Genomic DNA, 144,179 nt, shown 5'->3' with positions numbered 1-144,179 from the left:
TCTCAGTCCATGGGATTTTTCCAGGCAAGAGTACTGGAGTGGGTTGCCATTTCCTTCTCCAAAATAGGATTAACCTCTCCCTGGTGAAAGGTACCATAGTCAGCAGGATACGAACCTGTGCGGGGAAACCCCAGTGAATTTCCAGTCTATCGCCTTAACCACTCGGCCATGACTACTTGGCGGCTGTGCTAAAGGTTATATATGTCCTTAAAAAATCCCGTATACAAATAAGTGTTCAGAGCAACTGTGTTCTTTTTTTTTTTTATAATCTATTTCTTTTTTAAAAAAATATTCATTTATGTTTTTTGGTTATGCTGGGTCTTCACTGCTGTGTGCAGGCTTTCTCCGACTGTGGTGAGCGGGGGCTACGTGTGAGTTGTGGGGCACGGGCTTCTCACTCAGTGGCTTCTCTTGTTGTGTAGCACACGCCTTAGGCACGTGGGCTCAGTAGTTGTGGCTCACAGGCCCTAGACTGCAGGCTCCCAGACCAGGGATCGAACCTGTATCTCCTGCATTGGCAGGCAGGTTCTTAGGCACTGTACCACCATGGAAGTTCACAAAGCAACTTTATTCTTAATAGCTCCAAAACAGAAAAAAACCTCAAATGTCCGTTATTAGGGAAAAGAATTAAGAGAGAAAAATAAAAGATGGTATAATCTTACACTGGAATACTACTCAACTACAAAAACAGGAAGAGTTGATCCATACAGTAACACGGATGAATATAAATATATATATAAGTATATGTTGAGCAAAAGAATCAAGGCCCCAAGGGAATAGCCAATGTATTTATCTGGTCATATGAAATGATGGAAATCAAATCAGAGATTGCTAAGGGGATCATTGAGAAAGAGCATGACGTATATACCTGAGTGACGGGGAAAATTCTTGATGTGGTGTGAGGTAAGGATGATTAGGTTACAAATGTCTGTCTAACCTTATTGACCCTTACAACTCAGATGAATGTATATCTTTGTATGTAAATTATAACTCAATTGGAATTATTAAAAAATAAGAGTTTTCAGGAACAGCATGACCTTTCACTCAGGTTGCTTCAACCTGGAAGCAAAAAAATCATGTATTAGCACAAAAATTCTGTCCACTTACAACACAATTTTCCTTTTTTTATTTTTTTATTTTTTTATTTTTTTTTTCACAATTTTCCTTTTTTTAAAATATAGAATGGAACTATTGATCCCTTCTCATCAGTGTGCTATTAGGGTTAAAAGGTACACCATAGGTAAAAATTTTCTCCTGTGTTTCCAATGGTATTTGAATTATTTCATTTATTTTAGCTCTTTTCTCTTCCACTTCTATCCTGAATCGCAAGTTCACAGTCTGAGATGAATTAGTCTGGCCTATCTAGAAGACACATTCAATGTGTCATTCCTTTAACTGACAGCAGTAAAGTCACAGCTCTCTGTTACCTGAGGTCCTATTCTGTGTTTTTTTTTTTTTTTTTTTTTTAATTCTCGGCAGTCAAAGATTCCTCTTAAATGAAGGAAACCCTCAGCCCATCTACTCTTCTTAGGAAGAAGGAGGTAAAGGGCAGAAGAAAGAGCATGGATTAGCACTAAATGCCAGGTAGGCTGGCTGCCTCTCTCCAAGGTCACTTCGGGGCCAGGGGGCTCTGTCCTTCACCACTGTTGATGACCCAGAGCACAGGCAGCTTGCCCCAGAGGAACTGATCTGGTTCCTGGGATTGTCACATGTAAATGGAGAGAGAGCGGGGCTGAGTCATGTTAATGACACCACCTCGCTGGTTTAGAAGACCACCCAGCCCTGTGCTGAGGTCTAGGGAACCCTTTCCAAGTCTGGGACTTAAAACTCTCCCTCTGAGTCTTCCCAGTATCTTCCCCTCTATATATTGAGTTCTGTGATTTGTGACTTACATAACCAGAAATATGGTAACAATTAAAAGTTGCCTATTCATTAAAAAAATTTTTTTTTCTTCTTTCTATGTCTTCCAGATTCCAAATTGTGTTACTTCCCTTCCCTCCCCACCCACTTGTAATACCCAGAAAAGGAGGCAGAAAACACCTACCAGACCCTCTCGTCACAGTGCAGCATCTCAACCTTGAAATCCTCCAGAGGGTCTCCTCCTCCCATTATATTATACAATGCACCCTCCCCATCTTCCTGAGGCTATTGAGAGGAAAACACGGGAGACTCTGGGGCCAAAACCCTATAAATATTTGAAGAATAGCTCTCTTTTCATGTCCTGCTTGAAGAAAAAAATTCTTTTTATGTTTCTTCCTTCCTTCTAATTAGTTTATTTTTTTGTGGAGCACTGGAAAGCAAAACCATTCTGTTTATATATATATATACACACACACACTAAAATGTGTCCCTGATGTTTGAAGACTTATTTTCAATAACATCTGTAATTTTCTGTCATGCCGGGTAGTGTGGTGAAAAAATACAAATAAGGAAAAGTCAAGATAATGTCTTTTGGAGTTTTAAGTAGGTTTTTAGCATATATAAATTTAGATTTGTTAGGCACTCCTGTGTGGAGGCTGTTGTATCACGCTGCTGCTGCTGCTAAGTCGCATCAGTCGTGTCTGACTCTTTGCAACCCCATAGACGGCAGCCCACCAGGCTCCTCTGTCCACGGGATTCTCTAGGCAAGAACACTGGAGTGGGTTGCTATTTCCTTCTCCAGTATCATGCTAAAACTGGCTTAATAATAACAATAATAATAACTGTTATCATGTAGATGAACTCAGCAGTATATTAATTCTATTATTTTATTTAATCCTTACAACAATTCCAAAAGGCACATATTATTCTAATATCCATCTTTTAGGGGAAAATCTGACTTAGATACATAAGTAGAGTGATTTAAGTTCATATAGTTTATGGATGAAACAAGGTTTTAGGTCTAGTCTTTTCTCCTCACTTTACTGTGATATAATTGGTACGTAACACTGTGTATAATTTAAGGTACACAACATGTTTATCTAATAGTTATTTTTTGCAATCTGATTGCCATGGTAGAGTTAGCTAACATATTTATCACACCACATAATTACCATTTTTTTTTTGCAGTGAGGACGTTTAAGATTTACTCTTTCAGCAATTTTCAACTATATAATGCACTATTATTAACTATATTCTTAATGCTATGCATTAAATCCTCAGGGCTTATTCATCTTCTAACTGGAAGTCTGCACCATTTGATCAGTATCTGCTCATTTCCATGTTGCTGCAAATGGCAGATTTCCTTCTTTCTGCTGACTGACGAATACTCCCAATATGTGTGTGTATGTACACATATATCTCACTTCTTCTTTACCCATTTATCTACTGATGGACACTTAAGTTGTTTCCATATCTTAGCTGTTGTGAATGATTCTATAATAAATATGATGGTGCAAATATTTCTTCAATATCTTGTTTTCGTTTCCTTTGTATATGTGCCACAAAATGAAACTGCTGGATAATATGATAGCTCTATTTTTAATTTTTAGGATCCTCCTATTCTTTTCCATAGTGGCTGTACCAATCTACTTTCCCACTAATGATGTATGAGAGTTACCTTTTGATCACAACTAATGCTTTTATCTCTTGGCTTTTAGATGGTAGCCTTTCTAATAGGTGTGAGGAGATATGTTATTGTGGTTTGATTTGCATTACCGTGATGATTAATGATGTTGAGCATTTTTTCATCTAATTCACATATTGTGTATGTTCAACAGGTATATTGTATATATATACAGGTATACAGTATAGTCAACAGTGAAATATCAGTATATTGAAAACTATTAAACACTAATGGAAGAAATTGAAGAAAGACAAACAAGTGGAAAGATACTTTATGCTCATGAATTGGAAGAATTAATATTGTCAAAATGTCCACATTACACAAACAATCTATAGACTCAATAAAATCCTTTTCATAAACCCAATGGCATTTTTCACAGAAATAGGAAAAAAAAAACTAAAATTTTTATGGAATCACAGAAGATTCTAGAAAGTCAAAACAATCTTGAGAAAAAAAGGACAAAGCTGGAAGCATCACATTTCCTGATCTAAAACTGTACTATAAAGCTATAGTAAATAAAACAGTATGATACTGGTTTTAAAATAAACAAAATACCAAAAAAAAAATAATAGAGAGCCTAGAAATAAACACACACATGTATGATCAACTTACAATTGATAAGGAAAACTAAAGTATGAAGTAGGGAAAGAATAATCTCTTTAATAAATGGTATTGGAGAAACTGGATAACCACATGCAAGAAAATACAATTGTATCTTTATCTTATACCAGTAATAAAAAGTGACTTGAAGTAGATTGCAGACTAGAATATAAGATCTGAAACTGAAACACTCCTAGAAGAAAGCATAAGTAAAAAGTCCCTGAACTTTGATATTGGAAACCATTTTTTCGATATGACACCAAGCAACAAAAGCAAAAAATCCCAAGTGAGACTACATCAAACTAAAAAGATTTTGCACAACAAAAGAAACAATCAATAAAATGAAAAGGCAATTTACAGAACGGGAGAAAATATTTACAAACCATTTATCTGATAAGAAGTTAATATACAAAATACAAAAAGAACTCATACAAGTTTATAATATAAAGCAAACAACCAACCTGATTAAAAAGTGGGCAGAGGAACTGAATAGACTTTTTCCTGAAGAGTCTAATTTTAATTAATTCTAGTTTTATGTTTATAGGGGCTTCCCTGGTAGCCCAGCTGGTAAAGAATCCAGCTGGTAAGAGGTCAGCCTGCAATGTGGAAGATCCGGTTTGATTCCTGGGTTGGGTGGATCCACTGGAGAAGGGATAGGCTACCCACTCCAGTATTCTGGCCTGGAGAATTCCATGAACTGTATAGTCAATAGGGTCACAAAGAGTTGGACACGACTGAGCAACTTGCACTTTATGGCAGAAGCTGTCCTTGCATCTCTCACAGTCCCTCACCGTGAGTGAATGTACGATAAGTCACTTCAGTCCTGTCTGACTCTTTACAACCCTATGACTGTAGCCTGACAGGTTCTTTTGTCCCCTGATGGATTTCCAGTTGCCAGTTTCTGATTTCTGAAAGCCTGAGTTCACTCTGCCTATGATGTGGCTGAGTAGGAATACTGGAGATTTCATGCCCACTCGCCAGAAGTCCTCAAGTATGGCAGGAATTTGTATTGAAATATTCCAGCTCACTAATATCGCAAATGGGCTAACTCTTAGAAGCAGTGTCTTCATTGTTCTAGAATTCTCCAAAGTGATAACAAACCCTTATTCCTTGCTTTCTGTTCCACGTTCACTCCTTAGTCCTCTAGTGTGTGTGTGTGTGTGTGTGTTTTAACTTGCACCTGCTTACTTGATACCAAGTCTGCACCTGAGTGAACCCAAATTGAGATAGCTATTGTGCTGGATCCTCATGGAAGACCAGCTCCACTTCCAGGAAAATAACCTAGAGCCAACAGAGGGGGGTGAATGCCTCAGTTCTGTAGAGCTCTGATGAGATTACAGTCCAGGAGAGGTCTTCCGTTCCATATGTAGCACCAGGGATGACTTATTCACAGGAAAACACAAGTCAGTATGAACTGAGAGCTAAAATTCAAGTACTGAAAACATGAGAGGAAAATGAGGGAGTGCAAAGATGGGTCAAGACATATTTTATGGAGAGAAGAGACTTGAAGTATAATGTGAGGACAAGAAAGAAAACATCACAGAACACAGAGACCTTCTGAGCACAAGCACAGAGTAATTGACACATTCATTCACTGATGAAAATGTTTATAGAATTTCATTCATTCACAATGCAAGACACCAAGTTTGTAGAATAGACCTCTTATGTGTTTGCCACACAGCTCTGAAAATGTCACATGAACCACCAGTCACAGGCCATCCATCAGTATGGGCCACAGCATTTGAATTGTGTCCTCTGATAAATGCTCTAATTTTAGTAACCCTGTGCTCAGATGCTTAGTCATGTCTGACTCCTTTTGATCCTGTAGACTATAGCCCTCTAGGTTCCTCTGTCCATGGGGTTCTTTTGGCAAGAATACTGGAGTGGGTTGCCATTCCCTTCTCCAGGGGATCTTCCTGACCCAGGGATCCAACCCATGTCTCTTACCTCTCCTGCACTGGCAGGAGGATTATCTTACCACTAGTGCTACCTGTGAAGCCCACTTTAGTAACTCTAGTAGGTAACAATTTATTATTCTACCCTTCAGTTTGGAAAAGTGAAGTGTCTAGAAACAAATCCAGAGGTTACACAGCTGGCCTGTAAAGCTATGTTATTGAACCACAAAGGAGAAAACCATTATTTGGAGCTACAAGCCAAGAATTATGGAGAAAGAACTGGCAACCCACTCCAGAACTCTTGCCTGGAAAATCCCATGGATGGAGAAGCCTGGTAGGCTACAGTCCATGGGGTCTCAAAGGGTCGGACACAACTGAGCAACTTCACTTTCACTTTTCACTTTCATGCATTGGAGAAGGAAATTGCAATCCACTCCCCTATTCTTGCCTGGAGACTCCCAGGGACAGAGGAGCCTGGTGGGCTGCGGTCTATGGTGTCACACAGAGTCAGACAGGACTGAAACGACTTAGCAGCAGCAGCAGCAGCAGCAGCCAAGAATTAGGGTGAGCTCTCTGCCGTGTGAATTGTATGCCATCCAGTTCTCCTGGCAATCATCTCTAGGGCATTGTAATTTCTATTTTTCAGGTGAAAAATCGAGGTCCAGGATGGTTAAGTTATTTACAGAGCTGATGAGTGATGTATATCTGAGTGTGAGAGAAAGAATGAGAACTTGGAGTTGGTTTAACTTCCCTGGCCCTTTCATTTTTACAGATCACATGATTTTGTATGTTACTTCTGAATTAAAACAATTTCATCTCTTCTGCCAGGGTAGAGATTCCTGTCTCCTTGACCAAGTGCTTTCTTCAAACTCATCCTGGTCCAAAGAACCTGTGTGGATACTTTGCTATATAGATCCTGCCAAGGCAGGGCCTTTGGGGCAGGGCCTCTGACAATCTTGGAGGAGAAGATCATCAATCAAAGAACACTGTTTCTGTTGTCACTCACACTGACTGTCCTGTTATCTCCCTGAGAATTTTGTTTTATAATCACGGACTCTAGGTTCTGTTTAATACAGTTGGGCCGTGGGTCAGTAAGAGACTCTGACCTCTCTTTGTCTGTGAGAGGCTCTAAACTCTGCCAGCACTCAATAAAGGCAGAATATCTACAACGTGCCTGACATTATCAATCAATATAGAGCTGAATAATATCCTCTCCAAAGATGTCCATGTCCTAATCTCCAGAGCCTGTGATTGTATTACCTTATAAAGTGAAAGAAACTTTGCATACATAAATAAACTAAGGATCTTGAGATGGGGAGATGACGTTGGATTATACAGATTGATTATCCAGGTTGGCTTACTTATTCAGGTTGATTCAGTGTAATCATAAGGTCCTGATAAGGCTAATACAGATAGACATAAGTAAAAAAGATGCAATAACAAGCAGAGGGGAGTGGTGGGCTTTAAAAAGTGGAAGAAGGGGACATGAGTCACCCATTTTGTACCTTATGATGAGTGTATATTGGTTTAATTTAACTAGTTTGAGGTGCTTCACTATAGTAGTGATGGAAAGCTAATGCACTAGCTAAAAATGTCACCTGCTCAGTCTCAGTTAACCATGAATTAGTACCACGGTCAGAAGGGGTGTGTTAAGGGTCAAAATCAGAGTTTAATGGTAAAATGTCTTGAATTTGAATCCTGGCAGGGCCTGTTTGCTAGCTTTATGATCTTGGGTATATTGATTATACTCTCTATATCTTAAATTACTACTTTGTAGCTCAGAGAGCATGCTAGCTTTCTTCAAGTGTTATTATGATTGAGGAGTATAATAGATTAATTCATCTTGGGCAGTGGCAGCTGCATTCTGCATTTGCTTTATTCTCATTTCTTTTCTTTTCCTTCTGCCATTCAGTAAGAAGCATCTTTTCCCATTTCACGCTATCCAGGCACTAGAATTTTTGCTAAAATTCTCAATAGCCTCACCCCTCTCTTGTTCGTTTGACAACATTCTTAGTTTAGGATTTCACAAAGACAAGCTGTTAGTTGAGAAAAAGCATACCTGTATAATAAACTGTTTCTAAATTTTCTACTGTAATTATGATTTGACAGATATATATATATATATATATAGCCACCAAAGTCTCCTTTCTAGAGCTCTGATGTTCTGCTTCTGTATCATCTTCAACCTCACTGATCCGTCTTAGAAGTGCTGGATACATTATTTCTGATATCTTAACTGATGAGAGAGTTTTAGAATTCTCTGACTTCTGAGCTACAGATGCTCAAAGTTCAGCCCTCGTGGCCTTAGTGCAGTGGGATTTCTATGTGGCTTGTGAAGATCCTCCTGTAGAATGTTCCCCATTTCTCCTGTCCTGCCCCCCTCCTCTAATTACTTCCATGGTCTCCGCTTCCCTCTTATGTGAAAGGAACTTTATTTGCATCATCAGTTACGAAACAGAAAGATGACACCTTTTGGCATCAGCCCTATCTTCAGACTGCTCAGTTCCCCGGACTCCAAATTTTTCCTGCTATAGATTCCTATCTCTGTTTGCAAAGGTGCTCTGGTAATACTGCCCTGAAGCTGAGTTAATTTGGTTTCTGCCTGAGGTTCTCCTGATAAGCCCATTTAGACTCCTAGACGTGGATCTCAAAACAGGTTACTGTCTCAGAACTGAAAGAAGATTCAGTCTCTGATACTTAGCTTTGATTAATCTGACAAACGTGACTTGACACTTCCCAAACACAGAGCAGTCCTGAGCTGAACACTGAAGGCAGATCCAGGAACATGAGGCACGATTACCAAATTCCCGGAAATCCCACCCCTTTCATTTGCAGGGTGCAGAGCAGAAGAATAAATGTAAGCCCATACACCATATGTCTAAATATTTAGTGTATAAATAAAAATAATAAGCTGTTAAAATATGTTATATTCCTTACCTATTTCTTTTTGCATCTCCAGTACCATTAAATAGAGCAAAAAGGACTCCTGTTATGACTGCAAAACTTTTCTTCATTGTGCAATAATTTAATGTACTCTTGCCATCTGAAGGGGAAGAGTGATAAACTAATAAATTTCTCTTTTCTTGGTACTTCCTCTGCTCAAATTCTCTTTGGATTCTGAAGGAGAAACCACATTCAAAGTCAGCAGTTGGTTTAACCCACACACTTTCAAGTCTCTGGGATGTAGGCATCTCTTATTCAAGGATACAGGGGAAAAGATATGGGAAGCATTTTTCCAGTGGCCGACTAGTGTGAGTTATGAGAGAGGATGTTTACGGTTAAGGTTCATACTATATCAGCAGGACAAAGGTCCATGTAATCAAAGCTATGGTTTTTCCAGTAGCCATATAGGGATGTGAGAGTTGAACCATAAAGGAGATTGAGCACCAAAGAATTGATGCTTTTGAATTGTGGTGCTGGAGAAGACTCTTGAGAGTCCCTTGGACTGCAAGGAGATCAAATTAGTCAGTGCTAAAGGAAATCGACCTTGAATATTCATTGGAAGGACTGATGCTGAAGCTGAAGCTCCAATATTTTGGCCACCTGATGTGAAGAACTGACTCATTGGAAAAGACCCTGATGCTGGGAAGGATTGATGGCAGGAGGAGAAGGGAGCAACAGAGGATGAGATGGTTGGATGGCATCATCAACTCAATGGACATGAGTTTGAACAAACTCTAGGAGATAATGAAGGACAGGAAAGTCTGATGTGCTGCAGTCCATGGGGTTGCAAAAAGTTGAACACAACTGAGTGACTGAAAAGCACCAATGTACATGAAGCGAAGCACCTGATTGAAAGTAAAAGAGGGCATCTCTGTTTCTTTTACTAAATGTGTGTGTGTGTGTGTGTGTGTGTGTGTGTGTGTGTGTGTGTACTTTAACAGAAATTCTAAGGCATGGGGACCTGGGAAAAGGCCCCACACTAAGCTTTAAGGAATATACTTTTCTAATAACTTATATTCTAGTTGAACAAATATGAATTAGGAATATAAAACCATTATGAAGCATCACAAGGCATCACGTGATTTAGTTAACAAGTAGTGGCAAGGAGGATAGCTTTTATCATAGTGTGGAGTTGCAGGCATGGGTCTCAGGAAAGATCAACTTTTGTATGTGGAAAAAAAATTGAATTGAATTGGAGAAGCAGAGCATAAACATTACAGTGCATAAAATTCCAATAAAAGCATCCTGCCATATTTTATGTTTTTGTTATCACACGGGATGAGAATCCAAACCAGAACTGTGACATTACTCATCATAATAGGGTTTATTAATACACCATCGTGAGGTTCTGAGACTGCTGCCAAGTGGAAATGGGAAAGAGGAACCTGGTGGAAAAACAGCATGATGAGGTAGCCCAGGAAGATGAGAGATGATGCTGGATCAAGCCCAAAGAGTGAGTAAATCTAACATGGTATTGGGTTAGCATTGAGAAGTGAGGAGAAAATTCAAAAAGCAAGTTAGAGGCAAGCATCCAACATTCAATGCTGAGATCATAGGAGCCGGAGCTAGGGCAGGAAAATTTAGAAATCATCCACAAAGCTGAATAAATGTCAAGCGTTCAGGTGATATTATCATGAAAGCAGTTGGACATATCCTGGCCATCCATACAAGAATATCACTGTTATCCGAAGAGCTGATATAAGAGATAAGTTTAAAGACACAGGTACATAGAAAACTATAAAACACTGATGAAAGAAATCAAAGAGGACACAAACAGATGGAGAAACATACCGTGTTCATGGATTGGAAGAATCAATATTGTCAAAATGGCTATTCTACCCAAAGCAATCTATAGATTCAATGCAATCCCTATCAAGCTACCAACGGTATTTTTCACAGAACTAGACCAAAGAATTTCACAATTTGTATGGAAATACAAAAAACCTCGAATAGCCAAAGTAATCTTGAGAAAGAAGAATGGAACTGGAGGAATCAACCTGCCTGACTTCAGACTCTACTACAAAGCCACAGTCATCAAGACAGTGTGGTACTGGCACAAAGACAGAAATATAGACCAATGGAACAGAATAGAAAGCCCAGAGATAAATCCACGAACCTATGGACACCTTATCTTTGACAAAGGAGGCAAGGATATACAATGGAAAAAAGACAACCTCTTTAACAAGTGGTGCTGGGAAAACTGGTCAACCACTTGCAAAAGAATGAAACTAGAACACTTTCTAACACCATACACAAAAATAAACTCAAAATGGATTAAAGATCTAAATGTCAGACCAGAAACTATAAAACTCCTAGAGGAGAACATAGGCAAAACACTCTCCGACATAAATCACAGCAAGATCCTCTATGACCCACCTCCCAGAATATTGGAAATAAAAGCAAAACTAAACAAATGGGACCTAATGAAACTTAAAAGCTTTTGCACTACAAAAGAAACTATAAGTAAGGTGAAAAGACAGCCGTCAGATTGGGAGAAAATAATAGCAAATGAAGAAACAGACAAAGGATTAATCTCAAAAATATACAAGCAACTCCTGCAGCTCAATTCCAGAAAAATAAATGACCCAATCAAAAAATGGGCCAGAGAACTAAACAGACATTTCTCCAAAGAAGACATACAGATGGCTAACAAACACATGAAAAGGTGCTCAACATCACTCATTATCAGAGAAATGCAAATCAAAACCACAATGAGGTACCATTACACACCAGTCAGGATGGCTGCTATCCAAAAGTCTACCAGCAATAAATGCTGGAGAGGCTGTGGAGAAAAGGGAACCCTCTTACACTGTTGGTGGGAATGCAAACTAGTACAGCCACTATGGAAAACAGTGTGGAGATTCCTTAAAAAACTGGAAATAGAACTGCCATATGACCCAGCAATACCACTTCTGGGCATACACACTGAGGAAACCAGATCTGAAAGAGACATGTGCACCCCAGTGTTCATCGCAGCACTGTTTATAATAGCCAGGACATGGAAGCAACCTAGATGCCCATCAGCAGATGAATGGATAAGGAAGCTGTGGTACATATACACCATGGAATTTTACTCAGCCGTCAAAAAGAATTCATTTGAACCAGTCCTAATGAGATGGATGAAACTGGAGCCCCTTATACAGAGTGAAGTAAGCCAGAAAGATAAAGAACATTACAGCATACTAACACATATATATGGAATTTAGAAAGATGGTAACGATAACCCTATATGCAAAACAGAAAAAGAGACACAGAAATACAGAACAGACTTTTGAACTCTGTGGGAGAAGGTGAGGGTGGGATGTTTCAAAAGAACAGCATGTATACTATCTATGGTGAAACAGATCACCAGCCCAGGTGGGATGCATGAGACAAGTGCTCCGGCCTGGTGCACTGGGAAGACCCAGAGGAGTCGGGTGGAGAGGGAGATGGGAGGGGGGATTGGGATGGGGAATAAGTGTAAATCTATGGCTGATTCATATCAATGTATGACAAAACCCACTGAAATGTTGTGAAGTAATTAGCCTCCAACTAATAAAAAAATTAAAAAAAAAAAATTGAAAAAAAAAAAAAAAAAAAAATAAAGACACAGGTATATATGTCAATCCCAATCTCTCAATTCATCCAATCCCCTGTTCTCCTCTCCCCATGTCCAGAGGGGTGGGATAGGGGTGGGTGGGAGGGAGACTCAAGATGGGAGATATATAGTTGATTCACTTTGTTGTACAACAGAAACTAATACAACATTATAAAGCAAGTATATGCCAATAAAAATACAAATAAATAAAATGGAGATAAAAGTACCAAGAGTTTATCATAGCCTCTGGGATCTTTTGAGTTCTAAACACGAAGAGTGAGAGACAAAGATGTAAAACATGCCGAGATCCAGAGATCTATTTCAATACTGATATGGACTTCCCTGGTTTTCCCTGGTGGCTCAGCTAGTAAAGAATCCGCCTGCAATGCAGGAGCCTTGGGTTCGATCCCTGGGTTGGGAAGATCCCCTGGAGGAAGGAAAGGCTACCCACTCCAGTATTATAGCCTGGAGAATTCCATGGACTGCATAGTCCATGGGGCCAAAAAGAGTCAGACCTGGCTGAGTGACTTTCACTTTCATTTTCTTGGACTCCCCTGAAGTGGCTGGTGGCTCAATGGTAAAGAATCCATCTGCTAGTGAAAGAAACATGGATTGGAACCCCGATCTGGGAAGATTCCCTGAAGAAGGAAATGGCAACCTGCTCCAGTATTCTTGGCTGGGAAATCCCATGGACAGAGGAGCCTGGTGGGATACAGTCCATGGGGTCGCAAAGGATCAGGCGTGACTTAAATGCTGAACAACAGCAACAAAAAGAGAAATGGAAGAAAGTGACATAAATATGCAATCAAGTGGGCTCCTGACCTTGATCTTGTTAGACTGATTCATTCACCCTAGCACAGTCAATGCCAAATGCTCCAACCCTGCCCTTGCGGGGGCCACCCCCTTAAGGACTGTGACATGGAGAAGCAGGGTGAGCCATGTGATGCCAGTGGGTGCTTTTCCACCAAGCAAAAGGGACTGCGTTATATGTATTAGTTCCCCTGCAACTGCTGTAACAAACTGGGAGGGTAGTTGCTTAAAACAACAGAAATCTCTTCTCCCACAGATTTAGAGGCCAGAAGTCCAAAAACAAGGGGTCAACAGAATTACACTCCCGCTGAAGGCTCTAGAGAGAAGATCCTTCTTCCTTCCCTCTTCCAGCTTCTCCAAACGTTCTTGTCTTGTGGCTGCATCATTCTATTCTCTGCCTCCATCCTCACATGGGATGCCACATTTACCTTATTTTCTATCTCTGTGTCAAATCTCCCTCTGCTTTCCTTTCAAAGGATGCTTGCCATTGGGTTTAAATGGCAACCTTAAATCCAGGATGATCCTATCTCAAGATTGGCAGGAATCTCTTTGCTAAGTAAGCTTATGTTCATAGGTTTCTGGGTTAAAACTTGGGCATATCTTTTTTTTTTTTATTGGTAGGGGGGCACTATTCAACCCACTTTGTTGTTTCCCTTCAGTTGCTAAGTCATGTCCCCATGAACTGCAGCAAGCCCGGCTTCCCTGTCCTTCACTATCTCCCATACTTTTCTCAAACTCATGTTCATTGAGTTAGTGATGCCATCCAACCATCTCATCCTCTGTTATACCCTTCTCCTCCTGCCTTCAATCTTTCTCAGCATCAGGGTCTTTTCCAAGGAGTCAGCTCTTCACATCAGGTGGCTGAAGAATTGGAGCTTCAGCTTCAGCATCAGTCCTTCCGATGAATATTCAGGATTGATTTCCTTTAGGATCGACTGGTTGATCTCCTTGAAATCCAAGTGACTCTCAAGAGTCTTCTCCAGCGCCATAGTTCAAAATCATCAATTCTTCGGTGCTCAGTCTTCTTTATGGTCCAACTCTCACATCTGTACATGACTACTGAAAAAATCATACCTTTGACCATATGGACCTTTGTTGGCAAAGTGATGTCTCTGGTTTTTAGTACACTGTTTAGGTTTATCATAGGTTTTCTTCCAAGGAACTAACAGCTTTTAATTTCACGGCTGTAGCCACCATCTGCAGTGATTTTGGAGCCGAAGAAAATAAACTCTGCCACTGTTTCTAATTTTTCTCCATCGATTTGTGATGAAGTAATAAGATTGGATGGCATTATCTTAGTTTTTTGAATGTTGAGATTCAAGCCAGCTTAAAACCCACTACACTGCACATACTCATTCCTTCTTCCAAATTCCCATGAAGGAAGGTCCATCCTCTGAAAGGTAGCAGGAAGGGCAGCCATTTATTAACCGAAGTGGGTCCACCAACAAGAAAGTCCATATTAGGCACAAGGATGTCCCCTCCTAACAACCCTGAACTAATAAAAACAGCTTAATGCAGCAGAACTACCATAAACCAGCTGCAGATATTAAGTCATTTAATCCTTCCAACAACTCTACTTTTATTATCCCCATTTCAGAGATGAGGAAATTGAAACTCAGCATATTACAGAACTTGCCAGAAGTTATGCACAAAGCAAACGGTTCAGTCTGAATTAAATGCAGATGGGGTGGTTGCTAAGGGCACTCTGAGCCCCCGCACCTTCTGATCTCTGACCTCTCATGTCATCTGGTCCATATGCCGTCTGTAGAGCAATGAGAGCCAACCTACAGTTTCAACTGTTCTGGAAGAGCTATGACCATTGATGCACTGATCTAAATATACAACAACAGAACAATGATTGAGTAAATTATTGGCTTTTTATCACAGAGGATATTGTGCAGCAACTTTAAAAGCATGTTTTAGATTTTTAATGATAGTCTAAAATATTCATGAAATGATGTTAAAAGAAAATATCAGAATATATATAATACAAAAGTATCAGATTCCATATATATGAATAATATATTCATGAAAAAATAAGACAAAAATAATATGTTTTTGATATTGATTGTCTCTGGTCTGGGAATTTTGTTTTTTCTCTGATTTCTTTTGCATATTTCAGATTATGTATAATAAACATATATTGATTTTAAGGTAAGTTAAAATCAAGACTGCTATTGATTTGGGATAAAAAAACAATTTGAATTGGTCTTGGGGGCTCCCAGGTGGCGCTAGTGGTAAAGAACCAGCCTGCCAATGCAGCTTATGTAAGAGACATCAGTTCAATACCTGGGTTGGGAAGATCCCCTGGAAGAGGGCATGGCAATTCACTCCAGTATTCTTTCTGGGAAAATCCCATGGACAGAGGAGCCTGGTGGTCTACAGTCTGAAGTGGTTTAGCGCAGGAAATGATAGATAAAAAGCAAAAACAAAACAATGAAAAGTCCCTACTTATGGGCTTATGAAGGAGCATATGGAAGAGAAACTTTAGGTTCTGAGGGATCTGGGTTAGAAGGAGCCAGAAAGGGGCGTTAAGGTGTGGTGGGATTGCGGATGAGGGGATATACCACAAACCACACCAAAGTCTCAGAAGCCTCTCAGCACTGAGACTGTCAGTGTTTTTCTGGCTAAAACTCAACAGCTTCAAAGAGGCCAGTAAGATGGCTCAGCATTTTATGTGACAATAGCCCAAGCTTAATCTTGCTCACGAAGGTTTTATATTTTCCAAATGGTAAGATTGAATTGGGCTAGCTAAATACCTCTCTGTGGCTTCTTTGGTGACTCAGCTGGTAAAAAACTCACCTGCCAATTCAGGAGGTGCAAGAGATGTGGTTCAGTCCTTGGGTTGGGAAGATCTGCTGGAGAAGGAAATGGCAACCCACTCTGGTATTCTTGCCTGGGAAATCCTATGAACAGAGGAGCCTAGTGGGCTACAGTCCATGGGGTCGCAGAGAGTCGGACACAACTGGTGACTAAGCGCAGCACAAAGCTTTTACTCGTCATAAGCAAAACTCTTTGACCAGTTCCTGGACTTGCGGTTTAACAGTCGCAGTGACTTGGACATGACTGAACACACACGCAGACATGCACACACCGGTCCACCATGCGGCCTCACCGGGGAGCGCTTATATCAGGCTGCTTCGGAAGAGCATGCTTCCTCAAGTCCAGCCCTTAGGCGATCACCTCCAGATCTCACGGCAGTCTCCGTTAACATTTTTAAGGCTAGGTTCAGGGTGATTTCCACTCCATAGCACATTGCCAACATTCTCATAAAGAACCTGAACTGTCTCCAGCTTAAGTGAAAAGCAGGTTGTAAAGATGCACATGGACCAGGACAAATCTAGGATTCAGAAGACCAAGAGGCCTTCAGGAACCAAGGCTGTGCCAGGGACCTGCATGGTTTCATTCACTGTCTCGGGGTGACCCCACATTCTACATGTGGTTCTGCTTCCTCTTGCTGCCAGCTGGCTTTTCTCACCCTTCATTCATTTCTCTGTTTTATAGATTCATCACTTTGGTTCTTTCACTGGAAATCCAGCATGCGTCCTCTAACCTCTCACTCTGCTGAGGCTTTGAGCAACTGCTTCTTTGCTCAGGCTGCTTTTGTTCAGAATTGCTTTTTGCATTGCAGAGAGGAAGAGCATTTGATTGGTTCAGCCTGACTTTCCACTTAAATGAAAGGTAGCTGAGCACTGCTTTGGCCATGGACTGGCTGTCTCGGCCAAAACCCATTTCTTCAGGTCCTGTGGGTGGTCAATTTCCTTTTAAAGAGTCTGTCTGCATGGAAGGAACTGTGATCAAGGTTTCTTCTGTGTAGTTTATGCAGGAAAGAATAGTTTCTTTAAGAAATAGCATCATACTGAATGAACTAAGTCAGACAGAAGCAGAAACATTGTAAGACATCCCTTATATGTGGAATTTAAAAAGACATGATAAAATGAACTTATTTTGTTCAGGATAAAAATGAACAAAACAGAAACAGATTCACAGGCTTAGAGAATGAGTTTATGGTTGCCAGGGGGAAGGATGAGGGGAAGGGATAGTTAGGGAGTTTGGGATGGACATGTACACACTGCTATATTTAAAATGGATAACCAGTAGGGACCTACTGCATAGTACAGGGAACTCTGTCCAATGTTATGGAGCCTGGATGGGAAGGGAGTTTGGGGGAACATGGATTCATGGATATGTATGGCTGAATCCCCCTGCTGTCCCCCTGAAACTATCACAAAATTGTTAATCAGCTATTGCTGTTGTTCACTCGCCGGTCGTATCCGACTCTTTGTGACCCCATGGATTGCAGCATGCCAGGCCTCTCTGTCCCTTACCATCTTCCGGAGTTTGCCCAAGTTCAAGTTCATTGCATCGGTGATGCTGTCCACCCATCTCGTCCTCTGATGCCCTCTTCTCCTTCTGCCCTCAATCTTTCCCAGCATCAGGGACTTTTCCAAGGAGTTGTCTGTTTGCATCAGATGACCAAAATACTGGAAGTTCAGCTTCAGCATCAGTCCTTCCAGTGAACATTCAGGGTTAATCTCCCTTAAGATTAACTGGCTTGATCTCGTTGCTGCTCAAGGGACTCTCAAGAGTCTCCCTATAATCGGCTATACTCCAATACAAAATAAAAAGTTTAATAAAAATAAAAAATAATAAAAAAGAAATAGCATCTACATGTCAGGTACTTAAAGCTAAGTGGATTCCTTGATCAGCAGTCCAATAAGGATCTTTTGACTCAAAGGAAAAGAAAAGACAGGAAACCTCTCATCATCTATGGAGAGATTATTTCAAAATATGAGAAGAGGGGTCAGACAAGTCAGGGAAACAAGACCTTACAGTGTTTTTTTTTAGCTTACAGCATTAAGAGAAATGGCAAGGTTTTTAACATTGATACATCCCTTTCAAGGACTGAATAATTATTTTTCATAATGAATACGAAATATAGTTTTTACCCTAGTAAATTATTTTGAAGTGTTGTCTTGGGGGAGCCTCTAAAGAAAATATACCTTGACCTTATGCTAGCTTGGTGACTCTCTCTACTGATTACCAAGTTGTGGCTCCAGAAATTTCAGACAGAGCTGGCCTAATTGGGGATACTGCATATGAAAATGAATTGCACAGCTGGGACCCTCAAAACTGCCTACGCTAATTAGCAGGAAGTAGCTTTGAACTTTTTGCTCTATTGGGTTTCCTGGTAGTTACTAAATCACTGGATCAGGTCCAAAAGCAGTTAGAAGGACCCAAGAGTTAGAGGACATATCTCCCAGGAGTGTGCCTTATGGAGAGTGGGAGGATGAAGGCTAATGCTATTTCAGGCACAGAGGACTTTGAATTAAAAAAAAAAAAAAAAAAATTATAGCTCATATATAAGCCTGGGGGTTGGGTGGGACTATTTAGCTCAGTGAGGACCACATGGATTATACACTCTTGGCTTCAGCTCAAGTCAGTGAAGAAGGATTTGAGAAAAGATTGAGGCTTCTCTGAAGGCCCAACACCTTTTGTTTCCATCTCCTCTCTCTATCTCCTGATTTCCTTTTGATTCTAGGGCTAGATCTAATCCTGGTTATACCACTTACTGGCTTTTTGCTAACCTCTGTGATTTTCATCTTTTGTCATCTGTAAAATGGGTCCACTCATCCCCACCTTTTCTACTTTGTATGTTGTTATCGTTTAGTCATAAGTCATGTCTGAGTTTTCTGAGACCCCATGGACTATTGCCCATCAGACTCCTCTGTCCACAGGATTTTCTAGGCAAGAATACTGGAGTGGGTTGTCATTTCCTTTTCCAGGGAAACTTCCTGACCCAGGGATCAAACTCGGGTCTCCTGCAGTGGCTGGTGGATTCTTCTACTGCTGAGCCACCAGAGAAACCCTACTCTGCATGACTGTTGTATATTTCAAATGATGTGGTAAGCTTCTCAACATCTTCTTTTTCTAGGTGAGCCAGTTATCCACTGTAATGTAATGAACTGTTCCAAAACTTAGTGGTTTACAGCAGCAGTGTGCTATGATCCTCCATGGTTCTGTGGACCACTAGAATCAGCTGAACTGTTCTGCTTGAGTTCTCCCATGGGGTCACAAACAGATGGAAGCTGGGGCTGGAGACTCACAGCTGGACTGAGACACTTGGGGCTGGTCAAGTTTCTCTCCTTCCATATGGCCTCTTGACTTGCCTACTTTAAGCTTCTTCCTATCATGGAGGTCTTACATAGTCAGTTTAACATTGTGGCCTGCTTCTCCAGAATGAGAGCTTTGAGAGCTGTGAGATGATGTTGCAACTTCTTTGAGTCATAGCTTCAGAAGTCTCACAATGTCACCTCTGCCAAGTTACTTTGACAGCCAAGTCATGACAGCCCACCCAGAATACAGAGGATGGAAATTACACCACTTTCAGGCCGTCATAGATGTCTATAATGGGAGGGAGGGTTGGGTGTTATGGCACTGTCTTTGGTGGCTATCAATCACACCTTGTTCCTCCTAATTTCTGCTCCATCCATCCATCCACCCATTCATTTATTAAACAAATATTTAAAGCCTATTATGAGTCTATCTCTCCCTGGGTGCTATAGATACAATGCCAAAAGACAGATAACTACTATCCTGGTAACTCATAAAGAGGATAGATTAGTTGAGGGTGGGGCAAGGATACTAACAAATAATCAAATAATAGATGGCTTCAGACCATGATAGGTGTAACTGGTCAAAACATACTATAGGACTGGAGGGCCTTATCTGGGTGGGTGATAGGTAACAAAAATTCTCTTTGAGAGAAGGGTCACTAAGAATGAGTAGAAGTTGGTCAGGAGAAGAGTGAATGCAGAACTTTCTATGTAGGAAGAGTTGTATGAAACAATTTAGCCTTTGCCCAGTGTCCATGCGTGCTTAATTGCTCAGTCGTGTCTGATTCTTTGCAACCCTTTGGACTGTAGCTTGTCAGGCTCCTCTGTCCATTGGATTTTTCAGGCAAGAATACTGAAGTGGGTTGCTCTTTCCTTCTTCAAGGGATCTTCCCAACCCAGGGACTGAACCTGCGTCTCCCATGCGTCCTACATTGCAGGCAGATTCTTTACCCACTGAGCCATTGGGGAAGCCCTTTTACCAGATATTACTGCATAAGAGAAGTGTTTCCTTCTCAAATTATAATTCATATTAATTTTTCTTGTGTTCCTTACTCCTTTTCTCTACATGACTTTCACTGTGGCATTTAACGTACTAGGTACCTTATTTATTTCCAGGCTTATTTATTATCCGTCTCACCCATCAAAATGTAAGTTTCATGAAAATGGAGATATTTTTTCTATTTTGCTTCCTGTTTCATCTAAAACAGTGTCTAGTACATAATAAGCATTCAAAATATTTATTGAATAAATGCATGACATCTTTAGTCTCTCTATTCAATTTTTTATTATGCTTCATGGACTATAGGTCATTTTTATACAAATATTCTCTTTGATGTATACCAAAAGCAGTGAACAAATATTGAGGAAACCTAGATTCTATTCCCTGTTCTGCTGCTAACTTCCTGTTAGACTTTCAGCAAATTGCTCAGATGTCTTCTGCTGAGTTTCTCATCTCTAGAATAAAGATGTTAGCTTCTGTTGCCTCCTTCTATTGTAAGCATGCTAAGTTGCTTCAACTGTGTCCCAATTCTTTGCGACCCCATGCACTATAGCCCACCAGGCTCCTCTGTCCATGGGATTCTCCAGGCAAGGATACTGGAGTAGGTTGCCATGGCCTTCTCCAGGGGATATTCTCAATGCAGGGATGAAACCTACATCCCTTATGTCCCCTGTTTTGGCAGGCAGGTAGTTTACCACTAATATCACCTGGGAAGCCCTTCTATTCTGTTGCTGCTAAGGTTAAGTTGCGTCAGTCGTGTCTGACTCTGTGCGAGCACATAGACAGCAGCCCACCAGGCTCTCCTGTCCCTGGGATTCTCCAGGCGAGAATACTGGAGTGGGTTGCCATTTCCTTCTCCAATGCAGGAAAGTGAAAGGGAAGTCGCTTAGTCATCCGACTCCTAACGACCCCATGAACTGCAGCCTACCAGGCTCCACCATCCATGGGATTTTTCCAGGCAAGAGTACTGGAGTGGCTTGCCATTACTATTCTGTGTGACTGTAATTCTTTGACTTTTATACAATGAAATCATTACATAGGGACCAAAGACTTAATTGACCTAATTCACAAAAGAGATGGCTGTGGTGGGGGTGAGAGGAGGAAAAAATGATTCTTGGGGGAGGCAGGGTTTGCAAGGTGTGTTTTCTTCTTTATAAGAAGAGAAAAAGAACTTTTTTCCTGAGACTTGGGTACTAACATGAAAGTAAAAGTGTTAGTCACTCAGTCATGTCTGACTCTTTGCGACCCTGTGGACTGTAGCCGCCAGGATCTTCTGTCCATAGGATGATTCTCCAAGCAAGAATACTACAGTGGGTTGCCATTTCCTGGGATTGAACCCAGGTCTCCTGCATTCCAAGCAGATTCTTTACCATCTGAGCCACCAAGGAAGCCCCTTGGGAACTAAATTCAGTTCAATTCAGTTCAGTGACTCAGTTGTGTCTGACTCTATGCAACTACATGGACTGCAGCATGCCAGGCTTCCCTGTCCATCACCAACTCCTGGAGTTTACTCAAACTTATGTCCATAGTGTCGGTGATGCCATACAACCATCTTATCCTCTGTCATCCCCTTCTCCTCCTGCCCTCAATCTTTCCCCAGCATCAGGGTCTTTTCCAGTGAGTCAGTTCTTCACATCAGGTGGCCAAAGTATTGGAGTTTCAGCTTCAGTGTCAGTCCTTCCAATGAATATTCAGGACTGATTTCCTTTAGGATGGACTGGTTGGATATCCCTGTAGTCCAAGGGACTCTCAAGAGTCTTCTCCAACACCACAGTTCAAAAGCATCAATTCTTTGGCACTCAGCTTTCTTTATGGTCCAACTCTCACATTCATACATGACTACTGGAAAAACTAAGGAGCAGCACAAAAGATTCATCAAACACTTTTATGACTGACCAGCAAGCAGTTTGGTGTTAACATATATGGCCCAGCTAACTCAGAAAAAAGAATTTCTATTAGGGGTTTGGAGGAAAGTATCAGGACCTTTAGTCTGAGAGTTTGGAGACACTATTTCAGCAGCTTTCTACCTATAGGGACGCTTAATCAGATGGCCTTGCCCTGAGCAGCATGGTGGGAGGGCCACATCCATGGGCAAGACAGGAGTAAAGCCCAGATTTCTACAGTGTGTTCTGCGGGCAGTCAAGCCAGTACGACTGAGGCAGAAGGAGGTTTCTTGCAGATGTGAAAGCTCCGTATCCAATGGTGAGGAGCATCAGGACTATTTCATGGTGAGTTGCAAAGCAAAAGATAGTGGTAAGTCACTGGAAGGGAACTAAAAGCCACTGTTAACTTAGAACCAAGCTGATGGCTGGGAAAGCATGAACTCATTCTTAGACGTAAGCCTAAACATATATTCTAATAACCAGGAAATATCTTAGGCATCTGCAAGTCCTTCTTTGGGATTAAAGCACTGAAGATGGTTTTTTAACATGTTACCTGGGTTCTCTCAGAAGCAGATCCTGAGTCAAAGATTCAAGTACAAGTTTCTACTTGGGGTTGATTCCAGGTAAATGAGACAGGAAGGAATTCTCTTGTGATATCGGAGGGTTAGGACTAAGCAAGTGACTACTGAGGCTAACAGAGCTTAAATTTTTCTGGGATACTCTGGGTGTCAGAAGAGAATGTGTCTCAGAGCCATCGTAGACAAAGGGAAGGTGCTGTCGGTTCATACCAATTTCGTCCAATCATTTGTTGAGTTATACTTTCCAGAGAGAGGGTGGCATATGTACTTTTAGAGGGTAGCACTTTTAGATCATTATATGTATGGATAGAGTGGGTCTGGAGGCCAGAGGAAACCTTAGGTAAAGGCTATGTGGATGATCATAGTTGGAAACGGTATGAGACTGGCTGAAATGAAAAAGCTGGATGGTATAAGGGCAGCACGTTGTATTCTCTGCTCCATTTGGCTTGGTATTAAATGCCATAGACCAGTACTTGCCATTAATGGCTTCTTTAGGATTAATCAACAGAATAACAAAAAAGATTTTTATTTTTTTGTCCATCAGGAATATGAGGGGATGACAGATAAGATAGGTAAATGTTGCTAAGGGGAAGGGAGCACTGTGGAATTACAACTATACTTCTATGTCAAGAAAAAACAATAATGTAGAAGGGACTTTCCTGGGGGTCCAAGAGGTATTGGAAAAACTTCATATTTACACTACAGGCATGGGTTCAAGCCCTGGCTGCCTAGGGTGGCAAAAGAAAAAGATAAAAGCATTTTTGAATTAAAAAAAAAAAAACAAAACTGAGGGGATTCTCCATCAGCAAACATTTACTGCAAGAAATGCCAAAGGATATTTGTTTTGGGAATCCTAGCCAGTACAGCAGGGCAAGAAAAACAAAGGTGAAAGACATGAAGATTGAGATAAGAGAAACAAAACTATCTTTTGATGACTTGATGGTATACTTACAAAATCCAAAGGAAACTATAAAACTCTGAGACCTAATAAGTGAATTCAGTAAAATCTCAGAATACAGTCAGTACACAAAAATCAGGTCTATTTCCTCATATCTGCAACAAACATCTGGGAACAAATGCATTTAACTATCTTAAACTTTAATTTATTTTTAGATATGAATTTTATGTATTTAAGCTGCATTACAGGATTATTTGATATGCATATATGTAGTCAAAGGATTAATACAGTCAAGCTAATTAACATATCATCTTCAGAGAGTTACCATTTGTATGTATGTGTGTCTGTGTGATAAGAACTCATACTTTGAGGAAGGAGAATCATATTTCTTAATTTCAAATTATATTACAAAGCTATGATAACCAAAATAATATGGCACTGGCATAAACACAGCCACATAGAGTAATGAAATGGAATGAAACAGAATAGAATGTCTAGAAATCAAACAAGCATATATGAGCAACTGATTTTTAACAAGGGTGCTAAGAATACACAATGAGTAAAGGGTAGTCTCTTCAATAAATGCTGTTAGGAGTAACAGATATCCACATGCAAAACAATGAAATTGAACTTTTATCTTGTACCATACACAAAAATAAAACCAAAATGGATTAAAAGCTTAAATATAAGACCTGAAACACTAAAACTCCTAGTAGAAAACATAGAGAAAATCTCCCTGACTTTGGTTTTGGTAATGACTTTTGAATATAAAATCAAAGCTCAGAGAACAAAAGCAAAAAGAAACAAGTGGCAGTATATTAAACCAAAAAGCTTCTCCATAGCAAACGAAACAGGTAACAAAATGAAATGACAACTTATGAACTGGGAGAAAATATTTGTAAACTATATATCTGATAAGGGGTTGATATTTGAAATTTAAAAAGAAATACCTTTTAGGTCAGCCCTAAAGCATAACATATTTAGAAAAGATGAATAAGATTTATGTGCTTAAAATCAGAAATTATTGCTAAAAGATAGTTTTAAAGAAATATCTAAGTTAAGGATGATAAGTACTATGCTCATGGGGTGGAAGGCTCAATACAGATGTCAATCTTCTCAAAATTAATACATAATTCAGTGTAGTTTGAATCCCATTCTCATAGAATTTTTGTAAAGTTGACAAGCTTACACTAAAATTTATCTTGAAAAAGACGAATAAAGCAAGAGAGCACACACTATCTGATTTTAAGACATCATAAAGCCACAATCATTAAGATGTGTTATGAAAATAAGCAGAGGCAAATAAATCAAAGGAACATGATAGAAAGCACAAAAATAGACCAGACAATGTGTCCAGAAATATCCTGCCAAATGGCCCTTTATTAAGATGGCAAATCAGTTCAATGGAGAATGGAAAATATTTTCAATAATAGTGTTAGAAAATATGAACTTCCCTATAAAAAAATATGAGTCTCTGACTATACTTCATACTTCCCAGGTGGTACAAGCGGTAAAGAATCCATCTGCCAATGCAGGAGACGATCCCTGGGTGGGGAAGATCCCCTGGAGTAGAAAATGGCACCCCACTCCAGTATTCTTGCCTGGGAATTCCATGGAGGGAAGAGCCTGGTGGAATACAGTTCGTGGGGCCACAAAGAGCTGGACACGACAGTGACTTAGTACCACAACTAGCCACACTTCACACCATATAAGTAAATCATATGTATATATGAAAAAACAAATACTCCTAGTTCCTAGAAGAGGATATAGGAAAATATATTTTAGCTCTTGATGGAGGTAAAGTTTTCTTAGAATTCAAGAAGCAATGCTTTTAAAAGAGAAGAAAATCAATTGACACCCTGGCCCTCATGAAAAATGAAAACTTCATTAAAAGTCAACTTTGAAAAGGCAGGCCACAGATTGGAAGAAATAATTTATAACCATATATTTGGCGATGATATTGTATCCTTAATATATAAAGAACTCCAGGACGTACTGAAAGTAATGAAAGAGAATAACCTACAACCTAGATTACTGTATCCAGCAAGGATCTCATTCAGATATGAAGGAGAACTCAAAAGCTTTACAGATAAGCAAAAGCTGAGAGAATTCAGCACCACCAAACCAGCTCTTCAACAAATGCTAAAGGATCTTCTCTAGACAGGAAATGCAGAAAGGTTGTATAAACGTGAACCCAAAACAACAAAGTAAATGGGAACGGGACCACACCTATCAATAATTACCTTAAATGTAAATGGGTTGAATGCCCCAACCAAAAGACAAAGATTGGCTGAATGGATACAAAAGCAAGACCCCCATATATGCTGTCTACAAGAGACCCACCTCAAAACAAGAGACACATACAGACTAAAAGTGAAGGGCTGGAAAAAAATATTTCATGCAAATGGAGACCAAAAGAAAGCAGGAGTCGCAATACTCATATCAGATAAAATAGACTTTCAAATAAAAGCTGTGAAAAGAGACAAAGAAGGACACTACATAATGATCAAAGGATCAATCCAAGAAGAAGATATAACAATTATAAATATATATGCACCCAACATAGGAGCACCGCAATATGTACGGCAAACACTAACGAGTATGAAAGAGGAAATTAATAGTAACACAATAATAGTGGGAGACTTTAATACCCCACTCACAACTATGGATAGATCAACTAAACAGAAAATTAACAAGGAAACACAAACTTTAAATGACACAATGGACCAGCTAGACCTAATTGATATCTATAGGACATTTCACCCCAAAACAATCAACTTCACCTTTTTCTCAAGTGCACACGGAACCTTCTCCAGAATAGATCACATCCTGGGCCATAAATCTGGTCTTGGAAAATTCAAAAAAATTGAAATCATTCCAGTCATCTTTTCTGACCACAGTGCAGTAAGATTAGATCTCAATTACAGGAAAAAAATTGTTAAAAACTCAAACATATGGAGGCTAAATAACACGCTTCTGAATAACCAACAAATCATAGAAGAAATCAAAAAAGAAATCAAAATATGTATAGAAATGAATGAAAATGAAAACACAAGAACCCAAAACCTATGGGACACTGTAAAAGCAGTGCTAAGGGGAAGGTTCATAGCATTACAGGCTTACATCAAGAAACAAGAAAAAAGCCAAATAAATAACCTAACTCTACACCTAAAGCACTTAGAGAAGGAAGAAATGAAGAACCCCAGGGTTAGCAGAAGGAAAGAAATCTTAAAAATTAAGGCAGAAATAAATGCAATAGAAACTAAAGAGACCATAGCAAAAATCAACAAAGCTAAAAGCTGGTTTTTTGAAAAAATAAACAAAATTGACAAACCATTAGCAAGACTCATTAAGAAACAAAGAGAGAAGAACCAAATTAACAAAATTAGAAATGAAAATGGAGAGATCACAACAGACAACACTGAAATACAAAGGATCATAAGAGACTACTACCAGCAGCTCTATGCCAATAAAATGGACAACTTGGATGAAATGGACAAATTCTTAGAAAAGTATAACTTTCCAAAACTGAACCAGGAAGAAATAGAAGATCTTAACAGACCCATCACAGGCAAGGAAATCAAAACTGTAATCAAAAATCTTCCAGCAAACAAAAGCCCAGGACCAGATGGCTTCACAGCTGAATTCTACCAAAAATTTAGAGAAGAGCTAACACCTGTCTTACTCAAACTCTTCCAGAAAATTGCAGAAGAAGGTAAACTTCCAAACTCATTCTATGAGGCCACCATCACCCTAATTCCAAAATCAGACAAAGATGCCACAAAAAAAGAAAACTACAGGCCAATATCACTGATGAACATAGATGCAAAAATCCTTAACAAAATTCTAGCAAACAGAATCCAACAACATATTAAAAAAATCATACACCACGACCAAGTGGGCTTTATCCCAGGAATGCAAGGATTCTTCAATATCCGCAAATCAATCAATGTAATACACCACATTAACAAATTGAAAGATAAAAACCATATGATTATCTCAATAGATGCAGAGAAAGCCTTTGACAAAATTCAACACTCATTTATGATTAAAACTCTCCAAAAAGCAGGAATAGAAGGAACATACCTCAACATAATAAAAGCTATATATGACAAACCCACAGCAAGCATCACCCTCAATGGTGAAAAATTGAAAGCATTTCCCCTGAAATCAGGAACAAGACAAGGGTGCCCACTCTCACCACTACTGTTCAACATAGTGTTGGAAGTTTTGGCCACAGCAATCAGAGCAGAAAAAGAAGTAAAAGGAATCCAGATAGGAAAAGAAGAAGTGAAACTCTCACTGTTTGCAGATGACATGATCCTCTACATAGAAAACCCTAAAGACTCTACCAGAAAATTACTAGAGCTAATCAATGAATATAGTAAAGTTGCAGGATATAAAATTAACACACAGAAATCCCTTGCATTCCTATATACTAACAATGAAAAAACAGAAAGAGAAATTAAGGAAACAATACCATTCACCATTGCAACAAAAAGAATAAAATACTTAGGAGTATATCTACCTAAAGAAACAAAAGACCTATACATAGAAAACTATAAAACACTGATGAAAGAAATCAAAGAGGACACAAACAGATGGAGAAACATACCGTGTTCATGGATTGGAAGAATCAATATTGTCAAAATGGCTATTCTACCCAAAGCAATCTATAGATTCAATGCAATCCCTATCAAGCTACCAACGGTATTTTTCACAGAACTAGACCAAAGAATTTCACAATTTGTATGGAAATACAAAAAACCTCGAATAGCCAAAGTAATCTTGAGAAAGAAGAATGGAACTGGAGGAATCAACCTGCCTGACTTCAGACTCTACTACAAAGCCACAGTCATCAAGACAGTGTGGTACTGGCACAAAGACAGAAATATAGACCAATGGAACAGAATAGAAAGCCCAGAGATAAATCCACGAACCTATGGACACCTTATCTTTGACAAAGGAGGCAAGGATATACAATGGAAAAAAGACAACCTCTTTAACAAGTGGTGCTGGGAAAACTGGTCAACCACTTGTAAAAGAATGAAACTAGAACATTTTCTAACACCATACACAAAAATAAACTCAAAATGGATTAAAGATCTAAATGTCAGACCAGAAACTATAAAACTCCTAGAGGAGAACATAGGCAAAACACTCTCCGACATAAATCACAGCAAGATCCTCTATGACCCACCTCCCAGAATATTGGAAATAAAAGCAAAACTAAACAAATGGGACCTAATGAAACTTAAAAGCTTTTGCACTACAAAGGAAACTATAAGTAAGGTGAAAAGACAGCCGTCAGATTGGGAGAAAATAATAGCAAATGAAGAAACAGACAAAGGATTAATCTCAAAAATATACAAGCAACTCCTGCAGCTCAATTCCAGAAAAATAAATGACCCAATCAAAAAATGGGCCAGAGAACTAAACAGACATTTCTCCAAAGAAGACATACAGATGGCTAACAAACACATGAAACGGTGCTCAACATCACTCATTATTAGAGAAATGCAAATCAAAACCACAATGAGGTACCATTACACACCAGTCAGGATGGCTGCTATCCAAAAGTCTACAAGCAATAAATGCTGGAGAGGCTGTGGAGAAAAGGGAACCCTCTTACACTGTTGGTGGGAATGCAAACTAGTACAGCCACTATGGAAAACAGTGTGGAGATTCCTTAAAAAACTGGAAATAGAACTGCCATATGACCCAGCAATACCACTTCTGGGCATACACACAGAGGAAACCAGATCTGAAAGAGACACGTGCACCCCGATGCTCATCGCAGCACTGTTTATAATAGCCAGGACATGGAAGCAACCTAGATGCCCATAAGCAGATGAATGGATAAGGAAGCTGTGGTACATATACACCATGGAATATTACTCAGCCATCAAAAAGAATTCATTTGAATCAGTCCTAATGAGATGGATGAAACTGGAGCCCCTTATACAGAGTGAAGTAAGCCAGAAAGATAAAGAACATTACAGCATACTAACACATATATATGGAATTTAGAAAGATGGTAACGATAACCCTATATGCAAAACAGAAAAAGAGACACAGAAATACAGAACAGACTTTTGAACTCTGTGGGAGAAAGTGAGGGTGGGATGTTTCAAAAGAACAGCATGTATACTATCTATGGTGAAACAGATCACCAGCCCAGGTGGGATGCATGAGACAAGTGCTCGGGCCTGGTACACTGGGAAGACCCAGAGGAATCGGGTGGAGAGGGAGGTGGGAGGGGGGATCGGGATGGGGAATAAGTGTAAATCTATGGCTGATTCATATCAATGTATGACAAAACCCACTGAAATGTTGTGAAGTAATTAGCCTCCAACTAATAAAAAAATTAAAAAAAAAAATAAAATAAAGTACTATTGCCATGTCTGGTGCAATCGAAAAAAAAAAAAAAAGAACTCCTATAGCTCAATTTTGAAAAGACAAGAACCTTAAAAATACTGAGAAAAAGACATGGGCAGGTATTTCTCAAAGGAGATATACTAAATGTTTGATAAGCACGTGAAATGTATTCATTAAATTTAAGTGTTAAGAAAGTACAAATTAAAACCACAATGATATATCATTACACATCAGAGTGATTAAAATTTTTAAAATTAGCATTTCTGAATTTTGGACAGAATGCAGAACAACTGCAACCCTGATACACTTTTAGTGGGAATGTAAACGGCGCACTTTGGAAAACTATTAGCAGTTTCCTATAACTGATTTTGTTACCACAAATTTCTCCCCTAATTTATCCCAAAGAAACAGTCGCATGTCTATAAGAGAGATGTACACAAGAATATCAACTGCTTCATTAATCATAAAAGCAAAAATACTAGAAACAGCCCAAAGGTCCAGCAACAGAAAAATGGATGAACATAATGTATTGATGCATACAAAGTGAATGGACAAAAAAAATGACAGAAGAGAAAGAGTTATATTGTATGCTTCATTTTATATGAAACTTCAGAACAGGTAAACATAAACTGTGGTGATAGAAATCAAGTAATTGGTTGCCTCTGGAGGTGGATTGGGGGTGGTGAGCTGGGTTGCTGGTGGGCTTGAATGAAAAGGATGGGACTGAAATTTCTAGGACAATGAACACATCCTATATACTGATTGTGACTGTGTATAAATTTAACAAAATGCATCAAATTGTACACTTTAAGATTCATGCATTTTACTGGCAATATTAAAATTTCAATTATATATATACATATAGAGCTTCCCTAGTGGCTCAGAGGGTAAAGTGTATGACACCGGTATGAGTGTGAGTATGCATTTAGAAAATTCCACTCCTTTTGCCCGTCTATGTATGAACAGAGATGCTCCAACTGTGGCTATTTTCCAAAATTATTTATACAAGGTTATTGAATAGATAAGGCATAGGTGGAGTTTCAACTAGAACACCTGACATAAGCTGACTGTTAACCAGAATTATGCAAATACCTTTCAGAATCGATGTGGAAAGAAGAAACAAGTGAGAACAACTGCCCTGTGGTGATGTGTGACAGTCACTCAGTTGGGTTTTTCCCCCTCCAGTTGCTTTTCCTGTAGAAAGAAAGCCACGTTAAAAGGCATATGGGAAGGAGAGGCCCAGAAGGTCAGAGTTGAAATGCAGCATTCTTTGCCACCCCTTGTCTTTTCAGCAGTCTTGGCAGAAATGCAGGGTCCTTGGGCTCAGTGGGGGCTGGGTGAGGGAGGTAGGTGGAAGCCACCATGGGTGTGGAATTGCAAAACAGCCTAAAGTTGGCTCAGATGGTAAAGAATCTACCTGCAATGCAGGGAACCTGGGTTCGATCTCTGGGTTGGGAACATCCCCTGGAGGAGGGCATGGCAACCCACTCTAGTATTCTTGTCTGGAGAATCCCCATGGACAGAAGACCCTGGTGGGCTACAGTCCATGGGGTCGCAAAGAGTTGGACACAACTGAGCGACTAAGCACAACACAAAGTTTTTACTTCTTATTTTTTATTTTTATTTTTTTAGTTTTTACTTCTTATAAGCAAGAATCTTTGACCAGTTCTTGGACTTGCTGTTTAACTGAGGTCAGATATGGATACCTATCTCTGTAGCAGAGCGGAACCTGGGCCCAACATGGTCCCGTTGGGGACACTGGTAGCTCTGAAAAACTGTCTTCTAGAAATGTGGTGTTTGTTGGGAGGCTGCACCTTTACTGGGTTTCAACTGTGCTGTGCTTAAAGAGGGGCTTCCCAGGTGGTGTTAGTAGTAAAGAACCCGCCTGCCAATACTCGAGATATAAGAGTCATGGGTTTGATCCCTGGGTCGGAAAGATCCCCTGGAAGAAGGCATGGCAACCCACTCCAGTAGGCTTCCCTTGAGAATCCCATGGACAGAGGGGCCTGATGGGCCACAGCCCACAGGTTCGCAAAGAGTTGGACACAACTGGAGTGGCTGAGCATGCACATGCTTAAGGAGCTCACTTTTTCAGGTCAGTTTCTCTGCAGCCCTTTTGGACTTGATCCTCTCTGATGACACTGTCAGAGGCTCTTTCCTCCCCCACTGGTAGTGACATAGCTCTCTGATGGCTCTGATGGAGCAGAGGGTGGAATTTGAGTTCCACCTCTGGCCCGCATTCTATTTTTTCAAACATTTTCTTGGTTGGGAAATGATGAGTCATATCAAGGATCAGTAGACAGGATAAAGGGCAAGGTTTTGGGAAGATCCAAGCCTCGTTCTGTTGTTCAGTTGGGCAATGTCCAATTTTGCCAATTGTTTCCATAATTTCCCAATGAAATGGTCTGTTTCCATGGTTATCCAGTGGATTTATCAATGCTTACATAACAAGTTTGTGGTAAGAATTTATGTTTAAACTGATGTATAGATATACATAGAAAACTGGCTCAAGTGATGGCATCTGGTATATTGTCAATGTTATACGCAATTTGGTTCATACTGCACCTCTTAATTTTTCTCTGCAGAAAAATCTATCTGTGATATGCTAGTAACTGAAAAGATTTACTGGGTTTCAAGAATGCCTCTTTACCCTTCTAAAACAAAAGTTCATACACTCACTCACTCACTCACCCATATACTTCAGTCCTTTGTTAATGCATGCTACACATTCCCACATGTGAAATGCTGGGCTGAATGAAGCAAAAGCTGGAATCAAGATTGCCAGGAGAAATATCAAAAACCTCAAATATGCAGATGACACCACCTTTATGGCAGAAAGTGAAGAAGAACTAAAGAGTCTCTTGATGAACGTGAAAGGGGAGAGTGAAAAAGCTGGCTTAAAACAACATTCAGAAAACTAAGATCATGGTATCTGATCCCATCACCTCATGGCAAATAGATGGGAAAACAATGGAAACAGTGACAGACCTTATTTTCTTGGGCTCCAAAATCACTGCAGATGGTGATTTCAGCCATGAAATTAAAAAATCCTTGCTCCTTGGAAGAAAGCTATGACCAACCTAGACAGCGTTATTAAAAAGCAGAGACATTACTTTGCTAACAAAGGTCTGTCTAGTCAAAGCTATCATTTTATCAGTAGTCATGTGTGGGTGTGAGAGTTGGACCATAAAGAAAGCAGAGTGCTGAAGAACTGATGTTTTCAACTGTGGTGTTGGAGAAGACTCTTGAGAGTCTCTTGGACTTCAAGGAGATCTAACCAGTCTATCCTAAAGAAAATCAGTCATGACTATTCATTGGAAGGACTGACACTGAAGCTGAAACTCCAATACTTTGGCCACCTGATATGAAGAACTGACTCCTTGGAAAAGACCCTGATGCTGGGCAAGATTGAAAACAGGAGGAGAAGGGCATGCAGAGGATGAGATGGTTGGATGGCATCACCGAATAGTTGGAACATGAGTTTGAGGAATCTCTGGGAGTTGGTGATGGACAGGGAAGCCTGGTGTGCTGCATTCTATGGGGTCACAAAGAGTCAGACACGACTGAGTGACTGAACTGAACTGAACACGTTTCCAGGTAGGCTGCTTAAAAGAAGCCAACAACAAAAATTAATTCTTACTTTCCCAGTGGCTTAGTGGTAAAGAACCTGCCTGCCAGTGCAGGAGACACAAGAGACACGGGCTTGATTCCTGTGTTGGGAAGATCCCCTGGAGAAGGAAATGGCATCCTGATCCAATATTCTTGCCTAGAGAATCCCATGGACAGAGGAGCCTGGCAGGCTACAATTCATAGGGTCACAAAGAGTTGGACAAGACTGAAGGGACAGCATGATTCAGTTCAGGTACTCAGTCATGGCCGACTCTTTGCAGCACCATGGACTGCAGTGTGCCAGACTTCCCTGTCCATCACTAGCTCCTGGAGCTTGCTCAAACTCTTGTTTGTTGAGTCGGTGATGCCATTCAACCATTTCATCCTCTGTCATCTGCTTCTCCTCCTGCCTTCAATCTTTCCCAGCATCAAGGTCTTTGTCAATGAGTCGACACCAGTCCTTCTAATGAATATTCAGGACTGATTTCCTTTAGAATTGACTGGTTGGATCTCCTTGCAGTCCAAAGGACTCTCAAGAGTCTTCTCTAGCAGCACAGTTCAAAAGCACCAATTCTTTGGCGCTCAGCTTTCTCTATGGTCCAAATCTCACATCCATACATGACTACTGGAAAAACCATAGCTTTGACTAGACAGACCTTTGTCAGTAAAGTAATGCTTCTGCTTTCTAATATGCTGTCCAGGTTGGTCATAGCTTTTCTTTCAAGGAATAAGCGTCTTTTAATTTCATGGCAGCAGTCACCATCTGCAGTGATTTTGGAGCCCAAGAAAATAAAGTATGTCACTGTTTCCATTGCTTTCCCATCTATATGCCATGAATGGATGGGACCAGATGCCATGATCTTCGTTTTTTGAATGCTGAGTTTTAAGCCATCTTTTTCACTCTCCTCTTTCACAGTCATCAAAAGTCTCTTTAGTTCCTCTTTGCTTTCTGCCATAAAGGTGGTGTCATCTGCATATCTGAGGTTATTGATATTTCTCCCAGGAATGTTGATTCCAGCTTTTGCTTCATCCAGCCCAGCATTTTGCATGATGTACTCTGCATATAAGTTAAATAAGCAAGGTTACAATATACAGAGTTGACATACTCCTTTCTCAACTTGGAACCAGTCTGTTGCTCCATGTTCAATTCTAACTGTTGCTTCTTGACTGGCATACAGATTTCTCAGGAGGCAGGTAAGGTAGTCTGGTATTCCTATTTCTTTAAGGATTTTCCACAGTTTGTTGTGGTCCATACAATCAAAGTCTTTAGTGTAGTCAATGAGGCAGAGTTAGATGATTTTCTGGAATTTCTCTTGCTTAATCTCTCTCATGATTAAGGAGACAGTATCAGTACAAATTACATTAGTATCAATATATTATTTTAAAACTCTCATCTTGCTTTCATATGATCACATATGAACTGGGTGACTGTAGAATTTTATGAAACAAATCTGGATATTTATAAGAGTAAAAGAACCTCATCACTTAGGTGAGGCAATGATCTGGCGTTGACTTGAGCACACTGGATATAGGATTACCCTAACCAGGGGCTGAGATCTATTTGGACAAGTATCAGTTTTTCTTAGCAGATGATGAAACTGTCATGTCTTGCTCAATATCATCTGTGAGTGACAGAGTCAGGATTTAAATACAGATATTCTGAAGCCGAAACCTGTGAATTTTCTAGAATAATACAATTTATTTTAAAAAGAGTCATGAGAATGTCTGTACTTTTTGTTCTGTTGGAATTCTGCTCTATTAAGTATTGCATTGGCTAGAATTCAAACACTTTTTCATATATAACTTTCTGGCTTAAGCTTCATTGTAATTAGACTTAAGAAGCATCATACGTATCTTTGCCCACTGGGGTACTATTAAGTGCCTTACAACATTATGGAAATGCAAATTTCCATAGCTAGAAGTAATCTTTGCTACCGAGTTGAAGTATAATCTCTTAGTCTGATACTTAAGGTCCATTATTATTAGACCAGAACTCCCTAACTCTTCTCTCCATGCTTTCAAAGAGTGGGGAACTTCCACAGTCTCCTGCAGAGAGACATATAAGTGGGGACATTTCTGGTCTTTCTCTTTTCACTCTCTTCGTCACATCTCAAAGGTGTTAACATACCTGGCAAGATCCGGGGTCTGCCTTACAGAAGCAGGTGTGTGTTTTTTAGTAGACCACACATCCTGACAGCCTTATCGCCCTACAGACATGATTTGCTGTAGGTAGATCCAACCTAAAAAGTGCAGGGGCTGGGGGGAATTCCCTGGCAGTTCAATGGATAGGATTTGGGGCTTTCACCACCAGGGCCCTGGTTCAATCCCTAGTCGGGGAACTAAGACCTCACAAGCCATGTGGCACAGCCAAAAAATAAACAAATAACATTCTATTTATTATATTTAAATGTAAGTTTTTGAAAAGTCAGGGGGAGTGGGGAAGAAGCATTTACTTTGGCCCCATAACAAAATTCCCCAGAGACTACTGGATGAAGAGTTGTAGATAACTTGTGAACATGCTCAGAACTGATATTTATGTCCCTTTTGCATAAATTCTATATGCATTGGCTTTATAGGCCAAAAACTTGGAGAAAAGGAAGGATAAAGGGATGGATACCTGGCCCATACAGTCACTCTAAGACATCCCCCCGAACTCTTTGTCACTGAGCCCATAAAATAGATCGTTATTCTTAAGCACAACATGACTTTTATGTCCCCATAACTAACTCACTCCTTTTCCTGAAATGGCTATGGATGCCATTAAGGCTAGTTTATTATTTTCCTAGGGGTGCTGAAACAAAGTATCAGAACCTGAGTGTCTTAAAACAATAGAAGTCTTTTTTTTTTTTTTTTTTTTGAGAATTTAGTAGTCTTTATTGAGCCTATTAAAAGATATTTGCGAATCTGTAAGACAATGCATGAGACAAGTGCTCGGGGCTGGTGCACTGGGAAGACCCAGAGGGATGGGGTGGGGAGGGAGGTGGGAAGGGGGATCAGGATGGGGAACACATGTAAATCCATGGCTGATTCATGTCAATGTATGGCAAAAACCACTACAATATTGTGAAGTCTATTTTCTTACATCTCTGGAGGTTAGAAGCCTGAGATCAAAATGCTAGCAGAGCATTCTCTCTCTGAAGCCTCTAGAATAGGATTCTTCTTTGTCTCTTGTTGCTTCTGGTGGTGACTGAGCATCTATGGTGCTTCTTAGCTGGTAGCTGTATCATTCTACTCTGCTTCCATGCACACTCAGCATTCTCTCCTGAGAAATTGTGTCTTTCTACCACCTTCTTAGAAGGACACTAGTCATTGGACTTAGGGTCTACCCTAAACCAGCGGGACCACACCTTAACTTGGCTGCATCTGCAAAGACCCTCCTTCTAAGTAAAGACACTCAGGCACTGGGAGTTAGGCCTTGAACATGTCTTTTTGAGGGAAACAATTCAACTCGGTACAGCTGTATTTCTATTTGTATGTCAGATCTAATCTCTTCCCTACTTTCCAAGGGTATCACTCCAGCTATTCTCCCCTGTCTTCCTGTATCATCAGTTCTCTTACCTTCTCTCCAGGGTCTTCTTTATTAGAATACAATATGTGGTTACAGCTTGTATATTTAAACAAACCAACAAAACTCTCTCTACCTCTGTGCTAGTCAAGAGCCTCTAGAGAAATAGAAGTTATAGGATGAGGATATATAAAATATGTGTGTGTGTATATATATATATATTAATATAACTAATACCTATATGTTTATCTACCTATCCAATTGCTATATGGAGAGGGAAAGAGAGGGAGACTTAAGGAATTGTATCACATGATTGGGCTTCCCTCATAGCTCAGTCAGTAAAGAATTTGCCTGCAATGCAGGAGACCTGGGTTCAATTTTTGGGTCAGGAAGATTCCCCTGGAGAAGGAAATGGCAATTTGCTCCAGTATTCTTGCCTGGAGAATCTCCTGGACAGAGGAGCCTGGCAGGCTACAGATCATAGAGTTACAAGAGTCGGACATGACTGAGCAACTAACACACACTCACAGGATTATGGAGGCTGACAAGCCCCAAGATTTGCAGAGTGAGTTGTTGGTAAGCTGGAACTCTGGAGAACTGATAGTATAGATTCCATTTCAAAGGTCATTATGGAAGTGCCAGTGTTTCAAGTTCAAAGACAGGAAAAACACCGAGTCCCAGTTTAATGGCTGGCATACAAAAAATAATTATTTTAAATAATTATTAGTTTACTCAGAGGTGGATCAGCTTTTTTGTTCCATTCAGACCTTCAACTGATTGGTGAAACCCATCCACATTAAGGTGAGCAATCTGCTTAAATCAGCCCACTGATTTAAGTGTTAATTTCATCCAAAACACCCTTATAGACACACCTAGGATAATTTTTGAATAAATTTCTGGGCACCAATGGCTAGGTCAGATTGACACAGACCTTAACTTCTACACTCTTCTATCTCATTTTTCTTTTTGTCTTTAGAGCAAAAACTCTCAAAGATAAGACTTGAGTCATTGCCTTTAACTGCTGTCATTCATGCCTGATCCCATTCCAATTAAACTTTTCCCCCACTTCAATCACAGAAAAGACCTTTTTCAGGGGCTGATTACCTCTACATCCTGAATTTTGTCAACTTAGTTGATATCCATTAAAAGAAGGATCAGTCAGTTCAGTCCAGTCTCTCAGTCATGTCCGACTCTTTGCGACCCCATGAATCGCAGCACGCCAGGCCTCCCTGTCCATCACCAACTCCTGGAGTTTACTCAAACCTATGTTCATTGAGTCAGTGATGCCATCCAACCATCTCATCCTCTGTCATCCCCTTCTCCTCCTGCCCCTAATCCCTCCAAGCATCAGGGTCTTTTCCAATGAGTCAATTCTTTGCATGAGGTGGCCAAAGTACTGGAGTTTCAGCTTCAGCATCAGTCCTTCCAATGAACTCCCAGGACTGATCTCCTTTAGGATGAACTGGTTGGATCTCCTTGCAGTCCAAGGGACTCTCAAGAGTCTTCTCCAACACAACAGTTCAAAAGCATCAATTCTTTGGCACTCAGCTTTCTTTATAGTCCAATTCTCACATCCATACATGACCACTGGAAAAACCATAGCCTTGACCAGACGGACCTTTGTTGGCAAAGTAATATCTCTGCTTTTTAATATGCTATCTAGGTTGGTCATAACTTTCCTTCCAAGGAGTAAGCATATTTTAATTTCATGGCTGCAATCACCATCTGCAGTGATTTTGGAGCCCAAAAAAGTAAAGTCTGACACTGTTTCCACTGTCTCCATATCTATTTCCATGTAGTGATGGAACCAGATGCCATGATCTTAGTTTTCTGAATGTTAAGCTTTAAGCCAACTTTTTCACTTTCACTTTCATCAAGAGGCTTTTTAGTTCCTCTTCACTCTCTGCCATAAGGGTGGTGTCATCTGCATATCTGAGGTTATTGATATTTCTCCCGGCAATCATGATTCCAGTTTGTGCTTCCTCCAGCCCAGCATTTCTCATGATGTACTCTGCATATAAGTTAAATTAGCAGGGTGACAATATACAGCCTTGATGTACTCCTTTTCCTATTTGGAACCCGTCTGTTGTTCCATGTCCAGTTCTAACTGTTGCTTCCTGACCTGCATATAGGTTTCTCAAGAGGCAGGTCAGGTGGTCTGGGATTCCCATCTCTTTAAGAATTTTCCACAGTTTTTTTGTGATCCACACAGTTGAAGGCATTGACATAGTCAATAAAGCAGAAATAGATGTTTTTCTGGAACTCTCTTGCTTTTTCATCTGTTTTTTCATGGTTCTATTTTTACCACTTAGGAGACTGATTAGTGCATAGTAGGTTTTCAGTTAGTATTTGTTGAATTAACAAATAACTTCTTCTCACTGATATTCAACACATTTGATCTTCCGTTCTTTAAATTGTGTCTCCCCTTAGCTTTCCAAGCCAATTCTGGTTTTCTTCCCAAGCTGTGGGATGTTCTTTTCCATTCTTCTTTGTTGTTTCCTATTCGTCTCCCAGCCTCTGAGTTAAAAACATCCAAAGGGACTTTCCTGGTGATAGAGTGGATAAGATTCCACCTGCAATGCAGGGGACATGAATTTGGTCCCTTATCTGGGAAGATTCCACATGTCACAGAGCAACTAAGCCCATGCCCCACAACTACTGAGCCAGTGCTCTAGAGTCTGCAAGCTGCAACTACTGAAGTCCATGAACCTAGAGCACGTGCTCTGCAACAAGAGAAGCCACCACAATGAGAATCTTCTGCACGGCAATGAAGAGTAGCCTCAGCTCGCAGCAACTAGAGAAAGCCTGTGTGCACCAACAAAGACCCAGTGTTACCAAAAATAAATTAATTTTTAAAAAAAAGAACATCCAAGGGGGCAGTTTCTGGTCTCCTTGTCTTCGACACCTCACTCCTGAGGGGATTTCATCCACTGTAGTGGTTTTAATCCTATTCACATGCTGATGACTCCAAATTGCATGTCATCACTTATTTCTTATTTCTTGAACTCAGAACCTCTCTATGTATGTATGCTAAGTCGCTTCAGTCATGTCTGACTCTTTGTGACCTCATGGACTGTATAGCCCGCCAGGTTCCGCAGTCCACTGGGAGTCTCCAGGCAAGAATACTAGAGTGGGCTGCCATGCCCTTCTTCAGGGGTTCTTCCCAACCCAGGGATCGAACCTGGGTCTCTTAGGTCTCCAGCATTGGCAGGTAGGATTTTTTTACCACTAGCACAAACTGGGAAACACCCAGGACCTCTCCACTCAAGTGTTTAATTGATCTCAAGTTAAATATGACCAAATATGCACTTTCTATCTTCTCCCAAAGATGCTCTGTTAATACCCCACTCTTAGTCAATCAACAAATATTATCAGCTCTAACTTGAAAGTATATATGGGATCCAAACACTTCCCTTCACTTCCAATGTTTACAGCCTGACTCACTCAATCATCTCCTCCAGTTTTTAATCAGCTATCACTTTCTCAGTGAGGTCTCTCTGCCACCATATTTGTAATCTCAAGTTATTACTTCCAGGAATGCCAAGAGATGAAAAACCTTGTCCACTGCCTGACCATATTTTTCTCTACTACGCTTATTACTAGTTGTTGTTGAATTTGAGTCTCCTGCATTGGAGGTAGATTGTGAAGCATAGATATAGATATAGATATATGTATGTATGTGAGCTATGGTTTGAATTTTTTCATCATCTCAAAATTCATATACTGAAATTCTAACCCCAAAAGTGATAGTATTAGGAAGTAGGACTTTGTGAGCAGAGCCCTTATGATTGGGATTAGTGCCCTTATAAAAGAGACTCAAGAGGGCTATCAGCGCTTCTTCTATGTAGGGTTGCAGATAGAAGAGCCTAGGAAGCAGATTCTCATGATACATCACAAGTACTTTGATCTCAGACTCCCCAGCTTCCAGATCTGTGAGAAATAAATTTCTGTTCTTTATAAGCTGCCCACAATTGGGTGTTGTTTTTGCTTTGGCTTCATCTCTTCATTCTTTCTGGATTTTTTTCTCCACTGATCTCCTGTAGCATATTGGGCACCTACCAATCTGGGGAGTTCATCTTTCAGTGTCCTATCTTTTTGCATTTTCATACTGTTTATGGGGTTCTTAAGGCAAGAATACTAAAATGGTTTGCCATTCCCTTCTCCAGTGGGCCATGTTTTGTCAGAATTCTCCACCTGACCGATCCATCTTGGATGGCCCTATCTGGCATGGCTCATAGTTTCATTGAGTTAAACAAGGCTGTGATCCATGTGTTCAGTTTGGTTAGTTTTCTGTGATTGTGGTCTTCATTCTATCTGCCCTCTGATGGATAAGGATAAGAGGCTCATGGAAGCTTCCTGATGGGAGAGACTGGCTGAGAGGGAAACTGGGTCTTATTCTGATGGGCAGGGCCATGTTCAGTGAATCTTTAATCCAATTTTCTGTTGATGGACAGGGCTGTGTTCCTTCCCTGTTGTTTGACCTCAGGCCAAACTACGGTGGAGCTAATGAAGATAATGGCAACCCCTTTCAAAAGGTCCCATGCATGCACTGCTGAACTCAGTGCCCCAATCCTGTAGCAGGCTACCGCCGACCCATGACACTACTGGAGACTTCTGGACACTCATGGGCAAGTCTAGGTCAGTCTCTTGTGGCATCACTGCCCCTTTCTCCTGAGTCCTGATGTGCACAAGCTTTTGTTTGTGCCCTCCAAGAGTCTGTTTCCCCAGTCCTATGGACGTTCTGGCAGCTCTATGGTGTGATTAATGGTGACCTCCTCCAAGAGGGCTTAGGCCTTACCCTGGTTTGCTGCACCCAGAGCCCCTGCCCCTGTGATAGGCCATTGCTGACCCATACCTCCGCAGGAGACACTCAAACACAGTTCTGGCTCAGTCTCTGTGGGGTCTCTGGGTCTTGGTGTGCACAAAGCTTGTTTGAGTCCTCTGAGCATCTCTGGTGGGTATGGGGTTTGATTTTAAATTTCACCCCTCCTACCGTGTTGCTGGGGCTTCTCCTTTCCCTTGGACATAGGGTATCTTTTTTTGGTGGGTTACAACATTCTCCTATCGATGGTTGTTCAGCAGCAAGTTGTAATTTTGAAGTTGTCAAAGGGGAAGATGAACTCAGGTCCTTCTATTCTGCCATCGTGTCAATCTATGTCATCAAACAAGAGATGGCAAGAGTGAGCATCAACATTTTAGCAATCAGTGAACTACAATGGACAGGAATGGGTGAATTCAATACAGATGACCATTATATCTACTACTATGGGCAAGAATTCCTTAGAAGAAATGGAGTAGCCATCATAGTCAACAAAAGAGTCTGAAATGCAGTACTTGGATGCAATCTCAAAAATGACAGAATGATCTCTGTTCATTTCCCAGGCAAACCATACAATATCACAGTAATCTGAGTCTATGCCCTGACCAATAATGCTGAAATTGAATGGTTCTATGAAGACCTATAAGACCTTCTAGAACTAACACCCCAAAAGGATGTCCTTTTCATCATAGGGAACTGGAATGAAAAAGCAGGAAGTTAAGAGATACCTGGAATAACAGGTAAATTTGACCTTGGAGTACAAAACAAAGCAGATCACAGGCTAACAGAGTTTTACCAAGAGAATGCACTGGTCATAGCAAACACCCTCTTCCAGCAACATAAGAGAAGACTTTACACATGGGCATCATCAAGATGGTCAATACTGAAATCAGATTGATTATATTCTTTGCAGCTAAAGATGGAGAAGCTCTATACAGTCAGAAAAAACAAGGCCAGGAGCTGACTGTGACTCAGATCAGGAACTCCTTATTGCCAAATTCAGACTTAAATTGAAGAAAGTATGGAAAAACCACTAGACCATTCAGGTATGACCTAAATCAAATCCCTTACAATTATACAGTGAAACTGACAAACAGATTCAAGGGATTTGATCTGATAGACAGAATACATGAAGAACTATGGACAGAGGTTCATGAAATTTTACAGGAGGCAGTGATTAAGATCATCCCCAAGAAAAAGAAATGCAAAAGGCGAAATGGTTGTCTTAGGAGGTGTTAAAATTAGCTGAGAAAAGAAGAGAAGCAAAACGCAAAGGAGAAAAGGAAAGATATACCCAATTGAATGTGGAGTTCCAAAGAAAAACAAGGAGAGACAAGAAAGCCCTCCTCAGTGATCAATGCAAAGAAATAGAGGGAAACAATAGAATGGTAAAGACTAGAGATCTCTTCAAGAAAATTCAAGATACCAAGGGAACATTTCATGGAAAGATGGGCATAATAAAGGACAGAAATATTATGGACCTAATAGAAGAGAAAATATTAAGAAGAGGTGGCAAGAATACACAGAGGAACTATACGAAAAAGATCTTCATGACCCAGATAACCGTGATGGTGTGATCACTCACCTAGAGCCTTGGCTCTAATGCAATCTGGCTCTAATTCTTGAATGCAAAGTCAAGTCGGTCTTAAGAAGCATCACTAGGGACAAATCTAATGGAGGTGATGGAATTCCAGTTGAGCTGTTTCAAATCCTAAAAGATGATCCTGTGAAAATGCTGCCCTCAGTATGTCATCAAATTTGGAAAACTCAGCAATGGCCACAGGACTGGAAAAGGTCAGTTTTCATTCTAATCCCCAAAAAAGGCAATGCCAAATAATTTTCAAACTACTGCACAGTTTCACTCATCTCACACGCTAGCAAAGTAATGCTCAAAATTCTCCAAGGCAGGCTTCAACAGACATGAATCGTGAACTTACAGATGTTCAAGATGGTTTTAGAAAAGTCAGAGGAACCAGAGATCAAATTGCCAACATCCGTTAGATCATTAACAAAGTGAGAGAGTTCCAGAAAAACATTTACTTCTTGACGGTAAATTTCAATAGGGATTGCATTCTTTTGTTAATGATGATACTCATGGCATCCAGAGCACTGGGACATAGTAATTGCTCAATAAACATGCTTTGAATAAATACATCCCTTCCTATTACTTTTAGGAAAAAAATTTTTTTCCCACGACTTACTAACTTTATAGTTTTTATTTTTTTTAAATGCAGATCAATATATATTTTTTTCTTTTTTAAAAATTTATTTATTTTAATTGGAGGCTAATTACTTTACAATATTGTAGTGGATTTTGTGATACATTGACATGAATCAGCCATGGGTGTACATGAAATTAAAGTCCTATCTCATCTTTCAAGGTCCTGCTTATATCACCTTTTTCCTAACGATTTTGTAAGTCTTTTCAACTAGAATTAACCACACATTCCTCGGGCTTTCCCCCAAAACCTTGCTTTTATATTTTATCAAATGGCTTTTATGCCCTAGACTCACACATGCTCTCTCATTTAATAATTTATTCCAACCAGTAATACAATGCCTATGAACTTTCAACAAATGTTTTGCAAAGGATAAGTAAATTCTCACTAAAGCCTTATAAGATGAAACTAATAATGTCTAATGTAATATATATTGTCACCCTGCTTATTAACTTATATGCAGAGTACATCATGAGAAATGCCAGGCTGGATAAAGCACAAACTGAAATCAAGATTGCCGGGAGAAATATCAATAACCTCAGATATGAAGATGATACTACTCTTATTGCAGAAAGTAAAGAAGAAATAAAGTGAAAGATGAACGTGAAAGAAGAGTGAAAAAGTTGGCTTAAAACTCAACATTCAGAAAACGAAGATCATGGCATCTGCTCCCATCACTACATGGCAAATAGATGGGGAAACAATGGAAACAGTAACAGACTTTATTTTCGGGGGGCACCAAAATCACTCCAGATGGTAACTGCAACCATGAAATTAAAAGACACTTGCTCCTTGGAAGAAAAATTATGACCAACCTAGACAGCATATTAAAAAGCAGATACATTACTTTGCTGACATAGGATCATCTAGTCAAAGCCATGGTTTTTCCAGTAGTCACGTATGGATGTGAGAGTTGGACTATAAAGAAAGCTGAGCACTGAAGAATTGATGCTTTTGAACTGTGGTGTTGGAGAAGATTCCTGAGAGTCCCTTGGATTTCAAGGAGATCCAACCAGTCCATCCTAAAGGAAATCAGTCCTGAATATTCATTATTAAGACTGATGCTGAAGCTGAAACTCCAATACTTTGGCCACCTAATTCAAAGAGCTGACTCATTGGAGAAGACCCGGATGCTGGGAAAGATTGAAGGCAGGAGAAGGGGACGACAGAGGATGAGATGATTGGATGACATCAACCAACTCAATGGGAGGGAGTTTGAGTAAGCTCCAGGAGTTGGTGGTCCATGGGATCACAAAGAGTGGACATGACTGAGTGACTGAACTGAACTGAACAAAGGAAATGAGTTTCAATGGCAGTAGGCATCTTATAGAACATTTTATAGTTGGTGAGTGAGACTCAGGATGGAACTCAAGATCATTCACTCTAATTCTAGTGCATTCTTCACTTCTGTATACTCTTTCACCCATATGGGTGCCTAGATATAAGTGAACAAGTTTCCCACATAGACTGTAATACCAATGTGCTTCATTCTATAGGAGAAATATTGAGCTACTTTATGACTTGGGGACAAAAACTTCAAGTTTGATATTGCTAAATCAAAACCTTATATCACTCACCAGTTTGGTTCTATGATTTTCTTGAAAATCTTTTATTGCTACAAGATACAATACAATTAGAAGCAGTGAGTGTGGTTGAGAAGGGAAGGCTGGTACTACCAGATGTCAAATCACTAAGAAATGAAAACAAAACAAATAACAACAATACGAAAAAGAAGGGTAATAAGAGAGGTAAGGAAAAGATCAACATTAAGAAAGTCATAGTAGGAAGAATGTAAAGAGAGAAAGCTAAGTCCTACATATTTATCTAAAATATAAGAGCAATTTTGGTTAATGGGTTTTTCAAAACAATATCATCATGTTATCCTTTTGCAGGTACATATGGTTCCTGATCGCTCTTAGTTTGATCTGAACATGAATCAAATCTCAAGTTTATGGCTAAAAATAATATAACTTAATTGTGGCTCAAAATTACTTTGGAGAGACTTTTACATCTGATCAAGATGAAGTTATCTCTCCTAGAGAAACTAATGATTAAAAAAAAAATACTACAATGGCTTTTGAGACACTAAACTTCAAGCAGAGTAATCACTGAGAGAAAGCAAATGAAGTAAGTGCTATGCCTGCCTCAGCCTACTGCAGTGGGATAATTTCTATTTAGTAACATGCTCCCAGTGAGTTCAACACTGTGTCTTATCTATCTATATCTAAATATAAATTTTACAAATATACACTGAACTTTTACTATATAGAAGATACTGTTCTAAATGTTTGAGGAAGAACATACACAAGCCAGAAAGGTAATAGGCTGCATATATGTTTTGGTTGTGTGCATAAGAGTGATCAGGCAAAGGTTCAAGTACAAGCAGAAATTTCACTGGTCTCCATCCAAAATATGCCATTGGCTGTAGGGACCATATCCATTCAGGCAGACCCCTTCATTTAATTCACAAAGGACTTACAATCAGATCTTAATAGACTTGGGTCCTATTCTTATTCAGCTTTCATTCTTGTGGCAGGGATGTGTAATAAATATATGAAGAGGATGCTTATAAGCAATAAGTGCTATGCAGAGATCATATACAGTAGTGAGAAAGGCAGTCACTAAAAGGTTACCTTATTTATTTATTTATTTATTTATGTTGTTGTTGCTTAGTCACTACGTTATGTCCAACTCTTTCCAACCCATGGACTGTAGCCCACCAGGCTCCTCTGTCCATGGGATTTCCCAGGCAAGAATACTGGGTTGATTTGCCATTTTCTTCTCCAGAGGATCTTCCTGACCCGGGGATCGAACCACACCTCCTGCTTGGCAGGTGGATTCTTTATCACTGAGTCACCTGGGAAGTATTTATTTACTAATTCCTTTTGATTTTTTTTTTTTTTTTTTACAGCACTTACATTATAAAAGTCAAAGAGATGAAAGATACAGGAAAAAGTAATATTTGGTTTTCTCTTCCCTCATGCAAGTTTTCAACTCACCATTTCTCCTCTTCAGAGATAACTAAAGTTATCAATTTCCAGGGCAGACTTGAGTACATATTCTTTTATGCTTATGAAACACATGTGAATGTTTTAAAATTTTCTTCACAAATGATAACATATAAGTATATAAGACACATGGTTCTGTAGCTAGCTTTTTTTCCCATTTAAATATATATAAAATAAAGATCATTCCAGATCAGTATATAGAGCTCTCTCATTCTTTTTAACATCTGATTAATATAACATAGAGGGAAGAATCTAGGTTTATTTGGTTGTTTTTGTTGTTCAGTCACTAAGTCATGTACAACTCTTTGTGATTACATGAACTGCAGAACACCAGGCTTCCCTGCTCTTCGCTATCTCCTGGAGTTTGGTCAGCTTCATGTCTATTGAGTCAGTGATGCTATCGAACCATCTCATCCTCTTAAAGATACTTTTCCCTGCTTTTTATCCTCTGCATTTTCACTTTGCACTAGGCCCCAAAAATGACATGAATGTATGTGTTATTCGCTCGGTCGTGTCCGACTCTTTGCTATTCCATGGACTGTAACCCACCAGGCTTCTCTGTCCATAGAATTCTCCTGGCAAGAATATTGGAGTGGGTAGCCATTCCCTTCTCTGGGGAATCCTCCTCACCCAAGAACTGAACTCACATCTCCCATATTGCAGGCAGATTCTTTATGATTTGAGCCACCAGGGAAGCCCTGATTTATTTGGCTATTTTTACATTAATGGAGTTTTAGGTCATATTCTGTTTGCTGTTGTTAAAAAACAAAACAGCATTGAATACTGTTGAAGATACATGAAGGCTTACCCATAATTTCCTAAAACTGAAATTGCTGAGTCAAATTTTATTTGGATTTTAATTTAATAGAAATTTCTAATTTTCCCCTGGAGTTGTACCAACAGAAACTTTTATCAGGCATCTATAAAAGTGTTCCTGTATATGAGAGTATCATGAAATTTTTGATTTTTTCCTACAAATCAGGTTTAAAAGTTATATTCTTTATAGTTTCACTTTCAGTTATATATTGAGAGAGTTTACTTCTTCATCTTAAACAGCCTATGCACACCCTTTATTATTTTTCTATTAGGTCTTTTTTAAAATTATTTTTTAGTTCTTACTGAGTTGTAGGAAATCAATGCATGTTTAGAACATTAGAAATTATTAAGTCTATGACGCACTCTGTAAACATTTTCCCCAGTGTATCTGTGTGTGTTAGTCACTCAGTTATGTTTGACTCTTTATGACCACATGGACTGTAACACTCCAGGCTCCTCTGTCCATGGAATTCTCCAGGCAAGAGTAATAGGTGGGTTGCCATCCCCTTCTCCAGGGCATCTTCACGACCCAGGGATTAAAAGTGAGTCTCCCACATTGCAGTCTCCCACATTCTTTACCATCTGAGCCACTAGGGAAGCCCAGTGTATATACTTCCACTTGATTTCCATTAGTGGCACATTTCCAGTCCAACTTTAAGGTATATATTTTATGTAGTCAAGTGTTTATACTGAGTAAAATGTGAATTAAGGTCTTGAGAGGACCAATAGTACAGAAGAGTTGGTTAATGGATTGGTGATCCAAGTAGACACAAGAATCAATTTCTGGATAAGGGATCATAAGTCTGAATGAGCTGGTAGATTGAGGTGGAGCATGTGGGATAGAATGATGTCCTATTCATGCTATCAGAGGAGTATTGGTGATGACAAGCTTAGGGTGTGATCTTGGGAGTGGTGGCTGGGAGGAAGTTGATAACTGGAGATACTCAGGGGAAAGAAAACATAGAACTGTGCATTAAAAAAAACATTCTTCTACAAACATGGAAGTGACAAGGGTATGGGTGGAAAAGTTGGCAGAAATAGTGACCTGTAGAATTGAAAGCAACATAAAAGGACTTAGTAAGTGCTCAACTACAAGAGGTATGAGGTCAGCATTTTATTTCATGTCATTTTTTTTTTTTTTTTCATACATTGATATGAATCAGCCATAGATTTACACTTATTCCCCATCCCGATCCCCCCTCCCACCTCCCTCTTCACCCGACTCCTCTGGGTCTTCCCAGTGCACCAGGCCCGAGCACTTGTCTCATGCATCCCACCTGGGCTGGTGATATCCTATCACAGTGTAACAGCATAAGCACTATGGATCAAGGTTTAGGTGGAGTCAGAAAATAGGTCTCCTTTGTAGGCTTCTTTCCTTCTCTGAGCCTCAGTATTCTCATTTGTAAAGTTGGTCTGTTGGACTAAGCGAATTATATAATCATATCTAACCATAATATTCTATGAATTTACAGTGTCCTGAGCAGCAGGACTATTTTCTGATGCATTTCATACCATACACATGATAGGAGCAGGCCTGAAACCCCAGCACACTAACCAAACCATCAGATGGGGTAGACCAGTTCTCCTAGTTGGCATGGGGCCATCTTCTAAGTAAGGCTGGCTCCAAGGGAGCTTTTGAAATATTGACAGCCAAGTTGGACTGAGGCCCAGAATTGAAAAGAGATCAAAAGCCTAGCTTTAAATAAAACCAGCTGGAAACACAGCTATTAAAAAAAGGAGGAAAAAAAAAAAACAGATATTGTAGGCAGGGACCTTATTTTAACATGTAAAACACAAACACTGGAGGCTGAGAATCAGACCCTTTGCCGAGCATTTATAGAAGAGGTTGAGCGAGCATTTTGATTTGTGTAATGAGAACCGGCTGTTTAAACATGTTTAGTCTCATTAACCGTAAGTAGGAAGAGATGTCTTTCTCTTGTGCTTGACAGGACTGTGGCAAATGTGTTTTTGTAAAAAAAGAAAAAAAAAATCTTGGAGGTGAAATGGATAAAGCTGTTTCTACATTATCTCATTTAATTTTCATAAGATGAAGAAATAAAGCTCAGAGTGGTTGAGTATGCTTCTGAGTGACTGAGGCCTAGAATAGTTATGTTACTTTTCCCAGTAAATGCCCAGGTGGAAGCCCTTAAAACTATAAAACCAGCAGCAAGAATGAGAAGTAGAGTTTGGAGTCATGTTAACAGAGACCTTGGGACAGGATATGCTCCCATGGCCAATCCATGGGTCTAGACAGGACGTCTCAGCCTCGGCACTAGTGACTCTGGGTCCTTTGACGTTGTAGGTGTTTAGCAGCATCCATGACTTGGTCAGTAACACTCTTTCCCCTTGTGATGACAACCAAAAATGTCTAAATGTCCTCTGAGTAGGGGCAGAATTGTGTCCTGCTACAAACTACTGAGCTGGAGAATGAAACAGCTCTGCAATGAGAAGTGGTGGGGACTTGATCTCATTAAGAAAGAAGAAGTTTGTTTGCAAGAATAGAGTCCTGATGGAGCTCTCCTACAGTCCTGGTGTAAATGTAAATTGGTGCAGCCACTATGGAGAACAGCATGGATTTTCCTTAAGAAACTAGAAATACAGCTACCATATGATCTAGTAACCCCAATCCTGGGCATATATCTAGAGAAGGAAGAAATGAAGAACCCCAGGGTTAGCAGAAGGAAAGAAATCTTAAAAATTAAGGCAGAAATAAATGCAATAGAAACTAAAGAGACCATAGCAAAAATCAACAAAGCTAAAAGCTGGTTTTTTGAAAAAATAAACAAAATTGACAAACCATTAGCAAGACTCATTAAGAAACAAAGAGAGAAGAACCAAATCAACAAAATTAGAAATGAAAATGGAGAGATCACAACAGACAACACTGAAATACAAAGGATCATAAGAGACTACTACCAGCAGCTCTATGCCAATAAAATGGACAACTTGGATGAAATGGACAAATTCTTAGAAAAGTATAACTTTCCAAAACTGAACCAGGAAGAAATAGAAGATCTTAACAGACCCATCACAGGCAAGGAAATCGAAACTGTAATCAAAAATCTTCCAGCAAACAAAAGCCCAGGACCAGATGGCTTCACAGCTGAATTCTACCAAAAATTTAGAGAAGAGCTAACACCTACCTTACTCAAACTCTTCCAGAAAATTGCAGAAGAAGGTAAACTTCCAAACTCATTCTATGAGGCCACCATCACCCTAATTCCAAAATCAGACAAAGATGCCACAAAAAAAGAAAACTACAGGCCAATATCACTGATGAACATAGATGCAAAAATCCTTAACAAAATTCTAGCAAACAGAATCCAACAACATATTAAAAAAATCATACACCACGACCAAGTGGGCTTTATCCCAGGAATGCAAGGATTCTTCAATATCCGCAAATCAATCAATGTAATACACCACATTAACAAATTGAAAGATAAAAACCATATGATTATCTCAATAGATGCAGAGAAAGCCTTTGACAAAATTCAACACTCATTTATGATTAAAACTCTCCAAAAAGCAGGAATAGAAGGAACATACCTCAACATAATAAAAGCTATATATGACAAACCCACAGCAAGCATCACCCTCAATGGTGAAAAATTGAAAGCATTTCCCCTGAAATCAGGAACAAGACAAGGGTGCCCACTCTCACCACTACTGTTCAACATAGTGTTGGAAGTTTTGGCCACAGCAATCAGAGCAGAAAAAGAAGTAAAAGGAATCCAGATAGGAAAAGAAGAAGTGAAACTCTCACTGTTTGCAGATGACATGATCCTCTATATAGAAAACCCTAAAGACTCTACCAGAAAATTACTAGAACTAATCAACGAATATAGTAAAGTTGCAGGATATAAAATTAACACACAGAAATCCCTTGCATTCCTATATACTAACAATGAAAAAACAGAAAGAGAAATTAAGGAAACAATACCATTCACCATTGCAACAAAAAGAATAAAATACTTAGGAGTATATCTACCTAAAGAAACAAAAGACCTATACATAGAAAACTATAAAACACTGATGAAAGAAATCAAAGAGGACACAAACAGATGGAGAAACATACCGTGTTCATGGATTGGAAGAATCAATATTGTCAAAATGGCTATTCTACCCAAAGCAATCTATAGATTCAATGCAATCCCTATCAAGCTACCAACGGTATTTTTCACAGAACTAGACCAAAGAATGTCACAATTTGTATGGAAATACAAAAAACCTCGAATAGCCAAAGTAATCTTGAAAAAGAAGAATGGAACTGGAGGAATCAACCTGCCTGACTTCAGACTCTACTACAAAGCCACAGTCATCAAGACAGTATGGTACTGGCACAAAGACAGAAATATAGACCAATGGAACAGAATAGAAAGCCCAGAGATAAATCCACGGACCTATGGACACCTTATCTTTGACAAAGGAGGCAAGGATATACAATGGAAAAAAGACAACCTCTTTAACAAGCGGTGCTGGGAAAACTGGTCAACCACTTGCAAAAGAATGAAACTAGAACACTTTCTAACACCATACACAAAAATAAACTCAAAATGGATTAAAGATCTAAATGTAAGACCAGAAACTATAAAACTCCTAGAGGAGAACATAGGCAAAACACTCTCCGACATAAATCACAGCAAGATCCTCTATGACCCACCTCCCAGAATATTGGAAATAAAAGCAAAACTAAACAAATGGGATCTAATGAAACTTAAAAGCTTTTGCACTACAAAAGAAACTATAAGTAAGGTGAAAAGACAGCCGTCAGATTGGGAGAAAATAATAGCAAATGAAGAAACAGACAAAGGATTAATCTCAAAAATATACAAGCAACTCCTGCAGCTTAATTCCAGAAAAATAAATGACCCAATCAAAAAATGGGCCAGAGAACTAAACAGACATTTCTCCAAAGAAGACATACAGATGGCTAACAAACACATGAAAAGGTGCTCAACATCACTCATTATTAGAGAAATGCAAATCAAAACCACAATGAGGTACCATTACACGCCAGTCAGGATGGCTGCTATCCAAAAGTCTACAAGCAATAAATGCTGGAGAGGGTGTGGAGAAAAGGGAACCCTCTTACACTGTTGGTGGGAATGCAAACTAGTACAGCCACTATGGAAAACAGTGTGGAGATTCCTTAAAAAACTGGAAATAGAACTGCCATATGACCCAGCAATACCACTTCTGGGCATACACACTGAGGAAACCAGATCTGAAAGAGACACGTGCACCCCAGTGTTCATCGCAGCACTGTTTATAATAGCCAGGACATGGAAGCAACCTAGATGCCCATCAGCAGATGAATGGATAAGGAAGCTATGGTACATATACACCATGGAATATTACTCAGCCATTAAAAAGAATTCATTTGAACCAGTCCTAATGAGATGGATGAAGCTGGAGCCCCTTATACAGAGTGAAGTAAGCCAGAAAGATAAAGAACATTACAGCATACTAACACATATATATGGAATTTAGAAAGGTGATAACGATAACCCTATATGCAAAACAGAAAAAGAGACACAGAAATACAGAACAGACTTTTGAACTCTGTGGGAGAAGGTGAGGGTGGGATGTTTCAAAAGAACAGCATGTATACTATCTATGGTGAAACAGATCACCAGCCCAGGTGGGATGCATGAGACAAGTGCTTGGGCCTGGTGCACTGGGAAGACGCAGAGGAATCGGGTGGAGAGGGAGGTGGGAGGGGGGATCGGGATGGGGAATAAGTGTAAATCTATGGCTGATTCATATCAATGTATGACAAAACCCACTGAAATGTTGTGAAGTAATTAGCCTCCAACTAATAAAAAAATTTAAAAAAAAAAAAAGATACATGCACCCCATGTTCATTGTAGCACTGTTTACAACAGCCAAGACATGAAAGTAACCTAAATGTCCATTGACAGGTGAATAAATAAAGAAGATATGGTACATATATACAATGGAATATTATTTAGTCATTAATAAGAGTGAAATAATGCCATTTGCAGCAATGTGGATGGACTTAGAGATTATCATATGCAAAATGATTGTCTGAAGAGGCCTTACAAATAGGTGAGAAAAGAAGAGAAGTGAAAGGCAAAGGAGAAAAGAAAAGATACAACCATCTGAATGCAGAGTTCTAAAGAACAGCAAGGAGAAATAAGAGAGCCTTACTCAATGATCAGTGGAAAGCAATAGAATGGGAAAGACTAGCGATCTCTTTAAGAAAATTAGAGATAACAAGGGAACATTTTATGTAAAAATGGGACAATAAAAGACAGAAATGGTATGGACCTAACAGAAGGAGATGATATTAAGAAGAGCTGGCAAGAATACACAGAACTATACAAAAAAGATCTTCATGACCCAGATAACCATGATGGTGCGATCACTCACCTAGAGCCAGACATTCTGGAATGAGAAGTCAAGTGGGCCTTAGGTAGCATCACTATGAAAAAAAGCTAGTGGAAGTGATGGAATTCCAGTTGAGTGTTTTCAAATCCTAAAAGAAGATGCTGTGAAAGTGCTGCACTCAATATGCCATCAAATTTGGAAAACTCAGCAGTGGCCACAGCACTGGAAAAGTCAGTTTTCATTCCAATCCCAAAGAAAGGCAATGCCAAAGAATGTACAAACTACCACACAATTGCACTATCTCACACGGTAGTAAAGTAATACTCAAAATTCTCCAAACCAGGCTTCAACAGTACGTGAACCATGAACTTCCAGATGTTCAAACTGAATTTAGAAAAGGCAGAGGAACCACTGATCAAATGGCCAACATCCACTGGATCATCAAAAAAGCAAGAGAGTTACAGAAAAACATCTACTTCCACTTTATTGACTATGCCAAAGCCTTTAACTGTGTAGATCACAACAAACTGTGGAAAATTCTTCAAGAGATGGGAATACCAGACCACCTGACCTGCCTCCTGGGAAATCTGTATGCAGGTCAAGAAGCAACAGTTAGAACTGGGCATGGAACAACAGACTTGTTCCAAATAGGGAAAGGAGTACATTAAGGCTGTATATTGTCACTATGCTTATTTAACTTATATACAGAATACATCATGCAAAATGCCAGGCTGGGTGAAGCACAAGATGGAATCAAAACTGCCGAGAGAAATTCAGTAACCTCAGATGTGCAGATGACAGCCCCTTACGGCAGAAAGCCAAGAAGAACTGAAGAACCTCTTGATGAAAGTAAAAGAGGGGAGTGAAAAAGTGGGCTTAAAACTCAACATTCAGAAAACTAAGATCATGGCATCTGGTCCCATCACCTCACAGCAAATAGACGGGGAAACAATGGAAACAGTGACAGACTTTATTTTCTTGGGCTCAAAAATCACTGCAGATGGTTACTGCAGCCATGAAATTAAAAAATGCTTGCTCCTTGGAAGAAAAGCTATTAAAAAGCAGAGATATTATTTTGCCAACAAAGGTCAGTCTAGTCAAAGCTATGGTTTTTCCAGTAGTGCTGTACAGATGTGAAAGTTGGACCATAAAGAAAGTTGAGCACCGAAGAATTGATGCTTTTGCACTGTGGTGTTGGAACAGACACCACTCTTGAGAGTCCCTTGGTGTGCAAGGAGATCCAACCAGTCAATTCTAAAGGAAATCAGTCCTAAGTATTCATTGGAATGATTGATGCTGAAGCTGAAACTCCAGTACTTTGGCCACCTGATGTGAAGAACTGACTCATTGGAAAAGACCCTGATGCTGGGAAAGATTGAAGGCAGGAGGAGAAGTGGGCAACAGAGGATGAGATGGTTGTATGGCATCACCGACTTGATGGACATGAGTTTGAGCAAGCTCTGGGAGTTGGTGTTGGACAGGGAAGCCTGGCGTGTTGCAGTCCGTGGGGTCACAAAGAGTCAGACATGACTTAGTGGTTGAACTGAACTGAAATGAATTAAGTCAGAGAAAGACAAATACCATGTGATATCACTTATATGCAGAATCTAAAAACATGACACAAAAGAACTTATTTGCAAAACAGAAAGAGACTCACAGACTTAAAGAATGAAACTTTTTTTTATCATTAAGTTTGCAATAGCAGTATGTAGTCCTCACAGTTGCTGAGAGGTTTAAAAAGCAGAAGACGTTGTCTGTAAATACATTGAAAGGCATTTAATAGCCTTTCAATGAACTTTGGAGATGTGAGAGTGTTTGAGTATGTTTGCTGTTCATTTTATTTTAGAACATGTTATTCAACAGTAGAAATAATGTCTTAAGTCTTTATATTCATTCTTCTCCCCCAGTGCCTTGTACATTTGTGTATGTGAGAAATGCTGAAATTTTTAAAAATATTTTTTTTCTTCTAGCTTTAAAACATTTAGTTTTCTGATTGATACACAATATATTTTTAAATCTTCCATTTAACACAGAAAAATGCTCATATTTTACCAATAAAAAAGCCAGATTTTCACAAGTTTTGAATTTGGGAGGTTTTACTTCATTTTTCACTCATTAAAGCAGATCTTGCTTTATGAAGATATAAGAGTAGCTGTGACAATAAGTAACTGGTGCATGCAATAGGTTTCTGAGATGGACCAAACCTGACTTTCCACTAAAGTCACAAAAGGAGACACAGAGGCCTTGATGGAGAGCTGATTTTCAGAATCACCTTGGGGTAGCATGAGGCATGGGCTTACCAGAAGGAGCTGTTGTTGTTGGTGGTCAGTTGCTAAGTTGTGTCTGGCTCTGCAACCCCATGAAATGCAGCCCATCAAGCTCTTCTATCCTCCACTATCTTCTGGAGTTCTTGAGTTTGCTCAGATTCATGTCCATTGAGTCAGTGATGCTATTTAAATATCTCATCCTCTATCGTCCCTTTCTTATTTTTCCTTCAATCTTTCCCAGCATCAGGGTCTTTTCCAAAGAGTCGACTCTTTGCATGAAGTGGCCAAAGTACTAGAGCTTCAGTTTTAGCATCCATCCTTCCAATGAGCATTCAGGCTTGATTTCCTTTAGAATTGACTGATTTGATCTCCTTGTTGTCCAAGGGACTCTCAAGAGTCTTGTCCAGCACCACAGTTCAAAAGCATCAATTCTTCTGTCCTTAGCCTTCTCGATGGGCCAACTCTGACATCCATACATGAACTACTAGAAAAACCATAGCTTTGACTACATGGACCTTTGCTGGCAAAGTGATGTCTCTGTCAGGGTACAAAGGAAAAAAATAGCATATTGAAATTAGGATAATTCAAACATTGTTACTTATAAGGAGATTAATTTAAGGTGGGTGTGTGGTGTAAGGAACTACAAAAGATTGTGCAAAGATCCTGTTCACAGCAGTGACCTTGAAGGGGTGAGAAGAAGGGGATTTACTAAAATCTGGAAGGCCAGAGAGAGTTCATGTATAGAGCCAACTGCCTTGGGAGGGGCAGTGAACTGGAAGGGGACAGGGCCATGCTGAAGTAATCCAATGGAAGAAATACCCTGACCTCTCTCTTTCCTTTAGTCTCCTGCTGAGGTTTCCTATTGGCTCAATTCAATCAAAAGTCAAAGGGCACAAGAGACAGTCAAAGTTGCTCAAGAGGTCAGCCTCCCAGATGAAGAGCTAAGTGGGTCTTGATGGACGCTGCAGTTACCAGGTCGGAGAATACACCTGGTGGAGGAGGTATTTGAATAAGAAAGAAGTGAGATTGGGGTGTGTGTGTGTGTGTGTGTCTTAAGTCTTGTCTGACTCTTTGCGACCCCATGGGCTATAGCCCACCAGGCTCCTCTGTCTATGGAATTTTCCAGTCAAGAACACTGGAGTGGGTTTCCATTTCCTCCTCCAGGGGGACTGGGGTGGTTTGGGGCTAATATTGACAGTTTGTCAAGCAAGAGTTCAGTACTTGCTTTGCCAAGAATGCTGTCAAGGTGAACAGCAACCTGGTCTATTTCATTTTAACTGAAGTTTGTTCTTAAATTTATAAAAATAAATGCACACATAATGTTGGGACTCCAAGTATTGGTTGGTTGGGGTTGCATTTGCAGACAGATTTTGAAAATCCTCAAATAACTCTTAGCTGTGTGTTTGTATGTTTGTATTAAACATTTGCAGAAAAACCTCACTCATTTAAAAGTAATTATAAGCAAACCTCTAATGAACACCTACTATATATCAGCCTCTGTGACTGACATGAGAGGTGTACAAATGCATATATTGTGGTTATTGTGAAAACAGTCACAGCCCAGTGCAAGACACTTAAGCCAACAATGTCCCTGAGTTTAATGCTACTTTAGTAGAGGTTTGTACAAGAGAATAGACTCAATTATATATGAAACTGCAGAGGTCAAATATGCTGTTTTCATCTCCAAGAATACTATTAACATGGTATTTGAATGGGTTGTGTGTCCATTCAGGAATGAATGATCTTGCTCCACTAGAGCCTTATCCTTTGGCTTTGGAGAATTGAATAGGTTTAATAACATACAAAGAGGCTAAGAGATATTCCACTTGACCCCAAGAAATGATTTTTCTTTTCATCTTAAATCAAAAGTGTAGACAATCTTGAAAGGCTTGAAAAGGATTATTTCTTTTTATTTATTTACATGGTCATCATCATTATTGCTGCATTTAATATTTATTGAATATGGAGCAATCTTGTGCTAAGAATAGAGAAGAATAAAAGAGAAAGCTAATGGGCTGACATACAAAATGAATCTCCAGGATGGAAACTGTGAGATTCATTTGTGATGAGTAGACTTATGCTCCAGGGTGAGAATTGGCTGGATTCAGGACAAGGGTAGACCATACAAATGGGTGTAGATCCTATTGTGGATGACATTGCTCTAGTTGGATACCTTTGGGGGCTACTTGCATTTCTTCGTAAAGGACCAGTTTGTTTTCAGTCAATCTCTGTCTAACAAAATGGTTATTATATACTTGCACTTCGTTCAGGAACTCAGGCTAGTTTTATACAAGATAAAGCAAATATCTATTTCTCAGAGGGAAAGATAATGATATCATGAGCAGACACAGAAGGTAGAGGATAAAACAGAGGCTCTGAGTGTGATTTAGTTACTCAGGTTTTAAGTTTCTAAGAAAATAAACAAGAAAAGAGAAGAGAAGCAAAAAACAAAGGAAGCTCAGTTCTCACTCACCGTGTTGGTAAATGAGAGCTGGTCTGAATTCACTGAAGGTGCTTTATTTCAGTGTGTGCCTGAGTACTAAGTTACTTCAGTTCTGTCTGACTCTGTGACCCTATGGACTGTAGCCCACCAGGCTCCTCTGTCCATGGGATTCTCCAGGCAAGAATACTGGAGTGGGTTGCCATGCCCTCATCCGAAGGGATCAAACCCGTGTCTCTTACACCTGCTGAACTGGCAGGCAGGTTCTTTACCACTAGCACCACTTGGAGGTTGAGGCAAAACAGAATGAAATTCAGGGGGAAAAAACAACTGAGAAATTTCAGGAGATTTAAGTTAAAAACAAACAAACCCTCAGACTCAATTGCCTTCAGAATGTGCAAAATTGCCGCCAGTGCTCTTCAAACACTTTGGGGATCGCACTACCTGTAGTAAGTCCCCTGTTGGTTGCCCCATCAGTGTCAATTTCTGCATTGTCTCTATTGAAAATGCCTTGATTTCTATGTGGGGCCCCAGGTGGGTTTAGAGAAGCTGACCCCCACCTGTCTCCAAGAGTCAGTCATTGTATTTGGCTGACATTTGATTCAGGAATGGAGATGTGATCTAAACTAGTGCAACTAGGGTTAGAGGTGGAACTCTTTTGAGTGACTTTCCAGGTGGGGCCAGGGGTAAAGAATCTGCCTGCCAAAGCAGGCGATACAAGAAATGTGGGTTCGATCCTTGGGTAGGGAAGATCCCCTGGAGTAGGAAATGGCAGCTCACTCCAGTATTCTTGTCTGGAGAATCCCATGGACAGAGGAGCTTGGTGGGCTACAGTCCATGGGGTTGCAAAGAGTCGGACGTATCTGAGCTTGTGTGCACATGATGTGGAATTCTTGCATCAGCTTCTGGGACACAGGGCCCTCTCTGCCTCTGAAGGTTGTGAGTTGTAGGGATGAGGCTAGAACTGCCATAGCCAGTACTGGTAGGAAGCCAGCCTGAGGATGTTACCACAGCAGAAGGCAGAGCTCAAGGTTTCTAAGAAAAATGAAACTGAAATCTTGATAGCATGGTACACTTCTAAATCAAGCTATATTTGAAACCCCCTTAATCTTATGGTTCTATGTAGTGTAAGTTAAAAATATTTTTGTTTTTTAGTCAATTAAGATGTAGCCTTTATAATAGTGATTCTAACTGATACATGTTTAGAAACAACAACTCTTTTTTGCCTGTTGTTGCTCCTTAGTCACTAAGGCCTGTCCAACTCTTCGGGGACCTCATGGACTGTAACCTGCCAGGCTCCTCTGTCCACAGGATTCTCCAGGCCAGAATACTGGAATGGGTATCCCCTTCTCCAGGGGAAACTTCCTGACCCAGGGATCAAACCTGCATCTCCTTCAAGGCAGGATTCTTTATTAATATCACTGAGCCACCACTTTTGTGCTTGGCCCTGTGCTAATTCTGGAAGTTACAGGGAATTACAAATTCTCTGAGTCCATTCTCCCCTCTTTCCTCAAAAATTGAAAAATCCCTAAAACCCCTTTAATGGCTTAGTTCCACTTCCTGCTCTTATGTGAATGAGTTCAATCTTGCCCTGATCTTAATAAAACAAATTATATCCTCTTTGCATTCTCATCATTATAATTACAATTTATAGGAAGCACTCACCGCATTGTCTGCTGGTTGGTTATTTACATGATTACCTTCTCACAAAGGTCTCTGAATCCTGAGGGCCTAGAACAGAGCCTTGCCCGTAGTATGTGCCCAATTTTGTCAACATTGTATGAGGCACTTGCAATTCAGACATGAATGTCCTGGTCTTGGCTTTTAAAGAGACTATACTCTAAGGATACGAATTTTGGGGGGATTGTACTTTTCTAGTTGTTTATATATTACTTGTTTCTGCATACAATAGTCATTCAAACACAACTGCAATATTTAACTTTATTTACAAATTATATAGAATACAACAATAGCACCTACTGTGCTATTATATTATTCCCATTACAAATTTAAAGTAAACACTGTGTGTATTAGTTGCTCAGTTGTGTCCAACTCTTTGCAACCCCTTGGACAGTGGGCCAGGCTCCACTGTCCATGGGATTCTCCAGGCAAGAATACTGGACTGGGTTGCCATTCCCTTCTCCAGGGAAAGTAAACATTAGATGGGCTAAATGAAGCATAAAGCAAAGGCTTACTGATTTAGTGATGCATTCTAATGAACTGCATTACATATGCCCTAGATCCCCATTCCATGATGAAGATCACTGGGTCTTTGACTCAGAGATCAATGGGAGACAGACAGGTTGGGTGTTCCAACCTGTGAGGCTTGCCCACTCTGGAAGGGAGCACATGGAAGATGTACCCTTAATGCTTTGAGCCTGAGGCTTCTGGGATGGCGGGCAGAGCTATTCAGAAGGCTGCGCTTCTCCACCTTCGTGCTCTCAGTCTTCAAAGAAGGGAAAGGCTCGAGTCTCCCCTCCAAACCAGAAAAAATATTAAGTTTCCCCTCATCCCAGAACAGTTCACAGAAAGCAGGCTTCCTGTGGGGACTAAAGGCAAATGTCCTCCGGTGAGGATTAATCCTGTTGTTTCCGCAGCATTCTGCTTGCATGGCTCCTGGCAATAGAGAGTGCAGAATGTGTCTGGAATTCTACACCACCAAAACAACAGTCTTTTCTAACTTAGCCATTAGCTCTGTGTCCGTCACCCATAGTCAACACAAAGGGCTTGACTTTAACCTTGACGCCAAGAGATCTTTATTAGCTCCCTGACTCCCAATGTCTCCAACCAGGCAGAACTAAGGGGGTTCAGTCTTTCATTTGCCATATGTCTGCTGGATATTTTTAAAAAGGACAGAACAAATGAACTAGAATGCACTGTCTCATGGATTTTTCTCCCCTCACGGAAGTCCCATGAGGGGTTGTATTATCCCATTTTACAAATAAGACAACCAAGGCCATGAAAATTTAATAAATTCTTCCAAAGTCAATTGATGTGCTGGAGAATCCAGATTCAAACCAGGGCTCCTCTGGCTTTGGTTTCTTCTTTACACTACACTGCTCTACTTCATTAATGATGGTGGAATTATTTGTTATAAAAGGATTCAATTCTATTTTATTTGTAAGTGGATAGCAGGTGCATGGAAATCACGCAGGTTCAGAGTCTGCAAGGGCTGTAGGAAGAGCCTATTCTTCCTGCAGCCACATAGTTTTCTTTTTGTTTGTTATGTGAATGTTTAGTTCCCCGGCAAGGTGAAATAGCTGACTCATCTGGTGGTGGCATTGGGAGTACGATCAGAGTCCTTTCTTCATGCCCACATTTCCTTTTTCTCTCCCTCTATTCTTTATCTGGTTCTTTATGAATAAAGAAGGGCAGGGCTTTACAAATGTAATGCATGTTAATGTGTTATAGGATCTCAGAATTTAGCACGTTCTTGCATGTTCATTGGGGCTTCCCTGGTGAGTCAGGCAGTAAAGAATTTGCCTGCAATACAGGAGACCTGGGTTTGATCCGCAGTTCTGGAAAATCCCCTGGAGAAGGACACGGCTACCCACTTCAGTATTCTGGCCTGGATAATTCCTTGGACAGAGGAGCCTGGTGAACTATAGTACATGGGGTTGCAAAGAGTCAAACACAACTGAGTGACTAACATTTCGTGTATTATTATTTCCTTTAAATCTTATCACCACCTTCTGAGGTAACTATTATTCTTCTCCACCCATTGACATGTAAGAAAACAGACTTGGAGACCACAGATATGTTCACTTATATGACTGGGGAGCCAGGACTTAAAAGCCTCAGGATTCTGCTTTCCCCAGCTAAGTATTCGGTTGGTCAGAAGGTTCATTTGGGTTTTTCTGTAAGATCTTGCTGAAAAACCCGAACAAACTTTCTAGGCTACCCAACACACCTAACACTAGTTGTCAGCTTTATATTTTATTATGGAGACGTTTATTATTCAAGACATTACTTCACCATTTCATCAGCTATTAACATCAGCTCATGCATAAGAAAGACAGTGACACAGAGGGTCAAACTGACTTGCCCCAGATCATATTGAGTGACTGTTGAGCCTGACTTTTTATTTAATTAGGAGACTAAAAGGGATCCTAGTTATTTCTAATAAGACACTTTATTTAATTTCCATATTGAAACAGCCATTTATCTCTGATAGAAAATAAAAACACAATACAAATTTAAAAAGTGTAAAAGATACAGATGAAGACACGGGAGCATCAGAAGCCTGACTTGTGGGGATGAACTGAGGTTTCCTTCTTATGATACTGATGTTAATAGACACATTTGTGATCTATAAGCATGGTATATATAGTGTATCCACACATGCTCACAAAGTCCTGTGAAGTCCTAGGCTGATATTATGGTTATCAGTGCTCTAATTTTAGAGGGAAGACAGCCAAGCTGGGCTGGGGCTCCATAGGGTCTGTTTGAGTTCAGTCTGGATCAGCTAAGTACGGCCCTTGACTGCAATGCTTCTGGCATACTCTTCCTCTTTGGTGATGGGGTGCCTACTTTTGTGAAGTAAGAGCTTGTACATATCCTCATATTCTTTTATTATTTTTTTAATATTAATTTATTTGATTGTGTTGGGTCTTAGTTGCAGCATGTGAGATCTTACATTTTCACTGTGGCATGCAGGATATTTAGTTGTAGCATGTGGGATCTAGTTCCCTGACCAGGGATCCAACCTGGGCCCCTTTCATGGGGAATGCAGAGACTTCACCACTGGACCACCAGGAAAGTCCCACCCTCATCTTCTTTAAAAGATTTCTTTGACATTTCAAGACCCAAAGAACAATAGAGGTGAATGCTTTGAGGGATAATATTCTTGCCAAAGAACTGGCAAAATAATGTCTCTTCTGTTATCATGTTTCCAATCAAAATGGAAGCTGAAATAGTTTTTATAGGAGTGCTAAGACCAGGTACAGCCCTAGATGTTTAATGCAAAGCCCTACATTTTCTCTGTAACTGTGATACAAACAGATTCAGAGAGCATTCGTGTTTGCATGAGAAAAACTAGAAAGAAGCAGAGAATAGTCTGGTGTTTAAGCAGAACCTCTCTGAACCCAAGAACTGTACGTAATGCAGAGTCAGTGTCATTTCGGTCGGTTTCAGCAAACAATGAACCCCCATTTTATGTGAGAGCAGTCCTGGGAGGAGACACAGATGAAGAAGGACCAGGCTGATTGTGTTCAATAGGATTAAACATTTCAAAGGCAAGTATGACTGGCACTGTCAGAGCCACTTTGATAAAGTTTCTGGGTAAGAATGGATGGGGAAATACCACATAATTTGGGTGGAGGACATAGTGTGGAGTGAATTAGAAGAGGCTTTGTAGACCAGGAAGTCATTGAATTGAATCCAGAAAAGGAAATAGGACAGAGATGAAAAATTTCCCTTAGCAAACACAGATGCAGGAAAGGATGGGGGCATACTTAGGTTCCGACAAGTTCTAATACAAGAAGTAATAGCCACAGTAGTATGCAATAAGGCTGGACTGGTTTGGTTACAATCAGAGGGTATCTTTAGTCCTCATCACCTCTCCTCATCTGTCTCACTGTCTGAACTGTTGGTATATACAGGAGACCCAATGCCTCTCGCTTATCTTCCCTGTGTGAGCTTTGAACAGCTTGAGAAATTAGAGAGTAAACACATGGAGACCCACATAGGGTCTTCATGCCACAGAAAGGCTTGTTGTAGGACTTAGCTCAAAGTGAGAGCCAAACGCACCAGATAAGTGAATTCCTGATTTAAACAGATTCCCCAGTTGTCACCGGTATGCTGGTCCAGCATGGGTATCCATAGGAGGGGTGAGCAAGGTGCTGCCCAGGTAAGACAGTTCCCAGACCACAGAAGGTTTGTTCTCTTCAGAGCTTGCCCCGAACTGGAGGAGATAAGCCAAACATAGCCAGTTTATTCTTACAAATGTATCACTGAGAGAAGTGACTATACCTGCAATAAGGAAGGTTATCCCACACCTCTCGTTGGCCACTTCCAGCTTCTCATCTGGTGCTCTTGTCTCCAAATAATCCATCCCACAAAGACGCCAGGCGAGCTTCCAACCTTGCAGTCATATCTGGTGCCCTAGAAAAGGCTTCTTGCCTCATGGATGGGACTCCATCTCCTTCCCAGGCTGGGAGGCATAATTCTGGCCATAACTCTCCCAACTGTGGTCTTCCCCAGGCAAAGGCCATGTGTTCCCCAAATTCCACATCACACAGGAACATCAGTGCTCCTTTAAAGCCACCTTCACTTAGTTTGAATTAATAAGCAAACACTTCCCTCTTCCTTGCTGTTTTTAGGAGATGGCACATGGCCCCCACAGACATGCTCTTAAAAGGGGAAACCTCCCTCACCTGTTTTCTCACTCGAACCCTTTATTCCTTGGAGGTGGATGATGGACAGTTTTGTCTCAAATATGGCACAGCCCTTACTTAGGATCCAGGTGATTGGTGTCCATTATTGTAGTTTTTGGGCAGCAAGAGAGGCCCTACTTATAGGCCTTTCATGCTAGCATTTATTAAGGGCTTATGACATGCCAACTGCTGTGTTAATCTCAGGTTATTCATTTAATCCCCAGAAAAGCCTATCGGGTAGGCATTGTTTTACTGACGAGGAAATGTTGGCACAATAATTCAAGCTAACATAGTAGTTATGAGCACTGGAGCTGGGCATTATTCCAGGCCATCTGATGATTCCCAAATAAACACTGTGTTGAATTCCTACTTTTCCTACAATAGCAGCAGGGTTGGGAATTATGCCAAGGTCAACTTCTTGGAAGGAATTCATGCTTACATTCCACTAGTGCTGAGCACAGAGGTTGATTTAGACAGAATGTAGAGGACTTGTGGGGAAGAAAGTGAAGAGGAAATGGGTGGGTGGCCTTAGGAACCACAAGGCCCAGCTTGATCCTGAACTTTGTCTTTACTAGGACAGTGACTATGACAAATTATTCATCAACTTGAGTCTTGCTTTCAATTCCATAAAGCAAGGATAATAGTATAAGTCACAGGAATGATCTGAGAAGTCAAATTTGGGAAATAGTAGATGATCCAGAGCTGTGATGATGATGATGGTAATAATTATAGTTGCTGACATAATTAACATTTACTAAGCCAGGTTTATTTATTAAGCCTGGCATTTATTACATGCCAGGTGCTCATATACACTTTGCATGTATTTACTTGGTTAATCTCCACAGCATAAGAGACGGCACAATTCCTAGCTCCATTTATAGAATAAACCCAGCTATGGGTGAATAATCTGCCTCGTGTTAACACAGTCAGTGAGTGGCAAGCTTGCGGATGGGCACAAGCAACTGTGAATGAAGCCTGCTATAGCAATATCTAGAACCGTCTAGGGAAGATCCGTGAGTATTCTTAGCCATAATAAACAGCAACATAATCATTATAATTATTTTTACACATTTTTTTCAGGCAGTAGGAAGTCACTTGAAGTATAGCAGTTTCAAAGTATACCAATATTATCAGAGTATATTTGAGGTATGAGTAGTGAAGAATGAATTATTAATTGTCTATCATCTGCATATTTTTGTACAAACTACTTGAAAACTATTTGGTCGATACAAAGAAGTTATTTAGCATTTTACTTTGGGTATAAAGGGGGAAAAACCGACATATTCCATAATTTCGCGGAGATTCAAAGTTTGTTCTTGATCAATACATTTGGGATCTGTTTATCTGAAGAATGCTTTGGTTTAAGGATCACATAGCATAAATGCTTCCAGTAGCAGAAATAGACTTCCATTTGTTTCCCTGTTCACCAACAGAATCAAATCTGTTTGCAGTGATTTAATCAGAAACAGTGAGTTGTCTACAGGAAAACTCCTACAGAAATCAAAAACTTCTAGTACACGTTTGCTCCTGACTTTTCTGCTGCCCTCTGACCAAACTGGTTAGCCATTTGTAAGTCTCTGTGTCTCTGTGTGTGCATATGTGTGTGTGAGAGAGAGAGAGATTTTATATATACACACACACCCACCCACCCACACACACACACTGAATAATTATAGCATCAGAGCATATTATTTTTTAAAGTCTGATGATCACTGGCATTTTAGCTGATTCATGTATGTTCTGGTGTTTGGAAAATGCATTTTCCTTTAAATGTAGAGGTTTGAATTTTTTTCTAGAAGAGAATTTATTTAAGAGCTGGACATCCTTCTTTCCTCTTTTCCTCCTCTCCATTTTGCCCTTCCTTCCTTCCTAGTCTGTTTCAGTTACGTTTCTTTGGTCTCAAGCAACACTGTTGCTGTTGTTTAGTTGCTCAGTGGTGTCCGACTCTTTTGACCCTTTATGACCCCATGGACTGCAGCACACCAGGCTTCCCTGTCCTTCACCGTCTCCTGGAACTTGTTCAAACTCATGTCCATTGAGTTGGTGATGCCATCCCACCATCTCATCATCTGTTGTCCCCTTCTCCTGCTCTCAATCTTTCCCAGCATCAGGGCCTTTTCTAATAAGTCGGCTCTTTGCATCAAGTGGCCAAAGTATTGGACCTTCAGCTTCAGCATCAGTCCGCCCAATGAATATTCAGGGTTGATTTCCTTTAAGATGGAATGACTTGATCTCTTTGTTGTCCTAGTGACTCTCAATGTACAGCAATTCAGATTATTTTAAGTATAAAAAGAAAGAAACTTTCTGTTGGATGGATTTAGGGAAGCTGTCTGAATGGAAAAAGAAAAGAAAATCTGAACCCCAAGAGTTTTCATCTTTTACTGACAATTTACTTCTTTTTCCAGTCTCTGACTAACACCCAATCTCAAAGTTATTTTTAAGCACTGATATTAAATCATTATGTTTTAAACCTTAAAGACATATACAATGCTGTATATCAATGAAATCTCAATAAAATTGGGAAAAAACTCTCTGTTGTATAAGTAACCAATTCAAATCTCAGTACCTTAAAACGATAGGTGTTTGCTATCCGCCATTGGCATTTTGGCTGGAGAGGTCAGCTTGTCTGAGTCAGGCTCAACTGTGAAGGGCAAACAGAGGTGCCATCCATGTCTGTGCATTTGAGGTCAGCTGTAGGTCGGCTAAGTGCTGGTGTCACAGGTCTTGGCTAGCTCTTCACTTACTCCTGGGATTTAATAGGGAGAAATGGGCAGGCTCTGCCCTACATGGTCTCTCATCCCCAGGGGACAACTGGGGCTTGCTCAAATGAAGGTGGAAGGGGTCCAAGAAAATGAAAAGATGTCTAGGCTCAGACCTGGTCTGATACCACCCCCAACACATCTACTGACCAAAGTAAGTACCATGGCCAGCCTGGATTCAAGGCAGGGTGTGGAGCAATTAGATATCACTTAATGCACAGTCACATTACAGAGGGACATGTTTGTGGCCATTTTTGGAAACAATCTTCACAGAAACTACAGCCCCTAAAGAATCTAGGTAACAAAAGAATACATGAACACATGATTTATGGCATCACACTGGGATGAATCAACTCCATTCAATGCCCTCCTCCCCTTTTTTTTTCTTATTCCACTCAACACAACACTCTCTGTCCCTGGAATGGCATCTTGATTGGTGGCCTTATCAAAATTTATGAATATTGGGAAACAAGACCCCTAAAGAAAAAGTCAAAGTCCTGTTGCAATAACAGTGGGAAAGAGGTGTTGAGCAGAGACAAAGTAATGTTTTTGGATGCAGCCCTCAAGGACCTGAGTCTTTTAGGAAGGCAGTTCTTGTTTAAGTCTTCCTACACACTTTCAATGGGGCCTATTGGAGGACTCTATTTTAATTTTTATTTGGTGGATAATTGCTTTATAATGTTATGTTGACTTCTACCATACATTCATGGGAATCAGCCCTAAGCATGTGTGTGTGTGTGTGTGTGTGTGTGTGTGTGTGTGTGTGTACTAAGTAACTTCAAGCGAGTCTGACTCTTTGAAACATTATGGACTGTAGCCTGCCAGGCTCCTCTGTCCATGGGGATTCTTCAGGAAAGAATTCTGGAGTGGTTTGCCATGCCCTCCTCCAGGGGATCTTCCTGACCTAGGGGTCAAATCCACGTCTCTTATGTCTCCTGCATCCCTGCATTGGCAGGCAGGTTCTTTACCACAAGTGCCACCTGGGAAGCCCTCTATGTGTAATATGTGTGTGTGTGTGTGTGTGTGCGCGTGTGTATGTATAACTACGTCCCCTTCCTCTTAAGCCTCCCTCCCACCTCCCGCATCCCACCCTTCTAGGTTGTCACAGAGCACCAGATTAGGCTCTCTGTTTTACATAATAGCTTCCCATTTGTTGTTGATGCCTGGGTGAAGACTTGATGGGTGTTTGCTAAGAGGATAAGAAGCAAGCTCAGCAGTGGTTCGTGAGGAACACTTCCTCTTCACTTCTAACATTCCCATCCCCTTAAAGAAGCTCAGTTAGTGTAATCTCGGCCTTTCTCTGCTCCTTTAGCTTATGAGTGAATTGATTTACCTGGATGAGATATGTAGAAAGAATAATGGGGCTTGCTCAGCTCAGCTGAGCACGTCGTAAGAGTTATGGGCAGGGAGGGCTGTCCAGGCCCAGCACTACTGGATTTCAGTGGGTAGGATTTCTCAGATGCAGAGTTTGCTATTATCATTATTAAATCCACTTAATCTACCTAACGATGTGCATTCCATCTTGGTCTCCATCTGTAATAAGTATCATACTTGGATTCCATATTTCTTTTTTGCTTTATTCCCTACTCGTTCAAAACCCCGGTGGTGAAAGGGATTATTTTTTGGGGGGCAGAATAAAACAATTTGGAGCTTTCTGGAAATTATGGTTCAGATACCTGGACTAAAGATGTGGGATGGAATATAAAGCTAGAAGGGCATGGGAGGATCAGACAATGAGACTTGTGTGCTGTACTGAAGAGGGCAGGCTTTATACTAAAGGCCTAAGTGAGACCTGGTACATATACACAATGGAATATCAGCCATTGAAAAGAATGCATTTAAATCAGTTCTAATGAGGTGGATGAAACTTGGTCCTTTTATACAGAGTGAAGTAAGCCAGAAAGAAAAACACCAATACAGTATACTAATGCATATATATGGAATTTAAAAAGATGGTAATGATAACCCTGTATGCGAGACAGCAAAAGAGACACAGATGTATTGAACAGTCTTTTGGACTCTGTGGGAGAGGGTGAGGGAGGGATGATAGGGGAGAATGGCATTGAAACATGTAAATTATCATATGTGAAATGAATCTCCAGTCCAGGTTCGATGCGTGCTATAGGATGCTCAGGGCTGGTGCACTGGGATGACCCAGAGGGATGGGATGGGGAGGGAGGTGGGAGGGGGACACAGGATGGGGGACACATGTACACTCATGGCAGATTCAAGTCAATGTATGGCAAAACCAATACAATATTATAAAGAAAATAAATAAATTAAAAAAAATAAAAAAGTTGTAGGCAACAACAAAATAAATAAATAAATAAAAGGGGGGGGGGAAAACATTACTGTTTTTGAAAATCTACTCAAGCACTATTGCTAAGAATGTTCAATCAGAGCCTCAAACATAAGGCAATGGAGCCAAGTCATGAGCATCACCTTACAGAGTCAAATGCATGTGTTCCACAGAGCACTAAGAAGCAAAGGAACAAACCAATCAAGAAAGAGAAAAGAGTCAAAGCAAACCAGAGAGATAAAGAGAGAGTTTTCAAATAGTATACCTGATTTCACTGTCCTTTGTTAACAATTACTATATTGGGCTTAGTCTGGCTGTTAAGTAACACAGAACCAAAATAATGATGTGCTCCCAATACCAAATTCAATCTGCGATTATTGACTTCTGGATCTAAAGGGACTCAAAGATGACCCATTTTTCACAACAGGTTCAGTGGTTTGCCCCAAAGTCCCATAGTTCACTTTTGAGTCTTTTTCAGCTCCATAAATTACTAAATTACATAAATCCTGCATTCAATATTCCATATGTATGCCCTATAAGCTGGACGTTTACGTGTTATGCTTCACTCCAATTACTTTTCTCTCCTCCACTTAAGTCAGTTACCTTATTACTTGTTTTTCCTGCCTTCTGAGAGTTGCCATTGCACTTCCATGGCAGTAAAGCACAACATCATTCATGCCGGTCTCTGCTCAAAAGTTGTCATTCAACAGGGCTGCCAAGGCATTGAAATGTAAGAGTTCAGAAATGTCTTTTGTAGCAGTAGTCCATGCTTCCTTTTGCTGAACATGTCCTAGATGCTCAAGCTTGGAAGAGGTGTTTGAAGGATGCCAGAAGGGGAGCTTGTTGTTGTCCCATTACCAAGTCATGTCTGACTCTTCACGACCCCATGGACTGCAGCACACCAGGCTCCCCTGTCCTTCACTATCTCCCGGTGTTTGCTCAGATTCCTGGGCATGGAATTGGAGCCTAGGCTCGAGTAAACACCTGACTTGCTCTAAACCACTCCCAATTCTTGCCTCTGTTTAGGCTTTTTCTCCCACTGAACTTTCCATCTGTCTGCTAAATCCTGTAGTTTCATTAAGCCACTGATCATTCCTTGTAGTTAAACTTCCCATTATTTTCCCTTCAGAACAAGGGTTGGCCTCCCACGTCGATAGAGTTATTACAGCACAGCCTCACCCCTTCATGGACACATGGTCTAGGGCTGCTTTTAGACTACGACAGCAGACTTGAGCAGTCATGAGACAGACCCTACAGCCCACAGAGCTGAAAATATTTACTCTCCAGTCATTTACAGGAAAAGTGTGTCGACCCCTAATTGAGAAGGTTAACCACACAGCACTTTGCTTTTACCACTCTTAATAATAAATAACAGTTATTAGCAATAGTTGCCACTGATAGAGTGATTGATTAAGAACTTGGATAACAGTTGGGCCCTTTTTTAACATTATAGCATTCAACATTCAAGACATATCTGAGTATAATTTTTCACATGATATAGAGAAGCAAAAAAAAGGCTGGAGAGGTTAAGGAGTCTGCTCAGTACAGCACATGCTAAGTAGCAGAAGGGAGGTTTGAGCAGTTTTTTCTGCTGTTGAAATCTGCGCTTTTGATCTACTCTGCAGCTGACTGTGTGTCTCTTCTTTCCTGAGCTGAGTTTTCATTTCCTCTTTGTACAGTGTTTAACAGAATGTTTTGCATGGTTATGCCATCAGCCTATTCAATTACTAAATTGATGTAAGGATGAAATCACACAAGAAGAGGAAAGACAAGAACTAGGGGGCATTTAACCATCACTGTTTCTTGATACTGTGAGTGTGACCAGAGGTATAGATTGTTTTGAGTGTTGTCTTATTGAATCTAAGACCTTTGAAGGCACAGATTCACATGTCTATGGAAACAACCAAGAAATAGCTCATTTTTAGGCTTGGGGACAAAGTCCATCTAGTCAAAGCTATGGTCTTTCCAGTAGTCATGTATGGATGAGAGATTTGGACCATAAAGGAAACTGAAAATCGAAGAATCGATGCTTTTGAACTGTGGTGTTGGAGAAGACTCTTGAGAGTCCCTTGGACTGCAAGGAGATCCAACCAGTCCATCCTAAAGGAAATCAGTCCTGAATATTCATTGGAAGGACTGATGCTGAAGCTGAAACTCCAATTCTTTGGCCACCTGATGTGAAGAAGTGACTCATTGGAAAAGACCCTGATGCTGGGCAAGATTGAAGGCAGGAGGAGAAGGGGATGACAGATGATGAGATGATTGGATGGCATCACAGACTTGATGGACATGCATTTGAGCAAGCTCCGGGAGTTGGTGATGGACAGGGAAGCCTGGCATGCTGCAGCCTATGGAATTGCAAAGAGTTGGACACAATTGAGCAACTGAACTGAGGCTTGGGGAATGCTTGTGAACTAGAAACCAGGAGACTAAGTCTGTACTCATGTTTCAGCTGCAAATTAAGAGTGACCTTGAGCAAGTCATTCATCTTTCTAAGCCTATTTACTGATCATATTTCAAGAGAATTTGATTAGTTGATTTTCAAGGTTGTGTTACAAAGCTTATTCAAATCTAGGAGTCTGAGTATAACCGTAACACTCATTTTGGTATATCTATCATAGAACCATCAGGTCTAAGACAGAATGAGGAAAAGAAAGAGAACTAACTTTTACATTAAAATGTCAACTGTGTACAGGCACAGGTCTGGGTATATTTCATGCATCTTGTCATTTTAACCTCAGAGCAGTCCTGAGATTGCAATAATTACTAAAATGATTTAAATGGAAGTTCAGAGGGATTAGCCAAGTTTTCTAAGCTTAAGCACAAAATAAGAGTTCCAGCAGGAATTTGAACCCAGGTCAAATTCATGACAAATAATATGCTGTTCTCAGTACATCAAGGTTTGTCCAATGAGGTCATTCCACACTGGACACTAACTGAAGGTTGTAATTCATCCCTTTGCTTTTTCAGTTCAAGGCAATTGATCTGAAAGCACTGGGAGAAGTTCAAAGAAAAATACAAGCACAAAGCATTTTTAGAGTGGGACTTCAATTTTCAGGTCTTCAGAATCACAGGCTGCCTGCTACTAAAGTCCGTTGTGTTGTATGGTAAATCTTATCAAAGCTCTTAAACATAACACATTTTAAAAAATCATCTTCCGGTGTCTGAAAGTGGGCCTTGGTGGTTCTGATTAGAACAGGCCATTAAAACCTCTGCTCATTTCCTTTAAATAAACCTCAAACTTTTCCAAACCAGTTTTTGTATTTATCAGAGTTGATTATATCAATTCCAAATTGAGGCAAAAGATATATTCTTAGCATTTATTTTCTGAAAATAAGAAACTATTTTTATATCAAGTTCTCTGCTGATACAAAGAGTTACATGCTCCCTTCAACTTTGGTATAAATGCACAGATTGCAACAAAAAATAATAGTACCTAATTGGGAAATAGCTCATAATTTCCAATCATATATATCATTATAATGAATCTATGACTTCCTAGTATATAATGAATCTATAGATTTCCTAGTCTATGAAGTACATTTACTGATCCATTTTTTATAGACAGGGAATAAAGGCTCAAAAATACTTAATATGGTCCAAATATTTTATGCACACACACACACACACACACATATATTTAATTTCAGTGCATTTTTATGAGGAAGCAGAGTCAGACTAGAATCCAGTCTCTTTAAACCAAATTCCACCCTTTTCCTTCACTCAGCATCATCTTTCATTGGGTGATACTGGAATATCATTTTACCCATTTTGCTTATTTTGTGGGTTATTTTGTCCTATACTCAAAAACAAAATATAAAGAATACAGTATGATCAACAATTGCATAGTGCTTCATAGCCTATACATCAACTTTGGTAGAAATGTTTTATGTTTTCTTTTTGTCATTATACTCAAGACTGACAGATTTTCTTTTCTTTGACTTCAAAAATCAATGTAGATGGTCACTGCAGCCATGAAATTAAAAAATGTTATCTTCTCAGAAGGAAAGCTATGACAAACCTAGATAGTGTGTTAAGAAGCAGAGAAATCATTTGGCCAACAAAGGTCCATATAGTCAAAGCTATGGCTTTTCCAGTAGTTAGGTATGGATGTGAGAGTTGCACCATAAAGAAGGCAGAGCTCCAAAGAATTGATGCTTTCTAATTGTAGTGTTGGAAAAGACTCTTGAGAGTCCTATGTACAGTAAGGAGATCAAATCAGTCAATCCTAAAGGAAATCAATGAAGATTCACTGGAAAGACTGATGCTGAAGCTGAAGCTCCAATACTTTGGCTACCTGATGCAAAGAGCCAACTCATTGGAAAAGACCCTGATGCTGGGCAAGATTAATGGCATGAGGAGGAGGGGTCAATGAAGATGAGATGGCTGGATGGCATCACCTACTCAATGGACACGATTTTGAGCCAACTCCAGGAGACGGTGAAAGACAGGGAAGCCTGACATGCTGCCGCCCATGGGGTTGCAAAGAATTGAACATGACTTAGCGACAAAAACTTCTTACAACAAACAAAACCAAAGGCTCAGGAAACGGTCAGCACAAGGGTTTCCATACCCTCAGTTCTAGCCTATATGTTTTCCTCTCTTCTTGTTGCTATCTCTTTCCTTCCATCTTCTTTAAATCACTGACAGTTTATCTTGACTCAATATTCTCATCCATTTTCAGAAGCTGATTAGGCAAAAGAGAAGATAGCCACCAAATGAAACAGAAAGAATATTTAACCAACTGCTTCTTTCTTGCCTCTGCTTTGTGTTATACCATCAGGCTACACAGGTTTCTGGAGATTAGAGAGATTAGATTTTATGACGAGGAAAACTTCTCTCTGGAGGGTTGCATTTCACCTCGTGTGCACTGCAAGCCTGCTTTGACAGTTCCAATTGTAAGGAATGTTCCCCCACTAGCTGCTTGGCTATGACTCACCTCCAATAGTCTCTGTCTGCAACATCTGTCCACTTTGTCTTTTCTCTTTTAAATCGTGATTTTAATTTTACACTGAGCATGCTTTACAGCAAAACCCACATACGGCTGTCCTACTGGAGAACTGATTAAAATAAGTATGGAAGTTGAAATGTGGAAAACATGTCACCCTCCAGAGTTTTCTAAACAGGCTCTGGTCTTGCACACCATCATCAGTGGAGGGATAGAGCTAAGAGTTGAATTTTATGCTCTCAGTAGCTGTGAGCATTTGGTAGACAATGTGCTTACATTCACAAACTATAGACCTGGCAGAATAATTCATCCTTTTCTTTAATATTCAGATGCTAAGTTCCCATAGAGCCCTTAGCATGCAGTCTTCCATCAAGGCTAAGGGCTAGTTCTCCAGTAGAGTATTCTTCTTCCTTTCTGTCCACCATGATTTATGTGTTGCCTCTGTCCTAGGGTACATTTTCTGAGATTTTTCCCAACAATCCTTCCTGAAGCTAGCATGAATTATCTTCTTAAAAATTTAAGAAATACTGCAACTTAATAGGTTTCTTAGAACTCTGACTCTATTTAAAACTAAATCCCAAATAGATTTTTATTGCTAAACTCACTGATTTTGCGTTGTTGTTTAGTCACTAGGACATGCCTGTCTCCTTGTGACCCCGTGGACCGTAGTCCACCAGGCTCTTCTGTCCGTGGGATTTCCCAGGCGGGAATATGGAATCGGTTGCCTTTTCATTCTCCAGGGAATTTTCCTGACCCAGGTATGGAACTTGTCTCCTGTGTCTCCTGCATTGGCCAGCGGATTCTTTACCCATGAGCCACCAGGGAAGTCCTAATTTGCATAACAACATTTCTGTGAAGGTGTAGTTACTTTCACGCTAAACTGTATTTTAGAGGCCATGTGCCTACAGGTGAGTTCAGAGAACGTGCCTTATTCATCTCAGATTCTCTAGCACTTAAACTCAACTATAACCCATCTAGTAATGCAAAGACTCTAGGGTTAAATTTCTTAGAATCAACTTCTAGGCCAGTCTCTACATAACTATTTGATCTTAGACAAGTATCTTAACTTTTCCTTTCCTCACATGTAAAAAAAGGGCTAATGGTGGCCCTTTACATAAATATTTTGGTGGCAGATTAAATGAAATTAAATGAATTAGTTTATGTTAAGAGAAGAACACACTGACTGACAAATAGCAAAAGCACAAAAATGGCAGTTGTTATTGTTAGAGAAGGAACTGATTTAAAATCTGCTGAATTAATCTTGAATAAAGTTGGAGAATATATAATCATATGAAGTCTAGAATTTTCTGTTACTATAAAATTTCAAAGAAGACACAGAGAAATAGCGGAAAGGATATATATATTTATGATCAGCATCCTGGCTTGGAGTCTGTGCTCTGTGACTTATTAATGGGCAAGTTTCCCATCTGTCTTTGGTTTGTGGACCTTCGTTAGTACCAGTGGATAAGATTAATAACTACTGCATGAGTTTGTCATGAGGATTGTATCTGTGGAAGCATTCACCAAGGCAGGAATTTTCAAATTTTTAGCCCCCAGAGCTTTTTCTCCAAAGGACTTTTCTTCACAAAGAAGCCCAAAGAGTAAGCGAAGAAAGCGCATTACAACAGAACTGAATTTGTGGACTTGAACCCGGCGTGGACGGGAGTCCCTTGTACTGATCTCACTCACCTCCCTCCCTCCCACCTCTCCCTACCCTTTTCCCAGTTACTACACAATTAGAAAAATGTTTATCTGGGATAAATAAATCCTGAGCCAATGAAAGAATTATCATACCACAAAGAATGAGTGGACTGGTAGTTTTTTTCTCTGTCTCTCCTTCTGTGGTTCCAAATATTTCTATAATGCATCATATTCTTTCTGGACTGGGGAAGATCCCAATGATCTTAACCAGGGGTACTTTTGGGATAGCCAAGATTTTTGTGGATCTCCATGGTGACTAAATTTTGCACCAGAAATCACTGTTCAAGCAGTAGATATATGGCAGTATGGAAATTTGGTGTCTGGGTAGTCACTACACTAAGAGCATCCCATAGAATTAGGATTTTGGTGATAGAGTCCTGGGTTCATAAAATTTCTCTCTCTCTCTCTCTTTCTGTCAAGTTCTATTTGACTGATAGAACTTGTTTAATTGAATGCCAATTTGTTAATGACTGATGCATTTGATAGAGAAGGAAAGATCAATAGAGTATTCAAAATTGGGAGGAACTTTTCATACTACTTCACTCTAAATCCCTCTGTTTATAAATAGAGATGTTAAGACCCAGAGAATGAAGGCACATTTTTTTTTTAAACTATCAAGTATAATCAAATTACTTGGACCATCTTGAGGATGGGTTGTGGACATTCATTAGAACATCTCCATGATTATTAAGATGGTGAGGGGATATCTCTGGATGACTCTTACATCTTTAGTGTGGGTAAAAGAGAAGAGGAAACAGGCACATATCTAATTTAGAAGGTGATTTGATCAGAGACAGATGGATAAATAGGTAGATAGATAATTAGCATCATTTAGAACTTGAACTTCCTACATGCCAGGCACTATTCTAAGTGCTTTATGTATGTTTTTATTTCATCTTTACCACAGCCCTATGTAATTATTCCTTGCTATTATCTTCATTTCACAAGTGAGGAAATGGAGGCCCTGAGAAGTTAACTACCTAGCATAAGGTCACTCAGTTAGTGGGGCAGAGTAGGATGGAACTCGGACAGTCTGACTCAAGAACCCTGATTCCTAACCACTCTGTCATCCTGCTGCAGAGAGAGACCCTTAACCACACAGGGAGAGGTTTAGAGGTTGGGAAAGGTAGGACATTAGCCATGGCCCTTGGGTGTGACGAGCCAATTCTCAGGGACAACTCCAAGTACTATCCTCAGGGACATGCCTTCCTATGTGGCCACCAGCCTGGAGCTTACTGTCTTACACTTCTTCTTCCTTCTGCACCATGCCCCATCATGCCATGTAGTCCTTGGGTCCTTTGAATCATCCCCTTTGGCCCAAATTTCACCAACTGTCTCCTCACAGATACCTGCTTTCCTTGTCTCCTCTGGCAGCTCATTCTTGTACATGTTTTGAGACCTGATTCTTCTCCCTTTCATCTGTTTTTCCGGCTGGGATGTGGAAGACTGAAGCCAGGGGACCTGAGGCTGACCTTCTCACCAAGTGCTGAGAGTTGGAAGTGACAGCAGTCTTTCCAAACAGGCTATAAAGGAAGTCCCCTACATATGAACAAATTCTGCTTCAAGAGCATGTTGGTAAGTCCAATTTGTTTGTAAGTCCAACAGAGTTAGCCCAGGTACCCAGCTAACACAATTGTCTATATAGTACTGTACTGTAACTGGTTTAAAATATTTTTCATGCAAATAATACATAAAAAACACAAAAAATAAAGAGAACATTTAAAATCTTATAGCACAGCTCTTTGAGATGTGCAGTAGTACAGTGCAATAGCTCATATACAGGGGCTGGCATCAAATGAACAGGCAAAAAAAGACTGAGAAGGGAGAGCGGGTGAGAGAAGACAGAGATGAAAGGTTGTCAGCAATAGGAGATGGAGGGCTAGTTGCAATTTCCTTCCTACCTGGTGTTGATGGAATGCTCATTCACATCTTTAAAAGTCTGCAACTTGAAGATTTGCATGTAGGGGACTTGCTGTAGTTAATGTTAGAATCCATCAGGATGACAACGGTGGCTTCCTGCTGTGTCTTGCTAGGGAGCAGTGGTCACATGGGTGACATTGTTTCATATGTACCCAAAAAAGAGTTGCTACAATTAGGAGGGCAAGGTCTTAGGGGTCCAGGCAGATTGACTGGGATGAAGCCTGGCAGAAGAATTTTTCATTAGGGCCTAAGAATGTTTCCTGCTCAGGGAACATTTGTGGAAAAGCCCTCTCACACTGAGGAGTGACTGTGAGGATGGGAACACATTTTTGTGGTCAATCAAACATCACTGTATAATCTCTTTGCATCTCTGCCTGTGCTCTTGGTCCTGAGAGTTTCCATTTTGCCTGCAAAGAGATTTTCCACCATGGACTAAGAAACAAACAAACAATAAGAGTAAATAGATAATTATATACCTGTGCCATGACTGCTAAGATACTGCTATAGGACTCTGGGCTCATAAAAGAATACCTCACTTGGGAATCAGGTGAGACTTTTTGATAATTTTAAATCCTGCTGAATTTTTATTCATGCCTCACACTGGTCTTCCTCAAGCTACTGTGAGTTTGGTTCTCAGACCTTATGACCTCTGCGGGACGTCCCCTTGCCCTTGTGTTTGCACCACTTGCAGGGCCTATTAGGGCCTGTTTATCAACAGTGGTGCTTAGGAGTTTGCTCCATCCAGTGTTCAGTAGAGAGCGGCCTCCTACCTTCTGATGAAACCGAATATGGCTTCTTGTCTTCTTTTTCTTGGGTTCTGTAGCTCTCCCACGTTCTCTTTATCCTGGTCTTACGGATCTTTTTTTTTTTTTTTTTTTTTTTAACAAACCTCTTCTCTGCCATAAAAAGGAAGGATATTTAAAACATATCCTGGCAGTAGAAAGTCACTTTCTACTTAAGCTCCAGTCCCACCCAAGATGGATTGCTCAATTGGCTGCAGATCAGGTTCCCAGGAAACAGACCCTGAGACAGAGTGGAGAATACGGAATGTTTATTAAAGAGTGACCTTGAGATCAGTGTCCTCGGAAAGGACAGGGAAAGCAGAACTTGGCAGAAGGAAGTTGAGTTACAATGCTGCTCATGCAGTGAACGTACAGCTGATCAATGGGAGCTGTGGAGCTAGGACAGCCCTTCAGATTTGTCCCAACTTGGACCAAGATGACCAGACCTTTATATTTCCACATTGATCAGCCATTGATTGTGAGACAGTGTATGTCCTATTGCAAGGTGACTGTTTACAGATAAAGCAATCCCTAGAGGGGCTGAGAGCTGAAGGTTTTGTGATGACGGCATTTCTAGCAAGTGGAGCAATGTGACCTTCATTGAAGGCGACTCTGGTCGTGCATTGCAGTGTCCCCCTACTTGTTAAGGTCTCCCATCTCTGAAACTTAGAAGTTATTACTATTTAACCTTCCATGCCCTACATTGTTTACTGTATCCACTGAGCCTCTGGGAAACAGATGTCAAGACAGGAGAAATGGATTAGGAGGACTCTGGAGAAAGATAAAGTGGAAAAGACACAAGAGGAGGTGGGAAAATCCATCGACCTCAGTGCAGGTCTAGCATCTATGAAGGCAAAGGAGAAAGAAGGAGTGTTGGAGAGGAAGAACCTCAAATGGCAGTGTAGCTCTGAAAGTCAGGGTCAATGACTGGGAGCCCCCGAGCGGATCCTGCCTCGGGCAGAGTGTCCTCTCTCTCTTCTACCTGTTGTGCTCAGTCCTTGGTGAAACCCAGCTCAGGAAAGTGTGATGTCAGCATGCCCACTGCAGCAGATCCCAAAGGTGCAGGGGCGGGGGGCTCCAACTAAATTCTCCTTGCAGCCGCAGGTTCTCTCTTGAAGGGAGATCTGGGTGCACACTCCCATGGCTTTTACCAGGACAGACCAAAAAGTGCCTAAGGTGGCACTTGAACATATTATTTAATAGTGTGCTTTTGGAAATCTGTCTGGCCTACAATTCACTATTAGTCCCTCTCATGATGGGGTGGGTAAGAGGGAACACATCACACATTTTTAGATTGAGGGCAAGGGGAGAACGAGGTGACAGAGGATGAGATGGTTGGATGGCATCGCTGACTCAATAGACATGAATTGGATCAAACTCAGGGAGATGGTGAAGGACAGGGAAGCCTGGCGTGCTGCAGTCCATGGGGTCACACAGAGCTGGACATGACTTAGCAACTGAACAACAGCAACAGATATTTTGCATTTGACTTATCATCCATAGGACAAGGAATGGAACCCCTGAACCAATAACTCGAAATTATCCCTCTATTTGGAAATATGAAAATGGAGATACTGGACAACAGTTCAACATGTATTTTTTGTGTCTATTTAGAGTCACTGCAGTTCTGTGGTGAAGGGCACAGAGCCTGGGCAAATCCTGCTTCAGCCACTGTATAATCCAAAGTCTGATGTAACTCCTGTCACCTCTGAATATCCAGTCTACCATCCACAGGATACTCTGTGCAACCCCCCGATCTGGCACCGTTTCTATTGACCAGTTGGTGGCAAGTTGTCTACATTTGTCCCTTTTCATCCTGAAAGGGCAATGGTTACTCTCACAGTGATGAGTACTGGGCATTTATTCCTGACATGGGTTTATGTTTCCTGCCCACAGAACCTCAGTGAGCACCACTCTCAGATGCCTTTTAGAACTTCTGGTCTAGAGGTATGGCATCTTTAATAATGTAGAGTCTGACCAGAGGACCCATTTCATAACAAAGGAGCTGTGGGAGTGGCCCCATGACCAAGGACCTGACATTCACGACCCACAAGAAACCATTCAGAGTCTGCCATCCAATCACACATGGACATGACCTCCTGCAGGCTCAGCTGAGGCCAGCTCAGAAGCAATCTGCTGAGTAAGAGGTGTCATCCTTCAGAATGCAATACACACACTCACTCAGAAATCTCTCTATGGCCCTGCACCCCTAGTAGGAAAAGACACCTGCGTCTGGGATTCAAGAGATGTGAAAGAGACTGGGATCCCTTAACCATCATTCTCAATGATCCACTGGGGGGATTTGTACTTCTTGTCTCTGTAACTCTGGACTTGGTAGCTTGGTCCTGTTCTCAAAGGAGGTGCAGTCCTACATCAAGGGTGCAACTGAACGTGCTGTGTCGAGGATCTAGCAGGGGAGAGGAGTCCCTATCCAAGTGAGAGTGATTGGACCTGATCAGTGGTGCTTGCTAAGGATGCTGTCGCATGATGGAGCAGGGAGGGCTATGAGAAGCCCTCAGGTACCGGGTTGGCTCTCTCAGGAGATCCTTGCCCAGTCATGACTGCAAGTCCTGCAAGCCTGGTCAGAGAAGAGAATGGTTTCCAGGGTTCAGGCCACTCAGCGACTAGGGTCTGGGTCACATTCCTAGCTACGCCAGTGATTAATCTTGTGTGACAACTTGGCATCTGTACTTGGGTTTTTAGCCAAATACTAATCTCCATGCTGTAATGAAGGTCCTTTGTATATGTGGTTAAAATCTACAATCACTTGACTTTAAGTAAAGAAGGTTATCATTGATCATGTGGGTGGGCCTCATCCAATCAGTTGGAGGGCTTAAGAACAAACACTGAGGTTTCTCTGAGAAATAAGAAATTCTATCTCAAGGCTGACATATCAACTCCTGCCTAAGTTTTCCAACCTCTGTATGCACTTCAGATCCCAAACTTGTCCCAGCCAGACCCCACAATTGTATAACCCGATTATAATCATGTAAGACAATTCCTCCAAAGAAATTTCTTTGGCAGATAGATAATAGATGGATGGATAGGTAGATAGCATTTAAATCCATTTCAGTATCTGCTTTCAGACACATATCCTTCTATATTTATAAGACCTTTCCCACTTCTGTGTAAGTTAGCTCAGGTTACTGTCTGTCCAGTATGCAAGGCAAACAGGCTTACCTTGGATGTATAGGACATCCCTTTGCCTTTATTACATTTTTGGATTCCTTTAACATTCACTTGCTCTTTGATTATCTTAAATCTGACCTGACCTGGACTCAACCTTGCAACTGATGCCTATTATCTTATATGTATAGTTCATATACATATGTATATGTATAGTTCTTACTTCTCTGACAAGACTCTAAGATCTGAAATAAAACTGAAATAAAATCTAGATATAGCTTCTACTTTTTCTATATTTCTCTTAAGTCCTGGCCTTTGCTATTGTGTGTCTGTGTGTCTGTGTGTGTGTGTCTAAATTGGAGAATGAGATTGAATAACAAAGGCCATACTGAGGAAAGTATCAGAAAACTTCATATCCTTGCAGAAAAGAGTCTGCACTCAGATTTGAAGGTGTGTCATTCTGGATCTATTTTTTTAAAAGTGAAGAATTTCTTCCCTTTGAGGAGTAGTCCAAAGAATTGGTGCGTACATAAGCTTTTTAGTCTAGATATTGACACTAGCCACTGACAGTAATATACCCCTAAGTGTCAATTGTTCTTGCAAAGACACCACATTATCAGTGCAAATATGTTCTGATTTTAGCTTTTAGAGGCAAACTGCCCACACTTTAGGTCATGCAGACTCAAGCTGAGTTTAGAAACTAGTTATATATATATTGCATACCAGGTGTCACCTTTATAAATAGAATTCAAAACATTAAAGACATTTCTGGAACAATCTAATAGGCTACCTGGACCTGCCATTCAGGAAATTATTTGATCAAACATATTGATCCTCTCCTATGCACTAGACATTCCCCTGGGGATTCTATGGAGATGTAATCACATAGATATACAACCTTACCTTCCAGGAACGGACAGTTTATTAAGACAGTTTTAAAATTAGGTGTATGGTCTCTTTTGGCTAATAAAGTCATTCAGAATTAGAGGCAATAATAAATTCTGTTCTTAGCTGTGCTACACGCTTGGAAAGCAAAATTAACTTATCTGAACTTCTTCATCTTTAAAATGTGGATAGAATTACCTATGTCCTAAGATTGTGGTGAATATAAGACGAGGCAATGCTATGTATAGCACATGAAAAAATAGCTGAAGAATACTGAATATGCTTTTTCTAAATTTTTGTTTCCACTCCTCACCATCCAATAATAATAATAATAAATGTAGATAGGCCAACTGCATATAATTGTATATTGCATGTATGTATGTGTGTGCACATATACGTGTATGAATGCTTAGTCGCTTCTGTCATGTCTGACTCTGTGACCATGTGGACTGTAGCCCGCCAGCCTCCTCTATCCATGGGATTCTCCAAGCAAGAATTTCAGAGTGGGTTGCCATGCTCTCCTTCAGTAAGGGGATCTTATATATATATTTTTTATGTTTATCTTATATATATATAATTATAAAACTATCATTTTCTCCCATAATCCAGTTTAGTGGAATTATCACAACAAAGAAATGTTCTAGTTGAGAAAATACTTCCTAACACCAAAGGAAGAAATTTGAACTACAATTATGGACACTAAGAGTGTATATCTTTCTAATTCTGGCAAACTGCCAAGACAGAAAAAGTCTAAAAGAAAGGTAGTGGGACTTCCCTAGTGGTCCAGTGACTAAGATGTCGGGCCCCCAGTGCAGGGGACCAGTTTGATCTCTGGCCAGCGAACTAGATACCACATCAGCAACTAAGAGGTGGCACAGCTAAATAAAAAATAAATAAATAAAAATAAAAAGGAAGGAAACAAGACACTGGTTAGCAATATGATGCCCCTAGAAGAAGAGTGTGTTTGCTCACGTCCCAAACCACGTGAGAGCTCCATGATCCTCTGCCTTTAATTTGGACAAATATCTAAGTGACAGGGAATGAATGTCTTACCAGCATTACAGCTCAGGTTTCTGGAGAATTTGTCTTGCCACCTGCATCTTCTGAGAACTTGAACACATTGACAGGCCTCTCTGAGCTTCACTCCCTCTACTAAGCATAGTGAGATGTGGTTAATGATGCTTTCCTTGCATGTTTATTATGAGAATCAAATCAGCACTAAAATGGGAGTAACCTGAGGACGAAGACTGCCTCCACCCAGCTTATAGCTCTTGGGAAACAAGTTACTTCTCTTTTTCTCTCTTTATTATTTATTTTTCTTTTTTTCTTTCATGGCTTTATGCTTTTCATCTGTTGCATGACACAATTGCCAAAGCCCCTTCAGCATGGAACAACAAAATAAAATTACGTTTCCATTAAATAACCAAATTAGAGGGACTTAAAGCTCTAGTAACCCAAGGAATGGGAACTCAACTTTTCATTTCTTCAGTATTTCTAGGGTTTCCTTTACTATATTGCTTAGGAGTCAGTAGGACTCTTGTCTTCTTACTGAAAGCTGTTGTTAAAAGAGAAATTGAGTCTTGCCTTCCCATGTTCATAGTTGCAGCCACTAACTGTGTTGTTATTAATAGACTCTCCTGCTTTTTATTTTTGCACCAGGGTCACCATCTTCAGCTGGTATTGACAACCTGCTGAGTTCTAAAACCTATGTCAATGTACACCCAGTTGAGCTGCTGACTTTTGCACCCTGACACATTCCCTTCTGTCTCCTTTTCCATTTCCCAGTCCATGATTGGTCCTTGAGTACTTTCTCAGGGTGCCTCTTAGCCATTCTGCCTAGGCTCCCAAATACATTCTCAATAAAATATTTTATATTTAAACAATCCAATCATTTCCTTCCAAGATACATATGCACAGTGCCAGAGTTTAGATTTGGGCAGCTTTTAGTACTAGGTACACATTGGGGAAAGAACTGGGCTTCACAACTGGCTCTGGCCCCATGGCCTACCCTTTGTACTCTTCATAGGGGAGAGCTTCTCTTAGGATTCCTCTGCTGAATGAAGAAGATATGTGGTTTAGATTCCTGCCCTGCATTCTTCAAGAGAAGTTTTGAGCCCCAAATACCAGTGAATTCATTGGTTTGGGGTGAGAACAGCTCTTCTCTGCAAGCCCTAGAGGAGTCAAATTTACCTGATTTAAATTCATGTCAACTAATCAAGACTGTTTTATTTAAGAGGGACTTGAAAGGTAAAGAGAAGCAGAAAATACTAAGAAAGGTGGCAAGAATGAAGAGAACTATACAAAAAAGATCTTCATGAACCAGATAAGCATGATGGTGTGATCACTAACCCAGAGCTAGACATCCTGGAGTACCAAGTCAAGTGGGCCTTAGGAAGCATCACCACAAAAAAAGCTAGTGGAGGTGATGGAATTTCAGTTGAGCTATTTCAAATCCTAAAAGATGATGCTGTAAAAGTGCTGCACTCAAAATGCCAGCAAATGCGGAGAACTCAGCAGTGGCCACAGAACTGGAAATGTCATTTTTCATTCGAATCCCAAAGAAAGGCAATGCCAAAGAGTGTTCAAACTACTAGACACTTGCACTCAGCTCACAAGCTAGCAATGTAAAGCTCAAAATTCTCCAAGCCAAACTTCAATAGTATGTGAGCCGAGAAATTTCAGATGGTCCAGATGGGTTTAAAAAAAGCAGAGGAACCAGAGGTCAAATTGCCAACTTCTGTTGGATTATAGAAAATGCAAGAGAATTCCAGGAGAGCATCAACTTCCACTTCACTGACAATGCTAAAGCCTTTGACTATGTGGATCACAATAAATTGTGGAAAATTCTTAAAGAGATGGGAATACCAGACCACCTTACCTGCCTCCTGAGAAATCTGTATGCAGGTCAAGAAGCAGCAGTTAGAACTGGACATGGAACAACAGACTGGTTCCAAACCAGGGAAGGAGTATGTCAAGGCTATATACTGTCACCCTGCTTATTTAACTTATATGCGAGTACATCATGCAAAATGCCAGGCTGGAAGAAGCTGTAATCAGGATTGCCAGGAGAAATATCAATAACCTCAGATATGCAGATGACAGCACCCTTATGGCAGAAAGTGAAGAAGAACTAAAGAGCCTCTTGATGAAATTGAAAGAGGAGAGTGAAAAAGCTGGCTTAAAACTCAACATTCAGAAAATGAAGATCTTGGCATATGGTTCCTTGACTTCATGGCAAATAGATGGGGAAACAATGGAAACAGTGAGAAACTTTAGTTTTGGGGGTTCCAAAATCACTGCAGATGGTGACTGTAGCCATGAAATTAAAAGACACTTGCTCCTTGGAAGAAAAGCTATGGCCAAACCTGACAGCATATTAAAAAGCAGAGACATTACTTTGCCAACAAATGTCTGTCTAGTCAAAGCTATGATTTTTCCAGTAGTCATGTATGAATGTGAGAGTTGGAATATAAAGAAAGCTGAGCGCCAAAGAATTGATGCTTTTGAACTGTGGTGCTGGAGAAAATTCTTGAGAGTCCTTTGGATGGCAAGGGGATCAAGCCAGTCAATCCTGAAGGAAATCAGTCCTAAATATTCATTGGAAGGACTGAGGCTGAGGCTGAAACTGATGCAAAGAACTGACTCATTGGAAAATATCCTGATGTTGAGAAAGATTGAAGACAGGAGGAGAAGGGGATGACAGAGGATAAGATGGTGGGATGGAATCACTGATTTGATGGACATGAGTTTGAGGAAGCTCTGAGAGTTGGTAATGGACAGGGAGGCTTGTCATGCTGCAGTCCATGGGGTTGCAAAGAGTTGGATACAACTGAGTGAGTGAACTGCACTGAAAGGTAAGCAAACCACTCAGTGGAATTAGGTTGGGAAACAATATGGGCAGAAGGAAGGTACAGGGATGAAAACTCGCACTGTGTTTTAAAAGTAGCACCTATTTCATTGTGTGAAGAAAGTAAGTTGGGTAACTGGGTCATTAGCTGATAAGGTTGAAATTGTACTGAACTCTACAGAATTCAGAAAGCTTGTGAGTGCCACATTAAGGTGTTTGGAGTTTATTCTGCAGACAGTGGATCCACCGCTAGAGATAACTGTTTGAGATCACTTAGCATACAGCAGTGGAGCTAAGCTCCGAGAATCAACATAGGCATTGCTAGCACAAAGTCTATTCTGTTGATAACAAGTTTTGCTTTCTGATCATCAGGTCTGTGGACTATTGTGGCCCAAGCCTACCAGTAGATATTTTGCTGCAAATTAGCAGACATGGGTCTCTGAAGAGGTAAGGACCACCCCCCACCACTAGCCATAGACTTCTACATTAGTCTCTTTCATAGCCCCAGTTCAGCAACAAGATATGCTAGCTCTGAGATTCCCCAGCAAACACCAGCTGGATCACCCATAGCAGGGCTAGCTAGGATAGACCAGTTGTCTAGAATCTAGTTTGTGTACAGCTGTGATTCCATAATTTTCATAGAGTTTCTTCCCTGATTGAACCTTAATATGAACATATATCTGGAGTAGGAAATGGCAATCCACTGCAGTATTCTTGCCTGGAAAATTCCATGGACAGAGGAATCTGGCAGGTTACAGTCCATGGGGTCGCAAAGAGATATGACTGAGCAACTGAGCATGTAGCATGCATATATATCACCTTTTATTTATAATATACCTAAAATACTTTTATGGCATTTTATTGGTCATTAACAGTTATCATTTTCACAAGTTTATCAACTACTTATGATTAACTACGTTTTGAAGACAGAAAGCATAAAGCTCAGAGAGGTGATGCTAGCACACACCGCGTGATAATGGCAGGTCAGCTCTCACTGTCAGGACTCTTGGTTTTCTTCCATGCAGCAGGTGGCCACACACAGGTCCACTGGAAGATGGGATCTTTGCTGGAGCTATAAGCTACAGCTAGAGCGATTTGCCCATTTCTCATGAAACCTCTTTGGTTCTAAGAGAGCCTGGAGTTTTGGTTGAGGTCATTTCACAAGGAAAGAGTAGATCCTGAAAGATGACCCTCTGACTCAGATCAGGAAAACCACAGCTGAGCACTTCTTGTAAGCTTAAGGCACGTGTTCATTGTGGTTGACCACAGCAATCGTGTTCACATGGCCTTGTTCACTGAGGAAGAGCTGGGGAGATGAGGGGGTGTGGGGGTGATAAATGTTGAAGAGTTCAGAGTCAGAATCAGACTGTATAATCACCAAATATGGGTGCGCACACACATGCATACACACCCACACATACACACACCTGGCACCGTTCAAACACAAAGTATACACTCTATGAGTATTATGGAATCAGAATTTTATAGGAATAAGACCTAACACAAGTGGCCTGTACTAGACAACCCTGGGATGGGTGAAAGAGTGGGAGCTTGCAGGAATATCTCAGAGCCAGCATATCCTGGTTTAGAAGAGTGTGGTAGGTTGTTGGCTAATTGTGGCTCTATCTCTTTGAATTTGCAGCAAAGCAACACACACACACACGCACACTTTACTTTGTCAAATTTACTGTGAAAAGCTCATGCTTTCTTTATGGGCCTGCCTTTTTGGAGATTTTGACATTAGATTTTCTGGCCTGAAGAGCTAATTTTCTCGGAAACAAGAGTAATGAAAACATCACAATGAATGTTTCTTACATTTTAATGGCACTCTAATCTTTCTAAAGCATTTTCACATTTGGTCCTAACCACAGTGAACGGGAAGTGGGGCTGCAGTACCAGCCTGAGTGACACTCCTTTCTCTTTAGCAGAGGATGAACTGAAGTGATAAAGTGACCCAGCAGATTCGGGACTTAAAGGTAGGTTCTGGTAAAGAACTGTCATGTGAGTAGTTGCCCTCACATTCTTCTTAAAAAATTAAACAAAACACAAGCAGAAGAGCCATGTGTGAATGCATGTATGTACATAAAAAGTAAATGTATCATAGACTACTAGCTGAGTTCTAAATAAATACAACTGATATTTATCCTGGATAAGGTAGGGTCTGAAGAGGGATTTCAATGAAGCCTCTGCATATATAGAATAAGATTTTTTGATGTGGTGCTCATCCATGCACAGGCTTCTGGGAAATTTTGAATCCCTTAAATTATATGCAACATGTTGACATACATGCACCCAAGGGCGGCTTCCACATAGTAGATTGTTCCTGTTGAAGTCCTGCTCTAAGAATGTGGTCTTAGAGGAGTCTGGGCCCACAATTTCTCTCCTTTCCTTAGACAATGTGAGTACTGGACTCTGGACGGCCCTCAGGCCATGGAGGTTTAATCACTCCATTATTTCTGTGTTCAGCTCCCCATCTTTGGAATGGAAGGAATGTGCTGGAGACGAGCCCATTCTCTCCCTACCCCAAAGGAGCTCCAGCTGCCCACCTCCTCCTGCTAAAAGAGATGCAAGCCAAAGCAGCCCTCCTACCACGGGCTCTGAACACAGCCCACACCTCTCCAAGAAGGACTTCTAGCTGAAAAGGAGAAAATCCTAAGTGGGAAAAAAATGTGAAGGAATCTGCTATAGGTTTTATGTAGACTCTGAGTTGCATTAGATTGTGTCATTTGCTGTGTATGTTTCTAGATTTTCTTTTCACTTGACACATCACTTAATCTTTGTACCAACTTAGCTCAGGTGACAGTTTTTGTCCTTTTGCAGGTGAGAAAAAAGAGGCTCAGAGAGGCAGTTGCTTTCCCTGGACCCAGCAGTTGATGAGGAATGCATCTCCCTGGTTTACAGTCACAGTGGAAAGTCCCTAGGTGGTGCAGTTGGTGAGGAAACCACCTGCCAATGCAGGAGACTCAAGAGACGCAGGTTCGATCCCTCAGTGGGGAAGATTCCCCCGAAGAAGGAAATGGCAACACACTTCAGTATTCTTGCCTGAAAAATTTCATAGACAGAGCAGCCTGGCAGGCCCCAGTCCATGGGGTGCAAAGAGTCAGACATGACTGAGCATACTCATACGGAAGGTCCCACGACCAGTAGGACAATGATGGAATTTGCTTTTTATTTCTTGTTCTCATAATCTTTTCCAAGGAAATAATTCTAATTGAAGATCAGGCATTATTATCAGAGATGCATGTAGCTGTATGATGTTAAGGAAAAGCAGAAAATGTTATTTATTAAGTAAACGTACTTTGTCCTCTGAACATACATTTGCAAAGCATTTAGTATAACATAGAAAATTTTCTTTTATAACTAATAAAAACCATAGATACTGAAGTTTCTATACTAAGCTCACTGATCTCAAGAGAAAAAAATATTATAGTCTTCTAAGCTGGAAAAAGTAGCAAGATGTTTAAAATATTTATATGTTAGTTTTCAGTATCTTCCAGACCTTTGGAATAGTCATGGATTAGCTTTTTAATGGAAAAAATGAAATGAATTAGGATTCATTCATTCTGTTCACCAGTAGCACGGATTTGGGTTTCTACCCTGTGCCCATGTTTCAGGCTCAGTATTTGCATTCCTTCAAAATTTATATGTTGCGGAGAATGGACTTCTGGTTGCCAAGGGGGAGGTTAGTGGGGGAAGGACGGAGTGGGAGCTTACGATTAGTAGAGGCAAACTATTACATATAGGATGGATAAAAAATAAGGTTCTAAGTTTGTGAGTCTGTTTCTGTTTTGTAAGTAAGTTTATTTGTATCTTTTTTTTTTTTAGATTCCACTTATATGTGATATCATACATTTGTCTTTTTCTATCTGATTTCATTCTCTTAGTATGATAATCTCTAGGTCCATCTATGTTGCTATAAATGACATTATTTCATTCTTTTTATGGCTGAGTAATATTTTACTGTATACATGTACCACATCTTTTTTATCCATTCCTCTGAACTAACACAACACAGTAAATCAACTATGCTTGAGTATAAAATAAAAAAAAAAAATTTAAAAACAATTAAAAAAAACAAAAAAGCAAGGTTCTACTGTATAGCACAGGGACCTACACTCGGTATCGTATAATAAGACATTATAGAAGAGAATATGAAAAAGAAAATGGATATGGACAACAGAATCATTTTAGTGTATATTAGAAGCTAACACAACATTCTGAAGAAACTCTACTTCGATAAAATGCATTTTTAAAAATTAAAAAAAAATCCATATGTTTCAGCCCTAACCCCCACCTCCCACATTGTGTGTTGGTATATGGAGGTGGGGCCTTTGGAGACTATTAGGTTTAGATGGGCTCATGAAGGTGAGATACCCATGATGGGACTGGTGTCTTCTTAGAAGAGGAAGACCAAGCATCTCTGGCTTCATGTGTAAGCACAGAAGAAGGGTCCTGTGAGTCCAAGGTGAAAAAGCAGCCTTCTACAAGCCAGGAAGTGGGTTCTTACGAGGAACTGAATCTTCTGGCATGTTAATCTGGGGCTTTGCAGCTTCCAGAACTATGATAAATGAATGTCTGTGGTTTAAGACACCCAGGCTATGGTGTTTTTTAATAGCAGCCTGAGCAGACTAAGACAGCCAGATATTGACATAAGTACTTTTACATATCAATTGACAGATTTTTCCTTGACTAAACTTTAGTCTGACTCCTCTGAGCCTTCTTCCCTTGTTGGGTCTGCATAGTCCCGTGTTAGCAAGAATTCAGCAAAGCCAGTTTAGTGAGAATCCCTTCCCATCCTTGATATATTTAATATGATCACCCTTGAGACCTAATCAAATGCCTCATCTCACACACTTGATATCTGATCATCCCGGCTTGCCTTCAGCAAGAATTCTTTAAGTCGGTTTAGCAAGAATCCCCCTACCATCTGTGCCTCCTCTTAGCAATATTCCATCCAATGATGCCCTACCTCTGCTCACTGGCTGTAAATTCCCAGCTGTATTCAGAGGCGAGTCTCATCTCTCTTCCTTATATGATAGTCTTGACACCTACTGTGATAGCCCTAAATAAAGTTTCCCTTAACATTTTAACAAGTGTCAGTATGTTTTAAAGGCAATTCCTTTAAGCCTCCAACAACATTTGAAGGTGGACATTGTTATCCCATTTTACAGAAGAGAAAACTGAGAACTAGAAGCATATTGCCCTTTTTTAATAGTTAGCAAGTAAGTGATCATGCCAGGATTTAAATCTGGACAGACAGCCAATAAAGAATTTATGCCATCCTGCTTATTTTAGCTGGGTCTTTTCTTGGACCACACTCCTTATTTGCTTAGGGATTCTTTCTTAAAGTGCCTTTCCATTCACCTGATATTCACAAGTTTGTTCTTTGAGTGCTCTGCATTTCTCCTGGGGACTCTGGGTTGGCCCTTTCTAATTACCTCTGTTTATCTACTGAGCATGATCCCTGACATGTTGGAAGTCCTCAACAAATATTTGCTAGTTTAATACAAATGCATATTATCATAGCACTTGGGAGATATCAGGTGACCAAAACACATACCTGTTAAAATTGTTGAACTGATTAAAAAAAAAAAAGCAGTTTTAAATTATAGAAAGTTTAAGCAAAGGGTACAGCAGCTCTAACACAGCCCTCTTCCTCACCCCTAGCTTTTCCTAGTCTTATACTTTTTTTGTACAAAAAAAAAAAAAACAAAAAATGTGATGAGATTGAAAAAGGATGACAGATTTGTTTCAACTTGCTCCTCACTCACTAATATGTATTAGGGAATGCCCCAGCACTTTTCTGAGGTCAAGGCTGCTCTAGAGACGTTTGTTCATTCCTTTGGCTCATATAAGTAGATGTGTATAAGGTCCGCATAGTCAAAGCTATGGTTTTTCCAGTAGTCATGGACATATATGAGAGCTGGACCACACAGAAGGCTGAGCACCAGAGAATTGATGCTTTCCAACTGTGGTTCTGGAGGAGACTCTTAAGAGTCACTTGGACTGCAAGGATATCCAACCAGTCAATCCTAAAGGAAATAAACTCTGAATATTTGTTGGAAGGATGGATGCTGAAGCTGAAGCTCCAATATTTTGGCCATCTGATGCAAAGCGCCAACTCCTTGCAAAAGAGAGCATCCTTGGATACTGGGAAAGATGGAAGGCAAAAGCAGAAGGAGGTGACAGAGGATGAGATGGTTAGATATAAACACCAGCTCAATGGACATGAACTTGAGCAAACTCTGGAAGATAGTAAAGGACAGGGTAGCCTTGGGTGCTGTAGTACATGAGGTCGCAAAGAGTTGGACATGACTTAGCGACTGAAAAACCGCAAAAGATTTGTTTAGTAAATGAGCTAAGTGTCGAGCATGAGAGGAAGAGGGAGCAGATAGAGTCAGCTCCCTGGGAAGGAGTGGAGTTTTGTTATGATGAACATACTTGATTGTCTCTCCTCCCAGTTTTTCCTGTTTTTTGATGAGGCTGCATAAGATGTGGGTGCAGAGAGGACTCTGGGGTCCCGTAATTACCAGAAGACTTTCCTTATCAATCAGCATATAAGACCTAGGAACAAATCAAACTGAGAGGCAACGGTCCATGATGCTTTCTACTTTTACAAATGCCCTGCTCCCTTCAGATGTGGATAAATGAATGAAAGAGCTGATACCAAAAATAACCAAAAATAAATAAGGTGAACTATTGTTTCTGTTTAGTCACTAAGCCGTGTCTCTTTGTGACCCCATGGACTGTAGCCCACCAGGCTCCTCAGTCCACGGGGTTCTCCAGGCAAGAATACTGGAGTGGGTTGCCATTTCCTCCTCCAGGGGATCTTCATGACCCAGGGATGGAACCCGTATCTCCCACGTCTCGTGCATTGGCAGGTGAATTATTTATGGCTGAGCCACCTGGGAAGCCCAAGGTGAGCTATAGCAGGTGCCAAATGAAATATGGAGGAACTGGGGGACACAGGATATCAGAGCAGAGTGGCCTCCAACTGGACCCAGAGAGAGGAGGTTGGGGGAGGTAACTCAGGTCTTGAAATGCAGCTTCACTTGGTCAGAATTGCACATGCCTTTTACACTGGCTGCCAGCATCCCAAACCCCTCCAGCCTCACGCTTCTAGAGCTGCACAGACACCAGATACCAACCAGTCAGTGGTCCTCAAATGTGGTTGTGTATTAGGAACCTCATTCGGATCTTAAAAGACCACATGAGGTCAGGAGAGAGAGTAACTGGGAGAGGGCTTAGCAGCGGGGATAGGGCTTGCTGATGGAGGGCTGGTGTGACCAAAGACAGGGACAGGGCTCAGATAAGGCTGTCAGGCAGCAGGAAAGAATAGTGAGAAAGGAGCAAGGGTTGTTTATAAGACAGCGGGAGGGCATGAGACAGGAAAGGTTTCCTTCTTCACGTCACAAACGTGGACGCCATTTTTAAGCATCAGCTAAATTCCAGGCATAGACACTTTTCACTTCATCTTTTTAATCTTCATAAGGTATTCAGCTATTCATGTAATACATACATACTTAGTGTCCACTTTAGGAGCTCTTATGAGAAAAATCAAACAGACATACTCCCTCCTTTTTTCCTTTGAGGAAGATAAACCAAAATCAAATAAGCAAAAATTAATTCAAAAATCAAGCAAGTAAACAAAGAAAAGCAAAACAAAACAAAACAAAAAAAACCAAACACTCCACCAGAAATGAGTGTTACGAATGAGTAAGTGGTGTGATGGAAGAGAGGTTTGCAGTAGTTAAAACCGTGCTTATGTTGTATCTTAATATTCTCTCCTTTAGGCGAAGGTCCTTGGTTCTTTCAGAAATTTCCATGACCCTCATAGTGCATAGCACAGCGGTAACCTGAAGAGAGAAAGCTCAAGGATGGGAGAGTTTGCTTTCTGGGTTTTGGTGTGAATCCCGAGTTGTATCCACCAGCTGGGAGATCTTAAGAACACTGTCTGTCTCCTTCCTGTAAAAAATGGAGAGAGAAATTTTGTTTCACAAATGCAAATGCCTAGATTTAAAGGTGGCATGTGTGTGCTATTTCTACCACAGTTTTTGCTACATAGAGCGTGCTGCAAAATGGTCTTTCCTTTATACCCTCCATATGAATGTCTACAACTGAGCCCCATCTTAGACACACAAACATACACACACGCACACACACACATCCCTGTTAGGACCCCAAAGGCAGGTCTGTTATTACTTTTAAAAGAAAGTGCAACTATTTGGGGGCACACAAAATAGTCCATTGATTTCTGGTTGGCTGTCCAGAAATTTATTTCCAGTAAACTCGCTTACTGAGCACCAACACTGCAGAGGCTCCCTTAGGCAATCCCTTCTTCAAACTAGCAAATGTATGAATTTGTGAGACCCCCCTGCCTGGGCTTCAGAGAACAAAAGCCCTATTAGGAGAGTGGCTGGAAAGAGTGCTTCATAGTCTGACATACCTCTGTGGTTGATCCCCAAAGATTTATCATGAAGAGTAATAGAAGTGTCCTCTGAGGTTATACAGACATTGTTTCTGAGTCCAGGGTTCCTAGCAATGAGTGTTCTGTTAGGGAACTATTAGGGTCTTGGGAAAACTAGACCAGCTTACCCACACTCATGCTGGCCTGAACCCCTTGAAAAATGGGTGATGTGACCACAAAGCAAGTCTGTATTAGGGCACCACATCAAGGCATTCCTTGAGACTGTGCTTTTCTTCCTACACAGGAAGTAAAGTTAGACAGGAATGAGTAAAGAACGAAAATCGCCTTTCTCTGTTAGCCATTATTGACCTCTGAGTTTTGAAACACTGACATTTTTCAAATGTCAGCTCAATGACAATGCCAATTGTCACTATCTGGGCATGAAATTCTACTGTAATTTTGCAAAGTGCCACCATTAAGAGTGAGTGACTGAAGGGGTACACAGGTTCTCTCTGTAATATTCTTACACCTATGTGTGAGCCTATGATTATATCAGAATGAGAAATTTAATTTTTTAAAGTGATTAAGTGACTTAGGAGACTATATAGGGCTTCCTTAGTGGCTCAGTGGTAAAAAAAAATCTGCCTGCAATGCAGGAGATGTGGATTTGATCCCCAGGGAAGATCCCCTGGGGGAGGCAATGGCAACCCACTCCAGTATTCTTGCCTGGGAAATCCCATGCCTGGAGGGTTACAGTCCACAGGGTCACAGAGTTGAGAAGGACTGAGTGACTGAGCATGCATGCAGGAGAATTATCAACCAGATGCAATGTGTAGACCTTGCTTGGATCTTGATTCAAATGCACACTGTAAAAGGGCATTTTTGGGTCAATCAGAAAAATATGGAACCAGAATCAGATGATATCAGAGAAACATTGTTTATTTTGTTAGAGGTAATAATGACATGTAAGAAAGGTTTCCTTTTTTTTTTTTTAATGTCCTTCTCTGCTAGATATGTGTGCTGAATTATGGATAGACTAAAAAGGCTATCCAGATCAGATATTTGATCTGGAATTTGCTTTTAAGGACTTAAGGCGAGAGTGTGGAGTCAAAGAGATAGGGTGATTTGTTATACATTCCTCTCTGCTTTTGTATATTTTTAAAAAATTCTATGATTTAAAAAGCTAAAAAAAATAAACAGTCAGCCCAGGGCCAAGCACAGTGCGTAGCTAAATTCAGCTCAAAAGGCTGAGATGAACTTGCCTGGCTGGGCCTTCAAGGGTGGAGAGCAGAGGTTTCTCACAGACCACCGCCGGCAGAGAAGGTGCTGCAACTCCCAGCATGCAGTACTAAGGAGGACAAGCCAAGTCAATTACATGACGGCAGCTCTAGTGTTGGCAAAGATCTTGGGTGGGACATGGTGTCCTTGCTTGAAATGACCCGCAGGGCAGTGACCTCCTTTGTTCTCAGTCTTCCTGATAACAGGGACTACCATGCCTTGTCCAAAGCTAGTTCTCAAAAACCATCCATTAAATGAATGCATGGCAAGGAACTGTGGGAGCAAAGGGGGAATTACAATCTGAGTAAGGAACACCCACAAGGGTGAGTTTAGATGGACGAGACCTTGCCCAGCAATGAACCCCATTTAAGCAGGAGGAAGAGTGTGTACCAGAGATACCGAGAGTGTGACTGACCAGTAGTAGGTATGGTATCCTTTCTCATCCTCTCCCCTTTCCCTCTGCCTCCAAGCTTCCCACCTTGTCCATAAAGTGGGAACCCTAGCACCTGGTTCACAGTTTTCTGGTGAGCACTAATTGTGTGTGTGTGCATGTTAGTCACTCAGTCATGTCTGACTCTTTGCTACTGCAAGGACTGTAGACTGCCAGACTCCTCCGTTCATGGAATTCTCTAAGCAAGAATACTGGAGTGGGTGCCATTCCCTTTTACAGGGGATCTTCCCTACCCAGGGATTGAACCTGGGTCTCCACATTGCAGGCAGATCCTTCACTGTCTGAGCCATCAGGGAAGCCCTAATTAGGTAACAGCAATTTCCCTGAATATCCTACTAACTTGCCTTTAATCACATCTGGGTTATTTTTGACTCTGGGCAAGTCTCTTAGCATCTCCATACTTCAATCTCCTCACGTGTAAAATGTAGCTCTTAGGAGCACCTACCCCAGAGGGAGCCTTAAAGTTAGATATTCCATGCCAAGTGCTTGGCACTGCATTTGACTCTTAGTAAGTGCCCAATAAGTGAAATAATTACCTTCAATAATTACCATCATTACCATCATTATTGCCATCATTAGCAAGATACCTAACGCTGGAGGAGTCGACAAAGGGCAGCTCCCATTTTTCCTCCCATTTGTTGGCACTCAGGACGGTACAGTAAGGTTTCTGTTTCATGGAATGTGACACCAAGTTTTGAGTTTTGGAAGAATTGAAGAATCCACATGACATGCTTAATCCTTGACTTGGTACAAGATACATATGGAAGCAAAAAAGCAAACAAACCCCAGCCTTGTTAGTAATAGTTGTCAGGGCTTTTAATCCCAAATGCGATGTTCTTGCCTCTATAGTATGTCCTGTTTGCAGAAACAATTCCAATTTGATATATGCCTTGCCATTGAGAGAGCAAATGTCAGAGTGTTCCTTCCCAAAACCTGACTGCTGCAGCCACAATTTCCAGTAACCAAGTCAGCTAAGTCACTTCAGCTTTGAATTCCAGTGGAAAAGAAGGAAATCTGTTTGTGTTTAAAAACAGATGGTTGTGTTCTGGTCTAACAACTCATCAAGAGGAAAATACACATAGATACACTCATACACATGAAAAACACATGCACACATATACACATTCACACACATGTACACACACAGTAGAATAGCAAGACTGGCAGACCTGTTCAGCCTGACAGTTTGGCAAATAGGCCTCCAGAATTGAGATGGAAAGGAAATAGTTGGGGGGCACATAAACTTGCAGGGGGTCTCTCCTGAACCATTTCACATTTCACTTCTTGTTTAAGAAGCGTAATGCTGACTTACAGGCACCTTTTGCTCCCTGGGATGGCAAAGCCCTCTCTCTGTAGTTATTCTTAGAGATGCTGATTATGTTGACTAAGGGAGGCTTCTTGCTCAGCAAGCCCTGAGCTGAATATCTGTAAATTCACTGCAGCCAAGAAAGACTCTCAGATCTGAGAAGCAGGTGGCCAGAGTCTGCATAGATTAAATGCTTGTACTTGGAGGAAGGCAGGGTATGATGGAATCAGTGTGAGAAGATTTGGGGTATGCCTCTTATGAGCTCTATGGGTTTGGGCAAAACACTCCCAACTCCCACCTAAAAAGAAATGGTTGAACACCTTGAATGTAGTCATGCTTGAAAAGTGCTTAGAACAGTCCTCAGAACATGGCAAAAATTCAATAAATATCACCCTCGTGACTGTGTGCATGGTACTATGCTATGTTTCTGGGGAACTCGCAGTCTTTGAGGATAGGGAGTCACTGATCATATAAAAAATAACAAATGCAACCAGAGAAATACAAGAAACACATGGAGCAATGTAGGAAAGAATTGGATCTTTCTTTGCAGAAGTGGGAAAGATAAGGGCAGGTTTCCCAAGAATGGCAATATCTAAGCTGAGCTAGAAAACATCAGTAAGAGCTCAGTCATGTAAGTTTAGCTTAATTCAGATGGAAGAAAGGGTCTGTTCAAAGCCCAGAAGTTTGAAATAATTTAGTCCCTCTGGGGAGTTCCAGTGATGCAGAATGGTGTTGGGGAGAGAGAGGATGGGGAATAATGCTGCAAGGAAGGCAGAGTCAAGTCGTGATCTCCAACCTTCCATCCCTCACAACGTGGGTGACTCTAAAACTCCCCATCTGGGTCTTCTGTTGACCACATCATTAGTTGGCCAGTGTTCATCTTGACCTTGCATGGCAGATGTTTATCATCTGTCACCGGAGCCTGGCCTGGAGAATGCCAACTTCTTCATTTACCTTTAAAACTGGAGAAACCTCTGCCTTCTCTCTACATGAGACTGTTCTCATGAAAACTGCAGAAGGCAAGATGGGAGTAGGACACAATACTATCAACCTCCTTCAGCGTGTGATGACCTGCCCTCTGCTCCCTTGAGTCAGTTCGGGTGGAAGCCCCCTCATCTTCTGTTTTCCAGGTCACTCAGAACGTCCCATGCTGGCTCCTCCTCTCTCCTTGCTCTCTGCTTTCTGATTGAACACTTGAGATTCTCTTCCCCCACAACTGGCTAAATTCTATTCAAGTTTCTGTTTAAAATTTTATTTTTAATTTGGGGGTGGTAGATGCAAACTATTACATAAGGAATGGATAAACAATAAGATCCTACTGTATAGCAGAGGGAACTCTATCTAGTCTCCTGGGATAAGCCATAATGGAAAAGAATAAAAAAAGAATGCATATTTGTGAAACTGAGTGACTTTTCTGTACTGTAGAGATTGTTGCAATGCTGTAAATAAACTCTTTTTTGTTGCCCTTGTTTCGTTACTGAGTCATAACTGATCCTTTTCGCCCATAGACTGCAGTCCGCCAGGCTCCTCTGTCCATGGGATTTCCCAGGCAAGAATACTGGAGTGGGCTCCACTTCCTTCTCCAGAAGATTTTCCAGACCCAGGGATTGAACTCGAGTCTCCTACATTGCAGGTGCGTTCTTTTACCACTGAGCCGCCTAGGAAGCCCCAAGTAAACTTTACATCAACTTAAAAGAATGTTAATATTGAAAGCATACAAAAATGAGCAATTTTAAAAAATAACACAAGGAGCTTCTCTGTCCTCAGAATACAGCTTACAATTTGGAGCATGCCCTGAGTCTCAGAAGCCACTGGAAGTAAACCATAAATATAGGAACACCAATTATATCTGAATATTGTCTTGATGGTGCTGACCAGCATGAAAGTTAAGACCATGAAGCAAAGTGTATAAAGACTGCAAAGGAAGAAACAAAACTCTTTTTATTAACACAGATAATATGATTCTCTACATAGAAATACTTAAAAATCAAAAGACAGAATGTTTTAGGATTGAAAAAGTTAACAAGTTTTCTGAATACGAAATGAATATGCCAAAATAAGTTGAAGGCCATATATGGAGTTTGAAGATGTAATTTTTAAAATCTAAGATTTATAATAGTCAAACACACACACACCATCTCTAACTATCTATCTATCTATGTATGTATCTATCTGTCCATCTAAGCACATAAGACATAAAACACCTAGGAAAAAGTTCAGTAAACTTTATGTAAGCCCATTAATGTGAAATTACAAAAACCTTTTGAAAGATATTAAATAGCTAACCAAATGAATAGAGAGACTCAATATTATAAAGATGTCGGACATCTCCCCCAATTGAGCTATAGCTGTAATGTAATTCCAATGAAAATGTCAATAGGATATATCATAGAATTTGACAAGCTAAAACCCCAAATCTAATTGGAAGTGCTAAGGTCAATAATAGTCAAGACAAAGAAGAAAAATGGGTTGTATGGCCTTTCCTCTGCAGATATCATGAATTACTGTAAAGTTAGGGTAATTAAGTGATGGTGACATTCAGTTCAGTTTAGTCGCTCAGTCGTGTCCGACTCTTTGGGACCCCATGAATCGCAGCACGCCAGGCCTCCCTGTCCATCACCAACTCCCAGAGTTTACTCAAACCCTTGTCCATCAAGTCGGTGATGCCATCCAGCCATCTCATCCTCTGTCGTCCCCGTCTCCTCCTGCCCCCAATCCCTCCCAGCATCAGGGTCTTTTCCAGTGAGCCAACCCTTCAAATGAGGTGGCCAAAGTACTGGAGTTTCAGCTTCAACATCAGTCCTTCCAATGAACACCCAGGACTGATCTCCTTTAGGATGGACTGGTTGGATCTCCTTGCAGTCCAAGAGACTCTCAAGAGTCTTCTCCAACACCACGGTTCAAAAGCATCAATTTTTCGGCACTTAGCTTTCTTCACAGTCCAATTCACATCCATACATGACCCCTGGAAAAACCATTAGGTATAGGCAAATTGACAACCATCAGAATAAAGGGATTACCAACAGCCCTGACAAATATGGAAACCTGATTTATGGGGAAGCTGGTGCAACAAATCAGTGGACAAAGGAGAGACATTTCAAAACATGGTGCTAGGACTCTGGGTTATCAGTAGGGGGAAATAAATTGAACCCCTAAGTCTCCCTATACATGAAAATCAATTCTAAATATGATTAGAATTAAATTAGGATTAAATATGAAAGATGAAACTGTAAAACATTTAGAAGACAACAAAGGAAAAAGCCTGTAAGTTACTAAGCAGGGAAAGACTTTTTAAACAAGACACAAAATGCAAACACAGGAGCAATGGCCCAAGAGACCAACAGAACTAAAATTTTGTAATTTGAGAATTATTTGGATTCTGCCACTCTCTGGGCACACTTGTGACTGTTAGTCTGGGGAAGAGGGCTTCTGAGAAGCACATAAACTGCATCTCATACATGGAGATTGTGAAAGCTATTATGCTTTGTTATAAAGCAATTAATCAACACTTACCAACGATTACATAGGTTGTCAGTTTGCACTGAGAGCATTTTAGTTGCATAAGAATGTGTGTGCTTAGTCGCTCAGTCGTGTCCGACTCTTTGTGACCCCATGGACTGCAGCCCACCAAGTTCCTCTGTCCTTGGGGATTCTCCAGGCAAAACTACCGGCCTGGGTTGCCACGCCCTTCTCCAGGGGACTGCCAGGGAAGCCCACATAAGAATAGGAAGAACATTATGTTCTTTTTGAGTCTACAATATTTACAGAAATTTAATTAACACACAAGACTGACAGAGATTAGATTATATCACAGCTCCAATGTTTACAAATTGATATACTGGTAAGCATGCTACTGACCCACCTAGTATAAAATATAAATAGCAAATTTATCAATTACTGTATCAAAAGTGACCTTCTTTAAATATTTGTGGTCAGTGTACACTGTATCTAGATTTGTCTATCTTTGCTTTAGTTGATAGTATGTTTCTATTAATTTTTATTTTTAAAAATTTTTCACAGAAAATAATTTATATATATTATATATTTATATAATAATTTATATTTTATATATAAATTTATTTAAAATAGTCACTAATTAAAATATATATAAATAATTTTATATATATATATATATATATATATATCCTAAAACTAAGGATAAATTTGGCCAAAATGGATCAATAATACATCCTAGACATTGCAATACAGTCTGTGCCTATTGGGACTGATTCTAAAGGCTTGAAAATGTTTCTGCAGTCAAAAATTTTCCAGTGACTTAACTTTGCCAGCAGTTTACTATAAATTTCAGCGTATTTGGTAAAACACTCTAAGGTATTCTGCAAATATCAGAGAGATGACTGAAGGGTAGAAGACATTGAGACCTTTTCATCCATTGCTTTAAAAGGAGTGTCAGGTGTTGGTGAAAAGGATGCAAGCATTCAAACTTTGTTCTTTACATTATTTTCTGTAAAGCAAGACCAGCATCTTTTGTTATTTCAATCCTGGCATTCTTCTTTAAAATTTGATTCATTTTCCTATGTAAGTGTTCCTACTTTGCAATTAGTTTCTACTCTAATTATGTTCATCTAAAAAAATTTCATATAGCTGTCATTGTCTATTTTATTTAAACTCAATTTTATTTTGTTTTATTTTACTTATGTTTTTGGCTGCCCTGGGTCTTCGTGGTGGCGTGGGCTCTTCCTTGTGGTGTGAGAGCTTCTCTAGTTGTGATCCACAAGCTCCAGATCATGTGGGGTCTGTTCCAATACCCGGGCTTTATTGCTCTGTAGTGTGTGGGATTTTAGTTCCCCATCCTGGGATTGAATCTGCATCCTATGCACTAGAAGGCATATTCTCAACCATTAGGCCAACAGGGAAATCCTTGTGAGTGACTATTTTAGATCTACTGCCCAAACACAGAAATATGTATCAAAGCACCAGTGTTAGAGGTATAAACTTCTCCCAAAACAAGCTTGAAAAATTTCAGAACATAACATCTTTTTCTTTTATAACAACAAATGCATGTAACTGAGTTTGTGTTTTGGGGAGTTCGCTGTATAAATGAACAAATGAGAAGTTTCCAAATTAACCTCAACATACATTTATTTTTAATTTATTAGAGGATAGCTAGCATGGACAGGGAGGCCTGGCGTGCTGCGATTCATGGGGTCGCAAAGAGTCGGACACAACTGAGCAACTGAACTGAACTGAGTAAAAAAAAAAATCTTGCTATTAAGCTTATGTGTATGTTGTTAAAAACTAGCATTAAATATAGCAATTTTTAGAACATAGACCAATAAAATATATTTTTTCAAGGAGAAATATTTTATCACTGACCTTGTAGAGTTGCTGGTATTTAGTGACATAAAAAAAGCAAATAAACTTCAGTTTGCTTTATCATTCTTATAAATTCTCTCTATATAACATGTCATTTTATTTTTTGTCCTCTGAGAGACCACTTCCACTTCCTAAGCTTGGTTTACCAGTCTGCACAATATTAAACAAAATGACCTTAAGATATACAGATATTTATATATTGAATTTTTAGCTATTTAATTCAATGTAGGTCATGAATCTTTCGATTAAAGTCCTGTTTTGGAATTCTTCACATCTGGTGAGCCTGAACCAAAAGCAGAATGTCAACTTTGCCACCTCAAAATTTCACAAGGATTAAAAAAAAAAAGTCCCCAAATCATGTATAATATCCATAATAAACCATTTTCAACTGAGACATAAAAGGAATGTAGAGTAGGAAGAAAAGAAGAAAGTGGGTTTTGCGTTTTGTTTTGCTGTTGTTGTTTTAAAGAGGTATCCACAAGGATCTGGCTTCACCAGGGGCTTCAGCGGAAGGCTTTCATGTTCTCAAGCACAGCCCCGAGGCTCCGCAGAGTCCCAGAGGGAGAAACTGCCTTTGTGCTCAGTCACCCCTCAGATTTCTCACTTCCCCCTATGCTTTTGACCTCTGCAAAGTCCTTACCTTCTTACCAGCTGAGACAATGATTAAAACTATTTTCAAAATATTTTTCTGTCTTATTCAGCTTTTAGGTTGTTTGCATTTGACAAGTCATTCAGGGCACCTACTCTGCCATCCCTCTGGACGTTGACAGCTTCTAAAGAATGCTTTTCTCTTCACTTCCTCCAGCATGACTCTCTGATGTCCGCAACTGGCTCCTATCACTGCGATTTATGTTCTCATAGCTTTGTGCACTTCCCCTTTCATAGCAGGTCCTTATAATATTTGTGTCTCTTTTTCAACAAACTGTCAGCTTCCTGAAGCCTCCCTGCATTGCTTGCTGTAATGGCCCCAAAGCTTCACTTGGATACATTCAAGGTGCCTCTTTCTTGCTTGCTTCCTTTCTTCCTTTCCCTACTCAATTCTCCTTTCTCAGCCCCTTTTTCTTTATTCATTCCTTCAGTAAATATTTAATGAGAGCCAGCTGACCTATTTAAACAAGTAGCTAAAATACAGTGTCCTATGTATCATAGTCCCCTTCATGGATCACGGCCTTGATGTAGCGAAGCGGCTTGCATAACTCAATGAAGCTATGAGCCATGCTGTGGAGGTCCACATTACTTTGCCAACAAAGGCCCATATATTCAAAGCTATGGTTTTCCCAGTAGGCATATATGGATGTGAGAGTTGGACCATGAAGAAAGCTGAGTGTTGAAGAATTGATGCTTTTGAACTGTGGTGTTGAAGAAGACTCTTGAGAGTCCCTTGGACTGCAAGGAGATCCAACCAGTCCATCCTAAAGGAAATCAGTCCTGAGTATTCATTGGAAGGACTGATGCTGAAGCTGAAGCTCCAATATCTTGGCCACCTGATGTGAAGAGCCTGGAAAGCCTGGTGTGCTGCAACCCATGGGGTTGCAGAGTCGGACACGACTTAGTGACTGAACAACAACAAAGTGTTATGGTATGAGAATTATAAGATGACATAGATGTGTGTGGGGGGTTATGCTTAAGCTAAACTTGAGAAATTTAGGGAGGACCCACAGAAGACTTTATAGATTTCCCACAGCAATTATCCACGCACTAATACTCTTTTTTCTACCTCTCTCCCTTTCCTGCCTCACTGTCTTCTCTCTCCCTTTATATTCTCCCTGGAATTATCTCCCAAAGAAACCACCTGGATCAAACAGTTATCTCAGGCTTTGCTTTTAAAGAAAGCCAAATAAGGAAAAGGATAGACCATTGTTCCAGTCTTTCCCTGTCTTTCACTTTAGTGCAACAGTTTAGTCTCAGATCTGACTGTTACCTCCTTCATTTTCACCAAGTTTTTCAAAGTAAACTTCTGAGAGAGAAACTTATTTTTCCCAGATCCTCTTTCCTAGACCAGACTCTTCTTTCAATCATCAGAAGCCTATAGACTGGCTATTTCAGAGTAAGGCACACGTTCTCACCCCAGTTAAATCCACTGTGGTGGCCGCATAGGGTACAGAGGGCTGACCTCAGTAACATCTACTGGCAGAGAAATGAGGTGGCAGGCACCGATGGGATTCTCCAGGCCAGAATACTGGAGTGGGCAGCCTTTCCCTTCTCCTGGGGATCTTCCCAACCCAGGGATCAAACCCAGGTCTCTCACATTGCAGGCAGATTCTTTATTAGCTGAGTCATAAGGGAAGCCCAAGAATTCTTGTGTGGGTAGCCTATCCTCTCTCCAGCAGATCTTCCAGATCCGGAAATCGAACCAGGGTCTCCTGCATTGTAGGAGGATTCTTTACCAACTGAGCTATCAGGGAAGCCCCAATAATATCTCAGTTCAGTTCAGTCACTCAGTCGCATCTGATTTTTGTGACCCTGTGGACTGCAGCATGCCAGGCCTCCCTGTCCATCAACTCCTGGAGCTTACTCAGCTCATGTCCATTGAGTCGCTGATGCCATCCAACCATCTCATCCTCTGTCATCTCCTTCTCCTCCCACCTTCAATACTTCCCAGCATCAGGGTCTTTTCAAATGAGTCAGTTCTTCGCATCAGGTGGCCAAAGTATTGAAATTTCAGCTTTAGCATCAGTCCTTCCAATGAATATTCAGGACTGATTTCCTTTAGGATGGACTGGTTGGGTCTCCCTGTAGTCCAAAGGACTCTCAAGAGTCTTCTTCAGCACCACAGTTCAAAAGCATCAATTCTTCAACGCTCAGCTTTCTTTACAGTCCAACTCTCACATCCATACATGACTATTGGAAAAACCATAGCTTTGACTAGACAGACATTTGTTGGCAAAGTTATGTCTCTGCTTTTTAATATGCTGTCTAGTTTGGTCATAACTTCTCTTCCAAGGGGCAAGTGTCTTGTCTTTTCATTTCATGGCTGCATTCACCATCTGAGGTGATTTTGGACCCCCAAAAATAAAGTCTGTCACTGTTTCAATTGTTTCCCCATCTATTTGCCATGAAGTCATGGGACCAGATGCCATGATCTTAGTTTTCTAAATGTTGAGTTTTAAGCCAACTTTTTCACTCTTGTCTTTCACTTTCATCAAGAGACTCTTTAGTTCTTCTTCACTTTTTGCCATAAGGGTGATGTCATATGCATATCTGAAGTTATTGATTTTCTCCCTGCCAATCTTCATTCCAGCTGTGCTTCATCCAACCTGGCATTTCACATGATGTACTCTGCATATAAGTTAAATAATCAGGGTGACAGTATACAGCCTTGATGTAGTCCTTTCCCAATTTGGAATCAGCCTGCTATTCCATGTCCAGTTCTAACTGCTGCTTCTTGACCTGCATACGGATTTCTCAGGAGGCAGGTCAGGTGGTCTGGTATTCCCATCTCTTTAAGAATGCTCCACAGTTCGTTGTGATCCACACAGTCAAAGGTTTTGGCATAGTCAATAAAGCAGAAGGAGATGTTTTTCTGGAACTCTCTTGCTTTGTCGATGGTCCACCAGAGGTTGGCAGTTTGATCTCTGGTTCCTCTGCCTTTTCTAAACCCAGTTTGAACTTCTGGAAGTTCCTAGTTCACATACTGTTGAAGCCTGGCTTGGAGAATTTTGAGCATTTCTTTGCTAGTGTGTGAGATGAGCGCAACTGTGCGGTCATTTGAATATTCTTTGGCATTGCCTTTCTTTGGGACTGGAATGCAAACTGACCTTGTCCAGTTTTGTGGTCACTGCTGAGTTTTCCAAATTCACTGGCATATTGAGTGCAGTGCTTTTACAGCACCATAATACCTACTGGCAGAGAAATAAGGGTGGCAAGCAGTCTGAAAATTAGTATGAGTTGAATTCTTTCAACAGTACTGTACAGGAAGTAATATTGTTCCACTATCATATGAGAAAACTGAGGTTCAAAGAGGTCAAGTGATCAGTTTAAGATTTCACACACATTAATGGTGGTGTCTGGGCTTACATCCCAAACTTTCTAACCCCAGCATTCTTTTTACTATGTCACACGTATCTATAGCTTGAATGGTCCAGCGTCAGAAGATTAGATGTAAAACCAATATGCCTCTTTTAAGGTAATTGTAATATGTGACAAAGTAAATTATTTCCTGAAACAAGCTCATGCTTGTCTTTTACCTTTTTCGTTTTGAGAGCATAAAAGTCAAAATATATAACCAAACAAGTGCATCTTTGTAGTAGAAACAGAAAGATTAGGGGCTAAGTGGTGGGAAGCGGATAGTTTGTCTTAGAAAATTCATAGGTAATTGGTGACATAGTTGGGATCTTAACAGGAGATATTATAGTCAGAAGGGGCTATAAATCTAAAGCCTGTCTCACTCAGAGTGGACATTTCATCACATCACTGTGAAAGCTTGTAAGCAAAAACTTGTCTGTAAGATTCCCCATTGACCTAGGATCTATTTTTGTGATGTGAAGCAATGGCTCTTCAAAAATACACACAATATCCGGCAGGGCATTTATTTTTTCAAGTGGAAAGGGAATGTATTGCCTCAACATAATAGAAGACCCCAGTAGGGTAAATAAACTTCACATTTGTCTCTAGTCAGGATCAAATGAGACCTCCCTGGTGACTCAGAGAGTAAAGACTACACTTGCAATGCGGGAGACCTGAGTTTGATCCCTGTGTCAAATAGCACCCTCAGGATTCAGCTCTTCTATCTTTTAGCTCTGTCTTTGATTGGTAAAATTTTAGTCTCTATCAGATGGAAGCAGTCATTTCAGTTCCCACCCCCTTTCAGGTTTCAAGTCAATAGAATCAGTGCAAAAGTCTATTTCTTAGGAGCCTTAGCACAGATCTCAGGGAATACTGTTGAGTCCTAGGTAATGGCTTGCCCATCCCTGAACCCATCATTGTGATGAAAGAAATTAGGCTGCCTGATTGGCTGCACCTGATTGCCTGGTTTGGACACTGTGTTGGATTTACCTAAAACACTCCAGTGAAGAGTGGCAGGAGATGGAACCTCTAACAAAATCAAGATCCTTTTATCACAAGAAAAGAATAAACTCTTGATGGCCCCAGTAGATAGGCTTGCAGGTGGTGCTATTGGTAAAGAACCCTCCTGCCAAGGTAGGAAACATAATAGACGTGGGTTTGATCTCTGGGTCAGGAAGATCCCCTGGAGGAGGGCATGGCAGCCCATTCCAGAATTCTTGCCTGGAGAATCCCATGGACAGAGGAGCCTGGTGGGCTACAATTCATAGGGTTGCAAAGAGTCTGACACTACTGAAATGACTTAGCATGCACGCACGACCCCAATATAAGCACACACATACATACAACAAGCATCCCTTACATAACCTATGCAATCCTCACAAAGAAAGCTGTGGTTCTAACGCACTGGGATACAAACATGTTCAAAAACTTGTTGGATTTGAGCTGTTCTCAGATACTAAAGCTAATTCATGGGTTGACAGATTCTGTAGGTAGAATTTAAAAGGCCAAAGTTTCAAACATCCAAGGCAAATCTGGATTGCGCTTCTAATGCCAATCTGGCAAATTCCTATTCATTCCTTTATCCTAGTTTATTTGCTATCTTCTCTGTGAAGCATTCCCTCATTCTCTAATCAGGGTCCTTTCCTTTCACAATTATAGTGGTTATTGATAGTTCTGCAAAGAAGGTTGTTGCATAACGTGTTGTTCAGTCACTCAGTTGTGTCCGACTCTTTGTGACCCCATGGACTGCAGCACGCCAGGCCTCCCTGGCGGCTTTAGTTCCAGACCACCGCAATAAAGTGAATATTGCAATAACGTGAGTCACAGGAATTTTTGTTTCCCAATACATATAAAAGTTATGCTTACTATACTGTGTATAAGTGTCATATAATACATTATGTCTAAAAAACAATGTGTATACCTTAATTAAAAATACTTTAGTGATAAAAATTGTTAATCACCATCTGAGCTTTCAGTGAGTCATAGTAGTTTTGCCGTCAGAAGGCCATGATGTCAATGACTGCTGACTGATCAGGGTGGTGGTTACTAACGGTTGGAGTAACTGTGTCAATTTCTTAAATTAAGACACAATAAAGTTTACTGCATTGATTGACTCTTCCTTTTACTATAGCACTTCAAGGCCATTGTAGGGTTATTAATTGGCCTAATTTCATTATTGCTGTGTCTCAGGAAATAGAGAGTCCTGAAAGGTGGAAAGAGGCAAGGAATAGCAATTTGGTGAACAGATAGAACACACACACAGCATTTGTCAATTAAGTTCACTGTCTTCTAAGGGCACATTTTGTAGCATCTCAAAACAGTGACAATGGTAACATTAAAGAAGACTGATTACAGATTACTATAACAAATATAATAACAGTAATGAAAAGTCTGAAATATTGTGGAAATTGTAAAAATAAGACAGAGACACTAGGTAAGCAAATGCTGTTGGAAAAGTGATGTTGATAGACTTACTCAGTGCAGGGTTGCCACAAATCCTCAATTGGTAAAAGAAAAAAAAAAAACAAACACACACAGTGTCTGTGAAGAGCAATAAAATGAGATGTGCCTGTACACATTCTTCTCAAGAAAACATGGAACATTATCCAGAGTAGATCACATAGTAGGCCACAAAATAAGTTTTAACAAATTTAAGAGGAGCAAAAATCACATCAATTATCTTTTTCTGATGACAATTTAGTGAAATAAAAAATTAATAACAGTAAGAAAATAGAAAAATTCATAAGCACGTGGAAACTACACAACAGATTCTTGAATAACCATTGGGTCAAAGAGAAAAAAATGTAAAAGGGAATTTAAGAAATATCTCAAAACAAATAAAAATGAAAACACAACATTCCAAAACTTACGGGATCCAGGAAAAAAAAAAGTAATAAGAGGGAAGTTTATAGTTGATAGAGATGAATGCTTATAGTCAAAAACAAGAAAGATCTCAAATAAACAACCTAATTTTACACCTCAAGGAATCAGAAAAAGAGAAACAAATTAAGCACAAAAATAGTAGAAGAAATGAAATACTAAAAAAAAAAAGAAAAAAAGAAATTAAATACTAAAGATTAGAGCAGAAATAAGTGAAACAGAGAACAGGAAAACAATTTTAAAAATCAACAAAACCAACGGTTGGTCTTGAAAAGATAAACAAAATCCACAAATCATTATTTTTCCATATGTATGCCTGTCTTTGTCTTATTGACCTCTGTATGGTCACACTTGCCTAGGATAGGACCCCAACAAGGTCTTCACATGAGTTTACTAAGTAAATTGAGACATAACACCCAGTATAGCCCTGACATGTTGTTAAGTATCCAACGGGCTAAATGCACTGAGCACAGATTTCCCTGGAACAAAAAGCTCTGCTTGTTTATTGGTGGAAATCTAATTATGTTTATTTTATTTAACATGCAATTATGAAATAGATACATCAGTCCTCAAACCTCAGACATCTTGTTTACCTAAAGTGTCTGTCTATCTCCACAGCCCCGGAGAACGGTTCTGAGAGATTCTCCTTAGAGAAGAGCATAGGCTGCTGCACATACTTTATTTTGATTTTATTTGACCCTCAAAGACTCATTTGTGGCTGATTTCTCACTTCAGTAACATTGCCAGTGAGCGTGTACAGGATCATACTGAGCCCAGGAATTTCAACCTGAAGTCACACATACAGCAGAATGCTTAAAAACACAGTCTTTGTCATCACACGCACCCAGGCTATGTACTGACATTTCAGCACATTAGTGAATGCCCACAGTGTTCATTCCTTTAGGATTGTTTCTTGTCATCCTTAAGCTCCAATTTGTTTTTGCATAAAAGAGAGGAAAAGAATCATACCTAAGTCATACGAAATTTAAGGAAAAGAGCATTGAGCTATGACAAACCTAGACAGGATATTAAAAATCGGAGACATCACTTTGCCAACAAAGTTACATATAGTCAAACTACTGGTTTTTCCACTAGTCATGTATGGATGTGAGAGTTGGACCATAAAGAAAGCTGAGTGCCGAAGAATTGATGCTTCGAGCTGTGGTGCTGGAGAAGACTCTTAAGAGTCTCTTGGGCTGCAAGGAGGTAAAACCAGCTAATCTTTAAGGAAATCAATTCTGAATATTCATTGGAAGGACTGATGCTAAAGCTGAAGCTCCAACACTTTGGCCACCTGATAAAACAGCTGACTCATTGAAAAAAGACCCTGATGCTGAGAAAGATCGAGGGCAAGAGGAAAAGGGAGCAACAAAGGATGAAGTAGCTGGATGGCATCACTGATTCAATGGACATGAATTTGAGCAAACTCTGAGAGATGGTAAAGTATAGGAAAGCCTGGCATGCTGCAGTCCATGGGGTCACAAAGAATCAGACATGACTTAGCAACCAAACAACAAAGAAACCTCTAATCTGGGCTTAATAAAAGTCGCCAAGCTAGGAACACACATATGGTTGCATGCTCATTTGTGTCTGACTCTGTGACCCTATGGACTGTAGCCCACCAGGCTCCTGGATTCTCCAGGCAATAATACTAGAGTGGTTTGCCATTTCCTCCTCCAGAGTATCTTGCTGACCCAGGGATCTAACCTGTGTGTCTTGTGTCTCCTGCATTAGCAGGCAGGTTCTTTACCACTTGGGAAGCTAGGAATGCACACAGTAAGAAAGGAAAAAAAAAAAAAAAAACTTAAGGAAGATTACCTAGTGAAATTCTCTTGGGTTAAACAGATAATTTGATGTGTATCTCTTTTGTAAGATTTTTTCTTCCCTTTGTCATGTTCAACATAAAAACTGTGCACCTGATCCTGGCACATCCATCTGTCCACCATTTGGCTTGCTGGCCCCACTTGCCTCATCTCTTACAATAGCTAACTCCTTTTCTCAACAGTGAAAACATTGGCCTGGTTACATCATGATTTGGTCATGTCATTCCATCTCCTTGGAACTCCTTCCTGCTCCTCTTCGCTAGATGAGAAACTCCTCCTCATTGCCCAAGTCTCAGCTCAGCCTCCATCTTCTCCACCTTCTCCATTGTGAGTTCCTGCTCTAGGCTCCCAGAGCACCTTGGATAGAATTCTGGCAAAATGCTCTCAATTTTGTGCATACTTACATATGCTTCCCCCATGGTAAAGAACCCCCCTGTCAATCCAGGAGACTTAAGAGACATGGGTTTGATCCCTGGGTCAGAAGGATCCCCTAGAGAAAGGAAGTGGCAGCCCACACTAGTATTCTTGCCTGGGAATCCTATGGGCAGTGACGCCTGGTGATCTGATGTAGTCCATAGGGTTTCAGAGAGTCAGACATGACTGAAGCAACTAACAATCACACCTGTATGTATTATTTCTCAATCTGGGTTATAAGATCTTCCAGAGAGGTGCCCAGGGCTGGTTCATCTTCACATCCCTGGGGCATAGCTTACCTGCTGGTGATAATTGGAACAAAGGAGCCTCGGTGACATTGAGTGAACTTTTGCAAAGGCAAGTTTGGTCTGGCTACCTGATTTTAGTCAAACCCCAGGTTTCACCCAGGGCTTCCCTGGTCGCTCAGATGGTAAAGAATCTTCTTGCAATGCGGGAGACTGGGTCCCTAAGATCCCCTGCAGAAGGGAATGGCTACCTACTCCAGTATTCTTGCCTGGAGAATTCCATGGACAGAGGAGCCTGGCGGGCTACAGTCCATGGGGTCACAAAGAGCTGGACATGACTGAGCCACTAACACTTTGACTTTCCAGGTTTTACTCAGGCTTGAGTGATGCCGCAGAGCTTGCTGGCCACTTTTCAGGGTGGACCTTGGATACTGTTATCCCCACAAGAGAGAACAAGCTCTGGGAACAGAGTCACACTGAAGCAGCTGAGGAAAAATCTACCATGGTAAAGTATTTATTCACTTGGAGAAAGCATGTGGCCGATATTTCCTGCAGCCAGGTTGGAGAGTCTCTTTGGGACCTTGAGCTGAGAGCTGTGGCAGCTTGCTTGGAAGCCAGTAAAGGAAAATGTCATTAATTAATGACATCCTCTTTCCACCCTCGGAAGTGTGGCATTTGGAATCAGACTGACGGGAATTTTAATTTTCATTTCAATCTTCACCTATGTGACCTTGAAAAAATTACTTAACTTTTCTAAGCTTCTGTATTATCTTCATCTGTGAAACAGGAATAACTGTATTTTCCCAAGAGGGATGTTGTGAGGCATCTGGACAGACTATAATATAGAGTATATAGCATCTATACTTTTGAATATTTAGAATATAGTTTCTGGAGGATCTTGGCACACAGGATCCTTGACTCAACAGCAACAGTTGTTACTGAGATAATCCAGCTTATGACTAGTTACTTGAGTCAGGCAGGATATCTTCTGTGCTGAAATGACAGATTCCATGTAACTAACTCCCTCTTTTCAATACGTTCTCACTTTCCAAACTGTGAATGCATTGCCATATTAATACTTCTCAAGATAGCTGTGTCATTACATGCCTATGTAAGACGTTCAGTCACATCTGACTCTTTGTGACCCCATGGCCTCTAGCCCACCAGGCTCCTCTGTCCATGGAATTCTCCAGGCAAGAATGCTAGAGTGGATCGCCAGTTCATTCTCCAGGGGATCTTCCCAACCCAGGGATCAAACCTGGGTCTCCCACACTGCAGACAGACCCTTTACCATCCGTCGTTACATGGGGTCTCCTTGAAGTTGGCAGACCCCGAAATTATGAGCCCTAAATTCAAGCAAGTTATTTCTGGGTTCTTGGCAAATAACTAACCTCATGCAGCAATGAAATTCTATTACTTCCCACCTGATAATGACACTTCTTGACTTTCTATTCTTGACAATAATACTCACTTTTCCTATATTGTCTCCCAGATTTCTTAACATGGTTTATAAAGCCATCTACCTTCCCATCCTTAGGATTTTGTATAATTGCCTCCTCTTCCTGGAGCTTTACCATTTGCTCATCTCAACTCTCATCCTGCAGGTCACGAGTTATCTGCCATTATGACCACCCCATGGAGGATTCACCAACCCTTAGTAGGTATAGGACTCAGTGCACTATTTTTTCCCCATCACTTATCAAGCTTTATATTACTCCTGGATTTTAAATCCCCAAATATGGTTTCATCTGAGCCACTCCCCTTGTGTTCCAGGCACCAACACTAATAAAGGGTAAAAAAATCCAATTTAATTGACCTAGCCATATTCACACCCTCATAAAGCAGATATTCTTGTTTTTATATTAATTTTCTTGGAGCTCTTTTACCTCTCATAAAAATTGGGATGGTAATACCTTCCAGAGAGAATTTCTTTGGCTCTTTGGGAACAAAAGGTAACCCCGCAAAAAGAGAGGATCCCTGTGTCTGTGTTCTGTTTCTGTAATGTTCCAACCAGGAAGGTTGTCTAACGTTCAAGTCTCTTGATTCTTTTGTGAAACACAGAGAGAAATCTTCCCTCCCTATTTCATGAGTTTATTAAATGGATCCAAAGAGAAAAAAGAGTATTAGAACATGATGTGCAGAATGTTGATATAAATGGGAATAGTGCCTGTAACTGACACACCTTGTCTCAGAGAAAGGAGAAAATTGAGTCCTAATAGCAGATTTTCTAATAAGTTCAGATTAAAGTTCAGGGAAGATTGGGAAGTGAGACATGGATATTTTAGTGAATATATTTATAAATTACCTGGCTAGAGATGTAGTTTGGGTGGGGAGGGTGTAGGGGAGACATTCTGAGAAGCTGATTTGGTCTCAAATCTCAGGTCTAAAGGTTCTGTGATGGAGTGGGAAGGAAGGTACAGAGACTTTGTTCTTTCCACGTCAGCCTTTGCCTAATTTTTGTAGCTATTTTATTCATAATTTAAATCTACAGACTTTAGGTGAATAGTAAGCGTTTTTTGGGTTCTTTTTTGAAAGTCATAAATGCTCATCAAGCAGAAATTATCAGTGTGACACCATTTTCTTGGCACCAAATTGCAGTTTAATGGCAGATCTAGGGTAGGTCTGTACTGATTTTGTGGCAGAGAGATTTGTGCTGTGTTTTCTAAGAGATTGTAGCACAGGAGGCCTTTTGACAGGATGTGAAACAGGCCCTTGCTGATCAGTTCACTCACCCACCTGTTTTCAGCTGAATGCATTCATTTCAATCTAGTCAATACCTACAACTACTGAGTCCTTGACATGTTTGCTTAATCTATCCCTTGGGGGGAAAAAATGACTGTCCCTTAGGCACCAGCCCTGAACCTTTGTCTTCTAATCTGCATAAATTTGTATAAAAATATCAACAATGCCTCTGTTAAAGTCCTAGTCCAATATAAGTGTGTTCTTTTCTACTTCCTTCTAGATCCATGCTGTCTTTTCCTGATATACTACCACCCGTCCACCCTCTCTTGGGTACCCTCTGAGGTGATGGTAACAGATCCACCTGTGAGGAGCTGAGATGCTTATCTTTTAATTCCCAACCCCCATTGGGTGGGGGTGCCCTGTAGGGTGCTCTGCAGGTGGGTTCAGTGAACACCCATCTGGAGAAAGCCTCAGATGAACTTCAGAGAGATGCAGATGCTTGAAGAAGGATGCTGTCAGCCTTCAAAGGAACCTGTCCGCTTGGGCTGCAGGTGAGCAGGGTGTGGGCCAGGCAGTTTGGGTGTCTGTTGCAATGTGTATCCCAGGCCAAGAGGGATCAGGAGATAAGAACAAGAAGCAATGGGTACAGAATGGAGAACATAAGGCATGATGCTAGGAGGCAAGAGGGCAGTCAACACAGAGAAAATGTAGACTAGGAGACCTAAGCAGTTAGCATGGATCTACAAATTTCCCTGCCAAGGTGCCTGGAGCCCCCGGGGGCCCACACACAGACTCCATCTGCCTTGTCAGTGTGGTGAGATCAAAAACTACTTTTCATGATACCTGTGAGATTCTGTCCTTTCTGCCAACTCATGTGCATCCTTAAACTATCCCACCTCTTCTTCCTTAAACCCACTTGAGCGAATCTTTGTTCCTTGCCAACCAAAGAGCCCCAGCTAAAGCACTCCTTAAATCTGCAACCAACCTCAGCTAAACCAGAGCCTCAGGCTTCATCATAAATGCTTGTTGGTGGTCTGCCAGGCAGCATGGTTGGGACATGAAAAAGGCAGGCTGTGGAGCCAGACCACCTGGGTTTAATTTCCAGCTCATCTACTTTTTACTGTGTGACTTTAGCAAGTTACTTAACTTCCTTGTGCCTCAATTTTCTTATCTCTAAAGTGGGGATAATGATACCTACCTTAATGCATTGGGGCTTCCCAGGTGGTGTGAGTGGTAAAGAACCCTCCTGTCAATGCGGAGACATATGAGACATGAGTTCGATCCGTGAGTTGGCAAGATCCCCTGGAGCAGGAAATAGCAACCCACTCCAGTCTTCTTGCTGGGGAACTCCCATAAACAGAGGAGCCTGGTGGGCTACAGTCCATAGGCTGGCAAAGGATCAGACATGACTTAGCAAGCATGTGCTATATTACTTTAATTTTTTGAATATCTCAATGGACAGGAGGGAAAACTTGAAGACAGGTCTGATCTTGAAAGTTGGTGTTTTTCCAAGATTGAATGCCTCAAACATAACCTAGGAACTAGTCAAGGAGGCAACAGCCTCACCGTAGCAAGGGACCAAGTTGATCCTCTTAGACTCTCTTGGCAGAGACTTCTGCTATTCCCAGATCTCTGGGGCTTCTTTGCACATAAACGAGGGTGGGCAAGCTGGGATAATCTCATTCTCTGCTTCAGGACACCTTGCATATATGCAGCTAGGAGTTTAGCTAAGTCTCTGCACAGGAGGATGTAGAGGCAGCTTCAAGTGTGCTCAGTAGGAACCTCCAGCAGCCCTTCCATAGAGCAGGGATACCACTGAGGTTGACACCCCTGACAAGTGAGAACTGGCTGGCATTCTGTCACCAAGTCCAGGGACATCTTATTAAACTGTTAGACTTTTCTAGCCTCTGTCTACATCTTGCACTTCCCATTAAATTCTGAAAGGACAGAAAAAGGGTGATTGAGGCTGGAACTCTGCCTTGCCCCTTGGTTTCTCTCACTAGACTGTGACGCTCCTTAGAGCTGAGACAGGTCCTGGCTCCTCTGTTGGCCCCACTGGTCTATGGTCCCTGAAAACTGGAACAGAACTGAGCTGCGAAAATACTTAATGGCCAAAAAACATTCGGTGCATGTAGACACAGACGAAATAATACGATCAAACTCCTCCTCCAGGGGCATTCACATAATGCTGCCCCCACCCTCCCCACCTATAACACTCTTTCAACATTGCTGCCTATTAAAACTATTAATCCTTTAGATCTCAGCAAATATATTACCTCTCAAAGGAGTGATCCCAGGTTGGCCAATTAGCCAAGCCCCCTTGTTATACTTTGATGTCGAACTCTGTGCAATTATATATTCAATGTCTGATTATATTTTATATTATGCTCCCCTTCCCCCCACTATAACCTTCATTATACCTAAAAACACATCAGCTTCAGGCACCATGGCATCTCAGGTGTCCAGCAGAGTGACTGGAACATAGAAAAATCACAAAACAATAGTTTCTGAGTCAATGAAAAAATGAACAAACATAAAGACGGCAAGCAAAAAAATATGTTTACTGCAACCCTGAGTCCTAAAATGATTAAAAAGCCAATAGTTGGCTTTTATAGATCCAAGGTTGGCCAAAAACCAGCTGGAGGAGAAGTGGTTTAAGAAATATATAAAAGCTTTCTAATCATCTTTGTTATGGGGGTGCTTTTAGCCAGACAATTAGGTTCTCCTGTTCTCCTTTCAGTAAACAGGTTTAGAAGGGAGGTGCATTTCCATGAGGTTTGCCAATTTTATAGATGCATTTTTTTCTTCTAGAGCTGATGAGTGAATGCTTATTAAAAAAGAAAGAAACAGGTGGTTCGAATGGAGAGTTTTAGCCCACTGAAGCATTAGTTTAGTGCGGTATTTTTTCCTTAATACAGACCTTTAATAATTGGAGTGGTGTGCCCTTCAGTGTTGTATGGTGCCAATCTTTGTAAAACTACATGCAAATTTTTTGAGATGGAATTTAAACTCATCTTTGTTTCTTTTATTTTTATGATTATTTTTAATGTAACATGAACCAAAATGCTTGTTTCCACCACCACACATGTTGTTTTGAAACACTGTCCATACTCAGCACAGATCCCGTATATTAACTGCAATGTTCACATAACACATCAATGGAGGGGTCACTGATTTCTCTATAAAGAGCAGTTCAAATACCAAAATGGTTATCTTTAAGGAATGGAAAGGGCATTTCCACTCACACGTTGGGTATTTCATAGAAACTACCTAACCCAAACCTATAGATTTTTCTTTTTTTCTATTTTATTTATGTTATTCTGAGGAACTTGGATTCATTGATTTTCACTAACCTATGCCAGTGTTTTCCAAATAGTGCTTTATCGAAATGAATGTCTTATCTCCCCTTTTGACAGTCTTCATGGCAAAGCAGGAGACTGAGTGAAAACCATTCCTTCCTTCAATTATTCACCTGTCCCTTCATCCATCTATTTGTTCAAATATTTGTTCATAGAGTGAAGACAACTTTATTTGAAATCTACCACCTGTCAGGAATGTCGCCAGGCTCAGCATCATGATACCATGATTCAAATTACCCTTCATTCCACCTGTATGACTCTGCTAAGGTCATCCTCATACACCTGGCAGACACTATGGTCCTTGGAGTGTTAGTCATTACCTCAATGCGTCTCTCCTTTTCTCATCAAAGCCTTACCTCTTGGGTGCAGAGATGCATCAGTTGGATCATCTGATGTTGGGTAGAAAAGGCAGGCAAGTCAACGGTCACAACTCAACGTGGTATGTGTGAAGATAGTGCTAAGAGTAGGTGTGTGTGAGAGCACAGATAAAGGGTGAATCCACCATGCTGAGGATGTAGGGATGGAAAAGGAAGATGACCTCTGAGCTGAGTGTTGTCAGACACGTACAACTGAGTGTAGTGAAGGGAGAAGGAAGGGAACCTAAGAGAGGGAGCCAGGTGTATCTGGATTTCCACAAGCTCTTTGACGGTGTCATGGTCAATGGAACTACTTCTAGAATTGGAAATTGGCATATTTTTCATTAATCTAATAAAGGGGGAACCTTAGAGAGACTCAGCATGGCCCTCCTGCCTCTTTACGTTTCCACCCCAGGTTCTTCCTCTTACCTTCCACGTGGTCTCAGCTGCTTTGTCCGAGTGGAAACTCACTCACTGCTGGTGCTTGGAGCACACATCCCATGCCCGTGTCTTTTTGACCAGCGCAATCCCGGGCTGAGTCCACTGCCAGCCGTCTGCTGACCTTGGCCAGCTGGGCAGACTCAGCGCCTCTGGTGGAAGGTGACGGCGAGCCTTCTGCTAACAGGAAGCACCCGGCTAATTCTGCTGATGCTGCAAACTGGGAAAGAAAGATAGGAAGTCACCGTTTTTCAAACTGACAGCTGGGAAAAAAAAAAAAAAAACCAGTCATAAGGCCAAATGTTCACTGGGGCAGAGCATCTTGATGGGAAAGTTGAAAGTGAATCAACTTAATGAGGAGAGGACGTGGCTTTGGGTATATTGCCTATCAGAATGCCGGGCATAGGCAGATAAAACCCCCAAACGTTGACTTAATAGACATTAAGGAAGGAGATAAGACCTCCAGGAAGCCTCCTGTACTTCCTATCTACATATAACCTCACTTTATCAACACCAATGCACTTATAAGCCAAAATCTGAAATTCTGAAGCAGAGATTGCCTTTTCAGACAGAGTAATACCACAGGACCCAATTAACTGGGGACAAATAGAAAGTGGGAGATAAAATATTGTATAATGAGATCAGCTGGGGGATGCAAATGAAATCCCACAGTCTTGTAATGTGATAGAAAAAATATTTATACAAATCATTATATTTATATGTAGAACATCAAAGAGTTGCCCAAATCCAGTGCCCATGTGAAATCGCCCTCTGGGCTATGGAGAATTCCAGGTATAGTCAGATTCTGGTCCAGAGATGCTCCATTTAGGAAAACCCGAACTGAATGCATCATCTATTATGAATCTGTGGTTGCACTCGGCTTCCGGAAAAACATAGTCCTGGATTCTCAGAAATGTATTCCTCTACTGCTTCAAGCTTTCATTTCGCATGATGTTACAGAAAGAGGTAACAAAAGGGAAAGCAAACCTCAGTCATTTTCACAAGCCTACAATTTACCAGATAATGTTTTTTTCACATACCTTCTTTAATTTACTTCACATCCCTGCAAGAAACAGAACATAGTTCTTCATTTTACAAATTTGGACTCGAGATTGTGTGTGTGCTTAGTCACTGGGTCATGTTTTCCAGCAAAAATATTGGAGGGGGGTCACCATTTCCCACTCCCCCAGGGGATCTTCCTGACCCAGGGATCAAACCCACAACTCCAGAATCTTCTTCATTAAAGGTAGATTCTTTACCCACTTGAGCCATCGGGAACTCAAGAATAGCAGGTGCTAAATGACTTACTTAAGGCTGAACAGTGGAAGAGTGGGGTCTGGGCCACCATCTCAGAAATGCTAGAAGCAAAGTGAATGACTCTGTTCTATACAGAATGAATCACAAGTTGCTCCAAGTACTACCTGGGTACATCTGTGCTTTTAATATCCAGGTCCTAGTAAACCCTAGTCCCCTCATCTTTATAACCCACCCATCATGCTGCTGCTGACTAGTACTCAGTCATGTTGAACCCTGCAGCCCTATGGACTGTAGCCCACCAGCCTCCTCTGACCGCCAATCCCGACAAGCTGAAATAAGGTGCTTGCAGTTCAAGGTGCTTACCTGTCCCATCTCACATCTTCAAGATTTGTGACTCAAAGGGGAACTTTCCATTCAAAGAGAAGCTTTTGGAATAGCAGGAGAGGTGGAATTTATGCCCTTGTTTGTGACTCTTTCTCTTTGATATTATTTAATAACCAGATAATCTCAGAAACAGAATCAAGCCAATCAATCAATACCCAAGGACGCAGCTACCTAACTTTCAGTTAAATCACTTATTTCCTGTGGTGTGTTGGTTGCTAGTCTGGGATTTCAGGTTCATATTAAGAAAGCTCCCATGTATGATCTCCATCCCCTAGTGGCAGTCACGAGCTAGTATAAGAGCTACCAAAACCCAGCAAATATGCTGTTTCTTGTTGGGCTCCCACAGCAATTTTTTTCTTTTTCTTTTCTTTTTTGATGCTCAACTATCTTTCTTCCAGTTTATTGCAATAATTGACCCACAGCACAATGGTTTAACATGCATACATCATAAGATGATGATCACAATAAGCAAATATCCATCACCTCATAGAGATATTGTTGTTCAGTTGCTCAGTCGTGTCTGACTGTGCAACCCCATGGAATGCAGTATGCCAGGCTTCCCTGTCCAACACCAACTCCCGGAGTCTACTCAAACTCATGTCCTTTGATTCAGTGATGCCATTCAACCAGCTCATCCTCTGTTGTCCCCTTCTCCTCCCACCTTCAATCATTCCCAGCATCAGGGTCTTTTCAAATGAGTCAGTTCTTCACATCAGGTGACCAAGATATTGAGGCTTCAGCTTCAGCATCAGTCCTTCTAAAGAATATTCATTGATTTCCTTTAGGATGGACTGGTTGGATCTCCTTGTTGTTCAAGGGACTCTCAAGAGTCTTCTCTAGCACCACAATTAGCATCAGTTGTTTGATGTTCAGCCTTCTTTATGAACATTAAATAAATAGAAAAAAGCAATTTTTTTTTCTTGGATTTACTCTCTTAACCTAATATATAACACAAAGCAGTGTTAATTATATTTATCTTGATGTAATTTTTAAAAATTCAAATCTGTACATGCACTAGCTATATTTTCCAAGAATTAAACAAGAAGAAAGTGGAGATGCTGGGGATTGAACCCAGGACCTCATACATGCAAAGCATGCGCTCTACCACTGAGCTACATCCCCATGTTGATGCAATGCTTTTAAAGAAGTTTTGTTAGTGTCTAATCAAAGAAACTTGCCTGAACCAAGCTGTTTTACCTCAGGGAAAAAAAGCAATATTATGTCATGTGGATGTAATTTTGATAACGGAAATTGGAGAATATCACAGTTAGTAGCTCAACTCTGACTTTATAAGATATAATATTTTATCTTCCATAGAGGCAGTAAATCCACAATTTACAAATTATTTTCACAGGAAAAGTGACAGCAGATTATATGGAGGAAATCAGAAAAAGGTATAATGATCCAGAAATTCATTCCTTTATGAGGATCCAATTAAATTATATATTATTTAAATGTTTGATTATAAAAGTTATATAAGCTCATTATTGATACTTTATAATATATATTTATACTATCAGAGATAACTTTTCCATGCAGGGTTACTGTTTCCCAGTCTTTCTTATAGAGTTAATTGGATATACAGTTCTGTATTCTGATTTATTTCCAGTTACATTATATAATCAACACTTACCCCACTTTCTTCAGAAACCCACAGCAGCAGTTTGTATGTAGCTGGCTCCAAATCTCTCCGCACAATTCAGTCCCTGGCCACCATAGCTTTAGGTACATTCATAGCAAAGATCAATTCTCCTCTTTGAATCTCTTGTCTCTGGGTTTACATGTTCATTTACACATAAGGCCTAATATCAGTTTTCCAACTTTTACTGTAGATGATACTCAAGAAGTATGCTTGGATTTGTATTGCTTCCTGCCTCTAGGATGAACTCTCTTAGGCCACTAAGACCCAGCCTGGTCCACCTCAGCCTTCAGGGGACAGTATGTTAGTTCCAAGAGTGCCTATCACAGTAATTCTGGTTTTATAATCCCTTGCTTACATGTTTATCTCTTATTCTGTGGACAGTACCCCAACTGAAGATGGAACTTCCTTTATCCTCACTCTTGAATCTTTGTCCTTTAATGTGTACACTTCATACCCAGTTCACAGGTGCTCAGTAAGTGTTAACCATGTAAATGAACAAATATGTAAATATTGAATTGGTTTGCTTTGGTTTTAGTCATTGTTTCTGACTCTGCAGCCCCATGAACTGTAACACTCCAGGCTTCTCTATCCTAAGATTTTCCAGGCAAGAATACTGGAGTGGGTTGAATATTGAATGGATAGATTCAAGTTACCAGTCAAGAGAGCCAAGACTGAACACATAATATTATCTATCTTGGTAGGTTCAGCATATTTGAATCTACAGACCACAGCTTGGATTCAAGATGAAGGGATAAAGGGTCCCCATTGTATATGGCAAGGCACCTTTCATGGATCTCAAAAAATTTTCCATGTTGTGAAAGACCTAAAGAGAAGCTGTTAGCTTTTATAATGGTTCATGATTGTAGGAATGGCAGTACATAATGTCTTTTCACACACCTTTCTATCTACAATGAACAATGTATCTCTTGAAAGCCAAGGCCCTGAAGATGTCTCTGGACCAGAAATAGACCTAGTATACATTCAGATGACTACTAGGGCAGAATCTCAATCAAGAGCTATCTGGTATCAACTGTTTGCATCATGCTTTCTTAAATAATGTTTTATTTTAATCTTATAATACTCCAAAAGCATAAGTAGAACAAGAGTTATTATTTACATTTCAAAGATAAAACGTAGGCTCAAAAAGGGAAAATTAATGACTTATCTAAAGACTTAGTACCAATGAATACGGCAGCCAGAACTCAAACTGACACGTTCAATTCACTCTATAATGCTATTAAGAAAAAAAATAGAAGAAAAATCACAAAAACATCCACTTACTTATATTCTTTAGGCATATCAATTGAAATAAGCTTTTCTGTTAGATGCTAAAAGCTAGAAATGGTGTGTATTTATAATGGAAATAACAGGCATATGGAAGTCAAAACAGGTCTATGCTTGACTCATAGACAAACTATCCATTCCATACGACCTCTGGGCAATTGACTCATCTCCCAAGGTCAGTTTTCTCAACATAAAACCAAAAACCAGAAAAATAACGCCTCCAACAAACAACTCTTCTGAAGATTGATAAGGTGATATCATTGTGTACAATGTCTGTAACACAGAAGGTCTGCCAACAAAAGTACTGATATTTATTACCCCAATTCCTACAGATAAACCGGACACTAAATATGTGTGCATGTTCAGTTGTGTCTGACTCCTTGAAGTCCCATGGACTGTAGGCAAAGGGCCCCTCTGTCAACAGAATTTACCAGGCAAAAATACTAGAGTGGGTAGCCATTCCCTTCTTCAGGGGATCTTCCCAACCCAGGGATCAAACCAGGGTCTCCTGCATTGTAGGCAGATTCTTTACCATCTGAGCTACCAGAAAAGTTGACAATTTCACTTGGAAAAGCTCTATTTCCTATTGTGCAGCTGTATCTCCATGGCCCTTCTCAGCACAAACCAGCATTCCTGTGTGTATGCACTAATGCCTGGGACAATGGGCTCTGCCTGGTCTATAATCTCCAAGATAAACGCTACATTCTGAAATGTTCTTCTGAGTTCCCAGCCCTGATGCTCAACCTTGCTCCAAGAAAAGGCAGGACTGTGTCTCCAGCCAGCCAGAAGATTTGTGCTCTTTGTACAATCTGAGTCAAGTTGAGAGCTTTCCACAAACAAAGGGTCAGAAACTGATGTGAAGAGCTGGTTCACTGGAAAAGACCCTGATGCTGGGGGTCGCAGGCAAGAGGAGAAGGGGGCAGCACAGGATGAGACAGTTAAATAGTATCACCAGCTTAATGGCCAATAACTTGAGTAATCTCTGGAAGATAGTGGAGGACAGAGGAGCCTAGTGTGCTACAGTTCACGGGGTCATAAGGCGTTGGACACAACTTAGTGACTGAACAACTGCTGTTTGTTTGTTAAATCCCACTTCCAGAAGACAGACCTCCAAACAATCAAAGGCATAAATCTATTGTCAATTTTTAATCCTTAAAAAAAATTTTTCATTTTATAATGGAGTAGAGTTGATTAACAATATTATTAGTTTCAGATGTATAGCAATATGGTTCAGTTATACATATATCTTTTTCTTTTTCAAATTCTTTCCCCATTTTGATTATTATAGAGTACTGAGCAGTGTTCCTTGTGCTATGCAGTAGATTCTTGGTTTATCTATGTTATAAATGACAGTGTGTAGGTGTCAATCCAAACTTCCAATCTAGCATTTTACCATCCCTCGAGTCATCCCCTAGCAAAATCCTATGTCCCTCAACATCTCTGAACTCTTAGTTTCCTTTTCCATTTGGAACCTCCAAAAATGGCTGAATCTTTAGGTTAAGGTGAGATCTTTGATTTCTCACAGAGAACAGACCGGGATTTCTTTCCATCTGTCTGTTTGAGGTCTGTCTCTGGTAAAAGGAATAGAGAAATGAGCCTATGGATGCATTTGGGCTCCGAGAGCTCTAAGATGCCTGCTTGTCAGATCTATGAACTAAGTCTCAACACATCAACCTTAGTTGCATCTTCCAGATCAAAGGAGGGATTCCTTCACCAGCAGAATTCTTTGATTTCTATGTGTCTAAAAATGGGAGCACAACTATTGATAAAAGCAGAAATTAGCAAAGTCTACATCAGCTGTAAATTATCTATATCAAAGCTCTGTTTTTATCATTTCCAGTGTTTTTTTTTTTTTTTTTGCTTTCTTTTTTCTAAACAGGCTGAGAAAGTGTTTGCAAAGAGGATGCATTCAGTTTAAGCTAATAACAGTTCTTGCATTAATGGTTAGTAATTTCAGCATGTGAGATACTCAGGTCCTTTGATGCTTGCTTATGTGTAAAGGGTTTTGTAGGGGGTGCGGGTCCCAGTTATAAGATTCTGTGTGGTGACTTTAAAAATCTTCACAAATTCTTTGATAGTCTTCTGTTGATAGGTGGGATGTATAGCCATTTTTCCAGAATTTTGTCTGGCTTTAATTCCTCATTCTTAAACATATAATTCAGCAGATATGACCTGCCTCTTCTGATGCTGGGTCATAGAAAGGGCAGAGGCATCCACTGTGTTAGCTGGGATGTGTTCCTTTGGAGAACTGAGCTGGTAGGTAATCAGCTGTTCTGCTTTGAAACTGCTATGCCTTGAAGAAATGCAAACTATCGGCAAATATACCGCACTATTGGTACATGGGCATGTAACTACTATATGCTATTATCCATGTGGGGAGATGACATGGGGAGGCCCAATGACTGCAATGAACTACAATGGACAACACCCCAAAATCCTTTAGCTGAGCCCTTCCCAAATTCCCAACTGAGACAAACAGTGAATGATAAGAAAATGATTGACATTGCTTTAATTCATTGATTTGGGGCTAATTATTTTAAAAATAGAGACTTCCCAGGTGGCACTAGTAGTTAAAAAAAAACAAAAAAACTGCCTGCCAGTGCAGGAGACTAAAAGACATGGGTTCGATCCCTGAGTTAGGAAGATCCTCTGGAGGAGGGCATGGCAACCCACTCCAGTATTCTCGCCTGGAGAATCCCATGGACAGAGGAACTTGATGGGTTACAGTCCGTAGGGTCACAGAGAGTTGGATATGACTGAATCAATTTAGCACACATTACAAAAATAATAACTAGAACATTCTTGTTGTTAAATTTACTTACAATTCAGTCAATTAAAAAACAAACTTCCTATTGTATGCCATGATCTAGAACAAGACAAGGTCCCTGATCTTTAGTAGTTCACAGCCTAGAAGTGGAATTGACTATGCAGATCACCAGGAATTCATTCTTTAGGGGACCCAAGGCTACTTTATTGAGATAACTGAAATGAGAGCTCATCAAGCAAAGAGGATAGAGGAGGGCACTCAATCAAAGATGAGCTGTGAGCGGAAGTGCAGAGTTAGAAGAGTGCAACGTGCCACCCAAGACAGGGATGCTCCATACGGCAGTTGAAGCTGAGAGTGAACTGTCAGGATGACTGAGTCCACAAAACCAAAGGCTGAAATGGGATAGTGAAGCGGCTCTGTAAGGGACTGAATGTCACGCTGAAGTGCTTAAAATGTGTTCTGTGAGTAATGGTGAGTGGAGTATTGATCAGACGCATGTTTCAAAACTGTATCCACACACATATATACACACGCTTTAACTTAAAAAAATTTTTTAAATGAGCTATAGTTGATTTTGTGTTGGTTTTAGGTGTACGGAAATGCGTTTCAGGTTATATATATAAATTTATATATAACATTATCATATATTACATATAATGTATCATTATATATCATATAATATAATATGCAATACAATATATAATACAATATAACACAATATAATGTATAATATATTTTGAATATATTGAAAATATACAATACATATTCTTTTTCAGATTCTTTTCCCTTTTAGATTATTTTAAAATACTGAGTATATTTCCCTGTTCTATATAGTAGATCCTTGATGGTTATCTATTTTATATATAGTAATGAGTATATGTTAATCCCATACTCCTAATTTATCCCTCCCCCTCCCCTTTCTTCTTGGTAAATCTAAGAGTGTTTTCTACATCTATGGGTATATTTTTGTTTTATATATTAGTTAATTTGTATCATTTTTCCCTTTAGATTTTACATACAAGTGATATAATATGACATGTCTTTCTTTGTCTGGCTTATTTCACTGAGTATGATAACCTCTAGATCATCTATGCTGCTGCAAATGGCATTATTTTATTCTTTTGAATGGCTGAGTAATATTCCATTGTGAAGAAGGGTATTGATCAGATGCACATTTTAAAACTACACACACACACACTTTCTATATATATTCATATATACCCATGTATCTATTTTGATTTATACATACATATGTGTAAATAAATTAAAAGAGATTCTCATAGTTAAAGACAGAAACTTGTATTTCAAACACAGAATATCACCATTATCATTTCAATACAGAAATACATAAGAAGTATATAAAGAAGAAAGTTTAAAACTGCCACAAATCCCAATACTGATATAGCATTGTTAGCATTTCAGAGAATATCTACAAATATTTCTTCATGGGTATTCATTAATTGAAATAATATCTCTTGATCACCTAATACATGTCAGGCAATGATCAATGAAAGATTTTATGGTCCTTGTTTTCATTGTGTCTCAAATATAGACAGAGGTAGAAAATAAAGTCAACTCTACACAGACTCACTGGAAAAGACCCTGATGCTGGGAAAGATTGAAGGCAAAAGAAGGGGGAAGCAGAGGATTAGATGGTTAGATATCATCACCGACACAAGGGACATGAGTTTGCGCAAACTCCAAGAGATAGTAGAGGACAGGGAAGCCTAGTGTCCTGCATCCCAGGGGGTTGCAAAGAGTTGGACACCACTCAGCAACTGAACAACAACACAGATACAGTTGCAAGTTGTGACAAGTGCCATGGAGGGAAGCAAAAAGTATGCACTGGCAGAGACTGGGCTGGTTTACACAGAGATTAAAAAATGATATTTCAACAGAGGCAGAAAGAATGCCATGAGCTCTGTAAGAGCAGCTCAGGCAGAAGAATGAGCAGATAAAGCGTACTGGATGAGAAAGAACCTGGGGTGTCCAGAGATCCCAGTGTGGCTGAGCAATATTACTTAAGATTGCAGAGACAGAGTGAAGACAGATTTGACCAGAGCAGCCTGGAAGTGGATTGCAGGACATTAGAAAGAGTTTGCATAGATTCCTAGTGAAAAGAAGCTACATTGATTTTAAATAGGGGTGGATACTTTGAAACATGTGACTGTATGTTATGATCTGAATGTTTGTGTCCCCCTCAACATTCATATGTTGAAGGCTAACCCCCAAGGTGATGGTGTTAGAGATGGAGTTGTTGACAGGGAAAGATGTCATCTAGGAAACAGGTCCTCAACACACACCAAACCTGCCAGCACCATAATCTTGGATTTTCCAGCATCCAGAACCATGAGAAATAAATGTTTGCCGCTTACAAGCCTCTCAATTTATGCTGTTCTATTTCAGCAGCCCGAACGGACTAAGACAGTATATAAATATAAAAATAACTTTAAAGAAATAGGATTATAATAAACATGCTACTTTATTGCTGCATAAAATTTCTGAATGCTTTTATATGTGAAAAATGTAGCTCTACATTGTTATTTAAATGGCTAGAGAGTATTCTGTTATATGCATGTACTATCATTAATTTAACCAATTTCTTATAGATGGACATTTATTTTTTGCTATTATAACAGTTTCTGTGTTAACTATCCACTGACCTCATGTTGTTATGCACTTTCTTGAATAGATGTAGAGAAAAATTAACTGGAAAGGAAGTCTGCGTTAAAGGGATACACACTATAAATTTTGTATCATGGTGCTATATTCCTCACAAAATGTTATACCAATATTTATTTTCTATAGCATTGAATGAGAGTACCCTTTTCCCTTCACCCCATAATCACTAATGTTGCTATTTTTAACCTTTGCCAGTATTATAGGATAAAAAAGTATATCATTCCATTTCTGTGAAAGTGTATCATTTCTGTTTTCTGTGAGCATGAATGTTTTCTCATATGGGTCCATTTGGGGATTAGGTATTTGTGTTTTTTGTTCCTTTTTCCACTGATATAGTTGTCTTTTTGGTTTTTTATTTCTCTTCTCAAACCTCTTGCTGCTGCTGCTGCCAAGTCACTTCAGTCGTGTCCGACTGTGTGCGACCCCATAGACGGCAGCCCACCAGGCTCTGCCATGCCCGGGATTCTCCAGGCAAGAACACTGGAGTGGGTTGCCATTTCCTTCTCCAATGCATGAAAGTGAAAAGTGAAAGAGACCACCTCTTAGCACAAAGCTAATAAAGCTATTTATTAAATTTCAGATTTCAATTTTTGTTTTTATGTGGTTAAACTCACCAGTCTTTTCTTTACGTTTTCTATTTTTGACAGAGGTTGGAAATAATAAATGTCGTGAAGATGATACACTTGCATTTTTGGAAAACCTGACAAGACCTATTAACTCATTGATGCATAGAATAAGTAAGTTTAACAGTTATTTAAAAGTGCAAAAGTTAATAGCTTTCTTGTAATAAAAATAAAAGGAAAATAGAACCAAAAAATCCCAGTTAAATGGCAGTAGCATCAAACAAGTATAAGTAACCTTAATGAAAGATAGAGCTTTTTAAATAACAAACCTGAAAGAAACAAATTAGACTAACACGAAAAATAAGCAAATAAAGAATCGTACCTAGTCTCATAATGCGAAGATGGCAATTTGCTCAGCCTCAATCTATAAATTCAGTGCACTTCTAATTAAGATCCAATGATTTTTTAAATTCATTCAATTATTCTAAGGTTCATCTTGAAAAAATACATATGCAACAATGAGAAAGGCAACTCTGAAATGAGAAGTAATGCAAAGACAGCTTTAATGTTATAAACTAAAATATATTTTAAATCTCAATTCCAATTAAAACAGAAATCACTACGGAAATTGGCAAAATGATGAATGAAAAGAAATACAAATTAGAGCCAAATATGCGTAGGAAGTTAGTCTATGGCCAAGAGAGTATTGAAATCAGTGGAAAAGCATGGATTATTCAATAAATTGTATTAGGAGGACTGGTAAGCCACTAAAAGAAAAAAGTTGAGATTGCTTGTTCACTTTTTTACACCAAAATGAGTTCCAAATGAGCAACGATTTAAATGTGAAAACAGGCAAAACAAAAATTCCATATGGATGCTTAAATAAAACAAGGTTACAGTTATGGTTTAAACATCAAATGAGTGTTTGAAGTAAGGCTATGGCAGTAGGGATGTGAAAGGAAAGGAAGGCCAGGCTGGTGGGGGAGGAGGAGGCAATTAAGAGGTGGTGTTATTGACAGGGTTGGTGATTAACCGGATGCAAAACAGTGTGAAAGGCGGGAAGAAGTAGTAAAAAAAAAAAAGTGACTTTTTTACTCTTGGAATATGCTGAAGGCACACTGAGGTCTTTATCGCCTGCAGGCAAATCCCTCTGCCTTTTCCAAAGCCTGATCCAGACTCTAGTTCCTTGACGGGATGTTCACAAAGCACCCTGATTTGAAATAAACTTTTCTCAATTACAAACCCATAGCTCCTTGTTTTGACTTATTTTCGCTTGAGCCAAATGACTCACCTATTTAAATATTAAATTTTTGACATATTTCCAATTAAGACTTGCTTGAAAATCTGGATTTATGACAATGGGTTCATATCTAATGTGTAGTGTCCATCAGCATCTCTGGCTCTCAACGGATTTCTGTTTAGAACTCTTCACTTTGATGGGTTGAATTATAACGGTAACACCACCTGATTCTTTGGATCTCAGTCCCTTCGGAGTACCACTCTCCCCATGGAGCTGATGACCCTACACGAGCTGGGTTTCTAGAAGCTCACCGTCTACTTAGAGGTGCTCTTACAGATTAAACTATGTTAGTCAAAAAAAAAAAAAATTGGACCTTTAATTGGAAGTGAATTGAATTTATAGATTAAGGATGGGCAAATTGTCATCCCAAGTTGAAGTCTTAACCTCCATTACTTTAGATTGTGACCCTATATGGAGATAGTGTCTTTACAGAGTAATCAGGTTAATGAAGCCTTCAGCCTGGGCCCTAATGCAATATGATTGGTGTTCTTATTAAAAGAGAATTTGGACATAGACACACAAACACAGGGTAAATGTTGTGTGAAGATGAAAGCAGAGATGAGGGTGATGGTTCTACAAAGGGACACTAATGATCAGTAGAAAATCATCAGAAACTAAGATGTAGGCAAGGAATAAATTCTCTCTTAAAGCCAAGAGAAGGAATCAAATTTGCCAGCGTTTTGATTTGAGACATCTAAGCTCCTGAAATCTGAGATAATGAATTTCTGTTGTTAAGCCACTCAGTTTATGGTATTTTGTTACAGCAGCCCTAACAAGCAAATATAGGTGCCTACATATTTTTCCTTCTTCCTACATTTTTTAAAGGCTAAGTGAAGTCAAAGGAAGGATGTCCTACTCAAAATTATCTCCATTTTGCTACTAATCAAACTTTACAAATACCAATCATGTGGTAGAAGTAGATAAAATTAATCATGGGATGATTTTCTGAGAATTCTAGTTTTATTGGTCATAATTCTTACAAATGCTAGAATCCCTTCACTGTTTAAATAGAAAATATCTTATTAAAGAATACTCTAGTGGCTCAATCAATAAAGAATCTGCCTGCAATGCAGGAGACCACCCGTTATGCAGGAAATTCCTTTTGATCCCTGGATTGAGATGATCCCCTGGAGAAGGAAATGGCCTTCCACTCCAGTATTCTTGCCTGGGAAATCACATGGCCAGAGGAGCCTTGTGGACTACAGTCCATGGGGTTGGAAGAGTCAGACATGACTTAGCGACTAAACCACCACCAGATAATACCAAGTATCCCAATACGGTGGGAAAGTGGATCTTTGATGCTGGACAGTCAGTGTATAATCACATAAGGACTTCCCTAGGAAAAACCCTACGGTACCTGTGAGTGAGTGGATGTCAGAAGTTCCAGTGTTCCCTTGCTCACATTGTTCATTTCCAAACCCAAGTCCAATCTAAAGAAACCAGGTCACGTGTTGGAACCCTAGCTGCAAAGAGACATGATAGAGATTTTCTGTCTTTATCTATAAGATAGCTAGACTTATAAAGTTGGAAATTACCAAAATAAATGGAAAGTGCTCAAAGATAACCACCAAGGGTTCTAATGATGATGGATGCAACTCCATCATCAATCTGCAATAGCATGTGAATAAGACTCTAGTTTGGGCCACTGTGTTATCACTAGAAAAATAGATAACCAGAAAATATGATGTGAAATATATCAGCATTTTTGTTGGTGTGTTTATGAAAAAACTTATTGGAAGAATAAGATACCTTAGATAGGATCCTGGGATAGGGAAAGGATATCAAGTAAAAACTAAGGGAACTTGAATACCAATTCATTGGTTTTGACAAATGGACTGTATTCATGTCCACTGTTAATAACAGGAGAAATTAAGTGGGGACTGTAGAGGAACTCTCTTTAATCTTTGTGATTTTTTTTTACCAACCTGAAATAAATTATAAAATAAAAGGTATTAATTAAAATTGATTAAAGTCATATTTTCTCTGGAAAAGGAAATGGAAGGCTGTGATAATTTATTTGAGAAAGGAAATGAGTTTCCATATTGTTCTCCTCCACTTACAGGACCTATAAAGGAAGGGGAAAGGAAAGACTGTCGTGTCAGAGAACCAGCCAACCCTTCTAGGCCACTGAAGATAAGATGTAGGACACGGTAGCATGGACAAAGCTGGAGGACATGGTGTTAAGTGAAATAAGCCAGCCACAGGTACTGCTCTATCCCACTTATACGAAGTATCCAAAGTAGTCAAATTCATAAACTCAAAGAAGGGAACGGTAGTCATCAGGAGTTGGGGGGGGGGCGGGGATGGGCGTGTGCTTGTGCTAAGTCACTTCAGTCTGTGTCTGACTCTTTACGACCCTATGAACCATAGCCCTCGAAGCTCCTCTGTCTATGGAGTTTTCCAGGCAAGAATACTGGAGTAGGTTGCCATGCCCTCCCCTAGGGGAATCTTCCTGACCCAGGGATCAAACCCACATCTCTAACATCTCCTGCACTGCCAGGGGTGTTCTTTCCCAGTAGCACCCCCTGGAAAGTCCTAAGAGTAGGGTAACTGGGGAATTATTAATCAACAGGCATAAAGTTTCAGTGAAGTGAGATCTAGAGATCTGCTATACAACCTGTTACCTATGGTCAACCATAACGTGTTTCACCCTTTAAAGATGTTTTATCTCATGATGTGTTGTTACACAAAATCATAAAATTAAAAAAAAAATTCAAAAATGTGAGACACAGATTTGGGGATGCTTGGTTTTAACTAAGCACGAGAGTGAGTTATCGGACATACAGTGGTCAGTGCAGAACAAAGTTGTTCTGAATAATAAATCTAGAGAATCTAAGTGGGGCAGCATTCAGGGACAGACAGGACTTAACCACATGGCATGGATGAGAGAATTTTGGAAAAATGGACTGTTTTATAATAAATTGAAAGCCCTTTCTGTGCCAGGCTCACTGAAGAACACAGTGTTACAATGCTGGGTATGATTTTTGCTTTTTCAATTCAAAGCAAAGGGGATGATTTCCCTAGCTTATAAATTTCAGAGCAGAATAAAGAGTTTTAAGTGGTTATTCAAAGGGAGAGAGCACATGTCCAGCAGAACAAGAACAGAAATGCATAAAGAAATGCAAACCAAACAGCCTGTAGGACATTTGGGGTGAGCACTGGAAGTCACCCCAAATGACTTGGTCTGAATATTTACCCTGAAATTCCTAAGTTGAAACTCAAATACACAATGCCATTATGGGCCCAAGCTCATTCTGCTTATCACACGGCAGGCCAATAATTTGGAGATGTGTTGAGGCAAGGAATATGAATTTTGGAGAGCCAGCTAATTGAGAAGATGGCAGACTAATGTCTCAAAATAACCATCTTATTGAGGTCTGGATACCAGGTTCTTTTATAGATCAGAGATGGGGTTGGTGAAGAAGCAAAATAAAAAGGTCATTAATTTTGCAAATATCTCCTAGAATGACAAATCTCAGGCAGGGCATGTGTCAATTTTTTTTTTTTCCCTTCCTCCCTTCTACAGATGGACAGGGATCTGAACAAAGACACTTTAGTTTAACAGTCATGCAAAGGGACAGGGTTCTCTGACCCAGGCCATTCTGTATGATTATAATAACCAAAGCAACAAAAGCAAGTTAGAGACACAGTTCCAATACAGAGTCAGAGTTGACTTCTCCCTGAAACAATATGATAGTATTGGCGAGGCGGGGAATGAGAGGTGCATGGACTAAGATAGAAGTCCCACACAATGTGAGACTTCCATATGGATTTTATTTACACTTTAAGAATAGGGTGGCCTTAGCTGACAATTGTATTATGGAAAAAACCAAATTGAAGTCTTGTCACTATAACTAACCCACAGCTTCACGTCCAGGCAGGGAAAATTTAAACTTGGCTCAGGGAGGTAGTCTCCTCATCTCTTGACCCCAAGAAGGGATGAGTTATCATTTGCAGCCTTTTGGAAAGTGATCATAGCTACAAATGATTTTCTGAAACTAGTTCTTGGTAACCAGAGAACAAATCTTCTGATACTTGGGCTTTTGATTGCCTTGGTTTTCAGACCTGAGGACTCCAGGAGAGTGCTGAAAATGGTTTTCTGAAAAAAGCTCTCATTTACTTTTTTTTAAAATTTTTTCCATTTATTTTTATTAGTTGGAGGCTAATTACTTTACAATATTGTAGTGGTTTTGCCATACATTGACATGAATCAGCCATGAATTCACATGTGTTCCCCATCCTGATCCCCCCTCCCACCTCCCTCCCCATCCCATCCCTCTGGGTCTTCGAAGTGCACCAGCCCCGAGCACTCGTCTCATGCATCCAACCTGGGCTGGTGATCTGTTTCACCATTGATAATATACATGTTTTGATGCTGTTCTCTCAAAACATCCCACCCTCGCCTTCTCCCACAGAGTCCAAAAGTCTATTCTGTACATCTGTGTCTCTTTTTCTGTTTTGCATATAGGTTTATCGTTACCATCTTTCTAAATTCCATATATGTGCATTAGTATACTGTATTGGTCTTTATCTTTCTGGCTTACTTCACGCTGTATAATGGGCTCCAGTTTCATCCATCTCATTAGAACTGATTCAAATACACCATGGAATATTACTCAGTCATTTACTTTATCTTAGGTATCCCAGGTGGCTCAGTGGTAAAGAATCCGCCTTTTGATGCAGGAGACACCAGAGATGTGAGTTTGATCCTTGGGTTGGGAAGATTCCCTGGAGGAGGAAATGGCAATCCACTCCAGTATTCTTGCCTGGAGAGTCTCATAGACAGTGGAGCCTGGCAGGCTACAGATGATGGGGTAGCAGAGTTTGACACGACTGAAGACTCACGCACACTTTGTTTTAAATGTGTGTATGTGTGTGTGTTCTGTCACTCAGTCGTGTCTGAGTTTGTAGCCCACCAGGCTTCTCTGTCCATGGAATTTTCCGGGCAAGAATACTGCAGCAGATTGCCATGTCCTACTCCAGAGGACCTTCCTGACTCCAAGATCGAGCTTGTGTCTCTTGTGACTCCTGCATTGGCAGGCAGATTCTTTACCTCTGAGCCACCTGGGAAGCCCCTTATTTTAAATGTATTAATCTCTAAATCATCATGTTTGTAACAAGACCATCTTTCTAACGATAGAAACAACTGGAGACTGCCCAATCGTCACCAATAAGCCAGAGATGACTTTGGTGATGTAAACACATTCATAAGAGAAATGCACAGAAGACATGACCTTGACATCGTGAACAAAGACTCACTGTCCCCCAGCTTTAAATAAATTGTATGGACAAGTATGGGATATAATGGTAGTAATGAATGAAAAGTGCTCTTTCATCCATTGTCTACTTGAATTCTAAAAACATTCTGGTAAGGTAAACATTTCTGGGCAATTTCCTCCCCACCCCCCGCTTTATTTTGCAAGCAGGAAACTGAAGTTCAGAATTCACTGAACTATTCAGGACTAATAGAGCCAGAAAATGAACAACCACATTTATAAAAAGAGGAATTCTCTTCCTTTGGGTTAGAGATGTTGTTAGTGCTATTTTGTAAGTTAACATATAATAGGCATTTACTTGAAAGAATTTATTTATGAGAATGTTTATATTGACCCCTTGTAAAATTTTTGTTATTAAAATGACTTAAGTCAAGGTTAGACTCAGGGCTAGCATTTTTTTTTTTTAGTTCTTTTCAGGAAAATGTAGTTCCTATTAAGCTTAGGTAAGATTTGGGGGCATTCTACAAAAATAAGAAAAATCAAAAGACCTAGACTAGAAAGACAATTGTGCTTATCAGTTCAGTTCAGTTCAGCTGCTCAGTCGTGTCCAACTCTTTGCGATTCCATGGTCTGCAGCATGCCAGGCCTCCCTGTCCACCACCAACTCCAGGAGTCTGCTCAAACTCATGTCCATTGAGTCGGTGATGCTATCCAACCATTTCATCCTCTGTCATCCCCTTCTCCTTCTGCCTTTAATCTTTCCCATCATCAGGGTCTTTTCAAATGAGTCAGCTCTTCACATCAGGTGGACAAAGTATTGGAGTTTCAGCTTATGAGTCCCTTTAAATTGAAATGTAAAAATGTTACTGTAGAAACACTTCATATGAATTAACTTGTGTCTTTTCTTCTCAAGCAAAATGATATCCAAGCTAAAACAGGGGTTAAAGTAGTGCATGCTCTTTAATGCAAATACAAATTAATATCTGTCCCTAATTAAATGTTACCAACAGTTGTCATCTAAGCATTTATTTCTAACTAAAGAAACGATATAATTTTTTTTTCTTGATTCTGAATTTCCTCAAAGCCATACTAACATTCGGTATAATTTGAGAAAAAAATAAAACAGGAAACTAGTTTTCCTTTCAAACTCTGATTCTTAATCTGTGACCATTAATTATGTTTAATTTATCTCCTCCAAAGTATTTCTTTCTGTGCCAAGATTCTTTTTTCTCCTTATAGAAAGAGGTTCATACCTACTCTCTGCAAATAGACACATGTAGGAGATCTCCCTCAAAGGTTCTAATCCTTTCCATTAAAGTTTGGTCCAATTTCTAGGCTTCCCTGATGGCTCAGATGGTAAAGAATCTGCCTGCAATGCATGAGACCTGGGTTTTAGCCCTGGGTTGGAAAGATCCCCTAGAGAAGGAAATGACAACCTACTCCAGGTTCTAACATTTATTTTACAGAGTCCAAACTTTTTCATTTATTTTTACTTGTAACATTCAAAGCAAACATATATAACAGAGTATATTTGTTTAGAGTTGTTTATATTTATGAATTCAGGCATTTCCAAAGCTCAAAATATAACCTGCAAAAAAAAAAAAAAATAGGGTGACAAATTTTCTTGCAGAAAATGAAATATAAAATGACATTATATAGGCATCACCTCACTTTAGAGACTGCATATTATTAAGAAAACAGTGGTAGTTTTCAAGTAAGACAGGGCCTGGTTTGAAATATGCCTTTTATCACTTATTGGTTGTATGAACTCTAAAGATATTCTTAGCATCTTAGAGCCTCCTTGTCCTCGTCTGTATTAGGGTATGGTAATAAATGCTTCAAAGACTCACTCTGTCTAGCATCTTTGTGCTTTCCTTCTGTAATATTATGTCCATCAGAATATAAGACTCTTGTTTTTTTTTTTTAAATCCACCCTTGACCTCAGTTTCCCTTCCAGTGATTGCCTCTCTTACTGCTTTCTACCCCATGGAACAACTTCAAAGAGCTTCACTTTCTTATCTTTTTTTTTTTTTTACTTTCTTATCTTTCAGTTGGTTTCCTCCAGTCTGCCTTTTGTCCCATCACCATGTCAGAGACTCTGAAACCTTCATGTAATCGACCTAGAAGAACCTTTTCTTATCTCATCTTTTCCTACTTCCTAGTGGTGTTTGACATAGCCCATCATTCTAGTCTTCTCTCTCTACTCATAATATGAGCAAGGAAACTGGTTTTCTTTCCACTTTAACAGCTATTCCTTATGGTTTCCTATACAGACTTCTTTTATCTTCCAACTTGTGAATTCTGTAGTGCTTTCAGCCACAGTCTTGGGCTTCTTTCCTTATTGATCTTCCATCCCCAGGTATCATCAAAATGCTGAGGCTTTGCTTTCTGTCCATATTTCGTGAATGCAAATTTAGATGTTCACCCCTTTTTTTTCAGAAAAGTTTTAAAGATGTTCATCTCTTTAATCTCTAGACTCATGTGCCCAACTGCCTACATGTTTATTTAAACATCTCAAAGTCATTTCAAACCACACTTGCTCAAAGAAACCCAAAAAAACAAAACTAAAATGTATACACACAGATCTGCTTCTACCTTAGACTTTTCCTTCCCAGGTTCCACACCATTTTCAAGCCAATTATTAAATATCAGATTTAAGTTAACTCTGCCTTATTCCTCATTACTCACATTGAAGTGACCCCCAAGCCTTGAATGTCATCCTCCAAACATATATTGGTATTTCTCCATCTTTACTCATCCAAGCTGTCATACCTTCTATTATAGGTTGATTTGTGTCCCTCCAGAATTTTATGTTGAAGTCCTAACCCTCAGAACCTCAAAGGTGTCCTATAAGAAGATAGGGTTTTTACAGAGGTAATTAAGCTACAGTGAGTTCATTAGGGTGAGCCCTGATCCATTATGGTCATTTCCTTATAAAAACAGGACACTTGGAGAAAGACACACATAGGAGAGTGCAGAAGATGAAGATGGAGATCTGGTGATGCTTCTATAAGCCAAGAAATGCCAAAGATGTCCAACAAACAACTAGTAGCTAGGGGAGAGGCCTAACAGACTATTCCTTGGAGGGTCCAGAAGATGCCAACCCTCCCGACACCAGGACCTCAGACTTCCAGCCTCTGGAACTGGGAGACAATCCACTTTTGCTGTTTAAACCAATGAGTTTGTGGTATGTTATTACAGCATTCCGTGGAAAGAAACATATCACCTTACCTATCTATATTCTTGCTCTTAATAGTTTCAGCTTTGTCTGTTTCCAGGCTATTCCCTTACAGAGAAAAATGATGGTAAAAAAGGAAAATAACTCCAGTCATGTCACTGCCTGTGCAGGTGCCTTCTCATTGTGTTTAGAATAAAGCTCGGCTCTGTCATAGTTTATGAAAGTGAAAGTGAGAAGTGTTAGTTGTTCAGTCATGTCCAACTCTTTACGACCCCATGGACTGTAGTCCGTCAGTTTCCTTATCCATGGAAATCTCCAGACAAGAATACCAGAGTGGGTTGCCATTCTCCTCTCCAGGAGATCCTCGCAACCCAGGGATTGAATCCAGGTCTCCTGCCTTGCGGGCAGATTCTTTACTATCTGAGCCACAGTGCTAACTCAGAGTTTATAACAAGTCCAATGTTGACCCCACCTTATTTTTCAACATCATCTCATAATATTCTCTGCTTCACTTACTACAGTCAGTCATATTCATGTGCAATCACTCCTTAGAGTATTACAAAATTAATTCCTGATTCAGGGCCTTTGCATGCGTTGTTTCTTCTGCCTGAGACATTTATGCCAGCTCTTATTTTTTTTTAACATTTATTTATTTATTTACTTACCTTTATTTCGGGCTGCGCTGGGTCTTCATTGCTGCCTGGGCTTTCTCTAATTGTGGTGAGTGAGTGTTACTCTTCGTTTTGGTGTGGCAGGCTTCTCATTGTGGTGGCTCCTCTTATTGTAGAGCATGGGCTCTAGGTGTGGTGGCATCAGTAGTTGTGGCTCAAGGGCTCTAGAGAATGGACTTAACACAGCGGTGCTCAGGCTTATTTTCTCTTCAGCACGTGGGATCTTCTTGGACCACTGATAGAACACTGTCCCCTTGGTTGGCAGGCAGATTCTTAACCACTGGATCACCAGGGAAGTCCCTATGCCACCTCTTTACATGACTGTTTATTTCTCCTAATTAAGTTTTCTGCTTCAATGCTGAAATATTGTATTGGAGCCTCTCCCCCACCCTGATTCCCTGTCTCAATGCATCTTCTTTATTTCTACCTCAATAATTCACAGAATGTCCACTTATTTAATAATCTACTAGTTCATTTATGTGCATGGTTAAAGCCTATCTCTGTGAAAAATAAAGTGTCAGAGTATAAGATCCTAGCCTTCATATTAACAATTTATTTCCAATATCTGACACATGGTAACTTCCAAATACTTTGTTGAATGAATAAATAAAAGAATGGAAAAATAAAAAAGAATGGCCATCAATTATATATTTTCAGACTCAGTTGATGCAATATGTACTTCATTTACTCAGCACGTGTTTACTGAATTCCTTTTACATATGGGACACTATTTTAGACACTAGAACTTCAGCATGAACAACACAGACCAAGTCTAAGGCTGGGAAAACAGTAAAGACAGAAGCCTCAAGAAAGCAGTGTGCCTGGTGTGTGTGAGGAATGGCATGGAGCCCGCTGACATGGGAGGAGATTAAGGGTAAGGCTTTGAAATAAGACAAGTTAGAAGAGCGGCAAAAAAATATAAAGAAAGAAAGAAAATTAACTATTGGCAAGCAAGGGTCAAGGCAGAGGGAACAAGTAAGGTTTTTTATACAGTGCAGGAGAAATATGGTGATGACTTGAGCCAATGGTAGTCAGGCAGGACTAGAGAAATGATCAGGTTCTAGGTGATTTTCAAAGTAGAGCCCAAAGGAATAACAGATGAATTGGATGTGGGTAGTATTGATCAAAAGAGAGCCCAGTTATGGATAATTTCCAGGTTCTTGACCTGAACAACTTAATGAATGGAGTTGTCATTTACGAAATGAGGTCACCTAGGGAGGAGAAGGTTTCAAGGGAAAGATCAGAATCTGAATTTTGGATGTGTTAAATTAGCAATGTCTGCTAGACAATGAGATGGAAATATGATATAAGTAGTTGGCTGTATGAGTTTAAAGGTCAATAAAGGGGTCAGTTCAAAGCAAGAAGTGAATTTCAAACCACAGGGTTTTATATCTAGAGACCCTATGAAGACAGTGACTACCAGAGTTTGCTATCAGCTAATCATCATTGTCTATGGATATGTCACTAATCCTTCCTTCTGCATTAAATGTGAAATAAAGTTCAGGATTTAAATAGTTTTATTGGCATCCTATGTAAGCGGCGGCCATTTATTTGACTGATTAAAACCAACTAGAAAAATGATCCTAAATTTCTATAATAACTCATGTGCTATGGACAGGGAGACATTCTTTTCCGTACGTTTATTGGATAGTCTTTTAGCTCACAGACATTTATAGAGAAACTAGTAGGTGTCAGTGACTGACTAGATAATATTATATAATGAAAAATAATAGACAGTCCGTAGACTTAAAGAAATAAAAATCTGTAGAAGAAAAAAGCATGAGGGTTGCAGTTACTAGTCCTTGCTGCAATCATCTTAGCGAGTTGTGAGGTTCAAAAGACATAATCCATGTGAAGTGTTGAATCATGTCCACATCTGTAATTAGCATCCTTTTTACATACACAGCATTTAAAGCCAGAAATGTCAAATACTTTTCCCAAAACAAAGCTGGCCTCAGACCCAGGTTTTCTTTCTTATTTTCTTTTCTTCTTATTTCTCAGTTTTGTTGAGATGTAATTGTCATACAGTGTTATATAAGTTTAAGGAGTACAGCTAGTGACTTGACATATATACTATGAAGTAATTATCACATAAGTTTGGTTAATATCCATCATATCACATAGATACAAAAAACAAAAATTTTTTTTTCCTCTTGATGAGAATTTTACAATATACTCTCAGAATTTTTCAACTCTACAGCAATGTGAGCTATATCCATCATATTGTACATTACATTCCTAATGCTTATAATTAGAAGTTTGTACCTTTTGACCATCATTGTCCAATTCTCCCCAGATTTTCTATTTCTGTATCAGAAACTGACCCATGTGACTCCCTCTTAAGACTGGCATTA

At 40.1% G+C, this 144,179-nt stretch overlaps 1 long non-coding RNA gene and 1 other non-coding gene across 2 annotated transcripts; both read right to left on the bottom strand.

The window, feature by feature from the left end:
• Nucleotides 1-95,362: 95,362 nt before the first annotated feature.
• On the bottom strand, nucleotides 95,363-121,149 carry LOC122696147. Its single transcript, XR_006341698.1, has 2 exons — nucleotides 120,873-121,149; nucleotides 95,363-95,865 (listed from the first exon to the last, which is right to left on the bottom strand). It is a non-coding gene; the product is annotated as an uncharacterized LOC122696147 (long non-coding RNA).
• A 2,423-nt stretch (nucleotides 121,150-123,572) lies between these two features.
• Nucleotides 123,573-123,644, bottom strand: TRNAA-UGC. The gene has a single exon. It is a non-coding gene; the product is annotated as a tRNA-Ala (tRNA).
• Nucleotides 123,645-144,179: the final 20,535 nt, after the last annotated feature.

The sequence above is a fragment of the Cervus elaphus genome, chromosome 6 (genome assembly GCF_910594005.1).
Source record: "Cervus elaphus chromosome 6, mCerEla1.1, whole genome shotgun sequence".
NCBI lineage: Eukaryota > Metazoa > Chordata > Mammalia > Artiodactyla > Cervidae > Cervus > Cervus elaphus.
The sequence above is the reverse complement of the archived record's forward strand: the minus strand, read 5'-3'. Positions and strand labels throughout refer to the sequence as shown.